Source organism: Hyaena hyaena, unplaced genomic scaffold (assembly GCF_003009895.1).
Source record: "Hyaena hyaena isolate Hyena2069 unplaced genomic scaffold, ASM300989v1 scaffold_288, whole genome shotgun sequence".
In the NCBI taxonomy this organism is placed as follows: Eukaryota; Metazoa; Chordata; class Mammalia; order Carnivora; family Hyaenidae; genus Hyaena; species Hyaena hyaena.
Window position 1 is genome coordinate 536,958 of NW_024080922.1, and position 144,179 is coordinate 681,136.

General features: G+C 42.0%; 2 protein-coding genes across 4 annotated transcripts in view; one reads left to right on the forward strand and one right to left on the reverse strand.

The window, feature by feature from the left end:
* The first annotated feature begins 45,841 nt into the window (after positions 1-45,841).
* Positions 45,842-111,586, forward strand: ERO1B (endoplasmic reticulum oxidoreductase 1 beta). 3 transcript variants are annotated; one of them, XM_039247179.1, is made up of 20 exons: positions 45,842-46,151; positions 56,025-56,144; positions 61,844-61,927; positions 72,239-72,280; positions 73,771-73,853; positions 78,706-78,779; positions 84,189-84,309; positions 84,432-84,478; positions 88,640-88,651; positions 90,738-90,764; positions 94,351-94,443; positions 94,659-94,905; positions 95,687-95,756; positions 97,919-98,005; positions 98,954-99,087; positions 104,590-104,645; positions 107,272-107,476; positions 107,686-107,795; positions 109,935-110,148; positions 110,672-111,586. In XM_039247179.1, the coding sequence occupies exons 1-18, from the start codon at positions 46,050-46,052 to the stop codon at positions 107,690-107,692; spliced, it is 1,611 nt and encodes a 536-aa protein (XP_039103110.1). In that variant the 5' UTR covers positions 45,842-46,049; the 3' UTR covers positions 107,693-107,795; positions 109,935-110,148; positions 110,672-111,586. The 3 variants fall into 3 exon arrangements, with proteins under 3 accessions (XP_039103110.1, XP_039103108.1, XP_039103109.1); XM_039247177.1 differs by lacking the exons at positions 107,686-107,795; positions 109,935-110,148; positions 110,672-111,586 and having other exon boundaries at positions 104,590-104,646; positions 107,131-107,363; XM_039247178.1 differs by lacking the exons at positions 107,272-107,476; positions 107,686-107,795; positions 109,935-110,148; positions 110,672-111,586 and having other exon boundaries at positions 104,590-107,024.
* Positions 111,587-114,049: 2,463 nt separating this feature from the next.
* GPR137B (G protein-coupled receptor 137B) overlaps positions 114,050-144,179 on the reverse strand; it is a 48,428-nt gene continuing 18,298 nt past the window's right edge. The window contains exons 2-7 of the mRNA XM_039247180.1: positions 138,129-138,178; positions 132,546-132,768; positions 129,878-130,027; positions 126,429-126,557; positions 116,504-116,628; positions 114,050-114,908 (exon numbers count right to left, since the gene is read on the reverse strand). Coding sequence (XP_039103111.1) covers positions 114,788-114,908; positions 116,504-116,628; positions 126,429-126,557; positions 129,878-130,027; positions 132,546-132,768; positions 138,129-138,178 — 798 coding nt within the window. The 3' untranslated portion in view covers positions 114,050-114,787. The remainder of the gene's footprint in view (positions 114,909-116,503; positions 116,629-126,428; positions 126,558-129,877; positions 130,028-132,545; positions 132,769-138,128; positions 138,179-144,179) is intronic.

Sequence of the window (144,179 nt, forward strand, 5' to 3'; positions counted from 1 at the left end):
TTGGAGCCAATAGCCAAGAAAGAGTTCTTGAGATGTCTTTGGTGCAAAAAGGCGACTTTATTAAAGCATGGGGACAGGACCTGTGAAAGGTAGAAAGACTCCACTGGGGTTGTGACGGGTGTCTGATTGTATACTTTCAAGTTGGGAAGGGTTAGAGATACTGTAAGCCTCCAGGGAATTTTGGAAGCAAGGTCACCAGGACCTTGAGGGGGCCAGCTATTGTTAGGAAAAGGTCGTTTACTTCTGTTTAGTAAAACCTTAGTTATGAGACCCTTCAGATGTGTATCAGGGAGCCATGCGCTTGGAGGATGATTGCTAACGTATATCTTGGGGGGTTAGAGATAAAGGAAGTTTCCAAAGGAATTTTTTATATGTTAAGGTAGACTTGCAGGATCCAGGAGTTTGAGATAATGTTAAGCTAAGATTGCCTTTTGCCCTCAGCAAAGTGTCAACAGGGAGGCAGCTGAGCTCCCAGAGGAAGGTCGCTTTGCCTGTTTCAAGGACTTGTCAGGGAGCTGGAAGTAGTAAGGAAATTTAATTTTTTTTCTTTTGCTTTTGTACCACACGGAGTGCTAGTCCTCACCGTGACCTCTCCGGGGTGGAGCAAGCCGGAGTGGGAAAGTGGGAGGAGTTAAGAAAAGGGTCCTAATATAAAGGGTTCTATTACATTACTCCCTGATCCATTCTAATCTTATTAAGAGTTGCATCATGGCTCAGTGGGTTGAGCATCCGACTCTTGAATTTGGTCGAGGTCATGATCTTGATCTCACGGTTGTGAGGTAGAGCCCTGTGGTGGCTCCGTGCTGAGATTCTCTCTACCTCCCTCTCTCTCTTTTTGCCATTCCCCCACTTATGCACAGAGGCACTCTCTCAAAAATAAATAAATAGGGGCACCTGGGTGGCTCAGTCGGTTAAGCGTCTGACTTTGGCTCAGGCCATGATCTCATTGTTCATGGGCTCAAGCCCCACGTTGGGCTCTGCGCTGACAACTCAGAGCCTGGAGCCTGCTTCAGATTCTGTGTCTCCCTCTCTCTCTCTGGCCCTCCCCCACTCATGCTCTGTCTCTCTCACTCTCTCAATAGAAATTTTAAAAAATTAAAACTAAATAAATATTTTAAAAAAGAGTTACATTACTGAAGTTAATGTGTAAAGAAATGGGGTAGAATTATGGCATGAATTTTACCAGCTTTTCAATCTTAGAGGCTCCTGAACATGTCTAGCACATTGAACACTAGCCAGACTCATTATGTTGGTAGTTTTAAAACGATCTTTCTCCACATGACATTTCTTATTATATAAACTTAGGATTATTAATGATTCTGAATTATTTCGTGTTTTTCTCTGCTCTATGATAAAGAGAAGAAAGTTTTATTCTCAAAAAATACTTTGGGGCAAAAAATAGTCTATTTCACTTTGGGTACTTTTCATTCCTATTATTTATTTATTTATTTATTTATTTATTTTTAGAGAGAGAGAGAGAGAGAGAGAGAGAGAGAACACATGAGCCAGTAGGGGAGGGGCAGGGAGAGAGGGAAAAAGAGAATCCCTGGTAGGTTCCATGCTGGCTGCACAGAGCCTGATGCAGGGCTCAATCCCCATAATCCTGGGATCATGACCTGGGCTGAAATCAAGAGTTGGACGCATAACCAACTGAGCCACCCAGGCGCCCTGTTCCTTTTTTTTTTTTTTTAAAAGAAAGATAAATGTCTTGAGAAAAGCCCAGAAAACCTCATGTCAAGCAAAAGGTCACTCATACAAGTCACAGATGTAAATTCAAGAAACAAGTCACCAGTATCCCATTTATACTACAGTGTTTGTAAGCTCCAACATCTAGCTGGTTCACTTTTAGATTAGTCTCGCCGTTAAAAATACAAAGTATGTTATTCATTTTCATCTCAACACTTTCGGGTTGAAGTAAAACACTTTATCAACTGGTTCCTCTTCCATTAAAAAGACAAGCCAACCAAAACACAGTCATGGTAGAATGGCAGTACATTTGCTAGCATCATGGAAATGCAAAGGTGCAATTTAAGTCGCACAGTCTCTTAACAACAGTAGTAGTCTAACAAGGAGCTCTGAAGGCTTTGTTATTTAAAAAACAAATGTTAGCCCTTTAACATAGTGCTTCAGAGAAAACCTCCAGCTGATGGGATTGCGTGTACTGATACTGAAACTGGTGACCAAAAGGTTAACGGGACTAATAAACACAGCTGCAGACTAATAAGCAGAGCTACAACTTTTTACCCAGGTCATGTTCATTTGTCTTTGCATTTCTCTGACTCCGCTCAGGTGAGGCAGATTTGAGGCCCTCCTTCGGATCTCCTCCTTCGGCTGCCTGAAGACTCCGTGTCTCAGAGATCGTCCTCGCAGCACATCAGGCTGGTAAACTTCTGTTTGGTTATGTAGTAACATGTAGGATAATCATTTAGACATCTGACTCTCTGATGAACTTCTTGAAAGAGGATACAGCAAAGCCCTGGATTGCGAGTAACTCGTTCTGTGAGTGGTCTGCAAGACGAGCTAACATTTAAAGCCAACGATGTCTTACAATACGAGTAGTACCTGATGCCAAACGTCACATGATCACAACTGAGCCAATGGTTTTCCTCGCACGCGTGCCCGCACCGCGGGATTGTGGGTGATCATCTCCCATGCTCAGATGCTCAGATGCTCAGTCTCAGGCCATGGTGTTTGGCAGAAATCAGTGATTTTTCAGAACGTTGGAAGGTGCCCACAGCTGGCACTAGTGTATTTTTTGTCACTTCAAAGGGCCTATGGACAGTCCTTTGTTTTTCCATACAAGAGTGAGCTTAGAAATGCTTTGCTTCATATTAGATCAGGCTGCCTGCGGATAGAGACCCTTTCCTCTGTTGCCTTAATGCTGCTTACATGAAATACAGTATATGACAAGAGTTTATTAATACTGTACTATACTCAATATCCGTGTGAGCGTATATAATGACCCCCATGAAGAAAAAGGTTGAAAAGAAAGGCAGTAAGAAAAAGATGATTACAGTGGAAGTTAAAACGGAAATCGTCGAGAAATAGGAACTAGGTATGCGAGTGGCCAAAATTGCAAGATTTTGTAAGAAGTCTACGTCTGCATCTCATCTGCAGATGAGGAGGAGAAAAAGGTGGAGGAATCCCACTGTTCAAATGAGACTAGGGAGATGTGTGAAATGTTCAACACAGTGCAAAATTTTGCCTATGTTCCTTGTTAAAGTTGCATAAAAGGAAAAAGATTCTGTTGAGTCAATAGATCACAGCGATTCTGTCAGTGAGAGTGAAAGTCATCCTATACAATAACTCTCCTTTCTCTTGTCTCTTTCACACCAGCCACGAAGGTTTTCAAAGGTAAGTGTAGGTGAATTTGTTTATTTTTCTTTATATTTTATATTTTCTTATTATTTTGTATTATATTACAGTATTGTAATCATTTTTATGTGAGTGTTTTTGGGTTGTGGAACAAATCATCTGAGTTTCCATTATTTCTTATGGGGAAAGTCACTTTGATATACAACTACGTTGGATTACAAGCATGTTTCCATAATGTATTATGCTCACAAACCAAAGTTTTACTATATATCCTTTGCTAATGAAAGACCACTTTTCATCTTACTGCTTTTTCAAGAAATGCCAAATGTAAGCCATCTAAGAGAAATATTTAGAATATTTGAGAAACAAGATTCATGTTTTACTTAGGTAAGTCTATTATAATCATGAAATGTAATTTTCTGAAATAAGCCTTGAGAAAGAATTTCAAGACAAAGTATCTTAGAGCTTTCTGCCTAGAAAGTGAATTCATACGACATATATACTGGTGAAGTTATAGAACAAAGATAAACTAATCATCATAGAGATGGCATATACATTAAAGCTTGGGTGAATAAATTCAATTTCTACAAAAAATGAGTTTAAAAATTATATTTCCCTGTAACAAAACATAATATAGTATTTTACAACAAATGTGTAACCCTACACTCAAGATTAAGAATTAAATTCCGGGGCACCTGGGTGGCTCAGTTGGTTTAGTGTCCGACTTTGGCTCAGGTCGTGATCTCACGGTTCGTGGGTTTGAGCCCCACGTCAGGCTCTGTGCTGACAGCTAGCTCAGAGCCTGGAGCCTGTCTTCGGATTCTGTGTCTCCCTCTTTCTCTGACCCTCCCCTGCTCACGCTTTCTCTATCTCTCTCTCAAAAATAAATAAAACATTGGGGCGCCCGGGTGGCTTAGTCGATTAAGTGTCCGACTTTCGCTCAGGTCATGATCTTGCGGTTCGTGGGTTCGAGCCCCGCGTTGGGCTCTGTGCTGACTGCCAGCCCAGAGCCCGGAGCCTGTTTCAGAGTCTGTGTTTCCCTCTCTCTCTGACCCTCCCCTGCTCACGCTGTCTCTCTCTCTCCTAGAAATAAATAAAACATTTATAAATAAATAAATAAATAAATAAATAAAACATTAAAAAAAGAATTAAATTCCAAGGGGTGGCTCAGTTGGTTGAGTGTCTGACTCTTGATTTCAGCTCAAGTTATGTTCCCAGGGTCATGGATTGAGCCCAGTGTTGGGCTCCATGCTGAATGTGGAGCCTGCTTAAGAATCTCGCTCTGCCCCTCTCCACTGCTCATGCTCTCTCTCTCTCAAAAATTTTTTAAAAAAGAATTAAATTCCACAGAAGGAAAAAACTTTGTACTTAAAAATAGATTATTGCAAGAGACTGTTTTGCCCTTCATAGAAGAAAATAAACCAGAAACTCAATTTCATAATGCTAAAAATCAGGGTATATGCAGCTCTTCCTTAGCCTTACTTGGCTAGTGTTCTTTCTTCTCTGTGTCATTATGATGACTGATAAAGTAAATATTTTTCCTTCTCCTTCTTTTTCTCTATCCAAGAATAATAACAAGTTCAGCACTGCTTTCTCAAAAGTGCTTGCGTCATTGATCTTATCCTCTCAATGAAATATACTAGGGTTTTTTTCCAATTAAATTTAAATTGAATAAGAGTTAAATCAAAGCATTTAGGGTTTATAATTTGTCTTTCCACAAGAGGCACCAGTTCTAGGTGAGTTCTACCTGAGGTAGCCTTTGGGATTAAATGGAAAATTCAAACAATATTAATGGTTCAATCAACAGATGTTTATAGACAACTGTGTATAGGTTCTGTATTACATAATTAGGAGCTATCACCAGAGCAAGGAGTGCTCCCATTGAGGAAACGTTATGGATGGGCTATGATACAAACACACACATAAAGGATGACTCATTTTTACAGAGCAGCTCATGATGGGTGCAATTAACATTACAGACTGCAGTTGTCATTGGGCCTCAAAGGAGAGAGCTTGCTTTGGTCTATGGTAGTGAGTCTGGCTACACCTCAGGGTAAAGGTGGCATTTGAGCTGAGCCTTGGAGAACTAGAATAGCCAAATGATCAGGGTAGGACTGAGGGAAGAGAACAGCGAATGTTGAAGGGGGAGAAGGGGAGTTATTTCCAGAGCAAACTGGAAGGATCTGCAATGAATTGAAATATGCCTTAGTAGGCTGGTAATTAGATTTGGATTTTTTTGGAATATATTGGTGGGTGCATATTTTCACAATATCCCTTCAAAAAGCATGTGTGGTTGACTTTCTTGGCCCAATCCTTGACCCACGGGGCAATTCCCACGACCATAGTGAAATGGCCCTACCCTAGGACTTCCCTTACCCTTAATCTCTTGTGTCTTAGACTTTCAAGGCCCCTCCTCATCCCACCCCAATCCATTACCCAATGCTCTGCTTCATTGTGGATTAGGTTCTATAACCTTACCATCACCAAGTTTAAAGAAAATTCTCAGCCTTCATATATTTCATGATTTTCTAAGTTGCAGACCTGCTCAGAATTTTACCTCCTAACACCACTTGGGTCACTGATCATTTTACCTCCCAAATGCCATTAATTAGAGATTTACTAATTAGGGATTTGCAGTCTCAAACTCGAGCCATGATTTTGTTAGTCAGGATCAGAACAAAAAATATAGACGGCTCCAGAAATAAAATAATCCAATGTTAGAATTTAGGAAAGAATTACACAAGTAGTCTGGGTGCCTGGGTGGCTCAGTGGGTTAAGTGGCTGACTCTTGATTTCAGCTCAGGTCATGATCTCCCTGTTCTCGAATTTGAATCCTGATTCAGACTCCGCACTGTCAGCCCAGAACCTGCTTGGGATTCTCTACCTCTCTGCCCCTCCTCTGGGTGCTCTTGCTCTCTCTCTCTCCCCCAAATAAATGAATAAACTTAAAAAAATGTCTGCCTATACCCAAACACTCCTCACTGACCCCCTGTAGTTGAAAACTCAGGAGGAAGAGAGCATGTCCCTCTTACCACCTCTGTCTTTATTAGCCAGAGCTGCCTTCCTCACTAGGATAAAGCAAATGATTCCCCACCCACTGCATTGCCACAAATTTGTGGTGTGATTTCAGGCAACTAGCTAACTTCTTGGTATTTCAGTACTAACCCTATGGGGTTGTTGGAAGAATTAAGTAAGTTAATACTTGTAAAGGAGAAAGGACAATGCCTGGCATGTAACAGCTCCAGCAACAGTAGTGCCTGCTTATCATGCAAACCAGTGTCATGGATCTCAATATACCCTGGGTGTGGTGGGGTTTGCAGAATTGCAGAACAGGAATTAAAATTAAAAAACAAAAACAAAAACAAAACCTTTAAGAATCCACTACGTTATTTCTAAGAAATGGGGGAATCTCTGTGGGACCTGAATTTTAAAGTGTTTGACCCAGAGGATAATAATTTTGAATCCAGAGAAAAGTATTGCTATCGGCAAGATCACCCCAGCGTGCATCCAATATGCTCATTGTAAAAGTCAGTTACATTTCAGCAGTTTTCTGGGTTACCTATTGTAAACTTGGACCTCATGGGGCTCAGGTTGAATTATATAAATAGATAAGAAATCTGTCGGCCTATGGAGCGGTGGTTCTCAGACAATCTGACAGTTGTTGGGGGCATTGTTGACTGTCACAACTGAGACAGTGCTTGAGGCCTCATGGATAGAGGTCAGAGGTGCTGCTAAATACCTTACACTGAGCAGGACAGCCTCCACACCAAAGAATTATCTGCCCCCAATGACTGTAGTGCCAAGATTGAGAAATCCTGATGTAGAGGAAGGATTACCAAGACTTGGCATGATGAGAATACTGGCTTTGAGCCACGTGAATGTTATTCTCGTTCATGCCCTTGCTGTGGTCCCAAAAGGACAAGAAGCTTATTTTTATCCCTTGCAGAGGAACTTTTTAATTAAGGACACAAGATAACCTGAGGTCTGGATGTTAGTGTCCTGTTTTCCTGGCCAGTCGAGCGCGCCCATGAATCCATCATCCTGTGGCAAGAGTTCAAGTTATGTGCAAGTTCAGTAATATGGGCTTCTGGTCACCAGCATTGCCACTGTGAGGTGATGCCTAATTTGCTGGCCACTATCATTCACACTAACCCCCCCCCCCCCACTTCTGGCACCCTGGTCTGAGATGACTACCTCGTAGTTTGCCAGTGACTTTGGACTTTATTCTTCTTGGAAAAAGGAGGAATTTTTTCCTTCACCAGGACAGACTCATTCTGCATTTGGATTTGCTTTTCTGTCTGTCGGCCTCCCCCAGCACCATTATCTGTGGATTCTCTTTTGCAGCAGGAAATGATCAAGACTCAAGTAATGGGGGCACCTGGGTGGCTCAGTTGGTTGGGTGTCAGACTTCGGCTCAGGCCATAATCTCACAGTTTGTGATTTTGAGCCTCTTGGTCTCTGTGCTGACAGCTCAGAGCCTGGAGACTGCTCCCGATTCTGTGTTTCCCTCTCTCTCTCTCTGCCCCTCCCCCACTTGCCTTCTATCTCTCTCTCTCTCTGAGAAAAATATTTAAAAGGATTTAAAAAAAAGAAAACCTTTTTAAAAACAGTGGAACACGTTAGAAAGAATAATTAAAAGAGTTTTTAAGATTATAAATTGGATTAAAAATTTTTTTATCTTAGCTAAAACTTGATTATGTGTGGAAAACATATACTATTAAATTGCAGGAGATCTGTTGCACCACTTAATAAGTGTTTGATCAGTAGTGGAAATGTCAGGGAACAAATTAAGTTTTGACTTTCTGTTGATTAATTTGGAAAAACAGACTTCTGTTTTGAGAAGTGTGCTTTTAAAGTAAAGTAGAAATGAATTGTGTAAGATACTTTTCCAGAGAAGACATCCAGATGGCTAATAGGTACATGAAAAGCTGCTCAACAGCACTCATCATCAGGGAAATACAAATCCAGACCACATTGAGATACCACCTTACACCCACCAGAATGGCTAAAATTAACAACTCAGGAAACAACAGATGTTGAAGAGGATGTGGAGAAAGGGAAGCCCTTTTGCATTGCTGTTGGGAATGTGAACTGGTGTAGCCACTCTGGAGAACGGTGTGGATGTTCCTTAAAACATTAAAAATACAACTACCCTGCGACCCAGGAAATATACAACTAGGTATTTATCCAGACGATATAGGAGTGCTGATTCGAAGGAGCACATGTACTTCAATGTTTATAGCAGCATTATTAACAACAGCCAAATTATGGAAAGAGCCCAAATGCCCATCGACTGATGAATGAATAAAGAAGATGTGGTTTATATATACAATGGAATATTACTTGGTGATCAAAACAAATGAAATCTTGCCATGTGCAACAACATGGATGGAACTAAAATGCAATATGCTAAGCAAAAGAGGTTAGAGAAAGACAAATATATAAATTCACTCATATGTGGAATTTAAGAAATAAAACAGATGGACATAGGGAAAGAGAAGGGAAAATAAGATAAAAACAGAGCAGGAGACAAACCATAAGAGACTCTTAAATACAGAGAACACACTGAGGGTTGCTGGACAGGTGTTGGGTGGGGGGATGGGCTAGATGGGGGATGGGCATTAAGGAAGGTACTTGGGATGAGCACTGGATGTTATATGTAAGTGATGAATCACTGGGTTCTACTCTTGAAACCAATACTACACTATATGTTAACTAACTTGGATTAAATAAAATATTTTTTTAAGAAATGAATTGTGTAAACACAAGAATATGAATCTAACCTTTATTAAATATTTAAGCAATGCTGCAGAAAAGATTGCAGGCTACCTTCCCTGCAGATCGCAAGATAGCTGCTAATAGCTTGGAAGAAAAGACACTTCTTTGCTTATCTCTCTCCTGGTCATAGAATAAAAGCTCCTTCCAGAGATCTGACTAGACCGACATTGGTCACCTCCCCAACACTGAATCAATAATAATTGTCTAGGATTGTCATATGTTGATTGGTTCTAACTTTGGTTTCTGGTTCTGTTACCGTAAGGCCAATGGAATCACCGTATTTGGCTCAGGCTAATCAGGACCCACCCCTGTGGCTAGGAGTGAGATTACTATATCTGGAATCACATGGATCATAAGGGGTACAAACGATTGATGAACACTGGGGATCTGATGTAAAGGAGGTGGGGGAGGATAGATGCTGAGGTAAGAGTGTCCACAAGGAGCAAATTCTCTTTCCCTTGGTGAGAGAGTCAGTGCCAACACTGTAACTCTAACTCCCTCCCTCTTGTCTGTTTTCCTGGTTGAGCGAAAAGCCAAACCAAGCCGGATGGCATCACCCGTTTCAGCAAAAAACTTACTGTGTCCTGGGGGTGGATAGAGAAAGGGAGAACACACCAGTAAAACATTTGGAGCTAGAGAATCAGGGGTCCAGGGGAAAGGAAGCAGATGGTTCACGCACTACCACTGGGGGAAGAATACTCTTGTCTTTCCCTCACCCAGCTCTCCTCTGGGGTTCCTGTATCTGTGCATTCTTCTATGGGGAAAAATAAAACTGTATGCGTCACTAACTCAAGGCATCTGTAAGGCAACAGCCAATCCCCCGTTATTGTTGCTCTTGGTGGCATAGACAAAGCTGACCCACGAGGGAGCGCAGACCAAAGAGGAGATTCCAGAAATTGAGCAGGGGCTTTGATCAAAATGTGCCTGCCTAATCTACTTTCTGACTTCCTGTTCTTGAGAAAATAAAATTCATTTTTTTTTTTTTTGGATTCAGTTCTAGATGGAGATTTCGTTGTTCTCCCCACCATCCCCCCAGAGCCTCTAAATTGATATTTTGTAAAATTGATATTTTGTAATACAATGAGGTCATGAAGAGAATAGTGACCCTGTGAAGTCCATTCTGGGATCTTTCTTTTTTTAATGTTTAATTTGTTTCTGAGAGAGAAACACACACAGCATGACCAGGGGAGGGTCAGAGAGAGAGGAAGGTATAGGATCTGAAACAGGCTCCAGGCTCTGAGCTAGCTGTCAGCACAGAGCCTGATGTGGGGCTTGAACCCATGAACCGTGAGATCATGACCTGAGCCGAAGTCGGACGCTTAACCGAGTGAGCCACCCAGGCGCCCATTGGGATCTTTCTTAAGTCCTAGTCCTAATAGCAATGCATGAGGACTACTCCTACTCTACACCAGCAAAAGGACCATGAATTCGGCCCTCAGGAATAAAGCTTCTCTGCTGACACAGATCTCTGACCAGCAGAGGTGTTGGCCAGATCTGAAAATGGGGGAAGGAAGACATGAACACCAGCTATATCCTCTGACCACATTTTACTTCTGTCTGTATTTCCTGCTTTTCTTTGTCTTCTGTTTATTTAAAAAAAAATTTTCCTTTATGCTTACCTCTCACATCATTAGCAGGAGTTTGGGCAATGGTTAAAATCACCATGGATTCCAGCATAGTAAGAAAATATTGAGGCGGGGAGTGCCTGGGTAGCTCAGTGGGTTAAACGTCCAACTCTTGATTTCAGCTCAGGTCATGATCTCAGGGTTCGTGAATTCGAGCCCAGCATCAGGCTCTGCACTGACAGTGTGGAGCCTGCTTGGGATTCTCTCTCTCCCTCTCTTTCTGCCCCTCCCCTGCTTATGCACACACACATGGGTGCACACACACTCCCTCTCTCTCTCAAAATAAATAAGCTTTAAAAAAAGAAAGAAAGTATTGGGATGGAATCAGAAATGGAATGAGCTTGTAAACTCTAAAAACACCTAAGTCTTTATTCTAGATGCAAGAAGTAGACATGACTTTGGGTTGCCTTTCATTGGTCAAGAAATGTGAGTGTTTATAAGTTGCATGTGGAAACTTGAAGGATCTCAGGAACATTTTGGGGAAGCCTCAGAAGAAGGATTTATATGGTATGTATACATATGTATGCTGACAAATTAAGTACTGTAATATGCTGATGTTGTGTTTTCTTCTGCCTAGCACCCATCCTTTGGAGAGCTGTCTTCACCCACTCCATATGGTACTTGATACGTTAGCCCAGTTCCTTTGAGATCAGATGGCAAGATGGGATTAAAGGAGATTTATTTGGGGAAAATGCCTATCAGAGAAAATGAGGAGGGAGCAGAGAGAGGATTGGAGAAGCTGGGAGAGCTACCTGGATACTCCCAGGAATGGGCTTGTCTCATAGCTGTGCTGAGCTCACTGGTTGGCTGGGAGTAGCCTGTGGGGCAGCAAGGGCTCTGAGCTAACCTAGTGAGTGACTCCAGAGCACAGCATCCCTAAGATCTGAGAGTTGCATTCCCCTTGCCTGCACAATCAGTAAGAGAAGGGAACATGCCAGCCTATCCACTCCTACCACAAAGGAAGTGCCCCACTTACTGGGGGACATACCCTTTCCAGTATTTCAATTCCCAAGGAGAAAACCCACCACAGACTTGAGGTCAGAAGCAGAGTCACACTATGTCAGGACCCACAGGAAGTCCTGCTGCTGCTGACTTTGGTGCTGCCATCATCCATTGCAAGATGTTTATGGTTCAGCACTTTTTTTGACTATATGGACTGTGTAGTATAATTGTAATACATCCCTTTCTTTTGAAAAAATTTAGAATTATTTTCTATTGCTTGTACATGTCAAAGAATCATAGCTGTGGAAGGGGTAAGGGGAGAGTTTTTGAAAATAAAGAAATGTTTTTAGAGAAATATAAAAGTAGGTACATAGTATTATTTAAAGTCTTTAAACATTACATGGGGCATCTGGGTGGCTCAGTTGGTTAAGCGTCTGACTTTAGCTCAGATCATGATGTCACGGTTCTTGTGTTTGAGCCCTATGTCAGACTCTGTGCTGACAGATCACAGCCTGGAGCCTGCTTCGGATTCAGTGTCTTTCTCTCTCTCTGCCCCTCCCCTGCTTGTGCCCTGTCTGTCTCTCAAAAATAAACATTGAAATTTTTAAAAATAAATAAATATAAATAAAATCTTTAAAAATTACATACATGATACCACATTATATGTGTTATGGAAAGCTGTTTTTTGTTTGGCATATGTTACAGATTTCATCCATGTCTATAGTTCATTATGAACTACTCCACTGAATGAAAATACTGTTCATGAGAATGGTATACCCATTCTCTTCTTCATGAACGGTAAGCAGGGCTTTAATTTTTTGAAATTACAAAGCCAAGAGTACATGTATGTGTCTTTTGTGCACCTATGCAAACATTTCTATAGAATTCATACCTAAGAGTGTAATTTCTGTGTCTTAAAGTACCCAGGTCTTTAACTATAGGGGTATTGCCAGTTGCTCTTAATAATGGTTGAAAATTTTACTCTCTTTCCTTTAGGAATAGGGCAAATTTCTGATTGTTCCACATCATTGAAATACTTAGTATCTTTAGATTCTTTAATGTGGCATATTTACAAAATGGAATATTATTTGATAGTAAAATAAATGAAGTATTGATACATACTTGAACACAACTGAACTCTGAAAATACTATGCTAAATGAAAGAAGTGAGTCCCAAAAGACTACATATTGTATGGTTCCATTTGTATAAAATGCCCAGAATAGGCAAAGCTACAAAGACAGAAAGTAAATTAGTGATTGCCAGGGGCCGAGGTGTAGAGGAAAATGGGGGATGGATGCCAGTGGGTATAGGGTTTCTTTTGGGGATGATGGGAATGTTCCAAAATTGATTGTGATGATGTTTTCACAATATTGTGAATATACTAAAGGCATTGAACTGTGCACTTAATTTTTTTTTAATGTTTTATTTATTTCTGAGAGAGAGAGAGAGAGAGAGAGAGAGAGAGTGAGCAGGGGAGGGTAAGAGAGAGAGAGAGACACAGAATCTAAAACAGGCTCCAGGCTCTGAGCTGGCTGTCAACAAAGAGCCCAATGCGGGGCCCGAATCCACAAACCGTGAGATCATGAGCTGAAGTCGGACGCTTAACTGACTGAGCCACCCAAGTGCCCCATGAACTGTGCACTTTAAATGGGTGAATTATATGATACATAAATTATATTTCAATAACGCTATTACCAAAAAAAAAGTTTGGAGACTATTGGTCTACATAGAGTAGGAAATACTAAGCACAGTAATAACATAGCTGATGGAGAAATATGAAATAAAGAAGACACTGATTTGTATTGCTTACTGCAGGTGGAGTAAATCAGAGGTGACAGAGATTGCAGATAGACTGGCAGAAATGTGGTATAATGAGTTGAGATGACACCAATGTGGCAGAGTGTGCAGATTTTGTTGGCATCACTGTGTGTTTCCAACAGCTGTGATTTCAGGGACTGTCAAAGTCTAATGACGTTGAGTGGCAGTGAGCGTGGGTATCCTACACAATATAAGTACATGGCTGCCTTCTTTCTTTCTGATGTCCTGTAGTTAAAGAATTTTGTGAAAAATCAAGTCAACCAAAATCATAAGTTATTTTATAAATACTTAAAGGACAGAAAGTAATTTTAGCTGTGTCAAATGTGGTACATCAAGACCTAGGATTGACTTCAAACTACCATGTGCACTTCTTATTCTTTTTTTTTTTTTTTTACAAGTTTTTAATTTAAATTTCAGTTAGTTAACATACTGTGTAATATTAGTTTCAGGTGTTCAATATAGTGATATAGTGATTCAACACTTATACATCACCTGGTGCTCATGGCAAGTGCACTCCTTAATTTCCATCACCTATTTCATCCATCCCCTAACCCCTCTCCCCTGTGGTACCCATCAATTTCCTCTCTATAATTAAGAGTCTATTTCTTGGTTTATCTCTCTCTCTTTTCCCCTTTGCTTATTTGTTTTGTTTCTTAAATCTCAAATATGAGTAAAGTATTTACTTAAATCCCAAAAATGAGTATAAGTATTTGTCTTTCTCTATCTTGCTTAACACATTACTCTCTAGATCCTTCCATGTTATTGAAAATGGCAAGATTTCATTTTTTATGGCCGAGAAATATTCCATTATATATAATGAAATATTACATATATGTATATATATCCACCTTTTCTTTATCCGTTTATCAATTGATGGATACTTGGGCTGTTTCTATACTTTGGCTATTGTAAATAATGCTGCCATAAACATGGGTGTGCATGTATCCTTTTGAATTAGTATTTTTATATTCTTTGGGTAAATACCTAGTATGCAATTGCTGGACTGTAGGGTAGTTCTGTTTTTAACTTTTTCAGAGTGGCTTCACTAGTTTGCATCCCCACCAACAGTGTAAGAGGGCTCCCCTTTCTCCACATTCTCGCCAACACCTGTTGTTTCTTGTGTTGTTGGTTTTAGCCATTCTGACAGATGTGAGGTGATACCTCATTGTAGTTTTGGTTTGCCATCTCCCTGATGATAAGTGATGTTGAGCACCTTTTCATGGGTCTTTTGGGCATCTGTAGGTCTTCTGTGGAAAATTGTCATTCGTGTCTTCTGCCCATTATAAATTGGATTATTCATTTCTGGGGTGTTGAATTTTATAAGCTCTTTATATATTTTAGATACTGACTCTTTTTTGGATATGTCATTTGCAAATAAGTTCTCTCATTCAATAGGTTGCCTATTAGTTTTGTTGATTGTTTTCTTCACTGTGCAGAAGATTTTCACTTCTATATAGTCCCAATAGTTTATTTCTGATTTTGTTTCCCTTACTTCAGGGGACATATCTAGAAAGAAGTTGCTGTGGCTGATGTCAAAAAAGCTACTACCTGTGTTCTCTTTTTGGATTTTTATTGTTTCAGGTCTACATTTAGGTCTTTAATCCATTTTGAATTTATTTATTTATTCTTTTAAGGTTATTTATTTTGTTTGAGAGAAGTAGAGACAGTAAGTGGAGTAGGGGAAGAGAGAGAGGGAGAGAGAGAGAGAGAGAGAGAGAGAGAGAGAGAATCCCAAGCAGACTCCATGCCATCAGCACAGAGCCTGACACGGGGCTTGAACCCATGAAGCTGTGACATCATGACCTGAGCCAAAAGCGAGAGTAGGATGCTTAACTGACTAAGCTACCCAGGTTCCCCCCTCCCATTTTGAATTTATTTTTGTGGTATGATGCAAGAAAGTTGCCCAGTTTTATTCTTTCACATGTTGCTGTCAGTTTTCTCAACACCATTTGTTGAAGAGATTGTCTTTTTCCCATTGGATATTCTTTCCTGCTTTGTCAAAGATTGACCATATACTTTTAGGTTCATTTTTGGGATTTTTATTCTGTTCAATCTATGTGTCTATTTTTGTGCCTGTACCATACTGTCTTGATTACTACAGCTTTATAATACAACATGAAGTCTGGAACTGTGATGCTTCCAGCTTTGTTTTTCTTTTCTTTTCTTTTCCTTTCTTTTTCTTTCTTTCTTTTTTTTTTTTAAAGCCCACTGCAGGGCTTGAACTCATTACACTGAGATCAAGAGTCAGACGCTTAACCAACTGAGCCACCCAGGCACCTCTGTTTTTGTTTTTCAAGGTTGCTTTGGCTAATCAGGGTCTTTTGTGGTTCTATACAAATTTTGGGATTGTTTGTTCTAGCTCTGTGAAAAATGCTGTTGGTGTTTTAAAAGAGATTGCATTAAATGTGCAGATAGCTTGGGGTTTTATAGACATTTTGGCAATATTTGTTTTCTAATCTAAGAGCATGGAATGTCCTTCTATTTCTTTGTGTTGTCTTCAATTTCTTTCATCAGCATTTTATAGTTTTCACAGTACAGGTCTTTCACTGCTTTGGTTAGGTTCATTTCAAGGTATTTTATTGTTTTGGGTGCAATTAGAAATGGGATTGATTCCTTAATTTCTCTTTCTGCTGCTTCGATATTAGTGTATAGTAATGCAACAGATTTTTGTACATTGATTTTGTATCCTGAGACTTTACTGAATTCATTTATCAGTTCTAGCAGGTTTTTGGTGGAGTCTTTCAGGTTGTCTATGTAGAGCATCAAGTCATACACAAATAGTGAGTTTGACCTCTTCCTTACCAATTTGGATGCCTTTTATTCCTTTCTGTTGTCTAATTGCTGTGGCTAGGACTTCCACTCCTATGTTGAATAGGAGTGAGGAGAGTGGACATCCCTGTCATGATACTGACTGTAGAAGAAAATCTCTCCATTTTTCTCTATTGAGGACGATGTTAGCTGTGGCTTTTTCATATATGGCCTTTATTATGTTGAGGTATATTCCCTCTAAACCTACTTTGTTGAGGGTTATTTATCATGAATGGCTTTTGTATTTTGTCAAGCGTTTTTTTCTGCATCTACTGAAATGATTATATGATTCTTTTCCTTTCTCTTATTGATGTGATATACCATGTTGGTAGGTTTCCAAATATTGAGCCTCTCCTGCAACCCAGGAAAATGTCCCACTTGATCATGGTGAATGTTTTTTTTAAATGTATTGTTGGATTCAGTCTGATAGTATTTTATTGACAAGTTTTGTATCTATGTTCATCAGGGACATTAGCCTATAGTTCTGTTTTTTAGTGATTCCTTTGCCTGGTTTTGGTATCAGGATACTGCTGGCCTCATAGAATGAATTTGGACATTTTCCTTCCTTTTATATTCTTTGGGATAGTTTGAGAAGCCATCTGGTCCTGGACTTTGGTTTGTTGGGAGTTTTTTGATCACTGATTAAATTCCTTTGCTTTTTATTGGTCTGTTCAAGTTTTCTTTTCTTTTCTTTTTTTAAATGTTTTGGTAGGTTTTCTTTTTAATTTCTGAGAAAGAGAGACAGCATGAGCAGGGGAGGGTCAGAGAGAGAGGGAGACACACAGAATCTGAAACAGGCTCCAGGCTCTGAGCTAGCTGTCAGCACAGAGCCTGATGCAGGGCTCGAACCCATGAACTGTGAGATCATGACCTGACCCAAAGTCGGATGCTTAACCGACTGAGCCACCCAGGCACCTCTCAAGATTTCTATTTCTTTCTATTTCAGTTTTGGTAGTTTATAAGTATCTAGAAGTTATCCATTTCTTCTGGGTCATCCAATTTTTTGGTATATAGTTTTTCATAATATTCTCTTTTAATTGTTTATATTTCTGCGGTGTTGGTTGTTATTTCTTTCTCATTTATGATTTTATTTAGCACTATTTTTTTTTCTATTTATTCTTTTGAGAGAAAGAGAGAGCGTGTGCATACTCACGTGAATAGGAAAGGGGCAAGGAGGAGGGTGAGAGGGAATCTAGAGCAGGGCTCCACAAGTGAGGCAGAGCCCAGCACAGGGCTCCATCTCACAACCATGAGGTCCTGATCTGAGCCAACATCAAGAGTCACTGCTTAGCCCAATGAGCCCCCCAGGTCCCCCAGCACTTCTTATTCTTGTTGGATAGCACACCTGCTTGTCAGCACTGCTTTCTCCTTCTTGATGGAGAAGTGATAAATTATAATGCTTCTTACACTGAACAGTACATGCTCTAGAAGATGCTAAATATAGCATAAATCTGTAATTACTAATTGATAATGGGAGAAGCTATATTATCAATTGTGGTTTTGGTGATATTACTGTCTTGGTTCATATCCACTTACATCAGAATGGATTTTCATTACGTATGGGACTATAGTTCTAGATTTTCCAGAGGTCTTGATTTAGTATGGTTTAACTATTGTCAAGAATAATAAGCAATGAAGTATATCTAAAAGGAACCCAGATTAAGATATTCTCTTAGAAAGTATCTATCTATCTATCTATAATATACATAAGATCTATGATAGATAGATACTATGTATATATATTATATATGTGTATATAAATATATGTATATATAGATACTATATATATACACAATATACACAGTATATATAGTATATTTATAGACTATTTAGTCTATATACATACACCTATATGTGTATATATGTATATATATAAATAGATACTATGTAGATCTACTATATAGATAGATATAGATATATGACATATATATGTTATATATATTATAAATATATATAAATATAAAATCTCAGAGCATATATACCAATTTAGATGTTTGAAAATTTCCTCATGAAGAATTATTATGAAAAAATTCTCTCTGTAAAAGACTATTTTATACACTTATATGCATACTATTTCTCCACAGTTTTCAAGAAATAGTCAATTCATAAGTTAGCTATGTTGATCATCATTATAGTTTTCTGCAAGCATGACATTTGGAACCTATTATCTGTATAATTCTGGCATTTTGACTTACTCATTTTTCAAAAGCTTCATTTGTAAAATAAAAACTTTAAGAAATTATGGTCTTGGGGCACCTGCATGGCTTGGTTGGTTAAGCATCTGACTCTTGATTTTGGCTCAGATCATTATCCTGGCTCATGAGTTTAAGCCCCACATCAGACTCTGTCTGTTAGCACAGGATTCTCTTTCTCCCTCTCTGTCCCTCTCCTGTTTGTGTGCTCTCTCTCTCTCCTTCTCTCTCTCTCTTTCTCCTTCTCTCTCTCTGAAAATAAATGAAATAAATGTTAAAAAATTTAAAACCTCTAGTCTTAAAATGTATATATCTTAGGGGCATGTGGGTGGCTCAGTTGGTTGAGCATTGAACTCTTGATTTCCACTCAGGTCATGATCCCAGGGTCATGGGATTGAGCCCTGCATCAGGCTCCAGACTGAGCATAAAGTCTGCTTAAGATTCTGTCTCTGTCTCCCTCTGCCCCTCTTCCCCACTCGCGCATGCTCTTTCTCTATCTCTCTCTAAAATAAAAAAAATAGGGGTGCCTGAGTGGCTCAGTTGGTTAAGAATCCAACTCTTGGTTTTGGCTCAGGTCACATCTCATGGCTCATGAGTTCAAGCCCCATGTTGGGCTCTGCACTGACAGTGCAGAGCCTGCTTAGGATTCTCTCTCTCCCTCTCTCTCTCTGCTCCTCCCCTGTTCTTGCTCTCTCTCTCTCAAAATAAATAAATAAACTTTAAAAAATTAAATAATATATATGTCTATACAAAAATACACACACACACACACACACACATAATACTCTGAAGATGATTTGTTATCAAGCAAGCCCTGCCAAAAGGCCATTTGATAAAATGGATTTTCTGAATGCCTAGAATCTTTATTAATAACACCATTACCTTAATGTCTTCTAAGAAGATGTGTGCATTTTAGCAAAGCTAAGTGTTTTTAAACCTGGAAATAGCACCTGATTGAGTAAATGAAGGGGACAGCATCCGGTGAAAGGTACTAGGCATCTGGTGAAAGGGACTGATGTCAGGGAAAAACCGTAAAAGGCTGGACAAAGGATGGCCACTTTAGTGGCTATTAGGAGTCCAGGAGGTGTGGACACTAGTGAAACAGACAGCTGGGGGTGGTGTGAGGGGGCTCTGGGGCAGTGGTGCCCTGACTCATTCTCATGGCAGCAGCATCTGCTGACCTCCTGCTGACCTGATGGTTGACGGGTGGGACTGTAGTCAGACTGTCAGATTTTTCAATAATCCAGCAACTTGGATATAAATGTGAATTCTTAATGCTGAATGTTGACAACTAATTACATTTTGAAATCATGTGTAGATCAACAATTTGCAAGCCGGATGGATTGGGCCAGAGGAGTCCCATAGACCACCAGTTTGAAACCCTCACAATGGAACATTCCCCAAAGGAAGCTGAAGAATATTGAGGGTTGAGGTTGACCTCTTCTTAGCTAAACCTGGAGCTAAAGGCATCAGGGGTTTTCCTCTCTGCTTTTGTGGACCTTCCATGATTAAACTTCACATGGTGTTTCTACGGGTCAGGCCAGCTTTGTCCCTGAAGACGGAGATCAAAGTCAATCAGTGCTCAATCTCTCACCATTTTCAGAACCAGCAGAGGCCCTGTCCTTTCTCAGAAGTCACAAGTAAATCTTCTGAGTTGAATAAAATGATGGGAAATGCAGTTGCTGTTACTTCTGCCAGGGATTTAAGAGCATGAAAGGTATTTCCCTAACTCCACTTTGCTCCCATATACTGATTAGTACTTAGGTTTTTCAGTAACAAATCACTGAGAGCTTGGAGTATAAAAGTCAAGCTAGACAGACTTTTTTAAATTTTTTATTTATTTAAAAAAAATTTTTTAACGTTTTATTTATTTCTAGGAGAGAGAGAGAGACAGCGTGAGCAGGGGAGGATCAGAGAGAGAGGGAGTCACAGACTCTGAAACAGGCTCCAGGCTCTGAGCTGGCAGTCAGCACAGAGCCCGACGCGGGGCTCGAACCCACGAACCGCGAGATCATGACCCAAGCGAAAGTCGGACGCTTAACCGACTAAGCCACCCAGGCACCCCAGACAGACTTTTTAAAAAAATGTTTATTTATTTTTGAGAGAGAGAGGATAAATGGGGTAGGGGGTTGGGTAGAGAAAGGGGAGACAGAGGATCAAAGTGGGCTCTGTCCTGACAGCGGAAAGCCCGACATGGGGCTCAAACTCACAAACTGTGATATGACCTGAGCCGAAGTCAGATGTTTAACCGACGGAGCCACCAAGGCGCTCCCACACAGACTCTTAAACGCAGTGGTTGCCAGAGGTGAGGTGGGGCGGGGGAGGGGGATGGCTGAAATAGATAAAGGAGATTGAAAGGTTTAAACTTCCAGGTATAAAATGACTAAATCATGGGGAGAAAAGCACAGCACAGAGAATATAGCCAATAATTTTGTAATAACAGAGGGTGACAGCATCGACCATAAGCATTCCGTAATGTATAGAATTGTCGAATTAATATGTTGTACACCTGGCACTAGTATATAACTTGGTAGGTTAATCACACTTTAACAAAAAGGAAAAAGGTGCCAGGCAGTTGATGTTCTATACCCACTACTAAGCCAATTAAGGTTCTGCTTTGGTTAAAGAGCCTGAGCTCCAGAACCAACTATCTGGTTCAAATTCTGACTCCACCACTTCCTTAGTAGTTGCCTATGCTTAACCCATCTGTAAAACCTATTTATGAGGTTGTTGTGAGGACTAAATAAGTTAATACTCAGTGCAGCATACAGTTGTGTGCTATTACAGACAAAATGTTATTTTGGAAGTTTGAGGAAAACTGGGCTTCAGAGAAGCCAACTGACTTGCTCAAAGTCACACCACTTAAAAAAAAAAAAAAAGACAAAAAACAAAAAAACTAGGTGCCGAAATGTGAACTCCAGTATAAATCTAAATACAGTACTCTGGTCTATTTACCCCACCCCCAAATTTTATCATAATGATGTTGGGCTTGTGTGATTGCTTAATATATGTGATTTGTGGGGCGCCTGGGGGGCTGAGGCAGTTGAGCATCCAACCTCAGTTCAGGTCATGATCTCATGGTTCGTGGGTTCCAGCCCTGCATTGGGCTCTGTGCTGACAGCTCAGAGCCTGAAGCCTGCTTCTGATTTAGTGTCTCCCTCTCTCTCTGCCCCTCTCCCACTCACACCCTGTCTTTCTCTCTCTCTCAAAAATAAATACACACTAAAACACAAATTATTCAAATAAAATTTAATACTTGTGATTTGTACCTAACTGGGTTTTGCTGTGAACCCTAGTTGTGCTGGAATTCAGTATATTATAGGAATTGGTTGCAGTAAATATCCTAATAAATGACCATTTGAGCTCTTCAAAGAGGACCTGCTTAGGTTCAAGGCAGTAAGGAAAGATTCACAAGGCAAAGCTGCCACTGGTCCTATAACCCAAAAGGCAGGGGAGAAAAAAGCCTCTCCAGAAACAGTGGACCCCAAATAAAGTTTTGTCCAAAAGTAGAGAAAACTAAAAGCTTATCACTTGGTACTTGTTTTGGGATGTACAAGAACAGTTTGGGGCCGAATAGCTCACTGGGCAGTAAAGTCTAGAAATCAAAAGAGGCCTCTTGGACTAAATGGCCTTGCAGACTTAACGCACACCAAAAAGTTCACTCGAAAACGTTTGTATTAGTTTATTAGTTCTGATAGTTCAACGTCTGTCAGCAAAGGCCTTCTACATAGCACGTGTTCAAATCATAGTCATAAAACCTCAGCTCAAAAGCAGCTCAATGATCACTTACAGATAAGGACAGTGAGGCCAAGACAGATAAGTGACTCGCACAAGGTCACACAGCTGAGTCGAAGCTGAATTAAAATTAGACTCCAGGAACACAGATATGGGTCTTTAGGACCACAGCCCTGGAATCAGATCACGTGGAGCCAAATCTGACATCACTTTGCGCTTCCTCTGTTATGTTTGGGGGGGATTGTGAACTATTTCTGGTCTTCCCCTTTCTCATTTCAATAGCAGGAAAAAAAGCAGGCGCTTGCCTCATTTGGTTGATCTGATGACATGATCCCAAGAAGTACCATAAAGCCTGGCAGGCAGCGAACATTCAAATGCTTCTGTTGCTGATGTTACTGACTGCCTATCAGTCATTTAATGAATAAATGGTTAGAAGGGACCGTTTTATTGGACTGACATGGAAAGGAACTTCCAGACCTTTCTATTTGTGCCCCCACATCGTCTCAAAGCAGTAAAGCCATGGGCAACCAGCACCTGCTGGCATCACCAGGCCTGGCATGCCAGAAGCTTCTCCTGGACCAGGCTCACTCAGCGACACCAAGCTCATGAACAATGGGTGCCAAACGGGGTCTCTGCGCAGTGATCGGCCTGTAGGTAACAGCGGCACATTTGGGCGAAGGTGCTCCTCTCGGCCAGCCAAGAGTAGCAGCCTTCAGCCTGATGTGCAGGTCCCTCGGCCCCTCCCTTGTTTGCCCCACGTCACGGGCTCCCCTTTCTCACTACCCAAGACTGTTTCCTCTGTACTCTGCTGGGGAATCTGAAGATACTGAGAGACAGAGAGAGAGAGAGAGAGAGAGAGAGCGAGCGAGCACGGGGGGGGGGGGGGGGGGGGGGGGGGAGGGAGAGGACTGTAACTACAAGGGATAGCCCTGGAAGGGTCTGGCTGAGAGAGAAGTTAGCAAGCCGGGACCTGCAGAGGAAGAAGTCAGTTCACTTGACCTTTCAGCTTTCACCTGGGGCTACAGGAAGCCAGAGGAAGAGTTTTCTGGCGCTTCTAGTGATTGAAACACTGATTCTGCAGTCTCTCATCTCCTGAGAACTGTGCTCTCGAAAGAACAGGCTGGGCCATGGAGGTGTCCACCCCCTGGTAGGTTGTCGAGGAGCTGCTGGTGGCAAGGGCTTCCAGGGGCTTCTCTGAGGCCCGAGGAGGTGAGGAAAGGTACAGATGCAGGACAGCTTCAGTCCAGGGTGCCAAGCGCACCCAGAATAACAGTGGGTGGGTGGGAAAGGGCTGGACCCAATGGTGATTCCTCTGGTGGAGAAGTTGATGAGAAACAATGACAGTAAAGTCACTAAAATGTAGGCAAATCAGTACTAGAACTATTTTTAAATTATTATTGTTATTCTGGGGGGGGGAGGGGCAGAGAGAGACACACACAGAGAATCTGAAGCAGGCTTCAGGCTCTGAGCTGTCAGCACCGCTGACATGGGACTTGAACCCATGAACTGCAAGATCATGACCTGAGTCGAAGTTGGTCGCTTAACCAACTGAGCCACTCAGGTGCCCCAGTACTAGAACTTTTAAATGTATCCACCATGCTTCTTGTCTTTGGGTGAAATTTGTCATCAGCTGCTAAACTTGTTCTCCTGTATAACCCAAAATGTTTGTGATAAAATATACATGACATAAACATTACCATTTTAACAATTTTTAAGTGTACAATTCAGTGGCATTGATGTATTCATAATACTCTTGCAAACGTCACTATTGTTCGTTTCCAGATCATTTCTATTACCCCAAACTGAAACTCTGTATCTGTTAAACACTAAGTCTCCATGCTTCCGTCTTCCCTCCCAGCCCTGAACCTCTATTCCACTTTCTGCCTTTACGAATTTACTGTTCTAGGAACCTCATGTAGGAGGAGTCAGACGATATTTGTTCTTTTGTGTCTGGCTTATTTCACTTAGCAGGTCTTCAGAGTTTGTATATGTTTAGCATGTGTCAGAATTCCCTTCCTTATTAGGGCGCCTGAGTGGTTCAGTCGGTTCGGTGTCTGACTCTTGATTTTGGCTCAGGTCACTATCTCACAGTCTGTGATACCGAGCTTGGCATTGGGCTCGGCACTGACAGCGCAAACCTGCTTGGAATTCTCTATCTCCCTCTGTCTCTGCCCCTCCCCCCACCCCACCCCCCTGCACTGTGTGTCTGTCTCAAAATAAATAAATGGACCAAAAAAAAAAAAAAAAAGAATTCTTTTCCTTATCAAGGCTGAAAAATATTCCATTGTATGTATAGATCACATTTAGTTTATCCATTCATCTGTTGATGACCCAATGTGATTTTTAAGGAACTAGATATTTCCTATCTGAGATCTCGAAACATTTTGTAATATATAATAACCTTTTGTGTATGTGATCTCTTCAGTGTTTGAAGACTAATTATACTTTTAAAATAGAGCTCTGCCCTGTTTGCTCTGTTACCTCTGTTTTCTCCCCAGTAAGTCCCTTTATTTTCTCTCTTCCATAGCATCAGCTAGCCCCCAAGGATTTGGTAATTTTAGATCATGGGTTTATCTTCATTGTAGAGTACTAAGTAAGACCCTATAGAATGTCTGTTCCCTCTATTTGTGCATCCACTTCAGAGAGGGGGTATGAGAGTCTACGGGAGCATGGCAGACAAATGCTGGCCAATTTCAAGTGAGAAGGAAATTCTCAAGGGGGAGGCAGGATGTGCTACCCAAGCTCACAACTCCAGCCTGAAGGCTGAATCCCCTCCCCTCCAAGTGCTCCCGGCCAAAAGAAGACAGGAATGGACCCAGGTGACTGGGCTACCCTCACTTCAGTCTCCCAACCAATCAGCTTGGCTGATTTTCCTGATCCTTCCCCTGGGCTGATTTCCCCCACTTCCATCTCCTCATCTGCAAAATGAGTATGAAAATAGGAAGAATGGTTCTAATAGATTAACTTTAAATGTTTACTCTCTTTTCTTCAGTATCTCCATTAGAGAGAAGCTTGTCTGGCAATATCAAGGGTGAATAATTAATGCTTTTAAAGAGACTATATTTTAACTTCTGGGGTATATAAGTAATAGCATATAAAAAAAAGGATTGGAATTCTTAAGTTATGGCTTCTTTTTTTAAAATTTATTTTTATTTATTTTGAGAGAGAGTGTGTGAGTGGGAGAGAAGCAGAGAGAGAGGGAGAGAATCCCAAGCAGGCTCCATGCTCAGCACACAGCCCAATTCAGGGCTCAGATCTTGAGAACCGTGAGATCATGATCTGAGCCAAAGTCAAGAGTCTGACACTTAGCCACCCAGGTGCCCCTTATGTTATATTTTAAATGCAACATTATTTAAATGTCTTTTTAGAAAATGAGGCATTAAAATATCTCTACAGTGTCAGGGATTGCTGGTTCACGTTGTAACTTTAACAATGAAATGCTGATTCATCATTCTTCTTAAGTAAAATTCATTCTCTTAAACCTGTGTGAAATATATCACCAGTAACACCAGTTACTGAAAAATATCTATAACATTGGTCCAATTTAATTATCAATAGTTCTTATTCGGCACAACAATTTTAATTTAGAAATGGAACCAATGTCTTTCATAAAGTACTTCTTTATGGATAAAGATTTAATCCTCAGCAAATATTGGTTAGGCAGAAAAGACAAACATGACATTTATAAAACTTTTAAAATGTGTACTTTATTTTTTATAGAGACAGAGGGTGAGCTGGGGAGGGGCAGAGAAAGAGGGAGACACAGAATGCAAAGCAGGCTCCAGTCTTCGAGCTGTCAGCACAGAGCCAACATAGGGCTCGAACTCACGAACTGTGAGAGCATGACCTGAGCTGAAGCTGGGCACTGACTGAGCCACCCAGGCGTCCCTGAAATTTCTAAAACTCATATATGGGCTAATGACAAATAAAAGTGAGTGATGACGGAGCAGAAGGCTTGAACTAACAGATTTTTTAATACTGTATTCCTATTTTAAATTGGTTTCGGTTGAATAAATTGTTACAAGCCATCATGAAGTTCCGTCTGGCGGCCTCCACTCAGAAGCAGTGGGGACTTTACTTCCTGGTCCCTCTGGCCAGGCTCAGTGCAGTACAACCAATGCCAGGATCAGACTCGGCTCGAATTATAAAATGTGATCTTTCTCCTTCCTCTTTCTCATTTCCCCTTTTAGTTTTCAAGGGGAAGGAAATGTTTGCTCCAAAGATCTAAGGTGTGTTTGTCTGGCTCCTGAGAGAGAGAGAGACAGAGAAAGACAGAGAGAGAAAGAGAACATTTTACGAAATGATCTGGAAATGAAAAATTATAAAGGATTGTAAATTATAATTGTATAATGATACACAATTTTCTATTGTCTATAATATATCTAATTTTATATAATTTTACAATTACAAATTGTAAACATTGTAAATTATAAGGAGGTTCATTCAGCTCATCCTTTATTATAAAGCTATGTAACACAGTAAACAGAAAGAATAGTTACCAGGCCCTGTAACCACAACTGAATGAACCATGAACACCAATCCATCCAGCAAATACTCTGACTTGGGCCAAACTGCTGTCTGCTAATTGCCTATGAGGTCTGAAGAGCTAATGATTTCCTTAACGCTACCTAATACATCAAGCAATATTTTGCTATTCTGTGAAATCTCCGCCCACGGGGTTAATATCCACAGTTACACAATATGTAGGGTTCAAAGTCAAACAAAAAATATTGCTTAACCCAACAGTCGTTATACACTTTCCAAATTTCTCCCTGTTAGGGCTGCCTTCTCAGCTAGAATATTTCCATATCAGGTAGAATATTGAGCACTGAATTCAGACCAGAAATATGGGCAACCTCTCACCAGCTTCTCCATATAGATAGCTGTGAAGACCAGTCTTCATGTCCATTCAACAAGTGTCTGTTGACCGCTTTCGTGTTAGCATCTTGCCTTGGGGCTGAGCATTCGGTTGGCATCAGTACAGACCTTGCTCCTGACTCCGTGGAGGTCAGATCTTAGTGTCATTCTAGAAAGTTTGTCATGAAGCTTACTTTTGGAATTCCTATAATCCAAAATATGGTTCTATTTTAGCCCTTGTCTTTTTCAGGCACCTGGATCTGCCAACAAAGCTTGGACAAACTATTGGAATGAAAGGAAAAATGTGTAGAAATAGCAAAGAGTAGGTACACACAAATCCTACATTACTTCATTTTACTCTTAGCAGGGGTTTTATCAGACTTGAGGAAGGCAGCTGTATTTGCCCTCATTTTACAGATGAGGATACATAGGAAGGTAAGATGACTTGGTCGAGGTCACTAAAAGCTCCTTGGTGGGAGAGGAATGCCTGGGTGGTTCAGGCGGTTAAGTGTCTGACTCCTGATTGTGGCTCAGGTCATAATCTCACGCTTTGTGAGATTGGGCTCTGTGCTGACAGCCAGAGCCTGTTTGGGATTCTCCCTCTTTCTCTCCCTAAAGGACTAGAATTTGGGGTTCATGCCAGGCAGGTTACCAGTGAGTAACATCTTTATTTTTTGCTCTTTTTGTTTAATGTCTACTTTGTATTTCCCTCCAAAGTGCCCACTGTTGCCTGAAAAGAAAAGCTCTAATTCATCACTTGCAGTGGACATTGAGCATGATCAGAATTAGCATATCTTCCAGCCCCTTTACTCGGTGGTCTTATCAAATTCCCACTTCAAGAAATCTTTTCCAGAGACTTTCCATGTTCTGAAAGTCTGGATTTAGGGCTGTTTCCTAGAGTTGATAGTGAAACTTCAAGAGCTGGAAAGGGCATGTAGATAGTTAAATGTTTACCTCGGTTTAAAAGATCACACCTTCAGGAGCATGTGGGTGGCTCAGACGATTAAGCGACCAATTCTGATTTTGGCTTGGTTCATTATCTCGTGCTCTGTGAGATCAGACTCAGCGTCGGGCTCAGCTTGGAAGGCAGAGCCTGCTTAGGATTCTCTCTCTCCCTCTGTCTCTGCCCCTCCCGTACTCGTTCTCTCCCCCACCCCCCAAAAAAAGTCACAATCTTCAGAAAAGGATTTGGTCATACATACTTATCCTATCTCTCTCTCTAGCCAGTATGACATTTTTAGTGTCATCACTAACTTTAATATTTTTACAAATTTATTATTTATTTGTTTTTTTTTAATTTTACAGGGAATGAGCAAGAGCAAGGGAGGGACAGAGGAAGAGAGAGATAGAATCTTAAGTAGGCTCCACGCTGAGCACTGAGCCCAACGTAGGGCTGGATCCCAGTACCCTGGGGTGATGACCAGAGCGAAAACCAAGGGTGAGGCACTCAACTGACTGAAGCACTCAAGTGCCCCTGAATTTTTTTTAAATGTATGTAAATAATAATACCCTCGCTGACTTAAACACTGTTTATTTAGTTATAAGATTTAGTATTGATAGAAATGAAGGAAAAATCAAAGACCATTGCTCTACACTTGAACCCTCAACTGAAGAATGAAGTCTTTGTAAGACCTTCTTTCCTTTGTGGGCCAGAGGGTATAGAAGGGAGATGTGCACTAGATTTGCATTTAGGCACGGGAAGTACTTTGAAGGGAGATTATATGTCCAAGTAAAACAAAAATAAAAACCTTTGGGAAAGACAGGAAATAAATGACCCATTAAAAATTAGTCTAGGGTCTTCTGGGTGGCTCAGTTGCGTGTCTGACTCTTGACTTCAGCTCAGGTCATGATCTGGAGGTTCATGACTTCGAGCCTTGCTCCAGGCTCTGTACTGACAGCTTGGAGCCTGCTTGGGATTCTCTCTCTCTCTCTCTCTCTCTCTCTCTCTCTGCCTCTCCCCTGCTTGTGCTCTCTTTCTCTAGCTCTCGAAATAAATAAACTTAAAAAAATAAGTTTGGGGGCACCTGGGTGGCTCAGTCGATTAAGCCTCCGACTTCGGCTCAGGTCATGATCTCACTGTTCGTGGGTTCGAGCCCCTGTCGGACTCTCTGCTGTCAGCTAGCTCAGAGCCTGGAGCCTGTTTCAGATTCTGTGTCTCCCTCTCTCTCTGATCCTCCCCTGTTCACACTGTCTCTCTCTCTCAGAAATAATTAAAAATATTAAAAAAAAAATAAGTTTGAAGACGTGTTGTCTTGTAATGAATTACCTGTGTAGCTCCATGATGAGAAGAGACACTTTAGCAGGAAAAGTCATGTTTAACATGAGACGATACTGTAACACAGAGCGCTAATGACGTCTTAGCAATCTATCTTCTCCTGAAGTTTCTCTCTCCTTTAAGTTGGCAGTTCTTTCCCTCAGGAAGATATAAATAGATACAAATAGTAGATAAGATATAAATGCAAGAAACAAATACAGCTGGCTTGGCACTGGCAAAGCACATGTTCTGAATCTTCAAAATCTAAAACCTTCCCCATAAAATGTCCAGCATGGTGAGTAGAAAAAGAAAGAAGGGGCTCTGCTAGGTGTAGATTCTAGGCTCACACATTGTATATAACTCCCTCCCTCCCTCCCTGTAGTCTTAAGTGCAGCGGGTTTTAGATTTGCTCCTCAGAAAGATTGAATGTTTTATGCCAAGGCTCTTCATAGCTCTTTAGAGGACTGAAAACCACAACTGGTAATACCAAGAACTGTAAGATAGACTAGGACCTTGCTACTCAGATTGCTGGTGTAGATTGGCAGCATCAGGTATGCCTGGGAGCTTGTTAGAAACACAGACTCTTAGGCTCACCACAGACCTCCTGAATCTGAATCTTTTTATTGAGATTCTCTAGTGACTAATATGCTCATTAGAGTTTGAGAAGCACTCTAGCGCGTCCCGGTGCCAGGATTTGCCAATATGGCGCCGGGTTCTGCTACGTGGCAACTTTACGAAAGTAGCTGCCAGGCTCCATGGAAGGATTCTTCTTTGATTTTTCCTATTGAATGGATACAAATGAGTGAAGGATTTCTTGAGGCATGGTATACACTTATATTGATCTGTCTTTATATTAAATTAAAAATAGGGGACTAATGTTCCTCTGACATGACAACGAAAAACAAAATAACTCCCAATTTAGCAATCATGATAATTCAGAATTTCTAGGCAATGGTATTTTAGTTCAATAGTCACGAATCACAATTGCAAATTTGTCTCTAATTTATATAATCTATTTGCTTTACGGTTTGCTTTTAATTTTTGTCGAGCTAGTAGCATTGGTTGCTTATCGTCAGGAGTAAAAGTGAACACTTCTGCCCACTCTGTCTTGGTACTGGAGTCAGCAAGGAGAACTTAGTAGAGTCTAGCGCTGGATGGAATACCCCTTTGCTCACAAGAAGAGACAAGTAAGATCATCTCCAGTAGTGGGTTTTGGTGTCCTGTGGCCAGCAGACCCTCCCCCCAGAACAACTGGCTCTCAGACACCCCTCTGGAGCTGCAGCAGAAGGACCCCGTCCCCTCTCCACAGGGGACAGATCTAGCAATGGGATTGGCCAGGTGCCATATTAAACACACGCTTAAGCAGAAGAAAGGATTACACACTGAGTCTGAAACAGAGAAATATTCCCATACTAGGTGACAGTTCAACACAGGATTTGGTGACTTTTTATCTCTTGGTAAGAAATGTTCCAGACCTGAGGCCCATCCCTACATAGCACATGGGTGTTGAAGAACTATATACACAAAATTCCTTTCCACATAGTTTTTATTTTAGCATTCCTCTATTTTATACTAACTTTGTATAAAGCTATTTCATTGAACAGTAACTCATATAGAGAAGGTTTACAAACTGAGTTAAATCCCATTTTTCCTCGTTACACTGGCCCTGGGATACCATTCCTGCTTCTCATGAACGCTGACCCAAGAACTACAGCTTTTTGGGGTACTCTTTTTTTTAATGTTTATTTATATTTGAGAGAGAGAGAGACAGAGTGAAAACCAGAGAGAGAGAGGGAGACACAGAATTTGAAGCAGGCTCCAGTCTTTGAGCTTTCAGAGCCCAACATGGGGCTTGAACTCATGAACTGTGAGATCATGACTTGAGTTGAATTGGACCCTTAACTGTCTGAGCCACCCAGGCGCCCCTCTCTTGTAACTCTTTCCCTCTCGCCTCCGCCTCAACAGTATTCAATGGGTTTTGTTGAGTCCTTACTGTATAGTAACAGCTAGCTTTAACAGAGCCCTTGTCCAAGACTTGGTACTACGAATGAGGATTCAGTGGTGAACAAGTCAGGCATGGTCCTTCCATGTGATGACTGAGCTTAGAGTTGTTTCTTCTTTTTGACAGTCCCATTCTCTTTCTTATTTAACCTCACTGGAGGTTACCCCAATTTTATTATAAGATACTTACTGCCTTCTTTGAGAAATCAGACTGACTCTGAACTGAGGAGTACAAGAATAGGTAGTATTACAAATAAAACACTTTTATATGTTTATTTATATTTGAGAGACAGAGCACAAGGAGGGGAGGGGCAGAGAGAAAGGGAGACACAGAATCCAAAGCAGGGTCCAGGCTCTGAGCTGTCAGCACAGAGCCTGATGCAGGGGTCAAACCCATGAACTGTGAGACCGTGACCTGAGCTGAAGTTGGATGCTCAACCGACTGAGCCACCCAAGCGCCCCACAAATAAAACATTTTTTTTTATCATGAATTTCCATGAAACCCAAATATAGTAGATACCTGCTAGGTTGCCTCCATCAATCTGCTCCCCTGCCCACTCCCAAATGATCTGGCAACTGTCCACTTTCATCCACCCCGTTCAAATAACAGTAACCATGTTTATACAGATATGGCGAATCCGAGGTGGTTACTTGGCTCTGTCAGTTTCTGAAAATTTGGAATCGGGACCAGGCGATTACATTCTCATTCCAGAAAGGACGGAGAGAGGAAGGGTTTCTGCCATGTTTTGCATATATGGAATGATATGCAGAGAAAGCTGCTGTGTGGAAAGAGAAGAGTTGATAGACAGAAAAGGGCACAGAGATGAGAACACTGAGATGCCTGAGGAATTTGGGTCCCTGATTCCAGTTAAGTCCTGCAATCTAGCTTCTTTCTTGCTCTTGTGCCCATGAGCCGCTCTTGTGGTCCATGACTTACTCCCGTGTCCTTGTAAAATATTCCTCCTTGCTTAAGCTTGTTCAGGTAGATCTCTATTAATTTTGTACTGACATAAGATCAGAATCGCTAAGTATTCCTGTAGGAAATGTTGAAAAGGAAAATTAGAACTGTAAACATATGTGTCTTGATCAGCTCTGTGCCATCGAAGAACCATGAGTAGGCCTAGTGATCTTGGCAATAGTTACTATGCTTCACTGTCAATTTGACTTTTCTAAGTCTTCCTTTTCTGCCTTACTCTATTTGTGTGTCCACCGAATAAGTCCCTATTCTGAGAGAACCTGAAGAAATGTGGTAGGAAGTCATTAGTCATGTATTAAATAACAAATTATAAAACACTGGGTTAATAAAATTGTTAAACATTTATTAATTTTTGAGACACACAGAGTGTGAATGGGGGTGGGGCTGAGGGAGAGGGAGACAGAATTCGAAGGAAGCTCCAGGCTCCAAGCCGTCAGCACAGAGCAAGACGTGGGGTTCAAACTCACAAATCACGAGATCATGACCTGAGCTGAAGTCAGACACCCAACTGACTGAGCCACCCAGGCGCCCCAATTGTACTTATGTCGTGACACTACATCTTACCTCCTGAGTCTGAACCAGCGATCGTATAAAGATCTTGGACGGTACTTTCCCTCAGTACTCTCCTGTGACCTGGAGCACCAGAAAAAATTCATGCACAGTTTGCTTTCACTATTTATTCCTGTACATTGTTTTAGCTATTCTGAATAGGAACCCTTGTCCCATCCTTGGCCAGGGCAATTGTATTAGACTAACTGCTCACGAGCTTATTTTTATAAATGAGGATTGTGGGACATTCGTGCCTCATGGGTAGAAAGTATCTGCCACAAAGTCTACACTATCACTCTTCTGCTCAACAGAATAGTTATTGAGTGATTCCTATGTATCAGGTGCTATTCTGTATGCTGAGGATAGAGCAGAGGACAAATCTTACTTTTTTTAGTTGAAAAGAAAGGAAATATGGGATGCCTGCATGGATCAGTCAGTTAAGGGTCTGAGTCTTGATTTCAGCTTATGTCATGATCAACGGGTCATGAGATCAAGCCCTGTGTCAGCTCTGTGCTGATAGCCTGGAGCCTGCTTGGGATTCTGTTTCTCTGTTTCTGTCTCTCTCTCTCAAAATAAATAAATAAACATTTTTTTAAAAAGGAAATAAGCAAGATAAGTAAACAGATAGTGTTTACAAACAATGCTAAGGAGAAAATAAGGCAGAGAAAAGAGAGGAAGTATCAGAGCAAGGGGAATGACAATTCTAGGCATGGAAGGCTCCCTGAGAAGTTAGATTTGGGGCGAGTATCTGAAGCAGCAGGCCACGCAGCTGTTTGGTATTTGGAGGAGACGTGCCAAGCAGATGAGGGCAGCTGTAAAGGTTGGTGGAAGCTTGCTTATTATACCTGAAGGAGAGTAAGAAGGTAAACACGGCTGATGATGAACAAGCCAATGAGAAAGTAAACAGAGATGAGGTTAGAGAATAACGAGAGTGGGATCATATGAGGTCACTATAAACACTCAGGCTTACGTGATGAGTGAGGAGAGAGCCATTGAAGGGTTATAAACAGAGGAATGACATGATCTGATGTATATTTTAACAAGAGTGTCATGATTCTTTTGTTGTCAAAAAATTAAAGGCAGGTACGAAAAGCAGCAGGAGGACCGGTCAGGAGGCCTCTGTGGTAATTCGGATGAGGAATGATGGCGGCCTGAACGAGGGTAGTGCTGATGTAGATGGTGAGAAGGGAGCTGATTCTGGATGCATTTCGAAGAGATGCATCAGGAGTTGTTATTGGATCAGTTGGGGTGAGAGAAAAAGAAAGACAAAATACAGCAAAGTGTCAAGAATATGGGGCTGAATCACGAGAACTAGGGAGTTGTCATTTCTTGATGCAGGGAAAATGGCGGAGAAGCCCACTGGAGCAGGATGCTTATTAGACATCTGAGCGAGTGTGTGGGGCAGCAAGTGGACCAGTCTCTGCAGTTGAACATGAGGGAGTCTAGGCCAGAGATCAATATCTGGGAGCCACCAACCAATGGTGGCATTTAAAATGGCTGCAAGAACTTCAAGAAAGTGCGAGTAAATAATGAAACAGGAGGCCATATTTATGGAGATGAGGATGAACCAGCAAAGGAGACTAAGAGGAAAGCAACCAAGAGGTAAGAGCAAATCCAGGGGAAGTCAAGTGAAGACAGTGTTCCAAGGATAAGGTGACTAGCAATGCCAAGTGCTGCTTTATTTAGGTCAGATAAATGAGGACTGAGAACTGACCTTGGACATAGCAATATAGAAGTCACTGGGGGAGTTTCCGTAAGAGCAGTGCTGGGGCAGCAGTGGGGGCAAACAATTAAAGTGGGTTAATGACAACAGGACAAGCAGAATTGGACACAGCAAATAGAGGTAACTATGTTAAGGAATGTTCTGTAAAAAGAAAGGCATGGCAGATAGGGGCAAGAAAGTGTTTTTAAAAGGTGGGAGTACTGGGATGTCTGCATGACTCAGTCAGTTAAATATCCAACTCTTGATTTTGGCTCAGGTCATGGTCTCACGGTTCGTGAGATGGAGCCCTGCATTGGGTTCTGCGCTGATGGCGTGGAGCCTGCTTGGAATTCTCTCTCTCCTTCCTTCTCTGCCCCTCCCCACAGCTCACACACTCTCCCTCAAAATAAATAAATAAACTTAAAAAAAAAAAAGATGGGAGTACTTACAACTTGTTGTTACATATTGATAGAATCCACCTGCAGAGTGGAAAATCCATCATGGCACTAACATGAGGTAATTGTTAGAACAACGCCCTTCAGTCGGCAAAGAGAACAGATCTAGGGTGTAAGGGGAGGGGGGAAAAAGGAAAAGCTGACACAGATCAGTGGGTAGATGTGGGATAGGAGACATGGCTGTACTTTGGTTTCTGTATGCTTTCTGCAAGTGAAATAAAATTTCTGGTTAACATGCTTCTATGTACAAAGATAGCAATGGCTGAGGCACTCACCTTGGGATAATAATGCTCTCTCTTTCTCCCTCTCTCTCTCTCTCTCTCCCTATTTATATATATGCTTATTTATTTTTGAGAGAGAGCACAAGTATCAGTTGGGAGGAGGTGAGAGAGAGGGGGACAGAGGTTCTGAAGCAGGCTCTGTGCTAACAGCAGAGAGCCCCATGCGGGGCTTGAACTCACAAACCATGAGATCATGACCTGAGCAGCAGTCAGATGCTCAATCAGCTGAGCCACCCAGGTGCCCTGAAAATGCTATCTTTATAATCTGAAGAGTCCTCATGGTGCTAATGGGTTGCTTGAACAATGAGAAAAATGGTGGTTTTGCTCCCAAATAGTTCTTTCTGACAGTTATCTGGATGTTTTAAAATGTGTCCTTAACAATAAACTCTCTTAAAATGAGCCCACAATGATTAGTTCTTTTTAGCTAAACATTAGCTATGTGTTAGTTTAGATCTTTGAGTCAGAAAGCTTTTCTTGCTATTTTTTTTCTCAAAGTATACTACATTCTTGTTTCCTGGGCATTATTAAATGTAGTCTAGTCTATTTCAAAAGTTGGTAATATATGCCTGCTGATTGCTCCATTCACTCAATTTGCAATTTATAGCTGCTTTCTAGTTCAAGCTATTAAGTGTGGGAACATGGCATAATAGACCATTTACTGAACTGCTGATACTCATGCTCATACTGAAAATTGGAAGGGAGAATTCAAAACTGTTTAAAAGATGTTAGAAAAAGGCTTTTTGTTTGTCCATTGATTTTTAAAAAGGCTTGATAGTGTTGTCTATTTTTTAGGTGCAATCACTGGAAGTCAGGATTGAAAAACTCTCAAAAATTATCTGGCCCAATCATTCACTTAGTGCTCAAACTCCCTTAAAACACCCCTGCTGTGAGGTTGTCCAGTGTCCAGGTAAGTGACTACTTTACTCTTCTACATCATGGAAATTAACAAACAAAAACCACATTAGTAGCTTTCCATTTAAAATGATTTTTCAGGGGGCATCTGGGTGGCTCAGTTAGTTAAGCACCTGACTTCAGCTCAGGTCATGACTTAACTGTTTGTGAGTTCAAACCCTGCTTCAGGCTCTGTGCTGATAGCTCAGAGCCTGGAGCCTGCTTCAGATTCTGTGTCTCCCTCTCTCTCTCTCTCTGCCCCTCCCCCCTCGTGCTCTGTCTCTGTCTCTCAAAAGTAAATAGACATTAAAAAAAATTTTTTTAATGACTTTTCAGGAGACTCAAGAGATTTTTCACTTGTTATGCAAAAAATATATAAATCAGAATTACACCTTTTCTACACAGATACAAAATGGGACATACAGATGGCATAAATACCTTGTGCAGTGGGTTGAGATGCAGAGAATTCCAAGCTAATTCTGGTCTGAAGCACTAGTCACTTCACAGGTGAGAGAGTGCAGAATTATGTGGGCAGTCTGAGCTATAGGGTGCTATCCAAAAGCTACCCAAGGAAGGTTCTGTATCTATCTTCATTTCCTTTCATACCTCTGTGCTACAGACACTTCTCTTGTCTCTGATTTAGCTACATTTAAATCCCAACCTCCTGATGCATAATTTTGGTCAGAAGATTAAGATGATAATCATTAATGCTTCGTAAGATAACTGGACACTACTATGCATCTTTTTTTTTTTTTCTCTTGAAATCACATCACACAGAGTGAAGAGAAACCATTTTGGGTTAATGAATTTGATGTTTGGTTTTGTTTTATTCTACATGGTTAGAATTAGTTCCAACTGATATGGACTTTGCCATTTGTGACATGAGCGTCAGGGCAGGAAAGCTTATTAGAAAATGATTTCACTGGGGAGGGAGGAATGCATAGGTGGGGCACAGGGAATTTTTAAGAGAGTGAAACTATTCCACACGACACTACCAAAGTGGACACTTGTCATTACACACTTGTCAAAATTCATAGAATGATTAACACAAAAAAATGAACCCTAATATAAACTATGGGCTTTATGTGATAATGATGTGTCAATATTGGTTCATTGATTGTGACAAATGTACCATTCTGAGGGGGAGGGGCGTTGATACTAAGGGAGGCTGTGCAGGCTGGTAGGAGGGGTAGATGGGAAGTATATTTTCGGCTTAATTTTGTTGTGAACCTAAAACAGTTCTATTAAAAAGTAGTTTCACAAAGCTTGCAGATATAAACATAGGTTTTTCAATAAGGGGGACTTTTAATTTCCAAAGTAAAATTCTTAGAGCCATTTTTGGGGCACCTAGGTGGCTCAGTTGGTAAAGCAGTTAAGCATCCAACTCTTTTTTTTTTTTTAATTTTTAAGTGTTTATTTACTTTTGAGAGAGAGAGAGAGAGAGAGAGAGAGACAGAGTGAGAGTGGAGGAGGGGAAAAGAGAGGAGTTGCAGAATCTGAAGCAGACTCCAGGCTCTGAGCTGTCAGCACAGAGTCCAACACGGGGCTTGAACCCATGGACCATGAGATCATGAGATCATGAGGTGAGCCGAAGTCCGACGCCTAACCGACTGAGCCACCCAGGCGCCCCAAGCATCCAACTCTTGATTTTGCCTCAGGTCATGACCTTGGAATGGTGAGATCCAGTACCAAATTGGGATCCATGCTGAGCATGGAGCCTGCATGAGATTCTCTCTCTCTCTCTCTCTCTCTGTCTTTCTCTCTGCCCCTTCCCCCAAATATATACACATAATTAAAAAAAAAAAAAACTTAGAGCCATTCATGATAAATTAGTAAATTTTTATACATGACAATTTGGTAAGAGGGCTTCTTTGATAAATTATTTTGTGCAGTGAACAATCAGTCTAATTTAGTTGTATGATAAATCCAGGGATGTCTGAATAAAGCACCACAGACCAGGAGCATGAGATTTCAAGACATTTTAAAAACAGAACCTGAAAATTGGAGGAAGGATTCTCTTGAGTAATTGTAAAGTTATCTTTAAAATAATTGAATATTTTCTCTGGGTTTTCTGATTGTTTTACAATCCAGTGTCAATTGCAGCCTGGTAAAATTTGGTAGTATTTTGTAAGAAATTGTAGTTGATTTTATTATATAGCAGAATAGAGAGTGAATCCCTGGGATCATGAAAGAAAGGAGAGACATAAATGACCCATTTCATTCTTGAGGGACTAGAGGAGTTCCAAGAATATAGTTTAGGATGGTGGCACATCCTGCTTCTGTGGGTGACCGTGGAGAGTCACAAACAATGAGAACCCCGCTGGGATTCCAGCCCTAAGAGGTGAGAGGCACGTACAGTGCCTTGCACAGTATATGCTATGCCCCTCCTTATTTTGTTTTTTTAGAAAGGAGCACAGAGTTTATATGCAACATCGTGAATGCAATGTAGAAGGAGATCCTTGGAGACTGCGGATCTGTGAGAGATGATTAAAAGCCCCTAGAGAGAACAAAGGGAATAATACAAAATGGAAATCAGCAAGTATATGATTCTGTTGAGGCTAAGTGGAACCAAATCGGAATCAAGATGTTGGCAAGTGAGAGAGAATGATGTGCGGGAGGTCAGGACCCTACACTATAAAAACCAGACTCTGCTAGAGGTAGGGGATGGGACAGTGGTGGTGGAGGAAGTATGAATGTGATACTTGGACACGAAGCAGCAGCACAAAGCAAAGACGAAGCAACGTACCTACTTGATTGAACTAAGCAAAAAGCAACCGAATTTGGAAACATGAAACTTCTTGAGGTTCCAAAGACTAGAGGGAACAGATTGATGGGAGGGAAGAACTCAGTCAGTGCCAACACAGAAACACACTTCCAGCAGCCACTCAGGACCTTCTCTGCCTTTCCTTCCGTGTCATCACCATTTCCAAGACCTTGTCCGTCTCTACTTCCTGTGACGTTCATTTTCACATCATAAGAACGTGCTCAGTGTTGGTCCTCATGTGATGTACCCTGGACCCCACGTGGAGTGGACCACAGTAGCAGCTGGAATAAAGTCACACAGTCCCAACGTGCAGGCCAGGGACATAGGACTTTGTGATTATGTGCAGTCTTTTGCATCCTAGAAATTAGGTGGGAGAGTGAAATTGGCAGAATCACAATTCTGGTTTTCACAATTATTTACATGTAACAGATTTTCCCTCTGATCACATTATATATAAACTTTTTTTTTAAAGTTTTTTTTAATTTATTTCTAGAGAGAGAGAGAGAGCATGAGCAGGGGAGGGTCAGAGAGAGAGGGAGTCACAGACTTTGAAACAGGCTCCAGGCTCTGAGCTGGCAGTCAGCACAGAGCCCGACGCGGGGCTCGAACCCACGAACCATGAGATCATGACCTAAGCGAAAGTCGGACGCTTAACCGACTAAGCCACCCAGGCGCCCCACATTATATATAAACTTTTAGCATCATGCCATGTGTTTGTTACATAAAAGAAAGTTTTATCCAAACTGCATATATCTCCGTGCAAACTCCTTTAGAAGTGGAAATAATTCCAACTTACTCCAGTTTATCAGCTTTAATGCTGCTAAGTGAAAATGCTCGAGAGGGTCACAGCTGAGTAAATATTAAAGAAAAACAGTGAATGCTTTAGGTAGGTAACTAATAACAAGCCGTGGTCTGGCCAAGGTCTTTCATTTTAATTACTTTTAATCCCACTTACTTGTCAGAAGAAAAGGGGAAGAAATTCCCTCAGTAACAATGAGAAATCCTATCATCACCCCAAAATTCGCTTTATAACCAGGTTGCAGGTGGAAATCTACTTTGAAAAAAATTGCCGTGGCAGGTTGTTAACACACCAGTACAAACACACTTGTTTAAACACAACAGCTTGCCACTACTCAGCAGGTTTGTTAACCGCAATTCAGCTTGCCATCAGAAGTAAAAATTACTGATGTTATTAAATTTCCACCTCATTACCTTGACTTTTATTTCGAACCATTCATCAACGATTTCCTTCATTAGAAGTCACAAGTTAACCCAGCCAAAAAATCATCAGAGAAACACAATACATTTGATGGTATCTTGGAAGCCTGAAGACTTAGTGCAGTGTTGCTAACTCACAAAGTCTCTTAAGCATTATAGGCATCCATTCGAGACCATTCTCAAGCCATTGCTTCAACAACCATGAGTAAAGACATTTCAAATAGTGCTTGAGGAAAAACCAAAATGCTTGGAGTAATGGATTTCCAGTAATTGGTCTCAACCAATCCCCTGGCAAGCCCATTACACTCCTCAGTCTTTCTGATAATGCCCAAATACACCTCTGTTTAAGGAACTGTAATCCTTTGCCTTCATGAAAGGCTGCCCATTTCATCTTCCTGGCTTCTCCAGGAACATTCCTGTCCAGTGAAGCTACTTCCCATCTGTCCACAGGAAATGTTTAGGGGCACCCTGTCCGAGATTGGTTCTGAGACAGATGTCTTCTAAGATAAATTGAGATCAAAAGTAGTATCAACCAAATAACAAATGTGTAACAACTACCATTCGTGGGAACTGAGATAGCCCCTAAAGAGAATATAGTGTAAGAAGACGGAGTCCTCTGAAACTTTACACTCTAGACATATATAATATGCATATACACAGGGAAAGCTAACCCTAATACAGAGCGGTACACTGTTAGAGTTAAATGAATGTCATGGGTAGGAATTGCTTTAGGGCCTTGGATGACCCACTCTAGGCTTTGGGGAAGAGATAATTAGGCCATCCTCTCAGAGAAGAGGGGAGACAAAACAAAGAGATAAGGGGGACGGGGAATCATTGTATTTGAGAGCAAAATGGAAGAACTCTGCAATGAATAGTAATTTGTTTTTGTTCATGTTTTCATTGTGACTACTTTCAAGTGCCGGTATTCTGAACAAGATTAATTTTGAGTTGGGATGCCTGGGTGGCTCTGTCAGTTAAGCATCCAACTCTTGATCCCAGCTCAGGTCTTGATATTAGGGTCGTGAGTTCAAGCCCCGTGTTGGGGCGTTGGGGTCCACGCTGGACGGGGAGCCTACTTAAACAACAACAACAACAACAACAACAACAACCAAAAGAACCATTAATCTTGACTGAAGCACATTGTGAGGCTATTCATTGAACACCTGGAGCACACAGCTCATCCTTGGCATACATGGGCTGATTCTGTTAGGCCCCGTTAGGAATCATGGGAAATATAGTCATGGCTAGCCATAATGGAATTACCATGTATCCTGAGATTGTTCCTCCAGGTTAACCCCCTGCCAAATCTGTCCCGACCAAATCGGTGACCAACTATCATTGTTTGCAACAAAGGGCTTGTACTGATTGGCTTCATAGCTGGCCCTGATCCTTCTCAGATGAATAGATCCAGGAAGCCCATAAATTCTTCCATTTGAAAAATGTGGTAAGTTTTAAAATACCTTAGTTCCAGGCGGTTAGGTCCATCTAGTCCAGGTGGTGTTGATAAATCATAAGTTACATAAACTACAACAGGCAAATTGTTGCTGTTTCTGAGCTGCCAGGGTCCTGATGTGGTGCTTTGGGGTGTTCTACACTCAAGACACCTGCAATGACTTCATGTGGGAATACAAGCTGAAGTAAAACACAAAAATGAAAACAAAATGTAAGTGCAAACAGAGCACCTGAATGGAACTGTGTCTTCCTGAAGGGGACATCTAGTGCTTTTGTCTGAGCAGCATCCCTTCCCTTTCTATTAATAAATGAAAGTAGGGGCCTGGGTGGCTCAGTCCGTTAAGCCTCTGACTCTTGATTTTGGCTCAGCTCATGATCTCACGGTTCGTGGGTTAGAGCCCCATGTCGGGCTCTGTGCTGACAGCACAGGACCTGCTTGGGATTCTCTCTCTCCCTCTCTCTCTGCCTCTACGCAGCTCATGTGCACTCACTCTGTCAAAATAAATAAACTTTTAAAAATGTCTTTAAAAAATAATCATTGAAGGTAGTAGGATTCACTGTTCATTTGTGTAACAACCTCTTGCTCATTCCCTATAATCTTGTAGGCTTATCAATCAAGGGGCTTGCAGTCTCTCTCTCCAAGCTAAATTCTAGAAGGAATTTGAATTTTGATAGGAAGTACAAAGGACTAAAAGCAATTGGCATCAATGAGTCCAATGGCAGTGCCCTGGAAAAGACTCTCCCTGCATGCTATCCTGATGAACTTGCCTTTCCAGAGGCGTGAGAGGTGAAACCTTCCTTGGTACTCTACGCTATTCCATGTTTTTGTCACTTGCTATTCTTTAAAAATAAAAAAACAAAAACAAAAACAGAAAAACAAGCAAAAAACAAGAAGTTTAGCAAGACTGGTTTTTGTGGCTTTCAACCAATGAGGATTGGCATCTGCACTTTCTTTCCTCTGTTACAACTTCCGGCCACAGCGTGAGAGATGAGAAGTCTCACATTGAGAGGCATTGTGGAGGCAGGAGTAACATCACTGATACCTTGCAGGTGTTGATTTCAGGGCAATTGCTTTTAGGGACATCAAAGGTACACAAAGAAAGAACAAAAGGAAAGCAGTCTGTTCACAAAGGAAGAATCCCACCCCCAAAAAAAGACCCCACTCATGACAATTAAGAGTAAGATAGATCTCAGGGCGCCTGGGTGGCTTAGTCGGTTAAGCGTCTGACTTTCACTTAGGTCATGATCTCGAGGTTCATGGGTTTGAGCCCTACGTCGGGCTCTGTGCTGACTGCCAGCTCAGAGCCTGGAGCCTGTTTCAGAGTCTGTGACTCCCTCTCTCTCTGACTCTCCCCTGCTCACACTGTCTCTCTCTCTCTCTCTCTCTCTCTCTCTTTCCTAGAAATAAATAAAACATTAAAAAAATTTAAAAAAAAACAGAGTAAGATAGATCTCAACAGACATCATTAGGGATGCATTTGGGTGCACGCATCTCATGCCAAACACCTACAATTTTCAGTGTCACTTACCAAGAAGAAACCCATTTGTTCCCAGAAGTTTTGTGTCCAGCCTCTGAACTTGGGGGGTATTCTTGCTGCCGGTCCTTTCTGGGTCAGGTAACCAGAAGGAAAATAGCTATCCGACCCCTGCGCTGGAGTTCTGTGACCACTTTCCTCTTCCCATGGACTGACCACTCAAATGGCTTTTCAGTGTCAAATCTAGAAAGCCTCCAACCACAGACCATGGATTTGATATCACAATCACTAAAGGACCCGAGATTATAGGTCCTTTTATAATAAGAAAATTTATAATCCAGTCGTTTTTTAAAACCACAAACAAAATTCCTAGGATTTTTAAATATCAAATAATCCCATAAAATATGTGTTGCTAGTAATATCAAATGCAGTGCAGAGATGAGGAATCTTTTTTTTTAAAATATTTTTTATTTATTCCTAGGAGAGAGAGAGAGAGAGACAGCATGAGCAGGGGAGGGTCAGAGAGAGAGGGAAACACAGACTCCGAAATAGGCTCCAGGCTCTGAGCTGGCAGTCAGCACAGAGCCCGACGCGGGGCTCGAACCCACGAACCGCGAGATCATGACCCAAGCGAAAGTCGGACGCTCAACCGACTAAGCCACCCAGGCGCCCCGAGATGAGGAATCTTGAAGAAAAAAAACCCTCCACTGGATTTGATAAGAAAACAGCTTTAACAGAATGATGCGAACAGGGCATGTTTTTACGAGGGAAAGAAGGAAATGTGAGGATAGAAAATAGAGGTTTGGCAAAGAAAAGAAGAGGAAATACGGAAAAGTAGTTGGGAGAGTCAAGCAAAAATTCTTTTTGTTTTAAAGCTGCTGGGCATGCTATTTGTGCAGCCCCACAAGGCTCTGTACTTAGAAGGGCTCTGCACTTGGGGGACTCCTGGGGGGTTCAGTTGGTTGACTTCAGCTCAGGTCATGATCTCATGGTTCATGGGTTTGAGCCCCGCATTGGGCTCTGTGCTGACAGCTCGGAGCCTGGGGCCTTCTTTGGATTCTGTGTCTCCCTCTCTCTCTGCCCCTCCCCTCCTCGTGCTTTGTCTGTCTCAAAAATAAATAAACATTATTTTTTTTTTAAAGAAAGGCCCTGCACTTGGTTTAATCCCATAATTTCACTGTCTTGAAATTCTTACAATGTTTTGAACCAGGCCGCTGCATTTTCATTTTGCACTACGCTCTACAAATTATGAAAATGTTCAGAAAGGTATAACACACTGTGTTGCCTGATTGATGCCCCCAAAGATCGCCTAATCCCCAAGCCTGTGAGTGTGTTACCCTATTTGGCAAAAAGGACTTTGAAGAAGTGATTAAGAATTTTGAGGTCTGGCCCTCCCATACCCACCTGCGCAATTAACAAGCTATGTCTCCAGAAGAAAAAAAAAATTTTTTTTTGAGATGGGGAGACTACCCTGGATTCTCTGGGTGGGCCCCATGGAATCACAGGAGTCTTTCTCAGAGGGAGGCAGTAGATTTAGGGTCAGCAAGAGAAGGCACGTGACAATGGAAGTGGAGGGAGTGAAAATGTGACAGTGTGGTGCACAGTCATGAGCTAAGGAATGCAGGTGGTTTCTAGAAGCTGGAACGGGCGAGGAGACATATTGCCCCCTAAATGCTGTAGAAGAAATGCAGCCCAGCCGATCTAATTTGGAGTTCTGGTCTTCAGAAGTTTAAGCCGCTAAATTTATGCTAATTTGTTATACAAGCGTTGGGAAAGTAATACACACTACATAAATGTAAGGTGATGTATTAGTGATTCTCTAGAAATCAAGGCTATCAATAAAAGTAGTAGCAGCTATCATTTATTGAACACTTCCTTTATGCTAGGCACCATATTAAGCCCTTTATGTATGTAATCTTACGTAATCCTAGAACAATGTCCGAGGTGGGTAATTATTGTCTTCACTTACAGATGAACACATTGAGGCTCACAGAGGTTAAGTAAGTTGTCTAAAGCCACATAACAAACCAAGATGTTTTAGAGGTCGGAGCTGAACCCAGTCTGTATTACTTCGAATTCTGTGCGTTTAACCCCATTCCCTTACATTATTATAAACGACTGGGTGTGTTCCCATTCTTCAACGTGCGTGTCTCTCTCATCAGAGGAGAGGGAGTCGGCCGGGTAAGAGGGGATATCCACGTCCCGGGCGTATAAAAGAGGAGCCCACGCCACCTCTCCGAGTCGCAGGTGAAGGTGGCTTATTCTTATAAAGCACTGGCAGTAGATGTGAGTTTACAGAACACTGAATGAGACCAACAAAGTCGAAGATGCTGCACTGCTGCTTCCTAATTTGCTTAGGTAGCAGGCGGATCCCGGAGGTTCGCGGCTGTGCGGTGTTAGGCACCCGGAGCCGGGTTTCCAGGGGCAACTGCCCGGGGTGGGGGTGGGGGTGGGGGGGCGCGGCGACGGCAGCCGGCCGGGAGGAGGGCGGCCGGCCGGGAGGAGGGCTCCCGGCGCGCACCTCCTCTTGTTTTGGAGGCCCTCGTGGTCCTGCCTCATTGGCCGCCGCGGAGGCCCCGGGGAGGCGGAGCGGCCTCCGCAGTTGTAGTTCCCGGGTTCTCGCGGCCCCCTGCCCCGCCTTCCGGCGGGAGGCCCCCTCGCGGCCGCGCGAGACCACAACTCCCACAAGGCCCCGCGCTCGGAGGGGGCGTGGCCGGGGCGAAGGGGAAGCCGGGGGCGGGGCCGCCTAGGGGATGAAGTGGGGGCGCTCGGCTCTCCAGCCTGTCTCGCAGCTGCCGGGGAGCTGGGGAGAGCGGCACCCTCCTCGGGACGGGCGTGCAGATCTCTGACCCTGGAGCCTCTCAGCCCCCGGGAGCAGTCCCCGTGAGTCGTCGCCCGGGCCGCCCGCCGTTCCCCGGCCCCGAGGGGCCCGGCCGGCCGCGGTGGGGGGAGAGGTCAGCATGAGTCGGGGGTCCCGGCGGGCCGGCGCCGGGCAGGGGGCGGCGGCCGCAGTGCAGCTGCTGGTCACCCTGAGCTTCCTCCCGAGCGTCGTCGATGCCCAGGTGAGCCCGAGTGATGGCGAGGCGGGGACGCCGGCCGAACGCCCGCGGCGGCCGCGAACGGGCCGCGGCTGGGGCGCGGGCAGAGGGCCGGCGCGGGACCGCGAGGGGGGCTTCTGGAGGGCGGAAAGGGGTCCGAGGTCCGGAACCGAACCGTCACGTCCAGGAAACGTCCGCGAACCCGCGTGCCGTGTGCGGGGATGGCGACGCTCGCGAGGTGATGGCAGCAAAAAGAGGAAGATGGTGACGGTCCCCTGAGGTGTTTTCGTTTTCCTTTTCTGATTTTTTAAACGGCTGGGAGTGTGGCGGGAGAGGAGCTGGGAACGAGAACGTCATCAGCGGTTTGGGGGAGACAACACGCGTAGAAATGGTGAAGCCCTCCGCTTCAGCAGGGCGGGAGGGGCAGGTGGAGGGGAGGGGGACCGCGCGCCGCGCAGCAGTGGGGTGGGTGGGGAGGGGGACGGGACTTAGTAACTTCCTTGAACTTTTGGACTCGAGAGCCCCTCGGCTGCTACCCTTGCTCTGGCATCTTTGCTTGCTGGGACTGCTGTATTTTCACCCAACTTCTGGCATCTTCTGATGAGCCCAAGATAGAGACGGGGGGCGGGGGGGGGGGTCTGGGGTCTGGCCTTGGAGGTCTGTGAGCAGCGAGGTGGTGGCAGGAGGGCACACGAGTTGAGGGGCTGCCTTTGTGAAACATGTTAATACAAACGTGTTCTCAATGCGCTGGACATGGAAGGTTAGCTGCCACCAGCCTTTTGCCTGGAGAGCGGTGCCGGCTGCTTTTCTACAGAAGAATTTGAATAGACTGCCAGGTGCCGCCGCGCCTTGTCTGCACCTGCTGCAAAGTGGCAAAGCTGCTGAGAGAGATAGAGAGAGAGACGGTGTCTCAGGTGGCTCGATAATGAGGGGAAATGTCATTGCAGGCAATTAATACTCATTGCTGAGGAAAAACTGAAGCTGCGAGTGCGGCCACATAAACCTGTTTTTCTGACTTTATTATTCATACGCTGTTTTCAGGGCGTTAGGGTGTGCTGCGCTAAGTCCCAGAATGCCTGAGTATTCTATTTTCTTCATGTTTGGGTGTTTTTTTCAAATGAACGATGTGCTGAAAATGGGTGGCCGTGGGCTTGGTATTGGTGAGCATGTTAAAATGCAGATTCTCGGCCCCACTGCCACATGTTCTGATTTAGTGGATCTGGATGTGCCCCAGGGATCAGCGGTTTTAAACAAGCCATGTAAATAGCTGTAATGCAATTATCCTTTGAACTACCTTTTGAACCCCACCTAGAAAACACTGAAGTAGTGGAGATCTGGGCTTATCCACTATATTTCTAAGAAGTAAATCTCCCAAATTATCTTTAGCAAAATTCTTTTCTTTTTAATGTTTATTTATTTTTGAGAGAGAAAAAAAGAGCATGAGCAAGGGAGGGGAAGAGAGGGGGGCGGAGACACAGAAAGAAGCAGGCTCCAGGCTCAGAGCTGTCAGCAGGAGGTGGGGCTCGAACTCACAAACGTGAGATCATGACCTGAGCCAAAGTCCAGCACTTAACCGACTGAGCCACCCAAGTGCCCCACCAGAATTTTCTAATTACTGGTTGGGTGATTGTGTTTGAGTGGAATATACATTTAGATATTTTCTAAAATGAGATTCTTCTCATTTTTCCTTTTCATGCCGTATATTGTATATTTTGCCATCGATCTAGAAGCTTCATTTTAGTCTTCTTTATCTAGTAATTACATGTGTTAATGTTTTATAATTACATGTTACCCATGCCATTTAAGTACAATTTTAGTTTTATTGTATCCAAATAAATATATGTAATTTCATCATGTCCAAATGAATACCTGTAGTTTAAAAATTAAAGATTTGTACATATTCAAAGTAGTATTGTGCCAAACAGTCCTCAAAAGTGGGTACATTTGGTTTTTGTTTCCAGTGGTACATTCTAATAAAGGGTTGAAGCATAGTTTAGATAGTATTTTAATCTGTAACACGTTCAAATATACATTATCTCATTTTATGGTTACCTCTCAGAAGTGGGGATATTGAGGGGCGCCTGGGTGGCTCAGTCGGTTAAGTATAAGACTTCGGCTCAGGTCATGATCTCACGGTTTGTGGATTCGAGCCCTGCGTTAGGCTCTGTGCTGACAGCTCAGAGCCTGGAGCCTGCTTCAGGTTCTGTGTCCCCCCCCGCCCGCCCCCCCCCCTCACACTCTGTCTCTCTCTCTCTCTCAAAAATAAATAAAAGATTAAAAAAAAAGTGGGAATAATGAGGTAACTGAGGTTCAAAAAGCTTACATGACTAAAATCACACTTGTTCAGTAAGTGAACAAGGTTGGACTGGACCCCTCATAGGCCCTTTTGTCTTCTGCTCAGTACATCTCTTAGAGTATAGAAATCAGAGGGAGACCCAGGGAAATTAAAAAGTGGAACTAAGGTCTGTCTTATCTCTTACATATGCTAAATTGGGGGAAAAAAGCCCAATAAAGCATAAAGGGAAGAATTAGATTTTTATAAATACCTCCATTAAAGGAGGAATATATTGAATGTGTCTTTGCAATGAAAGCATAAGGTTGTTTTTGAACACTTTAAAATGATAGACATTTGTATATCACCTATCCCGTTTTTCTTATAAATTAAATGCAAATGTGTTTGTAGTCTGGAAAGCACTAGAAACTAAAGATGTAGTGCATACAAATGATATGACAAGTTAATCTTCCTGTAAAGAAGTAATTTTAGTCATGTATTTTTAAGTCTTTCTAAATGCATTTCTGAGGTGGCATGAAATCAAAGAATACATAGAGCTCCCCCACCCCCGGCCCCCAGTGGAAAGTCAGATTTTGAGACTGGAACAGTGCTGTTCAGTCCATTACCCTGAGGATTTCCCCCAAACCGTGAAGACCTTGCATTTCTGCTGTAATAGCGCCTGGGTGTGGAAGGGACAGGAAATACAGGCTGTGTGACCAGAGAGGAAACAAGAAGACTCCATCATCAGGAGAGAACTCCAAAGAGCTACACGCTCAATATGAGGAACAGATCATACCAGGAATAAGGGGAAAGTGAGAAACTTGCTAGGGAAGTGGCGGAGGGGGGACCTCTCTCGAGAATTTGTAACCATGAGGTTGTTCTTATAATGGTCTGCAGGCCAATATCATGTCACCTGTGCTGGGAAAATCTTCAAGTGGAAAATTTAGTTTGTAGCAGCCCCGGATTGGTATGCCCCCAGCTTCCTGGTAAAGGCAAGTATCCATCCCCTCTAGAGGAATTCATTGTCCCCCCCAGACCCTAAAGAAGTCTTGAAGAGACAGTGCCAAGGAAAATAAGCAGCTAATAACCAAAAACAAAAACAAAAAAACCCTCACAAAACACAAGGCACCATGATGAGGTACTAGAAATGTAGACTATAGAAAAAGACCTGAGGTAATCTTAGATTCTGAAAATATCAGATATAATTTAAATGCATGAGACATCTTGAATCATTTAAATTTACAAAGGGGTAGGGGACAAAGACAGAGACACTGACCTGAAACTATGCAAAGGGAACAAGAGATTTTAAAGAATGATCAAAAAGTTTAAAACATAGTGGGATAAGATTTCTAGAGATGAAATTAAAAACTCAACGGATGGATTAAATAGCTGATTATTTTCAGCAGAAGAAATGATTCCTGAATCATGCAACCATTTTATGGCTTTTTCTAACCCTCCAACACTTTTTCCTTTTTTTTTTTTTTTTTTAATGTTTGTCTGTCTGTCTGTCTGTCTCTCTCTCAAAAATAAACAGTCAGTGTGAGAGAGGGAGGGGCAGAGAGGGGGAGACACAGAATCTGAAGCAGGCTCCAGGCTCTGAGCTGTCAGCACAGAGCCCTCTGTGGGGCTTGAACTCACAGACTGTGAGATCGTGACCTGAGCTGAAGTCGGATACTTAACTGTCCAAGCCACCCAGGCGCCCCACTTTTCCTTTTCTTTGTGCATACCTCACTAACAAAATTGGAGTAATCAGTGTAATCCATATCTATTCACCCATTGGTCTCTGTACCCACACATTTTGACTTCCAATGGATTACCATAGATGGACTGTGAACTCTTATCAAAAGCCAGTCCTTCTCATGTATTAGGTACCAGTTCCTTCTTTCAAGGTTGTGTTTTGAGCAAGTCTTCTTTCTCTCCTAGATCATTAATTTTTCCTTGTCTGATGGGCTGTTATTGTCATCCTGCAACATTTCTGTTTTAAAGCTCTCTCTTGGCCCACCCATCTCTTCTGGCTCAGCTCCATTTTTCTGTTCCCTTTTATGGAAAGACTCCTCAAAGGAATTCTCTTTATTCCTCCTATTCTGGTCGTCTCTCCAGCCTACTGCAGTCAGATTTTTGCCCCCACCACTCCAAAACCGTTCTTGTCTCGGTCATTAATGTCTTCCTTGTCATTAAAGCCAGTAGGTTTTAAACCTTAGCTTTACCTATCGACAGCATTTTTTCCCAACGGCTCATAGCTTACTCTCCTTGAAATTCTTCATTTCTTTGGGCTTCCAGGGTACTGTAATTTCCTGATTTTCTTCCTTTCTTTCAGGCTAGCTGTTCTAGCATCCTTTGTTTCTCCTCTACTACTGACCACTAGTTCTTTCAGCCTCAAGTTTCAGATCTGAAACTCTTTCCCCTCTCTATTTTGGCTAGCTCATTTGGTTTCTTGGCTTTAAACACCACCTATATCCTATATAACTGATTGTCAAAATCTCCAGAACAGGATTCTCAGTTTTAGATCTGGGTATGTGGGGCACCTGGGTGGCTCATTCCGTTAAGCGTCCCTCTCTTGACCTTGGCTCAGGTCGTGATCTCATGGTTCATGGGATGGAGCCACTCATCAGGCTCTGTGCTGACAGTGTGGAGCCTGCTTGGGATTCTCTCTCTTTCTCTGTACCTCCCCTGCTGTTCCCTCTCTTTCAAAAATAAATAAATGTTAAAAAAAAAAAAACCTTGGAAATTTCCAGAATAATAAGAATGTCTTTTGTTGTTTATAATGAGCTCCTTTTAATATGCCTATTTATGCTAATCAAGTGCCTCAGTTGGGAACCCCTCGATCACCTCAGGGTGGTACTGGTCATCAGACACACCAAGTGATCAGAAGATTGGAACTTTTAGCCCCACCCATGACCAGTGAGATGGGGGGAGGGATGCTGGAGTTAGAGCTCTGTAAGAGCTCCTTGGGGCACCTGGGTGGCTCAGTTGGTTGAGCATCTGACTCCGGCTCAGGTCGTGATCTCACAGCTCATGAGTTTGAGCCCCGCATCGGGCTCTGTGCTGACAGCTCAGAGCCTGGAGCCTGCTTTGGTTTCTGTGTCTCCCTCTCTCTCTCTGCCCCTCTCCTGCTTATGCTATCTCTGTTCCTCTCTCAAAAATAAACATTAAAAAATAAATAAATAAATAAAGCTCTTACAACAAGATTGATGAGCTTCCAGGTAGGTGAAATGTAGACTTGCTGGGGAAGGAGGGTGGCTGAGAGGCACGGAAGCTCTAAGCTTGCCTTTCCCCACACTTCTTCCTATGCACCCATCTATTCCATTTGGCTCTTCCTGAGTCCTATTCCTAACAATAAACCAGTGGATATAAGTTAAGTGTTTTTCTGGGGCGCCTGGGTGGCTTAGTGGGTTAAGCGTCTGACTTTCACTTAGGTCATGATCTCACGGTTCGTGGGTTCGAGCCCCGGTCGGACTCTGTGCTGACTGCCAGCTCAGAGCCTGGAGCCTGTTTCAGGGTCTGTGACTCCCTCTCTCTCTGACCCTCCCCTGCTCACGCTGTCTCTCTCTCTCTCTCTCTCTCTCTCTCCCCTAGAAATAAATAAAACATTTAAAAAAAATTTTTTTTTAAAGTTAAGTGTTTTTCTGGTTCTATGCCCCGTTGCAAATTACTGAACTTGAGAGTCATTGGAACCCGCAGTTTATAGCAGGTCAGTCAGACATACAGGTGGCTTGGGACTTGGCAGTGATACCTAAAGTGGAAACAGTGCTGTGTGACTGAATCCCTAGTCTGTGAGGTCTGCCCTAACTCCAGATAGTATCAGAACTGGATTGGGTGCCGAGTCGTGTTGGAGAGGGGGAGAATTGGTTGGTGTGAGAAAACGCCAAGTTCCAGTAAAGGCCACAGTCTTAAAGTTGTCTCCTATTTCTCCTTTTTACATACTACGTAGTCGTTCTGGATCCTTCTGGAACTTCAGGGGAACATGCTGCCTCAGGGCCTTATATTTTGTATTCCAGTGCCTGGAATGCCTTCCCCTACTCCCCACATAGCTCGGTCTGTTCCTTTTCCCCCTTAAACTGTTGCCAGAATTTGCCATAATTTCACCGAGACCTTTTTAAATTATACTTTTTAAAATCATAGGAGCTCATTTCTGCACTGCCAGGCTCCATTCCCCAGTTTTCCTGTCCCTTTATTACCATATGAAAGACCCCGAACTTTGCCTATTCATTATTTTTCCCTTTCCTATGAAAATGTAAGCTCCTGGAGGGCAGAGACTTTTATTTTCCCCCTGTCTTTTACTTCTCCATCCCCAGCACTTAGAACAGTGCAAGGCTCAAGTTAGGTGGGTCCTCAAATATGTTGAATGAATAAATAAATGAATTGAAAATAAATGCAAAATCAGAATGAAGCCCAGAAAAATAATGGGATAGTAAATTTTAAAGAGAGCTTAAAAGATCTGGTCTAATTCATGTGACTGGAGTTCCAGAGGAATGTAATAGAATAGGGGAAAAAGCAGTATTGATTCCTGCATGTCAGTATGAAAATGACAACCCAGTAGAAAAATGAAAAAAAGGGGCACCTGGGTGGCTCAGTTGGTTAAGCGTCTGACTCTTGGTTTTGGCTCAGGTCATGATCCCACACTTTGTGGGTTCAAGCCCCGCATCGGGCTTCGTGCTGGCACTGCAGAGCCTGTTTGGGATTCTCTCTCTCTCCTTTTCTTTCTGCCCTGTTCTATCTTTCTCTCTCAAAATAAATAAGCTAAAAAAAAATCTTTTAAAAAAGAGATGAAAAAAAGACAAACAGGTACACTCAGGGAGAAACACAAATGTCTTAGAAAACAAAACATTATACCTCAGTACAAAAATCAGATACCCTTTCATACTTACTAGATTGGCAAAAATTAAAACAGTATCCAGTATTGGTAAGGATATAATTCAGCAGTAATTCCCATCTGCTGTTGGATAGGATTGTAAATTGGTAACCTATTTTGAAAATAAGCTATAGTAATTCCATTTTCAGCATATAAGCTGGAGAAATTCTTACAATAAGGAGATCATGAAAAATGTTTGTGTAGCATTATTTAGCTAAATCTGGAAACTGAACTATGGATAGTATTAGTTTCCTGTTGCTGCTCTAACAAATTACCATAAACTTAGTGTTTTAAAACAATATAAATTTAGGATCCTATCATGCCGTAGGCCGGAAGTCTGAACATGGGTTTTACGGGGATAAAATCAAGGATGCCTTTCCTCTGGAGGCTCTAGGGGCGAATCATTTCTTGCCTTTTCCAAGCTTCTAGAGGCTTCTATGTTCCTGGCATGTGGCCTCTTTTGTCTTAGAAGCCAGCAGTGTGACATCTTCCAGTGTGTCTGTGACTCACATTCTTGTCTTCCTCTTACAAGGGTCTTAGTATTGAGCCCACCTAAATAATCCAGTATAATCTTACCATCTCAGGATCCTTAGTCACGTCTGTAAAGTCCCTTCTGTCGCGTACAATAACATATTTACAGGTTTCAGGAATTAGGGTATGGGTACCTTTGGGTGGCATTATTATGCCTACCTTATGGGTCAACAGTAGAACAAATACGTGAAGATATTTTCATATAATGTAACATTTACAGTAGGGAAAATGAGTGTGCTACTACAGAACTCAGTATTTCGGGTAGATGTCAAAATAAAATGTTAACAAAAGCACATCACAAAATAATTCCCAGAATAGATTCCATTAGTATTAAAGTTCAGAAACAACCCTCTAAGTATATTGTTTCAGGATATATCACATGTGATGAAATCACAAAGAAAAATAATGAAAATAAGATATTTTACCTCCAGGTGCAGGGAATGGATGTAATTAGAAAGGGACTTAAAATAGCCATATTTCTCTTTTTAAAAATTTTGGTGATAGGTTTTTGTCTTACTAGTTGTCTTTAAGAGTTAGAAATAAGTACGTGATAATTTTGTTTACCTTACCCCAGCCCCTACCACAATTTAAACATCTTTAAAAAATAAACTGTGGTGGTTTACTGACTAAAAATCAACAATTTAAGAAAAATTTATACGAAAGAGCAATATCTGGATAAAATATTTTCAAAACAGAAAGTTTTTGGTTCTTATTTCTACCCCTACCCTATCCCCATTACTTAGAATTTGAGGTTTTATAAATAGTAGGCTCGAGAAATGGAATGAAATTCAGTAGAGTTGCTGACAGGATCTTAGTAACCAGGATAGTAAAGCGTATGGAATTCTAGAGCTAAAATTCTTGTTAATGATCCATTGTTCTTTAAAGAGGATATACCTCTGACTCTTTATGTTGTAGAGGGTTTGGGGCCATGTTTACAGTCTTAGGGTAAAAACCCTGAGAAAGAAACAACTAGGAAGTTCTGGTTTCAGTGTTCTGGTCATTCTTTGCATAGATTCCTCCAGTGGATCATGTGAATGATCTTTAAAAGGCTGGGTCCCCTTTTTGCTTAAAATTTTAACTTTAATTGAGATAATTGTAGATTCCATGCAGTTGTAAGCAGTAATACAAAGAAATGGCACCTATGCTTTATCTAGTTTTCCCCAGTGGTAACATTTTGTAAACGTACAGTGCAGTATTATCTGCTGTCTTCGGATGCCCCCTTGTCTCGTTTGTATGTGTATGCATTCTGTTCACTTATATCACACGTTCAGGTTTGTGTATCCACCACCATAATCAGGATACTGAATAATTTCATCACCACAAAGATCCTTCCTCTTGCTCTTTTATAACCACACTTAACCTCCTGTCCACCCTATGCCTGCCCTCCAGCTCCTTCCTAGGTCTTTAACCTGGCAGCCAATCTGTTTTCCGTTTCTAAACTGTTGTAGAAATGAAACCACAGAGTATGTAACCTTTTGGGTTGGCTTTTTTCACTCAGCCTGATTCCCTGAAGGGGACGTGGATGTCAGTGAGTCCCGTTTTTAAATTTAGCTGAAGAATGTTCAATGGAAGATTTGAATTCTGAACTCCTTTTGTAAATGTCAGTTTCTGTTGCGTTAATGTATAATTTTGAGTAGTAGATAAAACATGAATTTTAAGTGTGACTGACTTAGGACTAAGTCTCATTGCAACTTCGGAAAAATTATTTTAACCACACTAAGCTTAATACTTGTGTGTAAAATGAGGATAATGCCTATCTCATAGAAGATTTAAAAAACAAATGAGGTAAGATGTAACGTTCTCAGCACCATGCCTATGGCATAAGGGTTCCATAAATGGCAGTGGAAAACAAAGATCGGGCTTCTATAGCAATATTGTTGCAGTCTGTGACCTAGATTAATCTTGGAAGAAATTGCCTTAGCATTCCAGCTACTTGTTGGAATTCATACATACTTAGGGAAGGGAAGGAACATTTAATATATTTCTCTTTGGCCATTAAATAGTAATGCTTAGTTCTTCAGAATAGATGTATCTCACCCTTCTATTGTGTTTTAGTTAATTGGCCACAGTAAAAAGTAAATGATTGCTTTAATGTTTTGGATCTCAATCAGCGAAGACTAGTTACCTTGAATTTAATAGATTATCTTTTTTATATAATATTACAGATTTGTTTAAGGTTGGAATATCAGTAATTCACATAGTTTAGATTTTATGTATGTATATGTATTCTTCCCCTCCACAGGTCACCGGTGTCCTGGATGATTGCTTGTGTGATATTGATAGCATCGATAACTTTAACACCTTCAAAATCTTCCCCAAAATAAAAAAATTGCAAGAGAGAGACTACTTCCGTTATTACAAGGTACAGTTACAATTTTTGATTCGTTGGTAGCAAAGGTTTTTACATAGCTGTCTATAGATGTGGCTTTTATGACCCTCTCGAAAGCCCATTTTGACTTTCTCGCGCCCTCTGTGTGTTTCATCATTGGAACGTATTAAGTATTGTGGTGAAACCTGAAAGTCTTTTTGAACAGGAAGAACCTGAACCCTCTTCCTGTGTTTGGGGAATTCCTCATCTTTCAGTTCGGGTTTTGAGGCAGAGACTCCTTCCACGGAAGCTGAAAATGCCACAGACTTACTTTGTCCGCCCTCCTTGTAATTTCGGCGCTGCCATGGAGACACGTACCCGGTTCTGTGCCATGCCCATGACCATGGCCTGTGTTAGCCATGTTAGCAGTACAAAGTACCACCGTGGCAGACGCTCCCTGGGGAGCTTGCTGGAGGGCTGGCCGCCCAGGTTGAGCGTACAAGCACCGTTCACAGTAATGCTGCACAATTGTTCTCACATCTGACAGTCGTCTCCTCTAGACCTTTACAAAATAACCAGTAACAGTTAAAAAAAAATTTTTTTAATGTTTTATTTATTTCTAGGAGAGAGAGAGAGAGAGAGAGTGAGTAGGGGAGGGTCAGAGAGAGAGGGAGTCACAGACTGAAATAGGCTCCAGGCTCTGAGCTGGCAGTCAGCACAGAGCCCGACGCGGGGCTCGAACCCACGAACCGCGAGATCATGACCTAAGCGAAAGTCGGATGCTTAACCGACTAAGCCACCCAGGAGCCCCAACCGGTAACAGTTTAAAGGGAGCAACAATAAGGCACATTCAAAAGAACAGCATTTTATATTCGAGAACAGTGTTTTATTTTTCTTATTTATTTTTTATAGTTTTTTTGTTTTTTGTTTTGTTTTTTTCTTTTAATGTTTAAAATGGAGAGACAGACAGAGTGTGAGTGGGGAAGGTGCAGAGACAGAGGGACACACAGATTCCAAAGCCTGAAGGCTCTGAGCTGTCAGCACAGAGCCTAATGTGAGGCTTGAACTCAAGAACTTCACAAGTCTTGACTTGAGGCAAAGTTGAATGCTTAACCACCTGGGCCACCCAGGTGCCCCTAAAACACCGTTTTAAAAGCTGCTGTTCTGTTTTGCCTGTGCTCTTGGGCTCAGTATTTAATTGGGTTCATAAGTTCTCTGAACAACTAAACAATTCTAAACTAAACAATTCTATTTGCACAAATATAAGGAAGTGATTGTTTCTCAAAGGAATATTAGAAGATGTTACAGAAGAAAGAAAAATGAAAGTTGGATAGGCAAAAAGAACAATGTTCTAAAAAAATGTTCAAACCAATTTAACGAAATTACTCCATGTATAATGGGAATATACTCCTGTTCTCCCAAGGGAGGGTAAAGCAGTGATCTAGTTAATGGATTTGTCTCTGTGTCAAGAATATTCAGTGATACCTACTCCTTTTCTAGTTCTGTCAACCTATGAATTAAACAAAAGGGACATTTAATCACCACCAGAGTACTGTACGTGCAGCAGTGGCAGAAAGGAAGGCTAAGAGAAGAGGTAAATTTTAAGCATGCACATACATACTGATGATGGAGCAAGCAAGGATGTGCAGGTAGAACCCCCAGTCTGCAGGTCAGCTGGCTGCTGTTGGTATTTACGATTTCTGGTACTACCCGTTCCATTCCTTTAGTCACTGAGTATTTATTGAATGATTGCTCTGTGAGAGGCCCTGTTCTAAGTGTTGTGGATACAGTAGTCAATAACACAAAGACTCTGACTTCATGAAGCTTTTATTCTGATTAGGAAGTGAAACAATAAACAATGAAATATAATTTCATATGGTTGTAAGGTAAGTGCTATGGAGAAAAATAAAGTAGGAGATAAAGAGTAATTAATGGGGTGGGGAAGGTAGATAGCTTTACCTTTGAAGAGAATGATCAGGAAAGGAAGGTATTCATACTGTACAATTTGAATGAAGACCTACATAACGTGAAAACCATGACGAGACATGGGGAAAGAACATTCCCGGGAAGGGGAGGAGAACTGCGGGTGTAAAAGTCTTGAAGGCAGGTATAAAGGTTTAGAGTGTTTGAGGAATAAGAAGACGGGTATAGGCTGGAGCAAAGTGAGTGAGATGGAGAGTTGGAAAAATGAATAGGGGCCAGATTAAAAAAAAAAAAGTTGGCCTTATTCACTACATAAGGATGTTGAATTTTAGTGTAGATGTGATCAGCTTCCGGAAGGATTTGTACAAAATAGACTGTAAGGGTGTGAGACAGGAAATAGACCGTGTAGGAGGCTTCTGTGTGAGACCAGATAGAAGGTGACAGGGGTTTGGAATAGGGCAGGAAAGGTGAAACAGGTGAAAAGTGAGCAGATGAGCATGGTATCTAAGAGGTAACACCAAAAACTTGCCTGATGTAGTGAATGTAAGCTGTGAAGGTAGATGTGACATCAGAGATGAGGCTAAGTTGTGAGCCTATTATAAAAAAGTCTGTCCTGCCCAAGTTCATCTTATTCTAAGAATGCAGGGACAAGGCTTTTAGGTCTTCAGCACAGTTCAGCACATGTTCTTGATTTTTTAAAAATAGGAATAATGGGTACTTCCTTAACATGAACATTTTAATCCTAACATGAACATTGCCAGCATCTTCCTTGTTGGGAAATAGTAGAAATTTCCCACTTAGGTGAGGGACCAAGACAAAGGCACCCTTATCTCCTTTACTGTTGGGAGGGATTAGTATATCAAAACAACCAGAGGATAAACATTTTTTAAGAATAAGGAAAACTATCTCCGTTTGTAAATGACAGAAGTTACTAGAAAGCTCAAGTAATAAAATTTTAAAAAGATAAAAAATGCATTAAGATTGCAGACTGTAAAGTTAATGTACAAAAGTCAGTGTCTTCATAAATATAAACAGTAACAGGTTAGAGGGAATGATGGAAAAGAAATCCCCATTTACATTAGCAATGAAAAAAGATGAAATATGTAGTAGTAAATGAGTCAGAAAAATGTGCAAGACCTAGAGGAGGAAAGCCTCAAAACCCTACTGAGAGACCCAAAAGTAGGCTTTAAGAAATGGACAGGTGTCTCTGTAGCCTAAAGAATGTCCATTGGCGTATACATTCAATACGATCCTAGTAAAAGGACCAGTAGCTTTTTCCTGGAGCTGGACAACTGGTCGCAGCCTCAGTTCTCTGGGAAGCAGATTCTGAGACCGTGGTTAGTGTGCAGGAGGTTACTGAGGGACGGCTTGTGGAAGCGATGGCTCAGGGAAGGATCGGATGGAGGGGGAGGTAAAGCTGAGGGAGTCAGCCTCCGTGGAATCCTCAGGTGACCCTCTGGGAGCCCTGGAGATGGGATGGCCCCCCCAGAGCTGTTCCCACTTGCCGGAGAGGCCTAGGCCTCTGCAGCCCTCCGTCAGTCATTTGAAGGCCCCCGTTGGAAGGCGTGGTGTGATCTTGTGCGAAGCGGCTGTCTTCTGCTGAAGCTGGCTGCTTGCAGCGCTTCTGGAAGTCGGGGCAATAAACCTTCTTGAAGGGTGACATGAGCAGCATGCTCCAGTGTCCACCATAGTCTACTCCTTGCTCTGTGTTACTGGTTTTCTGTTGCTGCATGACACATGTGTCTAAAATGTAGCAATTTAAAGCAGCATACTGAGAACCTGGGGCTTGGGGGAGACCTAAAGAGAGAAGGAAAGCATGGCACGCTCCACGCGGGGGTAAGAGCGGGAGCAAAGGCCCTGACACTATGGTGTGTCTCATGTATCCGAGGAACATCGTGGAAGCCAGGGAACAAGGGCAGAGAGCAGACGGACCAGACCATGTGAGGCGTTCCTGGCCATTAGAGGGACTCGGGTTTTGAACTAACCCAGTTTTTAGAGGTATTGGTTGTGGAGTGAGAAACCAAGGAGTCAACGGTGATGCCAGGATTTTGGCCTGCAGATCAATGGGTTGCTGTTTCCTGAGATGGCAAGAGGAATGTCCTGTGGACAGATCAGAGAGACGTTGGGCACGTACGCTAGCAGTGCAGGCAGCCTGCAGTTCCCAAACGAGGCTGTCCTCAGACATCCTGATCCCTCTGCCTGGGACTCTCCTCCTCCAGGGAACCTGTATCCCAGTCCTCCCCGCCGTACGTGTGACTGGAAGGAGGCCTCCCCTGACGCCACAGTCAGAGGGGCCCGCGCTCCTTGTGTTGCCAGCCTCCATGTGTTTTTGCGTCTTCCTCTGGGACGTGGCTAATACTAACTTCATTTAATGCCTATTTATTGAGCTGTCTATTAAATATCTGAGGCACTGGGGATAAAGTAACGAATAAGGCAAAATCTCAGTCCTTACAGTAGGAGATGCAGACCATCAGTACATGAGGAACAGACAGTGGTGAGTGCTATAAAAGAATATAAAACAATGTGTGGGGTGCATATTGAGTGCTACTTCAGAGAGTCCGGTCAAGGATTATCTCTGGCCAGGTAGTACCCGAGAGGGGCCTGGCAGAGGTGAGGGGAGCGGGCCGTGAGACCTGAGGAGCGACAGCCCCGGCAAAGAGAAGCCGCTGTCAAGGAGCAGAGACCAGGAGCTGGGTCCGTCCCACGCAAGAGGGCCAGCATGGCTGGAGGTAGGTGGGCGGGAGACTGGGTGAGCGAGGGCCTGGTGGCACTTGCTGCCGAGCTGGGAGTCCTTCTGAAGGTGCCGGGGAGCCACCCGCAGATTTTGAGCAGGGATCGGTACCGTCTGAATTATGTTTCAGACAGCTCACTCTGGCTGCTCTGTAGTAGAAGCAAGGAGCATGGGTAGTCGTGGGATTTTGTCTCCCTCTCCCTCTCAAAATAAACAAACTTAAAAAAAAAAAAAAGCTGTGGAGGTGGTGGGAAGAAGTGGATAATGAATTGTGTGCGGAGGTAGGAGAGGGAAGAAATAAGAATAAAACTTTGATTTTTGGCTCGGGCAACCCATCTGGCAGTCCTGTTGAATCACGCTCTTCTGTCAAATTCAAAATAAGAAAATCCAGAGTTTTTAATGACATGGTTAAAATGGTCTGTTCCTTTCCTATGTCTACCCTCATTCTCCCACTAAAAGTGGTTAAGTTGTGTGTGTGTTTCAGTTCCCACAACTGTTCAAGCTATATCACCTTATCCACATGCACCATTCTTCCAACTTTGGTCCATCCTAAGATACAACCTCCTCAGAGCCTGTCATCAACCAGCCCCATTATTTTCCATCATGAAACTCTGGATTTTTGTTTGTAATTAAACATGTCACTCCCTCCAGTAGACTCTCCCATTCCAGGAGAAAAGTGCTTTTTGCATCTCTTTTTGCTCTCAGATTTCCACGGTGCCAGACAGATAGTGGGTGTTTGGTGCACGTTTAAGTGGCCGGGTGCACGAGCGAACCCTCATAAGTAAAGTAACAGCTTGGTGCGAGAGACGTGAATGTGGTCGTAAAATGCTTTCCAAGGTCTGCAGATGAGCAGTGTACTTGGACTTGATTCCTTTTGGGAAGTGTCAGAGGACTAATAACAGTTATTTTTTAAATTAATATTACACCTGGGTGTCTGAAAACCTGCAGTCATTAAGATTTTCAACTCTACAAATGACATGGGATAGGAAGCTTTTTCTTCTTACTCACCAGCACGTCACTGGCGCCCACACAATGACACTTAGAGAGCTTGCAAACTGTGCCACACATTTCCTAATGTTAATCCAATCTTTCTCTCAAGGTTAATCTGAAGCGACCATGTCCTTTCTGGGCAGAAGATGGCCATTGTTCAATAAAAGACTGTCATGTGGAGCCCTGTCCAGAGGTAAAATAAATTATAAAAACATTAGTAGGGAAAACGTTGCTTTCTCTTGGGCTTTTAGACAAGCATGAATTTTATATTTTATTGATGGATATAAACTTGTCATCAAATTCATAAACTGTCAGGCCTCTCCTTTTTAAATATTTTATTTATTTATTTTGAGAGGGGGCGTGAACAGGGGAGAGGAAGAGAGAATCCTAAGCATGCTCCATGCTCCGCACAGAGCCCAACATGGGGCTCGATCTCACAACCCTGGGATCATGACCTGAGCTGAAATCAAGAGTTGGGCGTTTAATTGGCTAAACCACCCAGGTGCCCCTGGCTCTCTCTTTTTTAGTGAAATTATTAAAGATTTTGTACTCCTTACCAAAATGGGTTTGAAGACCCATGTATGCAGTAGTATTGATGATTGGATGTGGAAGTATAGTATGATTCTAAAGCAGATGGAAAATCAGGGGCCTATTCTAGGATTGGATCTACAATGACTCTTATTTCATGCTTTATTGAACACGCATTTTGTTTCATAAAAAAAGTAATGGTACCAGGGGCACCTGGGTGGCTCAGTCAGCTGAACATCCAACTCTTGATTTCAGCTCAGGTCATGATCCCAGGGTCATGGGATCCAGCCCTGCTGAGCGTGAAGCCTGCTTAAGATTGTGCCTGTCTCTCTCTCTTCTTCTCCTCTCTTACTCTCGCTCTCCCCCCCCCCCGCTCCCCTTTCCTCCCAACTCCGTTTCCCCTTGTCTCATATTTTCTCTCTCTCTCTCTCTCTCCCAAATAAAAAGAAAAGTAATGCTACTGGACCTTCAATTTCACATTTAGGGTAGGAATTACCATGGGTAAAGTGGGAGAATCACAGGTTTGGTATGAGGTTTGCACTTGGTCTTGTTACATTAAAAAAAAAAAAAAAAAAGCTATACTTCTATTTTAGACTTTGTTTTTTGACATCTAGCACAATTAATTCTTCTTAAACATTAATTAGTTATGAGCTACGTTTTTATTTCACTTTTTGCTTTTCTCACCTAATCAGTTAGTCTAGTTTGTTATCCTTAAAAATAGGGGGGAAAAGACTATCTAAAGCAATGTCCTTCCTAAAGGGACAATTTAATTTTCTCTCTTTCCTTTAAGAATAAGATATTTTTTTAATTTCTTAGTTTGAAATAATTTCAGACCTACAGAAGAATTAATTACAGGAATAATGCTAGCAGTCCTCATATACTTTTTATTCAGATTCCCTAAATGTTTTCATGTTTGTTTCATTATTCTCTCTATACACATGTTAATATTTTCTGAACCATTTGGGTATAAGTTACCAACATGGTGATCCTTTGCCCCTAAATACTTGAGTGCGTATTTCCATAAAAACAAGATTATTCTCCTACCTACCCACAACATAATGAACAAAATCAGGAAGTTAACATTAGTTATAATACTGACACCTAATCTATAGACCTTGCAGCTGATTTAATAATGTGCTATGTAGCTAAAAAAGTGTTAAAATATAGTGTTATATTCATTTCAGGTGTACAAAATAGTGATCCACCAGTTCCATATATTACTCAGTGTTCATCAAGATAGTGTACTCTTTTTTTTTTTAATGTTTTATTTATTTCTAGGAGAGAGAGAGAGAGACAGCGTGAGTAAGGGAGGGTCAGAGAGAGAGGGAGTCACAGACTGAAACAGCCTCCAGGCTCTGAGCTGGCAGTCAGCACAGAGCCCGACGCGGGGCTCGAACCCACGAACCGCGAGATCATGACCTAAGCGAAAGTCGGACACTTAACCGACTAAGCCACCCAGGCGCCCCAAGATAGTGTACTCTTAATCCCCTTCTTCTAGTTCAGGCCTTCCTCCGCACCTCCCTTCTGGTAACCATCAGTTTGTTCTCTATAGTTAAGAGTTTGTTTTTTGGTTTGTCTCTCTCTTTTTGGTTCTTTTGTTTTGCTTTGCTTTCTTAAAATCCACATATGAGTGAAATCCTATGGTAATTGTGTTTCTCTGTCTTATTTCCCTTAGCATTATACTTTCTAGATCCATCCATGTTGTTGCAAATGGCAAGATTTCATTCTTTTTTTATGGCTGAATGATAATTCCATTGTATGTGTATGCCACATCTTCAGTAATCTACCGATGGACACTTGGGCTGCTTCCATAGTTTGGATATTGTAAATAATGCTGGAATATATAGGGGTGCATACATCCCTTCAAATTAGTGTTTTTATATTCTTTGCTTAAATACCTACTGGTGCAATTCCTAGATTGTAGGGTAGTTCTATTTTTTATTTTTCAAGGAAACTTCTTGTTGTCTTCCACAGAGGCTGCACCAGTTTGCGTTTCTATCAATAGTGCACAAAGGTTTCTTTTGTTTCCACATCCTTGCCAACACCTGTTGTTTCTTGAGTTTTTGAGTTGAACTGTTCTAACAGGTGTCAGGTGATAACGTTATTGTAGTTTTGATTTGAATTTCCCTGATGTGAATGATGTGGAACATCTTTTCATGTGTTGGCTATCTAGATGTCTTCTTTGGAGAGATGTCTGTTTGGATTATTTGGATTTTTTTTTTTTTTTTGGTGTTGGGTCGTATAAGTTTTTTATATAATTTGGATGGTAATCCTTTATCGGATATGTCAGTTGGAAATGTCTTCTCCCAATCAGTAGTTTTTCTTTTAGTTTTGTTGGTTGTTTCCTTTGCTGTGCAGAAGCTTTTTATTTTGATGAACCCCTAAGAGCTTATTTTTTCTTTGGTTTCTCTTGCCTCAGGAGAAAGATCTAGAAAGATACTGTTATGGCCAGTGTCAGAAAAAGTACTACCTGTGCTCTTCTAGGATTTTTATGGTTTCAGGTCTCATACTTACGTCCTTAATCCATTTTGAGTTTTTGTGTACAGTGTTAAGAAAGTGGCCCAGTTTCCTTCTCTTGCATGTAGCTGTGCAGTTTTCCCAGTACCATTTGTTTAAGAGATACTCTCTTTTCCTCCATTGCATCTTCTTGACTCCTTTGTCAAAGATTAACATAACAATTACAAAGATTAACAATAATATTGTGGGTTTATTTCTGTGCTTTCTGTTCTGTTCTGTTGGTCTGTGTGTCTGTTTTTGTACAAGTACCATATTGTTTTGTTTTTTTTTTTTTTTTTTTTTTTTTTTTTTTACAAATAGTTTATTGTCAAATTAGTTTGTACATAACACTCAGTGCTCATCCCCAAAGTGCCCTCCTTCATGCCNTGTACATAACACTCAGTGCTCATCCCCAAAGTGCCCTCCTTCATGCCCATCCCCCCCTCCCCCCCACATCCATCAGTCCTCAGTTTTTGTCAGCAGTACCATATTGTTTTGATTAGTATAGATTTGTAATGTAACTTGAAATCTGGAATAGTTCAGGTTTTTATTTTCTTTTTCAAGATTGCTTGGCTATTCAGGGTCTTTTGTGGTTCCATGCAAATTTTAGGATTATTTTTTCTAGTTCCATGAAAAATGCTGTTAGCATTTTGATAGGAATTGCATTAAACATGTAGATTCCTTCAAAAAGAAGGAAATCTTGCCATTTGCAACTACGTGGATGGAACTAAAGGGTATCCTGCTAAGCGAAATTAGTCAGAGAAAGACATATCCTCTGACTTCACTCCTATGAGGACTTTAAGATACAAAACAGATGAACATAAGGAAAGGGAAGCAAAAATAATATAAAAACAGGGAAGGGAAGAAAAACATAAGATACTTAAATATGGAGAACAAACGGTTACTGGAGGGGTTGTGGGAGGGGGGATGGGCTAACCAGGTAAGGGGCATTAAGGAATCTACTCTTGAGATCACTGTTGCACTATATGCTAATTAACTTGGATGCAAATTTTAAAAATTGAATTAAAAAAATGCACACTGATTTATATGTGTGCTCACAGGTATGGCAGCGAATTAAAATATGATAGTAAGTGGGAAAGGTTCATGGTTTTCTGAACGTGATTATAAATAAGGGATTTCATGACCAAGTTGCTCTGTGTTAATAGCCATGTCTCTCCTCATTACACCCATGTAATGGGGTCACTCTATCGGAGGCAAACATAGGAAATTAGCATTGGTTTTGCACAGCTTAATAAAATTGGCATCAAAATCCCCAAAAATATTTTCGAGGAAGTATAATGAAATCTAAAAAAAATATGTAGATTGCTTTGGGTATGTCGACATTTTAACAATATTTGTTCTTCTAATCCATGAACATGGAATGTCTTTCCATTTCTTTGTGTCTTCTTCAGTTTCTCTCATCAGTGTTTTATAGTTTTCTGAATACAGGTCTTCCACTTTTTTGCTTAAGTTCATTTCTAGCTATTATTTTTGGTGCAGTTCTGAATGGTATTGTTTTCACAGTTTCTCTTTCTGTTGTTTCCTTATTGGTGTATACAAATGCAACAGATTTTTGCACATTGATTTTATGTCCTGAAACTTTACTGAATTCATTTTTCAGGTCTAGTTGTTTTTTGGTAGAGTCTTTAGAGTTTTCTCTATATAAATAGTGTCATGTCATTTGCTGATAGTGAAAGTTTGACTTCTTCCTTACCAGTTTGGATACTTTTTTTCCTTTTTGTTGTCTGATTCCTTTCTGTGGCTAGAACTTCCACTACTATGTTGAATAAAAATAGTGTGAATGGATATCCTTGTCCTGTTCCTGACCTAGGGAAAAAAAACCTCTCCGTTTTCCCCCATGGATATAATGTCAGCTGTGGGTTTTCCATATGAGGTCTTTATTATGTTGAGGTATGTTTCCACTTTGTTGAGGGTTATTTATCATGAATGGATGTTGTACTTTGTTGGATGTTGTTTGTACATCTATTGAAATGATCGTATGGTTCTTTTACTTTCATTGATGTGGTGTATCACATTGATTGATTTGCAAATATTGAGCCACCCTTTGCATCCCAGGAATAAATCCCACTTGATCGTGGTGGATGATTTTTTTTAATGGGTTGTTGGATTTGGTTTGCTAGTATTTTGTTGAGGATTTTTGCATCCAAGTTCATCAGAGATACTGTTCTGTAGTTGCCTTTCTTAGTGGTGTCTTTATCTGGTTTTGGTACAGGGTAATGCTGACCTCCTAGAATGAATTTGGAAATTTTCTTTCCTCTTCTATTTTTTTGGAGTAGTTTGAGAAGAATAGGTAGTAACTCTTCTTGAAAAGTTTGGTAGAATTTGCCTGTGAGGCTGTCTGGTCCTGGACTCTTGTTTGTTGGGAGTTTTTGGATCACTGAATCAATTTCCTTGTTGGTAATCAGTCTGTTGAGATTTTCCATTCCTGCTTTGGTTTTGGTATGCTGTATGTTTCTAGGAATTTATCCATTTCTTCTAGTTTGCTCAATTTGCGGGCATATAATTTTTCATAATATTCTCCTACAATTGCTTGTGCTTCTGCAGTGTCAGATGTTATTTGTTCTCTTTCATCTGTGATTTTGTTTGGGTCCTCCCTTCCCTTCCCCCACCTCTCTTTACAAGTCTGGCTAGAGGATTATCAATTTTGTTGATCTTTACAAAGAACTGGTTTCATAGATCTGTTCTATTTTAATTTTCTGTATCATTTGTGCTTTCATCTTTATTATTTCCTTCCTTCTGCTGGTTTTGGGTTCTGTTATTCTTTTTCTAGGTCCTTTATGGGTAAGGAGATTTTTCTTCCTTCTTGGAGTCGGCCTATATTGCCCTAAACATCCATCTTAGAACCGCTTTTGATGCACGCCAAAGATTTTGGACCGTTAAGTTTTTATTTTCATTTGTGTCCATGTAATTTTTTGTTTCTTCTTTGATTTCTTTGTTGACTCATTAATTGTTTGGTAGCATGTATTTATGTTCTTTCCAGATTTTTTTCTTGTGGCTGACTTCTAGTTTCATAGCATTGTGGTCAGAAAACATGCATGATATGACTTGATCTTCTTGAATTTGTTGAGGCTTGCTTTATGGCCTAAGAAGTGATCTCTTCTGGAAACTGTTCTTTGTGTACTTACCAAGAATATGTATCTGCTGTTTGAGGTTGGAATGTTCTGAAAATATCTGTTAAATCTATCTGATCTGTGTGTCATTCAGACACACTCTTTTCTTGTTGATTTTCTGTTTGGATGATCTATCCACTGGTCTAAATGGGGTGTTATAGTCCCCTATTGTTATTGTATTTATGTTGATTCATTTTTTTATGTTTGTTATTAACTGTTTTGTGTATTTGGGTGCTTCCATATTGGATGCATAAATATTTACAGTTGTTATATCTTCTTGTTGGAATCTCCCATTCATTATTATATAGTGGTCTTCTTTGTCCCTTGTTACAGTCTTGTTTTAAAATCTATTTTGTCCAATATAAGTATTGCTACTCTGGCTTTCTTTGACATCCATTTATATGATAACTGTTTCTTCATCCCCTCCCTTTCAATCTGCAGGTGTTTTTAGGTCTGAAATGCGTCTCTTGTAGGTAGCATATTAGATGGGTTTATTTATTTTTTTTTAGCCACGCTGTCATCCTTTGTCTTTGTATTAGAGCATCTAGTCCATTTACATTCAAAGTAGTTATTGATAGATCTGTGTTTATTACCGAGTTGTTACTTGCTTTGTGATTGTTTTGTAGTTTTTCTCTGCTCCCTCTCTTGGTCTCTTTCATAGTGTTTTGGCTTTCTTTAGTGATTCCTTTGCTTTTATTCCTTTACTTGGATTCCTTTGTCTTTATTCTTTGCATATCTGTTGCTGGTTTTTGATTTGTGGTTACCATTAGGTTTGTACATAACATCTTCTGTACAGCTGTCTATATTAAGTTGATGGTTGCTTAAGTTTGAATCTAGCCTTCATTACTTTCTGCCTGGCATTTTAGGTAGATGGTGTCATATTTTATATCCTGTTGCGAATCTCTTGACTGATATTTACAGATATACTTATTTTTACTGCTTTTGTATTTCCTACTTTTTATAGTCTTCCTTGAAAGAGTCCCCTTTAACATTTCTTATATGGCTGGTGTAGTGGTCATAAACTCCTTTAGTTTTTGTTTGAGAAACTCTTTATATTTTTTTGTAAACTGAATGATAGCCTTGCTGGATAGAGGATTCTTGGCTACACATTTTTTCTTCTCAGCATTTTGAATATATCATGCCATTCCCTTCTGGCCTGCAAATTTTCTGCCAGAAAATCAGCTGATATCTTTATAGGGTTTCCCCTTGTATGTAACTTGTCTTCTTTTCTCTTGGTGCTTTAAAATTTTTTTCTTTAGCACTACTTTTTTGTCACTTTAATTACTATGTGTCTTGGTGTAGATATCCTTGGGTTGATTTTGTTAGGGGATCTCTATGCCTCTTGGATCTTGATACCTGTTTCCTTCCCCAGATCAGGAAGTTTTTAGTCATTATTTCTTCAAATAAAATTTTTGCCATCTATTTATACTTCTTCTGGGATCCCTGTAATGTGAATGTTGTTATACTTGGAGTCCCTGAGTTCCCTAAATCTATTCTCATTTCGTATATATTTTTTTCCTCTCACCTGCTGAGCTTGATTACTTTCCATAATGTGTCTTCTGGGTCATTAATTCACTTGTCTGTTTCATCTAGCCTGCTATTTATTCCATTTAGTGTGTTTTCAATTTCATTTATTATGTTCTTCATCTCTGATTCATTCTTTTTTATCTCTGTGTTAAGGGTCTTACTGATGTTTTCCACTCTTTTCTCAAGTCCAGTGTGTATGTTTATGCTCATTACTTTAAATTCTCTCAGTCATATTACTTCTATCCATTTCTCTTTGGTCTTTTGTTGTGGTTTTGTCCTGTTCTTTCATTTGGGACATGTTCCTCTGTCTCCTCATTTTGTCTTTATTCTCTGGATCTGTTTCCATCTGTCGGGAAAGTCTGCTACGTCTCCTCCTCTTGAGGGTAATGGCTTGATGAAGAAGAGGTCCTGCAGTGCAGTGTCCCCTGTCCCCCAGGACCTTATACTTCAGGGCTGTGTTGCCAGTGGCCTGCTGTTGTGCCCTGGCTGCTTTTTCCTTTAGTCCAGTCGTCAGCAGAGTCTCTCTTAGCCTGTCGTGGGCCATGCTTGGTCTCCCACCGGCGTGGCACATTTTCACAAGGTATGCGCTGGTCTGTGTGTGAAGTGAAACCTGTTGCCTGCACTGGGGGAATGCAGGATGTGTGGGTGGGGCACCAGTTGTAACAGGATCTGCCTTGAACTTCTGCAGAGCCCACAGCTGCTGGTACCTAGGCCCAGCAGAAATGTGCGGGTCAGGAGAAGTTGTGTTGCTGATGTGATGCTTACATTGGTCTTCTGGGGCAGGTGATTCGCAGCCAGGGCTGAGGAAAATATGTTGAAAAGGGCAGATGAGTCCAAGTGTGGATGTGTGGGGCTTGGTGTAAGCAATAGGTAGGGAGTGCTGTGCAGCACCGTTCCTGCAGGTGCCTGTATGTTTATGCTGGGGGCAGGGAGTGGGGATGGGGGGTGGGGAAGGAGGGAAATAACACCTGCCTCCTCCTTTGTTCCTGGAATGGTCCCCCTGTGAGCCCTGCCTCTCTGGACTTGTTCTGAGATTAGTAAATACATCTCAGTCCCATGTGCTCTAGGCATTTTTCAAACTGCTGCTTCTGGGCTGTACCTACTTGGGCCGTTTGTCATGCTTTTTTAAGGGCAGGAACTCTACTTCCTAATGCCCTTCAGGCTCTCCCACAGCCCAGCTGCTGATTCTTAAAATTCCAGGCTTCAAGTCCTGCTGGTTATAGGAACTCATGTAATTTGGACCCCCGGCTTTCAAAGCCCAGTGTTAACAGGGAGAGGAAGGGGATTGGTCTTCCCTGTGCAGAGGCTCCCTGGTGTGATTGTCTATTTCTCACCCTTCTCTGGGCCCCCAGCTTGGACTAGGGTGAGTTGTGGCCTCTTCTCTTCCTTAGTTGTGTTGCCTTTGGGTTGTTTTCTGGGTTATTTGTGCTGATGTGAGTGTTACCTAGTTGTATCCACGGGACAGGGTGAGCCCAGGGTCCTTCTCCTCCACCATCTTCCCAGCCTCCATCCCAGCCAGATTTATTTCGTGCTTGGTTTTAGTTACTAGTTTTACATTCATTGTTACTTTATTATTAATTCTCTTTTGTGATTGTTATATATTATCCATGACAGTCATCGGTGATGTCTACCCCAGTATTTCTAAAAGCCTTGTTATTAAGATTTGCTTAAGTCAAGTTACTGCACTTAGTGTCAGACCTTTAAAAAAAGCCGCTAAGGATTTTGATTTTAGCACATTATGCTACGCTAGTTAGAGGACACACTGTAGTCGTCAGCCACTTTTGGTTAATATTTATTCCATATTTCAAATTCAGAGTCTATGGCTGCTAGATTTGACTTGAGTTTTATAATCTCCTCTCTTTTGCCTTCTGTTTGATGTCCTAGGAAGCACTGAAGTGATAAAATACTGGCAGCAAGTAACATTTTAATCTATTAATCTTTTTATTGATTAGGGAAGTATCTCTCATTATCATTATTATTATATACATTCTTCCACCTGACAGGAAGATATTTATTGTGAACATTTGGTTAAGTTTACCTTTGTTAAAATTTCTCATGATCCATGAAAAAAATTTAATGGGTAATTTTCTATATTATAGATTTAGATGTTGGAAATCAGTCCCCTGAATTAATCTGAGTATCAAACTGTGATTTTCTGTTTCCAGTATGGTTTTGTTTAAAATTGTGTTTGATAAACCAGCTGTTACGATTTCTAAATTTATTTATTAAAGCCTAAAACTAATTATTGGCTTTGTAGGAAAGCAAGTCAAGTTGGATCTACATGCAGATCTTCTGTTAGTAAACCCTGATTACCTAGATTGATAAACCCTAGGTTAATCCTATGGACCAGAGAACTGACTTTCTTTAGTATTAATCCCAAACTGCCTTCACTATAAATGTTCATTCAGAGCAGAATGTAAGATTGAGTGTAAAATATTTCAAGTAACTTTGAAAATTTTTAAAGCTGATGTTTCTGCTGTAAGAAAGTTTATGGATGAATGATTTTGTTAGGTTTTTCTTAACCTAATGATTATGTGAAGTATTAAATACTTCATTGAGAGTTTAAATTATAGCTAATTCTGACAGCTTTATTTTGTATATGTCATTTGGTTTGCTAGACTACGATATACATACAAGTCTGTAAATTGGTATAACTCTTTACTGTTTATCTTAAAGAGGTAATAGGAAAACAGATTTTGAATGAATGTATATTTTCTCATCATGGAATAAAATAGCCTTTGTTTGAGCAGTGTCGTTAATTTGTGAAGAAATCTCCAAAAAAAAGCAATGGTCACTTTTTAAATTGCTGTTGTTCTTTTCAGAGCAAAATTCCAGTTGGAATTAAAGCTGGGAGTTCTAATAAGGTGAGTCCCTTTTCCTTGAGTGTTTCTGCTTTACATTCTGAAACTTACCATTTATTGCTTGACAGCGGTTATGGAAGAGAACTGTACTGTGGTTACTTGGCAATGGACACATTTTGCCCCAGAATCCCCAATTTCAAGCAAGCAGAGAGCTTGTATATTTTTTACAGTTAAATTATATACCTTTCTTTTGGAGCTATTTCAGTTACGTTCTTGAAACCTCTAGAAGAACTATAGTAGGTATTGTCAGTACAGTGTCAGATGGCCTACTCAACAGGTATCGTGCATGTATTTTTAGTTTTCTGTTCCAACTAGTCAACCTGTCATGTTCAGAATTATATTGTATAGAGTAAACAGCTATCAAGGTATTAGGAGCATAGTACTTTTAAATGGCATTAAAATATTCCTTTAATAAAGATTACCCCTTTCCTTTTAGAAGCATGCCATAATTTACTTAGCTGTGCGTGTTTTTAGGTACCAGTTTACTTGTAGTTTTTCATCATTGTATGCACATAGTAAAGGTCATCATACCCTCTCTCTGTCTGCTCCCTCTCTCCATTTTCTTTTGTTTTCTCCCCTGTGTGGTCTTTTGTTTGTGTTCACTCTCTTTTATTTATTTTTGTTTCAGATCTAAACTAAATAAACAGTGTTAGAGACATTTTGAGTCCCTTCAGGCCTCCTTCCCAATCCCATTCTATTTCCTCCCTCCCCAGAGTTAGCCACTTTTCTGGAATTGACAGGTGTCCTTCTGCGAATCTTCTTAACTTTTCTACTTCTAACGCACGTGTAGCCACAAGTGACATACAGATCTTTTAATATGCAGTTTAAACATTAAGATTATGCTTTTTTATTCAGGTTAAAAACATTTTTTCAGTTACCTTTACTCCGCATTATGCTTTTAAAGTTTTGTCTCTGATGTAGCTTTGTTAATTTTAATAGTTGTGTAGTATTCGGTCGTATGATTGTCATTGACTAGCTCTTCCTCTGTTGACAGGCATTTCACTTGTGTTGGGTTTTTGCTATTACAATGATGCACTAGCATTTTTGTCCTTTGTCTCATTGTGTACACATGTAAGAGTTTTCCTCGGTCTGTATTTAGAAGTAAGGTTGCTGGGGCATCTGTTAGGCCTGTCTCAACATGATGAGATAGTACCTAGTATCTTTCTGAAGTGGTTGTACCTCATTTTTGGTTTTGTTTTTAAATGTTGCTCTGGATATGGTTTTGGTTTTAAGACTACTGGTTCAAGGGTTTATGCATTTTTATAGCACTAGATAAATCCTGTCAAATTACTTTCCCAAGTGGGTTTTCTCGGTTTAGATGATCACCAACATACCAATACTAATTGTTTTTAATGTCTTATTTGTGGCTCCTTTTGATTTGTACTTCTTACATATGTGAGAGATTTTGATAATAGGATGTATCTGTGTCATCATTGACAGATTGCCAGTGGTATTTGAAATTATTACTAAACTTACCATGTACTTCCTTTCAGTACTCAAAAGTGGCAAACAATACCAAAGAATTAGAAGATTGTGAGCAAGCTAATAAACTGGGAGCAATTAACAGCACACTAAGGCAAGTTTATTTTAGTAGCATTGAAAAATATTCTCTTGTTTAGTATATTTATATCAGAAATCTGTTTTTCTTGTAATTTTGATAAAACAATAAAGCTTCAAGTAATTCTTAAAAGGAAAAAGATATTTTTATCTTAAATTCCATGGTTGCTTTGCTTCTTCCTTTTAGCTGACTTGTTCTTAAATTTCTGGAATGTATCATCAATAGTGACTTCATCAAAAAGTAAAAATTTAGGAGATTGCTCAACTAGCAGGACTTTTGGGTCCATTTTTCCTGGTTATTATAGGAAAAGGAACTTTAGCCCCTAAGCCATTCATAAATAGTAAGTCATTCTGTATGTTACATTCTGAATGGGAAAAGTTATGATTACTATAACTGTTAAGTTTCACAGATTTTTTTTTCCTATTGACTTTTCCTTATTCTAATAAAAACCTGCTTCTGAAGGCCAACGTAATTGTGAGTGGTCTCAGATCATGCACTATGAAATGATTGTATCTATAGTTGGGTTTGGGGAATGGAATATCTTATGATATTGAAGGTATCATAGATATCATAAGATCTATTGAAGAGCAATTTTATTACAGAAAACTAAAAAAGATAATACAGCAAATACTCCCGTATCCTTCACTCCAGATGAATAGATGTTATCTTTTTCTACCATGTTTTTAAGAAAAGGGAAATATCAAAGATAAATTTGAAATTCCCTCTGGCCTGTTCCCCAATCCTGTATTCTTTCCTTTTTTCTTAGAGGTAGCTACTATCATGAATTTGCTATATATCCACCTATATTTTTCTTTTTATTTTTTATATAATCTTTATTTTATATGATTTTACTTTTCCCTTATATAAAATAATACTGTACTTAACATACTTCAACTTTATTTTTATACTGAACATTTTGCTTTTCTAGATCTATGTTAAAACATGGAGATCTATCTCATTTTTTTAACTGATGAGTGGTTTTAGATAAAAAACTACATATGAATATACTGTACTTACTTCTGTTCCCCTGTTGTTAGACATTTGAATTGTTCAAATTTTTTAACTTCTATAAGTTATGGCACCTTGAGAATCCTTGATAAATTATTGTTGGTGTACATTAGGAAATTTGTCAGGCATTAGTGAAGTTGGTGAATCTTCATATTGCCCACGTGCACCTGTTTGTGTTATTGCCTGATGGCTTTCCAGAGAACACGTGTGGTTATGTACTGCCTCTGGTGCTGAGAACTTACTGGTTCTTCACATCCTTGCCAAAATCCGATAAGGTTTGACTGTAAAATAGTACCTCATTTTGTTTGTATTTTGTTACTAGTGAGTTTGAACATTTTTCCTTTTTTTATATTAATAAATTTATTTATTATTTTTTTTATAAATAGTTTATTGTCAAGTTGGTTTCTGGAGCATTTATTTTTTATTTGTGTATTGAACATGTATGCATTTTATTCATTCAGTAAGTGAATGCCTACAATATGTCAAGCACTGTTCTAGAGTATTAGGCATCTAGCAGCATACATGGCAAATTCTTTTTCTCAAATATATCAGAAGTAAGTAAAATGATGATGAGTGCTTGGGAGAAAAAGAAAACCGAGAAGAATGATAGAGAGCGAGGAGTGGCAGGGTGGGGTGGGGATGGAGTTTTATAAAGGGTGGTGAGAGGAGGCCACAGCGATAATGGGACATTTGCGCAAAATGCCCATGAGAGCGTTAAGTCCTAATATGGCTGCCTGGGGCATGAGTAGTGCTGGCACGTGTGATTGTTAGTAAAAAGAACCTGTGGCAGGAGCATGCCTAGATCATTTGAGGAACCACAAAAAGGCCAGAGTGGCTGGAATGCAGTGGTCAAAGGCAAAGTAGTAGAAGGCAGAGCCACAGATACCAGGATGGAGGCAGGGGTAGGATGGGGTAGAGATCTTGCAGAGCCTTGAAGATGATTACGAATATTGCTTTGAGGCTAAGTGGAATGAAGTGTCATTGGAGGATTTGAGAGAATGCGTTACGCCGTGGAGGCCTTGTTATGGGATTATTGTAGTAATCCAGACATGACGTGATGCTGGTTTCGTTTAGGGGGATGGCAGTGGAAATGATGAGTGATAAGGTTCTGGATGGATTTTAAAGATAGAGCTGACAGGGTTTGCTGAGGGATTTGATGTGGGGTATCAAAAAAGCTAGGTGCTGCGAATGACTACAAGACTTGGAACGAGAAGAATGGAGTCCCCATTTACTGAACGGTGGATACCTGCGGGACGAACAGGTTTGATGGAAAATCATAGTTCAACCTTGGACCTGTTGAGTTTGAGCTGCCTATAAGTCATCCAGTTGGAGAGGTCCGGCAGGCAGCTGGATGGATATACAAGTCTCAGTTTCAGGGGAAGGAGAAAGTGTGGGAGTCATTCAGTAAATGTATAGTATTTAAAAACCATAAACCTGAATGAGATTACTCACAAGAGAATATAACTAGAGACGTCATCGAGGGATTGAACCTTAAGTCATTCTAAGATTTTAAGGTTTTGTGCCTGGTCATATTTGTCACTGTTGTTTCTCCATGGTGGGGGTGGGGGGGGTGAAGGTGGCATAGGTGTGCACTTTGAGATTATTATTAATTTGTGGGCATTCTTCATATAATCTGAGATAGTGGCTTGTCTTTTAATTTTGCTCATAGATATTTTGTTGGACAGAAGTTACTAATTTTTTAAGCTTTAAGCATATAAATCTTAAGCATAAAGGTCAGTTTAATTTTATAAAGTGAACCATCTCTGCAGCAACCATCCAGAACAATACACTTGATACTCTGAAGATTGCCACGTGTGCTTTCCTAGTCATTACTGCTGTCCAGAGTCAACCATGATTTTGAATTACATTAGCAGAGATTGGTTTTGCCTATTTATATTAATGAAATAATAAGAAATGTCTTTTTTGTATCTGGCTTATTTTATTAAATATCATGTCTGAGAGTCATTCATATTCTTGAGCTTAGTAGCATGTAATTCTCTTGTTATTGGCATAGCAGTCCTAGTTAAGTCTGCACTGAAATGTTTCTGTTCAACTACTGTTGATGGCTGGAATTTTTCGCTTTGCAGCCATTTCAAAAAAAGAAAATTTGGACATTTGGTGGGGCATTTGGTACACATTTCTGTGTAGAATATACCTACAAGTGGAATTAAGTAATACTGCCAAGTGGTTTTCCAAAATGACTGCTACAATACATTGCCACTAGTAGCATACGAGAGTTCCTCATTCCACAACTTCTCCAGCAATCAGTCTGTAATTTTTTAAACGGCTTTATTGAAGTTAATTGACATGCAGTGTATTGCAGCTACATGAATTGAGATTCTACCATTTGATGTTTTGACAAGTGTACACTCATGCAGCTCAGCATAATCAAGATAGTTGTCCAACCCACCACCCTGAAAAGTTCTCTCATGCCCTTTAGAAAGCCCTTCATCCCATTCTTTCCTGCCCTGTGTTTCCAACTTCGAAGGCTCCCGCTTTATAACACGTGGCACCATCTTGACAGGAAGCCCTGGGTGAAGCCCAAGAAATTCTTATGGAAGCAGCTTGGCATCCATCTTCAAACTGACTTAGAGCAGCTGGACGAGGTTCCTTCTGACTCCTTTGTAAACCAGACTGGGCCAGCTCTGTTAGCATTAGGTTAGCGTGGCCTGTCTTTTTTGCTGCCATGGCTTTCCGGCAGGGTTTAGGAGGACTGTCAGCAAAGTGACATCAAATAAGGATGCTCAAAGAAAAAAGTTCCTCTCAGATTGTTACCAAGAAAATAGGAACTTGTGTCACAGTGACCTTGTTCTTGACTATTTTCAATGGAAGACGTATCTAATTAAACGTAATGATAGTTACTTTAAGCTGTAACTAGAACTTATGCATTCTCGTTTTATGGCATCTATATTTCGTCTGAGTCAACTATGAACTTTTATTAAGTTGGTTCAGTATTCTGTAGGAGAAAAAACAAATCCCACAGTGAATTGAATTGGAAACATTTATTTGATACAGTTGAGGTGGTGCAGCCAGCCTTTTATGTACTTCTCATAGAGGTTATGTTATGTAGCAGTTTTTCAAATACAAAATAAATTCTTGGTTAGGACAGTAACACATTGAGGAACTCCCTAATTTAAAGTTGGTAATACAAATAATTTTTTTACCTTGTGCCCCCCCCCCCATTGATTAGTGAATAAAGAAGAGTAGTAACACTTCTCTTATAGATGTTTCCCATATGGATTTAAGACAGAGAAGGTTTGAACATAGATTAAAGTGAATGTAGGCCAAAGTATGAGTGACCATGGTTCCTTTATCAGTCCTCTAAGTAGAGCTCTTGATCGTAGATTCTGTTAAACTAGTGAGGTAGTATGTATGATGAATGATATGCCGTGAATGAGAGTGATATTGGTGTTACCAGTGAGTATCGCATTGGAAGGAATGTCCTAGAAATGCAGCTTTTGGTGTTTTTGTCCTATAAATACAGAAATTAAAAGAATTATGAAGGTAAATTCAATTTCTGCTTTAGAAAAATATACCACAATTTCTAAGTTAGGTGAAAAGGCTAGCTTAAATTTTGTGTTTAACTATATCTCATATATATTTATAAATTAATTTTCCAGTTAAAGTAATTATTGCAGTAGGGCTGATAATAGCTTCAGTATAAATAGAAACCTTCACGGAAGAGTTAATATCTATGTTTTTCATGTAACTTGTTATCATTCCTTCATGTAACAACTAATTGAATATGTGACACTATCTAAAGGCGTGACCCCAGGTTATTTTGTTTTTAATTATACAAGATGCAGTGTAAACATTTTCAACTCCAGATTTAATCATTTTTCTTATTCCCTCCTTCCCCTAGTAATCAAAGCAAAGAAGCCTTCATTGACTGGGCAAGATACGATGATTCACAGGATCACTTTTGTGAACTTGATGGTAATAAAATAAGCTATTGTAATTAAATTCTGTTTACTTTAATCCTTTTATGAGAGCTTGAAATCAATGAAAAATATACTCAGAGTTAGAGCTTGAATACACTGGATGTTGGTGTGTGGATCTTATTGTTCATAATGGCATTTATTGGGAGCTTATGTTCCAGGCCCTGTGCTAAGTGCTTTAAGTGCATTATTTCTAATCTTTGCAGTTACTTTATTAAAAAAATTTTTGTTTAAATATTTGCTAATTTTTGAGAGAGAGAGAGAAACTCTGCAAGTGGTGGAGGGGCAGAGAGAGAGGAAGACACAGAATCCGAAGCAGGCTCCAGGCTCTGAACTGTCAGCACAGGGCCCAGTACAGGGTTTGAACTCACAAACTGTGAGATCATGACCTGAGCCAAAGCCAGATGCTTAACCGACTGAGCCACCCAGATGCCCCTCTTCAGTTACTTTAACAAGCATCTATCTTTCATATCCAAGGAAAGGGAGTCTCAAAAAGAGACTGACTTGCCCAGGATCACAAGATGGGATTCAATCCCGGATGTGACTGAATCCCAGATCTGACTGATCCCACACCTGTGCCTTTTCCATCATGACATACTATCTCCTGTGGACCTCTGTTTCAAGCTGTTTAGTTTAGGCCTGTGAACATATAAACATGTTCACACTGGAATTTTCTGGAGGTCTCAACAAACCAAACTAAAGATACCTTACAGTACTGGGGAGGACTCTCATTTGACTTCGCCACAGCCCTCTTGCCAAGAGTCCTGGGGAATGGCATGAAGGGGGGCACTGTTTACCAGTAACTACCATGACTCTTAAGGCAGAAGGTGATTGAGTGACTCAAAATTTTTTCTGAGGAGAATATTCCTAAGAGTTTTGTGCTGCATAGGCTTAAATCATTCATTTGACCTCTCTTCACGTTTTACCTTTATATCGTGGGTGGTGGGAAAGAATTTGGGATAAAGCTTGCCTATTGGAGATACAGAGGTTCCTCTGAACTCTTAAAGCATATAGATTGGTGATGCTGCTTTCTAAAAGTTTTTGGAAGATTCATCTGTAGCAGCATGCTACAGTCTAGATGGAATAAGTTATAGCGAGTGGCTGCAGTAGTACAGGAAATTGAGACAAAGCCAGGAAGTGGAATGTTCTCACCATGGTTTATATGGTTTCAGCAAGGACATTTTTAAGAGATCTGAGAAAAAGTTTCTTTGGGTATCTTAACTCCTATTAGGATATTTAGAATCGCCAGAGATTTCATCAAAGCAAGCCACCGTGCCAGGTTCAGAACTGACATCACCACTTAGTCTCTCGTTTGCTCCTGGGTCATTGTTCTAATTACATTTAGTGTTCAACACTCACGGTCACTTCCTGCCAACCTATTTTATCTATTCTATATGAAAATAAAAAATTTTCGATGGTGCTTAGTTAACGGGTTTTTAGATTAAAAACTCATTTCTATGAATATTTCTCTTAGAGTAAATGATATGAACATATGGTTCTCTTATAGATATTTAATAAAAAAATATGACTCAGTTGCAGGGATCACCTGATACGATTAAATTGATGTACGCAATTACCTCATCAATATAAGTTGTGTTAACTAATTTTTTCACATTAGCTTCTGATATTGTAAAAATGGAAGAAATATCCTACAAGAATTTACATAGAAGCATCCCTTAAGATTTTTAGGATGGCATAATCGAAGTAATTAGTGGTGTTTATGTTTTGTGTAGTCTTTAAATATATAAACCATTCTACTAGTTGGACTACTATTACTCTTCTAAGTAGTAATGTTCATGTGTGTCCCAGTGACTTATATGTAGTTTTTAGTACAAGGTGAAAGATGTACATGAAAGAAGAAAAACCAGAGTAATATACATACAGTTTTTAAAAACCCACCACAGTATCTTTAGAGTCCCTGCTGAGTAACTTCAGTTATCTAAAATCACTGGACCAAAACAAAAAATCTCGAGAAGAGTCACCCCAGTTTACTGGAGTGTGTCTATACCCCTGTGCACTGCTGTGTTCTTGTTGTTGTTCGGTGCTTATTTGGAAGGGAAGATGATCTTTATAGACCAAACTGTAGGCTGTTAAATAATTTAGCAGGTTAAGGTAAGCTGCTTCCCCTGTTTGTTTTGCCATTGTTGTTGTCGTTATGCATGGCCAGCTGCTGCTTGGCTTCAGGTTTCTGCTCACATGATACCTCGGCAGAGAAGCCTGCTGTCACCTCCCTTATGAAATAGTAATCACTGTTCCCCTCTGCCTGCACTGCTGCCTGCTCTCCATGCACTGAGAACTTCCTGAGCGTGCGTGGCCAGTTATTTAGGCTACCTGCTTGTCTGTCTTCCCCAGCTACAGGGAGAGCTCCTCTGGTCCACTGCACCCTGCTACCCAGAACGGCGCCTAGGCGTGGTATCTGCTCAGTACATACCTGCTGCATGAAATAACCGAAATAGTGTGGTTTTTACTTTTGTTTTTCCCGTGAAAACATTAAACAGGACATACATTTAAAATGTTGTTTAAAACAGTAGTTTCTAAATCTGGCTGTGTATTAAAATTACTTGGGGACTTTATGAACTGTAGAGTCTCCTCAGCTGAGTACACTGTAACAATGCATCACTGGCAGTCTGGGATCGAGCTGGTGATGGAGGGTTGTAGGCTCAATCTTGAGTACTTTTTTCTCCATATGCAGCAAAAAGCCTACGCGCTAGGTTGGGGTACCAGCACTTGTGTGTTTTCTAGGGGGAATTCAACCTGTGTATGAGCTGTACCCCCAACACCCACCTAGATGTCATGAAGTTCTTGGCAGTACCAGTCGGGGTGACCAACATTTTCTTCTGTAAATGTACACATAGTAAATATTTTAGGCTTTATGGACCATATGGCCTCTGTCACAACTCCTCCGCTCTGCCCTAATAGTTTGAATCAGCAAATGAACACGGCTTGTGTTCTCATCAAACTTTCCTTACAAAAAGTACACAGTAGACTAGATGTGGCCTTTGGGTTGTAGTTTGCTAAGGTTAATAAGACCCCCTTTTTCATGATTTGAAAAAGTACTAAAAATTTTGAAACCACTCTTGATTTAATTTAAGGAAATATACAGTAAGAACATTGAGAATGTAAGTTTTAAATGAAACATCATATAATTGACTTGATTCTTGTGATTTGTCACTGCCTTAGCATATATTTTTTTATGTTTATTTTTCAGAGAGAGAGAGAGGGAGGGAGAGAGCGCATGAGCAGGGAAGGGGCAGAGAGAGGGAGGGAGGGAGGGAGAATCCCAAGCAGGCTCCGTGCTGTCAGCACAGAGCCCAACACGGAACTCCATCTCCCAAACCATGAGATCATGACCTGAGCCAAAATCAAGAGTCAGATGCTCAACCGACTGAGCCACCCAGGCGCCCCCAAATACATTTTATTTTTTTTATTAAAAAATTGTTTTTAAATGTTTAGTTATTTTTGAGACAGCAAACAAAGGGAGGGGTAGAGAGAGAGGGAAACACAGAATCCAAAACAGGCTCCAGGGTCCGAGCTGTCAGCATAGAACCTGCCGCGGGGCTTGAACCCACGAACCGCGAGATCATGACCTGAGCCGGAGTTGGACACTTAACCGACTGAGCCCCCAAGCGTCCCTCCAAATACATTTTAAATCATTATACTGTAATATCTGAATCTTTTTGTTTTTTCCATATTGGTTGGTTAGTTGCTTTGTTGGGTGAAGAGGCTGATAGCAGTCCATTATTTACGTTTGTAGATGAGCCTACAAATGTGTAGGCTTACATGCACACACACATTCTTTATACTTGTGTACATACGTATATGTCCATGGATATAAATGTTTATGATATGTTTAATATTTGTCAATGTTATAATCAAATCAGTTTTGCAAATGAGTTTAACCATGAACAACTCAAAGAAATTAAAAATCTATGACAGAAACTAGCAAATTGTAAAACTTTTGTTTGAACTTCCCTATAAAAGTGGCATTTTGATTAACTTCATAATTTGAATATTTTTTGATAAAGATTTTTAAAATGATTGTTTTAAAGTCTTGAATCAATCCATATCCTTGGGCAGTTTCTGTTCATCCATCTGTAAGTTACCTATTTTCTCTGTCTCAGGTTGTATAGTGGAATATCTGTATAATGTTAAGGCTAGAAGTAGAGGCAGTATTATTTGTGTTTCTATTGTCTGTAAGTTAAATATAACTCATTTAGTAATGACAAGTTGTAATTATTTTTGTATTCTTCCTACTTCCTTACAAAAGCCAGATAGTTCTTGGAAGGTACAGATTAGGATGCCATTTTCCTCTTAATAGTTACGGATAATCTCCGTCTATGGTCACTGAATGGTCAATGAATATTGTTGGCTGACAGGAAGATATACTGTTAGGTAATGAAAAGAAGAGGGACTGTATTTTAATGACCGCATTTGGCCGCTGTTTTAAGTCAGTGCCCGTATGTCTACTATTGATTTGATCTCATGACACCAAAAGGGAGGAAACATACAAATAAAGGGATATATCTGTGCCCACATATATAGGGCTTTAGCTTACATGTGTTATGGATCATACATTTGTGAAGCAGAGTCAGTACAATTTTTCTACAGGCATGAAAACATGTATTTCCCTTTTCTCCCCAGAATGGCAGCCTTAATAATTAAGAGCATTTTGCTTTATCTTTTGTATCCCTCAGAGATCTCTACTAAAATGTCCAAATAGTGGAGATCTAGTAAATACTCATTTGGATTTTAACACAGAAAATGTTTATTTAATTTTAAATGTCTTAAATTCTTGAAGTGGTGCCTATTAGGTATTGGCTTAAGAGGAAAAACACTCTAGTGTGTTAATAGTAGTAAAAATAAATTATGTGCATTTTTTGAAACTAGAGCATTGTGCAGCTCTGTAAGTGATCAAATTTGAATCACAAAGTTATTAGGCCATTTATTTTATAAGTCAAAAGTAGAGAGAAGCAGGAAAATCTCTCATTTTAGTACAATATATGCTAAAAAAAAATGTTTCCAAACGTGTGTAAGGTGGGTGTATGCATAGGGAAGAAATCAAATAAAATACTAGAACAGGTTATATTCTGTTCGGTCATTTCGATCCTGAATGGTTAAACCAAAAAAAAAAATGATGAGTGCCTCTAAGAAGGTGAGCCACGTTCTGTTACTGAAGAGGGTATCCAGTGTCTGAAGTAAAGGGGGGACTTGTTTTTTCCTCTCAAGTGTAAGTTATCCTGGGTCAAGTATAGTCACAAGTGTGCTAACCATTCTACCATTTAAGTTGAGGTTACTTGAAAAGTGTAGCCTTTCTCTAACCTCTGGGTAGTTCTGCTTGTGTTATAATGTGACATTTCAGGTACCTGGTGACATAGAGATGGTTCTTGTGAATTGTTTTCTTGTTCAGATGAGCGATCCCCAGCTGCTCAATATGTCGACCTGTTGCTGAACCCAGAGCGTTACACTGGCTATAAAGGGTCCTCTGCATGGAGAGTGTGGAACAGTATCTACGAAGAAAACTGTTTCAAGTAACTGGAGGGCAAATGGCTAAAGGGAGGATGGAGGAAGAGGGGTATGGTTCTGTGGGGGGTAAAATTACATAAAAAAAATCAAACCATTTTATGTTTGAGTTTCACACTTGCTTTTTCAGGCCTCGATCTGTTTATCGTCCTTTGAATCCTCTGGCACCTAGCCGAGGTGGGTGTTTCATACATTTTCATGCTTTTTTAGAGATTACTTACAACATGTCTTTGTAACTAAACAAACTTTGAGCAAATTTTCAAGTATTTTATGTTTTTTTCTTTAAAAAATTTTTTAAATGTTTTATTTCTGAAAGAGAGAGAGAGACAGTGTGGGCAGGGGAGGGTCAGAGAGATTTCAGAATCTGAAACAGGCTCTGAGCTGTCAGCACAGAGCCCGAAGCAGGGCTCGAACCCACAAACTGTGAAATCATGACCTGAGCTGAAGTTGAACGCTTAACCGACTGAGCCACCCAAGCGCCCTGATGTTTTTCTTAATTTGAATGATCAGAAGCATAAGATTAGTTCATGGGGTGCCTGGGTGGCTCAGTTGGCTAAGCATCTGACTCCTGATCTCAGCTCAGGTCATGATCTCACGATTTGTGGGTTTGAGCCCCACGTTGGGCTCTGCACTGTAAGCCTGTTTGGTTTCCCTGTCTCCCTCTCTCTCTCTCTGCCCCTCCCCCACTTTGTCTCTCTCTCTCTCTCTCTCTCAAAATGAATATACATTTGAAAAAAAAGTATAAGATTGGTCCATAATTGAATCTCAATATTTCTACATGTTTTATTTAATTATTGACATTTATTGAGTGCCTGATATGTGCCAGGCCCTGAAGTAGGAGTTCTGTGTGAATTAAATCAGTATGTGAGTAATGCATACATATCAGAGGTTTCCTGGGGAACTCTTTTTTTTTTTTTAATTTTTAATATTCATTTTTGAGAGAGAGAGTGCAAGTGGGGGACAGGCAGAGAGAGAGAGAGAGAGGGAGACACAATCCAAAGCAGGCTCCAGGCTCTGAGCTGTCAGCACAGAGCACGACGTGGGGCCCAAACCCACAAACTGTGAGATCGTGACCTGAGCCGAAATCAGACGGTTAACCGACTGAGCCACCCAGGCGCCCCTTCCTGGCGAACTCTTAAAAATCTGCATTGCCAGGCCCTATTGTGTACCAGCTTAAGTCAGAATCCTTAGGATTAGCCCCAGCTGCTGTTTTGTTTTTTTTTTTTTTTTTAAACAGTCCAGCTGATTCCAGTACGCAGGCGAGTTTGAGAACCAGTGGCTCAGAACGCAGACTTCAGGTGTGCGTCCCAAGTACCTAAGGGCCTTGTTGAGATACAGGTTCTGATTGTGTCGGTCCTGGGTAAGGCCCAAGATTCCAACAAGCTCCTAGGTGATGCCCGGAGTGCCTGCTGGTCTGTGCACCACATTTGAGTCCTAAGGACGTAGAAGAGTTAGAGAGCTAAGAGCATTGCTCTTAACCTGCACTGCCCGAGGTCACCACTTGCCACACTGGGCTGTATCGAGCACATGAAATGTGGCCAGTGTAGAACCTAGTTTGACAGTTTACTTAATTTGTTTACATTTTAAAATGGAAGAAGTGTAAAATATTTTTGCCATTAAACAGAACTTTATCCTTTCGATAGGACTGCCTTAACTGTTGCCTCACATAAGTACAATTGTTGTAGTGCATCTATACTTTTTACTTTTTAAAACGTGGGTATTAGAGGGGCGCCTGGGTGGCTTAGTCAGTTAAATGTCCGACTTTCGCTTAGGTCATGATCTCGCGGTTCGTGGGTTCGAGCCCCACGTTGGGCTCTGTGCTGACAGGTAGCTCAGAGCCTGGAGCCTGTTTCAGAGTCTGTGACTCCCTCTCTCTCTGACCCTCCCTTGCTCATGCTGTCTCTCTCTCTTTCTCTTAGAAATAAATAAAACATTTAAAAAAAATTAAAACGTGGGTATTAGAAAAAACTTCCCACATGTGGCTAAGTGTTATATTTCTATGGGACAGCGTTGCTGTAGACAGCTGGAGGTTAATCAGTGTAAAACTGCTGGGCACAGCTTCAGTCTGTTCTCAACAAGGAGCCAAATCCTGTTTTGATGTTTTCTTTAGACCAGGATTGATTTAAGAACTAGAATTTCCTGGTCTAGATTTGTATCTTTAAGGCCTCTCTGAGAGCCAAAGAGACTTTAAAGGCTGACTGAATGGACTGCTTTTAGATACTCTTTTACAACGTAGCAAGTGTTCTTCTCCAAATCCATTCTGACACTGCCAGGAGAAGGGAATTGGACCATGAAAAAGGTGTGCGTGGTTTCTCATCCTTTGTCTGTTTTGCCATTTTGACCTTATAATTTACTATAAAAGTAGAAACACGAAAGTTATATAAAGTAAAAAGAGAAGGCTCCCCCCACACCCACCCTGGTCCACATACTCTTCCACAGTGCAGAGCTTGAAAGGTATTCTTCCAGGCCTTTTCTGTGATTACTTAGGGTTTGTTTTTTTTTTTTTTTTTTTTTTTTTTAAGGATTGGAGTTAAAACATTTTTAAAAGTTGAGGTATAATTGACATATTAATTTCAGGTGTTCAACACAACGTTTACCTATTTGTATATATTCCAAAAGGATCACCATGGTAATTCTAGTTAATATCTGTGACCATATGTAGTTACAGAATTTTTATTCTTGCAATGAAAACTTTTAAAATCTACATTCTTACCAACTTTCAAATATGTAATACAGTGTTATTAACTGTAGTTGGCAAACTGTTCATTACATCTCTAGGACTTACTTCTTTCGTACCTGGAAGTAGGCACCTTTTGACCACCTTCACCCATTTTGTCCACTCCCTACCCCCTTCCTCTGGCAATCACCTGTCTGTTCTCTGGATCTGTGAGTTTAGGGAGTTTTGTTCTGTTTTGTTTTTAGATTTCATGTATAAGAGAGATCATACATTATCTGTCCTTCTCGGACTTCTTTCTTTCACTCAGTGTAATATCCTCAGAGTCTATTGATGTTGTCACCAGTGACAGGGTTTCCTTTCCTTTACGGCTGAGTAGTATGATCACTTTTTTAAATTTTTTTTATTATTTTTTTTTCTAATAGTTTATTGTCAAATTAGTTTCCACATAACACTCAGTGCTCATCCCCACAAGTGCCCTCCTCCATGCCCATCCCCCCTCCCCCCCACATCCATCAGTCCTCAGTTTTTGTCATCATTCAAGAGTCTCTCATGGTTTGCTTCTTTCCCTTTCCCCCACCATTTCCCCCCTTCTTCTCCCCCTTGTTACTCCGTCAAGTTCCTCCTAATCCTCCTATACGTGCAAACATATGGTATTTGTCCTTCTCAGCCTGACTTATTTCGCTCAGCATAACACCCTCAAGGTCCATCCATGTTGCTACACATGGCCAGATTTCATTGTTTCTCATTGCCATGTAGTATTCTATGGTATAGATAAACCACATCTTCTTGATCCATTCATCTGTTGATGGACACTTAGGCTCTTTCCATGTTTTAGCTATTGTGGAGAGTGCTGCTATGAACATTGGGGTACATGTGCTCCTATGCATCAGCATTTCTGTATCCCTTGGGTAAATTCCTAGCAGTGCTATTGCTGGGTCATAGGGGAGTTCTATTGTGAGTTTCCTTAGGAACCTCCACACTGTTTTCCAGAGGGGCTGTACCCGTTTACATTCCCAGCAACAGTGTAGGAGGGTGCCCGTTTCTCCACATCCTCGCCAGCATCTAGAGTTCTCTGATTTGCTCATTTTAGCCACTCTGACTGGCGTGAGGTGGTATCTCAGTGTGGTTTTGATTTGTATTTCCCTGATGAGGAGGGATGCTGAGCATCGTTTCATGTGTCTGTTGGCCATCTGGATGTCCTCTTTGGAGAAGTGTCTGTTCATATCTTCTGCCCATTTCTTCACTGGGTTGTTTGTTTTTCGGGTGTGAAGTTTGGTGAGTTCTGATCACTTTTTTAAAAAAATTTATTTATTTTGATGGGGGAAGAGAGAGGAAGAGAGAGAATCCCAAGCAGGCTCCCCACTTAGCACAGAGCCTGATGCGGGTCTCAGTCTCACAAACCATGAAATCGTGACCTGAGCTGAAGTCGGACGCTCAACCAACCGAGCCACCCAGGGGCCCCCAGAGGCTTTCTAAAATTTATTGTACTTTGTGGCCTCCATTCTTATTAAGTCTAATTTTCAGGATGACTGACCAAGCTTCATGGTATGATTAACCGTTTAACACACAGAAAGTTTTAATCTGATATTAAAGTAAATAGGTTTAAAATCTGAACTATGGAAAACATTTTCTAAAATCCTGTTTATTATTTTCTCTTTTAGGAGAAGATGATGGTGAGTTAAAACTCTTATGTTTGGGTTTGTGTTTATGTTTTAGTGATCAAAATTAGATTTTTCCCTCTATTCAAAAGAAAATGTTTATCCTATTTTTTCAGAAATTGCTACCAATGAATGGCGACGAAAATAAATCTTTTCTAATATAAATTTACCCTATGTTTAAAAAACATAAATTCCATCTTAAATGTTTAGTGTAGAAACCAGGATTACATTCTAAGTTCCCCATTTTCTGGTTATTGTAATCTACTTGAATATGTTCTGAAGAAATGGAGAAAAGTTAAGATAGTTTTACCAGGTAGTTTGTCTTGTGACTTTATTTTCTTATTGTCTTTGTAATTTATAACCTCTGTTATAATAATACTTAATCTGATGAATAGTAATTTATCAACAATTGATTACTCCAGGTTACCAAATGATTATCAGTCATAAGTTGCCCCCAAACAATCAAAATAGTTATTTCAAATGGATGTTTACTTCTCTGTGCTCAAGGCAGTGATGAGCATTGTGCAGGATAGAAGGATGTGTAAAAGACGATGCCTTCCAGAAGCTGACAGTATGTAGCAGCAATGACCAGCACTAACATCAGTAATGGCAAAGAAGGGCTGCACATATATAATAAAGCAGTAAGCAATCTAGCTCTTCAGAGGTGGGACAGATCCTCTCCCACTGATCTGGAGGCTTAGTGGAGGAAGTGGCAACTGAGATGAGTTTTGAGTAATGGGACAGATTTAGGCTGATAGAAATTGGATCCTGTGTGCTGTTAGGAGAAAATACCATAGACTGAGGAGTTGAAAAGGGAAGAATCAAGTATGTTTGGGGAGACCCTGTTAGCAGCAGGGAAGACTTCATGTGGGAGTAGTTTAAGTTCGGAAGAGGAGTAGAGGCCAGATTATTGAGGATTCGGGAGCTCAACTTTTCCTGATAGCGTTTGGGGTTTCTTGAGTAAACAAGTTGAGATTATGGTGAATGGTCCTTAGGCAGAATGTGTTGAGTAAGTTCATCTGTGGGAAGATGTTTGTGTAGTTTTGCGAAGTGTGAAGACTCTCAGGAGACACAGTTGTTCCCCACCATCTAATTTATCCCTGAGACTCCTTGCTCAGCTCATCTATGTGTTGAGGTTTTCTTCTGCTTTGCTTCTCTCTTGTAAAATAAAGATCGATAACTCACAAAATCTGTTTTGATGAACTAGATTGATGTTAATTGGCTGCCATTTTATTTTCCTGTCAGAACAGCATTGGTCTAGAAATAGCTCTTTTAGCATTAGTACACAGGTAAGTCAGGTCCCTCCATATTCTAGGCATTGATGTTTCTGAAAAATCATTTAAGTATTAAGGGATTTTAAAATTACCTCTTGAAATTTAGTAGTCCTAGATCACTGGGGAAATGGATCTAGCTTTACTGCTCAGGAAAAAATGGAATAATTACTAATTTGATTTTTGTATTATAATTCACTGTTTTTTTCCTAGAATTTTTAAGGCTGTTATCATTCAAAGCAAATTTCAGATTGTTAAACTCTTTCACCTCCATACTTAGGGAGGGTTAAAGCTTTTTTTTTTTTTATTTTTTAATGTTTTATTTATTTCTGAGAGAGAGAGAGACAGTGTGAGCAGGGTAGGGTCAGAGAGAGAGGGAGATCTAGAACCTGAAACAGGCTCCAGGCTCTGAGCTAGCTGTCAGCACAGAACCCGACGCAGGGCTCGAACCCACGAACTGTGAGATCATGACCTGAGCCAAAGTCGGACACTTAACCGACTGAGCCACCCGGGCACCCCAGGGAGGGTTAAGCCTTCTAATGAATAAAATTACATAATATTTTGACAGAAAAGTTTTCTTAAAAATTTTACTTAGTGAAATATCATTTATAAGAAAATTCTCCCAAAGTTACTTAAATTACTTTGGGGCTTTATTTTCTAAAATCATATGCCTAATTTTCTACTTCACATGAAACAGTGGCCATTTCTAGAGATGTTCCTTAATCTGTTGTAGGAAATATTTTATACACTCAATTTATTCTGATTTGTAAATGACTGTTTAAAATATTTTAACCCAATTCTATGTGTATGTCTTTTTTTTTTTTTTAAAGGAGAATCATTCTACACGTGGCTAGAAGGTAAACTTACACATCTGCATTGTAAATTTATTGGTTTCCTATAAAAATGTATGAATTTATTGAATATATTTTAGTAAGTTCAGGATTCATTACCTAGATAACTAATTTTGACAGTGTTTGAAAGAAAATAACATTTTAGGTTGTTGTATTTTAGGATATAATTATTTGAAAATTTTGTGGCTATTTGTCAGCCAAAAATAATCAGCATTAGGGAAAACATACAAGGCAGAGACTGTCAGGTTTTCCTAACTGGCTCCTCAGTGTTATTTTCATTCTGTTTACACCACTCATCCAGACTGCTTTTCTAGTAACCATTTTGCAAATTTACTTTGTAGATAGAGACCTCCTTTTGGGAAGGAAGTACTTTATATATATATGAAAATGAGGGAAGGTAAATTTGATTTCAGAAGATTTTAAACCATGTTTACACATGTTAATATAGTCTAAACTCTTGTAATTAAAGGATAAAGCAGTTTAGATCCAGTAGATACTTTGCATTCTTACATTTTCTGGTGTTGAAAATATAAATGCTATTAATGGAAAGCTGAAGCATTCCAGGATTTTAACAACTTCAGTTAAAAACTGGATATATGATGCTTTTTAAATATTTGCCAAATTGTCATTAATTTATGAAAGCAAAAATCAAAATGTACCAATGAAAGATAAACAAGTTGAATGATACAGGAAAGGGTAACCATATAGGAACTCTGCAGAGTTAAACTAATACTTTATTTTATGTTTGCTAATTGGTGATGTTACCTTGTGAACATGATTTCTCTTTTTTTAATGACTTTATTTTTAAATGTTTATTTTTTGGATAGACAGTACAAGCAGGAGAGGGTCAGAGAGAGAGGGAAATAGAGGATCTGAAGTGGGCTCTGCGCTGACAGCAGCAAGCCCGATGTGGGGGGTCGAGCTCACAAACCACGAGATCATGACTTGAGTCAAAGTTGGACACTCAACTGACTGAGCCACCCAGGCACCCCCTGATTTCTCTTTTTTAATGAAGTGTGTACATGTATTGGCCATTATTAAGGTGAATATTATTGATGTGCCAGTATTACTAGGATTTATATTGATAAATGGCTTATGTGGAAGAAGATTTCTTAATTTTATTTCATTAGCTTGTATTCTGAAGCTACAAATTGTGAAAAGTAGCATTTAAGCTTAAAAGAGGTGGTGAGGGACTCTGAAGATTGATAATGGAGGATGAGAATGAAATTTATGGGCAATATTGAATTCTAGAGTATTCTTCGTTAGCCACTTCTCTGGGGTCCTACTGATGGAAGTCCCTGAATATTGATACGTGATTTCAGAGAACACTCCTATTTATGGGCAACTGATTCAGCTTTTCTGAGATCTAGTTTCCTCATCTGGGGCATGAGATCAACAGTGGCCATCCAGTTCACCTACACTGTAGGTGTAGCTGATGCCTGTAAAAACGCCTTTGAAAATCACTAAACAATGTCCAAATATCAAATAATACTGTTACAGTAAATCTTTTGTGAGAGAGAAAATTATATATCCGTGTCCTGTGATTCACTTATTGAGGAAGAATTTGAATGAAATTAAATCCAAAAGAAAGAGAACCATTCTCTCAATTGGATAGTTGAATTTGATGTGTATTGTTAGAAATAGAGGGTGGTAAATTTTGCCTTAGTAAATCAGCTTTTGGAGATGTGGCTTCACAGTATGACTGTGGGGGCTCTGTCACACCTGGCAGCAGACTGTGGGCCGGGATAAGGTGTCCAGCAGCTTCCCGCAAAGTGTGCTATGTGTCTCGTTGGTATTCTCCATTGGCACATCTTTTATTATTAGAATTTACTTAAAGTTCCCTTATTTTCACAGTTTATGGAAAGACCTTTCTACTCCTTGCTCCTCACTCTTCACCCATCCCCATTCCAAGTAAGGGGCTCTGTAAATTAGAATTGTCTCCTAGTCTGTGTTCTTACTGTTAGGCATGTGAATTTTCACAAGCTTTGCTTTGCTTTGCTCTTCCTGTTTTCCCTTCTCTGGTCTTTAGACATTTTATTGGCTTGTAAGCACTGCTTAAGAGAGGTAGGTTAGAAGGAAAAGAAAGTGAACTTCACATTTGATCATTTTGATACTAGAAGAGAAGTTAGCACGTAATATTTTATCAGACTTATTCATGATGTTTCTATCCCTTGTTACCTTTCTATATACCTTGTTACCATGAGCATTCAAACTTGGCCATATACTTTTAGGAGGAAGCTGCAAAAAAGAACTTAAGTTCTACTTTTTGGTCTCTATCCATGACAATGGGAATATTCTAGCAAAAATTCTAAACTAGCGAATGAGATCTCAAAAGAATTATATTTTCCTAGTAGAAGCTACTTGCTTCACAGCCATATAGGATAGAACATAGGGTACATTGAAGATCTAAAACACCTTGGGGAAAATGCAAAGTAAGCCGCCTGCATACTCTTACGTTTTTAAAAAATCCCTCAGCTTACAAGGGAGGTTATTTCTTCCTTCCCACTCTTGAAGCTCATTTTCCCCCCCACAGGGAGAGTTTACAAAAAAACAAAAAGCAAAAATGACAGAAACAAAAAAAATTCTGTTGGAGAAGAGAAGGAAAAAGCTAATTGTTCTACATTTAGTGGATTCTTAAAATCTGTGTTTTTGCATTTTTATCTATTCCAAAATTTTGCTATAAAGAATATTTTCTAGAATTTTTTCTTTTTTGTGGTGAAATATATATAACAAAATTTACTATCTTAAATACTTTTAAATTTGCCATTTAAATATGCATAATATAAACTTTACCATCTTAACTATTTTAAATTTAGTGGCATTAAGTACATCCACAATGCATATTACTCTTGTACTAAGAGTGAAATGGAGGTAGAGGTAGGGTAGGGTAGTGGAATTATCTAGACCTCTGTTTGAGCAAAAGCCTGCATGGCTTAAGAATGCTACATAAAGTCATTTTCCATCCTATGCCTGCACTCCATCTGATATGATTCTACTCACAAATAGCACACTTTTTTTCTTGGTTGCAATTCCTGGATTACTGTTTTCCAGGTTTTGGCTCCTAACCGTGCACCGTACAGTCCAATGCAACTGGAGAATTGTAGGGGTGGAGGATTAGTAAAACACTAAAGACTGAGGAAGAAGAGAAATGGGCTGCAGTCTCTTCTTCCTCCACAGTCAAGTACGTTCAAAGAAACGACATCCACAGGGAAGGGAAAAGGAAAAATAGTTACTGTTAAGCCAAAGCAGTGACTTTATAACTACATTTGCTTCAGGTTAGCCCAACCTGTGAAATGTCTGTGGCCACTGCTTTCTGGGTAACGTGGGAACTTGCCAAGTACATCCGTTCTGCTTGGACCTCCAGAGCCCAACATTTTCTGTCTCATTCTGCATTAGGTTATCATATTCATAACTCCATTTTGAAGTCAGAATCTTCCAGGGAGAGAATCTTGATCTAATCATTTTATGTTATTCCTTGATTATTTTTAATTTCCTTGAACTTTAAAAATAAGCCTATATACTGAATCTTCTTGATTCAGTATTTCTGTTATCTAAATGGATGTGATTTCTTTTTCAATTTTTTTCTGAATAGGTTTGTGCCTGGAGAAGAGAGTCTTCTATAAGCTTATATCAGGACTTCATGCTAGTATCAATTTACACCTATGTGCAAATTATCTTTTGGAAGGTAATCCCATTTTTATGTAAAAATCTTGCCTTCTATTAATGTAAAAATTGTTGGAGGGGGGATATATATATGTGTGTGTGTGTATATATACACACACACACAAATATATATACACACACACATATATATATTCTTTCTATATATATAAGGATATATATAAAGAGAGAGAAAAAAATCTTATTAAAGGTACACTATGTATTTCTCTTTCTCTCTAGAAACCTGGGGTAAACCTAGCTGGGGACCCAATATGAAAGAATTTAAACGCCGCTTTGACCCTGTGGAAACTAAGGGAGAAGGTCCAAGAAGGCTTAAGAATCTGTACTTTTTATACTTAATTGAGCTTCGAGCTTTATCAAAGGTCGCCCCCTATTTTGAGCGCTCAATTGTTGATCTTTACACTGGAAATGTAGAAGAAGATGCAGACACGAAAACCCTTCTACTGAATATCTTTCAAGATACAAGGTAAGAATTGAGTATCAGCGATCTGCAGTTCTGCACTCTGAATATGAGTGAGGTAGTGCTCGAAACGTCACAGAAAATGATTCCTGGAAGTTAGTTAGGAGGAGGAGGGTTAGAAGTGAGAAGGGAAAGCTCAGTAGGTCAGCAGACCACAGAGCAGCCTACACACACTTGAGGATGATAGCCTGTATTTTCAAACAGAACTTTACATTTTCTGTCGTGTCAAAGTTTAATGCTATTTTTATGTATTCTGCCAGTTTTGTTTTTTTCCAGTTGCTGCTATAAGTGTGATAACATGAAGAAGGTAGATTCCTGAGGGAATGTTAGCTTTGCCTTCTGGAATACACCCTTTTTTAAAAATGCTGAGTTAGTAGAATTTGAGTTTACCGGTTGTTAAAATGAGTGCGAAGCAAAGTTGGATTAACAGGTGTTTAACCTCTGTGTTAAATTTTAAAACCTCTTTTTTATAGAGTGTTGCACGTTTCAACATAAATTGCTTTTAAACTCTTTTTTTGAATCATTTTTTATTATGTAATTTCTTTAAAATATTAGTCTTATAAATTACAGAGCCATTTTTATGTTGCTTTACTCTTTTATTGAGTGGTTTTTATGGAGTAGTTTACATGTGAGCAGTTTGCCACCTTCCTGTGTTACTGAACTTTACACACGTGTAAATTATGAATTGTAATTGTAAGTATTTGTACAAGGGATTTCCATCTGCCCGAGCTCCCCTACGCAGTACTTGAATTTTCGTCTGTAACTTGCAGTCTTGTCATTTCACCAGGTCCTTTCCCATGCACTTTGACGAGAAATCCATGTTTGCAGGTGACAAAAAGGGGGCCAAGTCATTAAAGGTAAAAAGTTCTAGATTGGGGGAGAGGGTGGGGAGAGAACTTTACAGGCTGTGTTTTAATCCCATCCATCTGAGCTCTTCCTGTCCTGTTTACCATCCTGTTGAAGTGGGTCTGATGGGATTTTACTACAAATGACACAGAAAGCCCCTTCTCCAGGCTTTTCAGGTCCCTTCCCTCCTTTCTGGTCTGGTCAACTGCCATTGACTCCGACCAGCGAATGTGGTCCCTTTGCAAACGTAAAGGTCTTTTTAAAGGTCTTCCCTTGAGAACAAGTTTTCTTACTTTAAAATCACAGCATGTCTTACTGTTTTGATTCTAAAAATCATGAATTGTTAGCCATTTTGAAGGCTAACTTTTTCTAAAATTTATTTAATAGAATATCTTCTGGAATGTTCCAGTCTCTGGAAATAATTACTTTTTTGTCTTTATGGACCGACCTAAAAGGCAAAAGATGAGCTGCTAACCTAGGATGTCAGAGGGAGACTGTATTTTAGGAACCATATCAGACTTCATGTGAGGAGCTCTTTGTTTTCCTCTGCCTACAGTATATTAAGGAATATATTGTACCCTTAACATGTTCATAAAAATAATTTGAAATGAACTGGCAAATAGTCTTCTTGTACAACTCCACAATCCTTTATAAGCAGTTCTGAAATCCAGAAAGCTCCAAACACAGAAACATTTTTCTTCTGTTTGGTGCAAATTAATTTGTTAGCAAAACCTGACCGGAACTGATACATGAGTATTCATAGCATTTTTTAAAAATCCCGCTGTGTAGGAATATTCTTACATTTTGCAACAGAAACATTAATGTATTTGATTACGAGGCTTTGCCACACACTCTGGTCGGGTGTTTCATAACAGATCATGTATGTACCGTATTTCTGAAATCTGGAAAATTCTGAAGCACATTTGGCCTGGAGATGTTTTAATTATGGATACACTGCAAGAACTGCTAACTTAGCCCTGAGTGATGCTTCACTCTGGTAAGGGCTTCTTGGGGCTTCTGAAAGGAAGCAGCTTAGTCACAACTGTGTTTTAATATTGGAAGGCTGTTTTTGTTTGATGATTATTTTAGGGGTATGTTGCTGTTGCGGTATTTAATACTTTGTTAATTTGTTTTTGTAATGCATATTTTCTAAGCATTTATACAAATGTTATACTCTTGGGTACCCTGGGTCTTTTCATGGGGGAGGAAGGTGGGAGTGAGAAAGGAACTAGCTTTCAACTAGAGACCGCTGGAAATTGTGTTTGCTGTTTTTCAAAGGTGTGTAAAGGAGAACTCAGTTCACTTTTCCATCTGCTCCTAGAACATGAACTACATGAGAATGGAGAGCAGAGGCCTCGTGTTCTTTCTCTCGCCTTGAGGCTGGGATACTACTGCTTAGGGACCCTGTGGGCAGCCGGTGGGGCTTCTGGTGGCCAGAGTTTTCGGGCCGCTTGCCTCTAGCTTCATACAGTACAATGAAACTTATTTTCTACGCTTGCCAGATGCAGAAGATGAGGAAACTCTGAACTAGTGTTAGCCTCAGAGGAGTCTGGTCTTAGAGTCCTAGAAACCGTGAGGTAGAGTCCCTACTGCGTAGGAAACATGTACAGCACATTACAAGGCCCAGGTGGGCAGCCGTCCCTGCAGAGGCTGACTAGCAAATGTGGGGAGCTGTGCGACCACACCCCGACCCAGCCCTGGGATCCTCGGTGCCGATGGAGCACCCGTTATCATGTGTGGTTTAAGGGGAAGGATGAACATGGAGCACTGGTCTAAGGCCAGCTTTCCGATGTGGCCTCACACAAGCAACACGTGAAAAATCGGCCAAATGTAATAGATGTTTACCCCTGGTTGTGTGCAGATACCAAATTGAGGCAGCAGTGAAGTTCCTTCAGAGCAACACCCACGTTACTTACTTTTGTTTCTTCCACATTGCATTCCTTTGCACAGAGTAGTGCCTCAATAAAACATTGGAGTTAATATGTAGAATGACTTGTATAAATTTCTATGGTTAGTTTTATGTGCCGTGTTATGCCATGCAAACGCAAATGTTTTTCTTCTTCATTGTTGAGAAATTCCTCATTAATAAGCTTCAGTACTTTTATTATAATTCAGACAAATGCAGTTTAATTTTAAGCCTCTAATGAGCATAAAAATATGTTCTGCGTGTTAGGAGGAGATCCGCTTACACTTCAAGAATATCTCCCGTATAATGGACTGTGTTGGATGTGACAAATGCAGATTATGGGGGAAACTGCAGGTTTGTGTCTTGTCTTCTGTTTTAAAGCTATTACCGATCTGAAATTTTCCTGCTGAGAAATTGCAGGTTTTTAGTAGTGTCCTCATTGTTCCTTGAAGTAGAGGATCTAAAGTATGGCTTTCCTGCTGCTTCGATGAAAAAGATGAATATATTAAATCTGTGTTATGCATGTAAGAATGTCTCTCCTGTGTTAATGATTTGGGTCTTATTGTATTTGTTTCTGTTGATACAATCTCAGATTCATTTCTTCTTTTTTTAATGTTTATTTTTGAGAGAGAAAGAGAGAGAGAGACAGAGTATGAGCAGGAAAGGGGCAGAGAGGGAGAGAGACACACAAAATCCAAAGCAGGCCCCAGGCTCTGAGCTGCCAGCACAGAGCCCGGTGTGGGGCTCGAAGCCACATAAAAGACAAGTTCTGCCAAGCAGGCCCATTTCTCTGTCTATTCAGTGATTGTTTGATATTTTACCTTATTTATTTACAAATATGACAAGTCCTAGAAAAATCAGAGATAGAATTATTTTCATGGAGGCTACACTGAAATCACATTTTTCTTTTTCTCTAGTTCTAATAATAAGTTTTTAAGTGTAGTTCTCACTAATAGTTTCTACATTTTGAATTGCTAGGGGCTGTAAAGATCGCTTTCAAGGTTACATATACTGAACACTGTTATCCTAAAGTGATATTTTCTAGGTTAAAAAAAGGCATTTAGTAATTTATATCCAACAAGTGTTAAATTATTCAGGTTCCTTAACAGTTTAGATACATTTATCATATGCATGATGTGTGAGGAAGTAGAAACTGTAATTTGCAGTTTAATGTTTTGGTGAAAAGTTCAGTTCATATGAATTTCCTGACTCTCATCACAGTGACTGTATGTTTCTTTTAACCTTTGTAGTAATTATTATTACAGGAATTTAACTGTTAACATGCATCACTATTTTCTTTAGACTCAGGGCTTAGGAACAGCCCTGAAGATCCTCTTCTCTGAAAAAGAAATCCAAAAGCTTCCGGAGAACAGCCCATCTAAAGGCTTCCAACTCACCCGCCAGGAAATAGTTGCTCTTTTAAACGCTTTCGGGAGGTAAGAACGGTTTCCACAGGGAAGACTGCTTGGATCCTGCTGGCTTCAGCAGGACCGCAGAGATCATCTTCTCTGCTAACGGAGTTTGCTTTGCGTTGTTTGGGTGACAAAAAGACAGAATTCTGTGTCCTCACAGGGTCTGTGCGGGTCCAGGAAAAATTAACGAAGTCTAATCGCCTTCTCACTGTCATGGGGCAGACACTCTCCCAATAATATCTCCTTCAGCTGGCTGCGGCCTGTTTGAGCACGGTGGCAGGAATGAGGAGAGGAAGGCTGGGTTGACGTGATAAAAGAAACAGACGACACCTTCTCACTGCTTTTTCTTCTCTAAGCTGAGGAGGCCTTTTCCCTTCGTTCATTCTTAATCCTGTTCCCCTGGCACGGAGACAGAGTTCGCTTTTGGTTTGAGCACATGGTTTCAAACAGAATTTGAATTTTCCCCCCGAGAGGCCTGCAATAGCAGTGAACAGAACACCAGAATACAGAGCCGAAGGAAAAGAATCCCAGAACATACGAGAAAATGAAGCCGTGCTGCCCCAGAAAGTACAAAGTCAAGTCAAGGAAGAATTGTGTTAAAAAATAGGGAATCACGTGATACATTATTTCTTAGGTTTTTCTTAACTTACATCTTTAAGTTAAAAAGGGGCTATTAAATTAAAAATAAATTGTCCCTTCCTCATCTTAGAAGATCTCCTCTGTTGCTCACGTGTCTTTAAAGGTGACTTTGTAGGTTGGGATTTCAGGCGAGGATAGAGGACATAGGACATCAGTAATTAGTGCTTGATGCAGAATTTAGTTCACCTACTTATGAGTCCTGCGAGTAAGATGAAACAGGAGACACTGAATTAAAGTATTTAAATGAAAAAGATTTTAAAAAATTTAAACATTAAAATTTTTTTTATGTTTATTTTTGAAGGAGAGACAGAGGATGAGTGGGGAAGGGGCAGAGAGAGAGGGAGACACAGCATCTGAAGCAGGCTCCAGGTTCTGAGCTGTCAGCACAGAGCCCGACGCAGGGTTCAAACTCACAATCCATGAGATCATGACCTGAGCTGAAGTCGGACACCCAACCAACTGAGCCACCCAGGCGCCCCTAAACATTTTTAAATCCAAATAAAATTGAGAGAAAAACCGGATGGCTCACTCCCTCAGATTTCTCTGAGTCTCCTAGAGAATATTCATAAATGCAGCCTTCTGGCTCTAGTTCTGTATCCAGAGCCTGGAGTTTCCTTTTATTGTTCTTTAAAGCAAGCTAGACTCGAGTCTGCGGTTTGGAGTTCTGGAATCAGGGCCTGCCGTGTGCTGGTCATGTGCACTCAGGCCATGACTTCGCTCTTGCAGCGTGCGCCCCTGCTCTGTGAAACGTGGCCGGGGCGCACGTGATGATGACCTGAAATTAGATGTGAACGCGCTTTTTAGACTACAGAGTGCTTCCTGAATTCCATAGCAGGTGCTGGCGACGGGGGCGTACAAACCAGAAGCTTCAGTGCCGCTTGTTTTTGAGTATTTAAAAAATTGTCTTTTGTTTCTTACCACATGTGGGGAAACTGTTCTGCTAAGGGCAGCGACACTCAGAGTGTGACAGTCACACAAATAAGGATACGGCCTCACTTAATCTCCTTTTTCCTCCCCAGGGAAACACAAACACTAGTGTATCCACAGGCTTTTTAAAAGCTCTTAACATAATCCTCCTCCCCCCACCCCTAATTATAATAGTAATTCACCGTCATTATAAAAAATTTGGAAAAAACATGAGAGTATAATTTTAAAAACAAACTTAAAAATCACTCCTATTCCCACCCCCCAGGACTATTTCAACGTTTGTGTGTTTTTCATGTGTATTTTTCCCCTACTTCTAAGTAAAATAGTCGTGCGCACGTGTGTGTGTGTGCGTCTGTTAACAGAGTTGAAAGCATACTTGTTATACATATAATTCATTGTCAAGTTGGCTAACATACAGTGTAGGCAGTGTGCTCTTGGTTTCGGGAGTAGATTCCCATGATTCATCACTTACATACAATACCCAGTGCTCCTCCTAACAAGTGCCCTCCTCAGTGCCCGTCACCCATTTTCCCCTCTCCCCCAAACCCCCATCCACCCTCAGATTGTTCTCTGTATTTAAGAGTCTTAGGGTTTGGATCCCTCCCAGTTTGTAACTGTTTTTTTCCCCTTCCCTTCCCCCATGGTCCTCTGTTAAAGTTTCTCAAATCCCACATATGAGTGAGAACATATGATACTTGTCTTTCTTTGACTTATTTTACTCAGCATAATACCCTCCAGTTCCATCCACAGTGTTACGAATGGAAAGATTTCATTCTTTTTCATCGCTGAGTAGTATTCCATTGTACATATAAACCACATCTTTATCCATTCCTCTGTTGATGGACATTTGGGCTCTTTCTATAATTTGGCTATTGTTGAAAGTGTTAACAGCATACTTTTTGTGTATTTTTCTGTTCTGTTTTACTTGGCATTGTATTATCATTTGTCAACATTGCATTTTTTCATAGTGATTATTCTTTTTCTTTTTTAAGAAGAAAATATAAGATTATATTAGTTTTAGGTGCACACCACAATGATTTGCTGTTTGTATATGTTGTGGAATTTTTACCACAGTAAGACTATTAGCATCCGTCACCACACAGCTACACAATTCTTGTTCTTGTGACAAGCTTTAAAGTTTACTTTCTTAGCAACTGCCAAATACATAAGCATTATCTTTTTATTATGTTTTTAGTTCCAGTATAGTTAACATGCAGTGTTATATTAATTTCAGCTGTGTCATATGATGACTTCACACTTGGTACATCACCCTGTGCTCATCACAAGTGCCCTCCTTAATCCCCATCACGATTTAACCCATCTGGCTGTCCCCCCTCCCCTCTGGTGACCATCAGTTCTCTTAGAGTTAAGAGTCTATTACTTGGCTTGTCTCTCTCTCTTTTAAATATATGCCAATATTCTGTTATAAGGACACACCACAGTTTACTTAGCCACTCTCTTAGTTGAGTTTTATTTTTTTAATTCCTATGGATCCTATACATTTACTCTTCCTTAGAGAATATTACAGTTTTTCTTAATTGTTATGGGATCTGTTCATTATATCTTTTACCTAATTATGAGTCCATTTGTTTTTTAAATGTTTATTTTTGAGAGAGAGCACACAAGAGTGGGGGTGGGGGTAAAAAGAGGGAGGGATAGAGGATCTGAAGCAGGCTCCACACTTGTAGAACAGAGCCTGACGCGGGGCTCAAACTCCCGAACCGTGAGATCACGACCTGAGCTGAAGTCAGACGATTAACCAACTGAGCCACCCAGGTGCCCACCCCTCAGTCCATTTAAGTGATAAATGACTCCGGCTACACCAACACATAAAATTATGTTGCACCTTGGGAAGGTTGTACGTTAGTTTTTCATCAGCGAATCAGTAGTTTTCTCTGTCTGATGGGCTATTTAATGCAGCTTTAGCTCCGGACGCCCAGTACCACATTGCTCTGTCACATGATGCCAGTGAGCAGGGACACACATTATCTTCAGTTCTGGCCACTAAATCCTGGAAAATGTGGTTTCTTTACCTTGAATACTCTGTAAATACCTTTCCTACACGAACAGCCATTTTATGCTAGTTTCAACATATCAACTGGTTTCCTTTCCAACAAACATGCAGATATGGCATGAATATACCTGCTGGGTATTACGGTATCCTGCCGCGCACCTCTGAAAGAGAGATGCAGCAGGTAGTTACGGGTGCGCCTGTGCCATCCTACACGAGAAGGTGGCAGATGTCTCTTGGGTAATACGCTGTGAGGTCTGGGACTCATCTCCGCAGACGCTGTGCTCTGATGGTCCCTGGCAATGCTGTTCAGTTTGTGGTCTCTGGGTGAAAGGGCTCCCTGTGGGTAATTTGTGTGCCACCCGGGAGCTCTCCGGTCCTCTGCCGCCTGCAGACCATGAGCGTGCTTTTTCATTCTCAGCACCCTTCCTGCTAGTTACTCAGCTCTCCCTCCTTTAGTTTGGGTCTTGGCTTCCTTACCGTATTTTCATATGTATTTTGGCAGATTTTTTTTTGAAATAGGTACTTTCAGGTACCGCTTGTGATTTTACACATTTATTTTGTTTAATAATCCTATTCTGGTTTTTTTCTGATAACTAAAAACTGTTTCAATCCTTTAATATTCTGAGGATTAGAGTAAGAATCCATTTTCTACCAATCCACACCTTGCAAGCATCTTGCAAGAGTATAAAGAAAATGTTGAGACTTTAGAGAGCATGGACTTTTTGAGAGGCCGTGTGGTCATGGGGTGTGATGGACAGGTGGAAACCCATCTATTAGCTGGGTGACCCTGAAAAATTACTTGATTTATTTGAGCCTCAGTTTTCCTCAAGGTTAATTTTATCTACCTTGTAGAATTTTTTCACAATGACTGAAATATGTGTGTGATGTGCTAGGACATTGTCTGGCATATCCTAAACTTTCAATATAAGACAACATATCAAGTACTTAGAGTAAAGAAAGACGCTAATTTGATAGTGCACACTACACCATCTTCTGTTGTAGAAAGAAAAACACAAGACTTTTATTCTGTCAACCCTGAATTGTGCACATAAGGGTAACTGAGCTTATGGAAAGATTTTTTGGGGATTCCCCTTCCAGCATTTTGGGGCCTGGACCCAGAAGCATGCATGCATTCAGTAACTGAGTCAATGGCTTATTAAACACCTTCAGTATTGATGGGCATATAGGGCGTGGCTATTCACCAGGATATAAATAAACCATCTTTACCTTATGGGGCTAATAGCACCCCCCATGTGGTCAAAGATCCATGTATAACTTTGGATTCCCCAAAGTCTTAACTAATAGTAGTCTATTGCTGATCAGTAAAGCCTTACAGATAGCATAAGCAGTCAGTTAGCACCTATTGCGTATGGTGTATGTATGATGTACTATAGTCTTACAGTAAAGTAAGCTGGAGAGAAGAAAGCGTTATTAAGCAAATCATAAGAGAAAATACATGTACAGTACTGTATTTATCGGAAAAAAAAAATCTGTGTGTAAGTGGCCCCATGCAGTTCACACCTGTGTTCAAGGGTCACCTATAGCGTGTCTGGGGAGTGACAGGGAAGGACTGGACATTTGGAGAGGAAGGAACAAAATTAATTTCTAAGACCAACTGTAAATGATTTGAGATTCTTTGTTGTAATGAGTTATTCATATCCCTGTTCCCGTCGTTAATCTAGACTCTCTTGTTAATGAGTAACATGGCTCCCTTTGCCCCTTCTAAGCCAAGACTGAAGATTGATACCCGTGTGTTTTGTCAGTCTTTAATAATTAATTACAGCATACTCATTGGAAAATGGAAGTTTCATTGTTCAGTGTTGTTTACATTCTTTTATTTTGGATTTTGCTTTTGAGTTATAGCTCCTATCACAGTATCAATGATTTGAAATATGTGCACCTATTAACTGTCCTAATATGTTCTTTTTTTTTTTCCCCTTCTCTAGGCTTTCTACAAGTATAAGAGAATTACAGAATTTTAAAGTCTTATTACAACACAGTAGGTAATAAAGGCTTTTATATGTCTAATTAGAGACATAATGTGACTGTGTGAAGCCTGTTAGTCTTGGACACTCAGCAGAAGGAGACTAATCTTCAAAGACTTGAAGAAAGACTTCTGAACTCTTAAAAGAGGAAATTCAAATGTTCACTTGAATATTTATGATTCTTAATAGATTGTTCAATTAGAGATATTTATAAATGAAGTATATGCTTTTAAAACATGTAAGTTATACTAATTCTGTGTTTGATTTCATGTTTCCATCTGTTGAATATTCTGCTATTGTTTGTTTAGAACTGGTTTTGTTCTTATTCCCTTATCCGTGACTTCCAGTTGTCTGACTTAAATGAACATCCCGAGAACACTGTTAGCAGTCCGTTCTGGAAAAGGAGAGCTAGAGAACAGGTGTTGCTTAGAGCTGATATCAGTGGTGAAAACTTACCCACGATCTTTTAAATGTGTTTGGATGAGCCTTGCCTCGTTCCATGTGGCACCCTCTATGAATGAAGGCGTCGGTGTGATGAATGGCACTTTCAGTGTAAGAATCCCCATCCCCAGGACTTCAACTTCCATTTCCCTGGTTTTTATTTAAGATTTTTAGTTGCTGCTGTTGTTGCTGTTTTGGGCTACAGGCCCTGTTTCAGTAAAGGTGAAAAAGTACCATCCCCTGTGCTAGCTGCCCAGCCGGACCCCACGTGTGTGTCGTGGGCGGGCCCCAGAGGGTCTTCACCTAGAACCTGTACTCTATGTCCATTTCTCCTGACTTTGCCTTTCTCTGTCCCTACTCCAATTACAAAATTTTTGTTCTCTTTGAGAAAGCAAAATACTTGCATAAATACTTGTTTTGCCTTGATAAAAGTTGAACAGGGTTATATGGCTCAGTAACTCCAGCTTCAACCATTAGATACACAAAATTTACTCTTTTAAATTTAGCATTTTTAAAGGATTTTATTTTAGAATACAGTCTATGCAATCCCCTCTCAGCCTGAACATCTTCAGTTAGGTCATGCAGGCAGGCAGCCGAGTTCAAGCCTCCGTGACACTCCCCCTCCCCGCCTCTCTTTTCCTTTCAGTCCACTGCTTAGAGACTGTACCTGTGGGACTTGTACCAACAGACAACTCCCAAGTCCTCAGCTTATTTTCTAAGGCTGGGGTTTAAATATCCTTAATATTTAAAATCTTTTAAAAGGTGTTAGAGGTAGAATGATTAATTTGGAAGGAGGCATCTATGTAGAAGTAATATAGGGACAGAACCTGTGGCTTCTCTGTAGAGTCCTTCAGTCTTTTATGAAGTAAGTGCTCTTAAACCCACCTTTCACCTGCCAGAGTCTGATACGTGTTCATTGATGATTTAGTGGCATATTTGAAATTGTGTTTCGTTGGCTCACCCCTCTTTTAAAAATTCTTTGTCATTCCTTGGAGGGTTATGGCTGAAGGGGAGTAAGGTCTCACTAGTTAACTATTTTCTTACCCAATTTCTAACCTTTATAGACCAAGGGGTATTTTGTTATTGATGCTGGTGACTTTTTTGTTTCTTTGTTAAGTCGAATAAAACAGGCCGGCTTGACTAGAGGGCCTCCTCCACTTTTCCTTTTCATTCTTAGGGATGTAAGTATTTTGCGGTGGGAGAGGGGGACCTTAAGGTAAAAAGTGAGAATCTAAGTCATCTTTTTGGTAAATTAATAAGAATTCTTCTTAGTGTTCATTCAGAGTTTAAGAAAATGTGAAAGTTTTGCACTTTGTTATTACTGTAAGTTTAAAAGTCGTTTTGGTAATGTTTACTGTTCCCTCAGTTAAAGATAAAACTGTTATTTAAATTCTGTTGACTGGAGAAAATCTTTGGTCATTTCCACTTACTGCTTTTTTTCTTTGTGTGATTTGTTTCAGGTTTAGGAAAAATTGTATATTAGAGTGAGTTCTAGGACATTAAAAGGGTGGGATCCAAACTTCTTTTCAAAGTTTTCATGGATGTTTTCACTACCGAGAAAATAAACAAATGAAGTATTCTTAAGCTGAAATTTATGTAACTATTTTACTGCAAATTGGATGGGGGGAGGGGGAGGGCACCTTCATCTTTGTGTATGTACGTATCTCCTGATTGTAAGTACATGTAGGAACGAACCTCTGTTTCGTGCGCCTAGTGATACTGTCTGATCTTCATTGATAAAAACCTGTTTTTGTAAGTCACAGACCCCCGTGTGCAGGGACATGCGAGCACTGAGTGCGTCGTGAAAACACCTGGCTGGTAACTCCTCGCGTGTTTTGTCTTCCTCTCATCACCTGATTTACAAATCCAGCACTTGATAATATAACTGACAGAAATGATTGTACCAGCCGATGAAGTAATGAAAATGAATAAAAAGAAAACAATACCCTCCTTCAGTGGCATGGGTTTTTTTTTCCCCCTGAAGCGGTACCTATGTAAGTTAGAAATACTATATATATTAAAGCTGGTAAAATTGAATGCTTCTCCTGTGTTGATTCTTAGATTATCAAGAGGATCAGCCAGAATACTAACAGTTCTCAGCTTTGAAATTTACGTCAGACATGCTGACATGGTAATGTTGTGAATTACTCAGTACCCGTCCGTGTGCATATGAAACACCGCCGTATTTTTGGACGTGACCTTGGTGCCACTGTGAGAAAGGGCAGCTGCTTCCATCTACGTCAGCATCGCCTCCCGCTGGGGGTCTGGGAACCGCGGGCAGGAAACCGCTCGGTGCGCGCCCGAAGTGCCCACGGCACCCAGGGCCGTTCCCCGCAGTGCGCAGGCGCCCTCCACGGGACCGCGGAGGTGATTTGCTGCCCCGAGCCAGGCCCAGACGCACCTGCAGGTGGGTGTGTGCTCAGCTGGGGGTCTGTCCAGCCGCAGCTCTCATTTTGAACACCGTCCTAATAACCTGCTGCTGTACCCGGCAGACTGTAGAACATGTGAATTAAATGTTTCTGCCATCTTTCTTTTCTTCCCCCCCCCCCCCCCCCCCCCCGCTTCCCTCTCCCGCCTCCTAAATGCTTCCTCTTACGACTGAGGATTTGATTATAGTTTGTGAAGCAGAGAGGACGGACGTGGTCGGGGCTGGCTTCCTGGAACGACGGCCACCAGCCGCCGCCGTGAGGTTCCGCGGGCCCATCGTCTCCAGGCAGCACCAGGAGGTAGGTCCGATTCCTAACCCGTTTTAGGAGAAAACTGAGGAGAAGAGTGGATGGCTAACTTGTCTGTTATCACAGATTGTAGGTCGTGGGACTAACGGTTAAAACCAAAAAGCCTGGCTCCAGGTCCCCTGCTCAGAACGTAGCGTATTTGTCTTATGACAGAAGTTGACATCTTCCTCTTCAACTGAATATTGGGGACTTTTTGTATTTTTTGATTGGTATAGAATCACAAGGCTTTTCAAATATTCTTTAATTTTTCAAATAAGTAATACATTCACATGATTGAAAAACCAAAAACTACGAAAGGCTATACAGTGGAATGTCAGGTTTCTGTCGGGGGCCAACCTCCCATCCCGCGGGCCGCCCCCGCCCTCACCCCTCACCCCTCAGCCCACAGCCTCTGCCCTTGGTTTTTTAGGCTTCCATCCATACAAATGTAAGGTCTTCATTTTACCTCTCATTTTTACCCAAAAAGTAGCATCCTATACATACCATTTGCTTTTATTCACTTAATTTTCCCTGGTAGTCTTCCCACATCACTAGATACTTCACTCATTAAATAAACTTTTTTAAACTAACTGCTTGCTGTTCATAGTGTGAATGGACAATCGTTTAATTATCCAACTCCCTAGTAGTGGACAGGCATCATTCCCCACATATGTAAATAGGAACTTAGAGAATAAATTCCCTGGAATGGAATTTTGGGGTCACAGTTTTACAAATTCACAGCTCTACCTGCAGCTTAAGACCGTGCCTGCTTACCCACCTCCTTACCTATGTGGATGCGGGCTTGAGGTTTGCTGCTCTGATACAAAATTGTGTATTGATGTGTTTTAGTTTCTATTTTTCTTATTACCTGCGAGGCTGACTCCCTTTAACCTGTGTAAGATCCATGTTGTTTGTACTTGATCTCCTTTTGTGTTCCTATCTTTTACACATTTTTCTACTGCATTGTTGATCTTCTGGCAGTTTGTACGAGTGCTTTGTTACAGATATTAATCCTTTGTAACTTTTTTTTTTTTCAATTTGGTGTCTGTCTTGTGACTTGGCTTATTTAGGATAGCTTTGCCATGCAGTTTTTTGTAATGCGGTCCAATACATCAGTTCCTCAGTGGTTTCTGGACTTTGAGTCCTAGTTAGAATCTCTTTTTTCTTCCAGAGCAGTAATCTACCTATCTTTTCTGTTAGAACATTCATGGCTTTCTTTAGGTCAGAATTTTGATTCCTTTGGAGTGTGTGTGCCCTCGAATAGGGTGTAAGTCGTGGGTCCAACCTAATTTCTTCTGCCTGACTGACTACCCAGTTATTCCAGTGCCATTTACTGGCCAGTTCCTCTTGTCCTCACCAGTCTGAGATGCTACATGTATTACGTCTAACACCCCACATGGATTTATTTGGGCTGTTTTCCAGGCCCATAGACTCCAGCACCACAGTTATTTTAGTTACTTGGGGTCTGTGTTTAAATACAGGGCATGTTGGTCATGTTGGTCCCCTCTTCTCCCCAACCTCCCCTTTTTAAAAAAAAGTTTTCTTTAGCTTTGGTTGTTTATTCCATATGAGTTTTTTTTTTTTTTAAATTCTTTAACATACATACCAAGTCAGTGTTTTCCCTGGAGAGTTGCCCTTTTAACCATTTAATGCATCCCTATCCTTTTTATACTTTACCTGATAAGAATCTACTTCCTACTGCCTGCTGTGTTCATGGTTTCAGTGTTCGGTCTGCCAGCATCCTGACGTGAGGGCCACGGCCGGGCATGTAACGCCTGTGTAGACAGAATTTCATCTCCAGGCTCCTGTTACATGACTGAGTTCTCAAATCATTCCTAGAGGCTATCTTTATGTGAAATCCTTATTTCCTGTTGTACTCCACTACGAGTTCTTTACCCAGAAGTTGGTTATCTGTAAGACTCTTCAGAAAACAGGGATAGGCCCTTCGAGGAGTCTTACACATCTCAAATCAATAGACAGTGGACACAAGTGCAAATCAAAGAAGTGACCCTTAAAAAAGACACTATCTGCCACAGGAACGGGACTGGGCTGTTCACTCACTGTTACGGGTGTCAGGACAGTGAACAAAACACAAGTGCCCCTGTCATCATGTCGCTGATGGATTATGTAACCTAACTGGACTTCACCTAGTTTCTAGTGAGGATGTACCACGAACAGCTGACGGAGAGACCATTCTAGCAGAAAAGATGCCTCAGTGTGAACGAATCTTAGTGTCTGCCTGACGATGCCATCAAGTTGTCACAGCAGACACCCCCGGTCACAGCAGAGTCCACATTCTTTGAGCGGCACTCAGATAATTTAACTCCCGGGATGCATTTCCTTCACAGAACACCCCTCCAGACAGGTAAGTGTTCTCCACTGCGTATGTTGTAAGTCTGCAAACCTGAAGCCTGGACTCTGGGCTACTGAATTCAGGGAGGGGACGGCAGGCCAAGGATCCTCAGTGACACTGAGTTCTATTAAGTCAGTTCCTGCCCAAATTCAAGGAGCACCACGGGGCGACCTCCAAGGGACTGCAGGGGCTATTGTTGGGCAGCAAGATTCGTGGGAGACTGAGGTTCAGAGAAAGGGAGGGACTTCGAGGGAAGTCACAAATCTAGCTCGAGGGAGCAGGCCTCTGATCTCCGGGTCTGGTCACTCTCAGGTTTAGAGGCAGAAAACCTGTTCTGGAGGGGCACCTGGGTGGCTTAGTCGGTTAAGCGTCTGACTTTCGCTTAGGTCGTGATCTCACGGTTCGTGGGTTCGGGCCCTGCATCGGGCTCTGTGCTGACTGCCAGCTCAGAGCCTGGAGCCTATTTCAGAGTCTGTGTCTCCCTTTCTCTCTCTGACCCTCCCCTGCTAACGCTGTCTCTCTCTCTTTCTCCTAGAAATAAATAAAAATATTAAAAAAAAAAAAAAAAAACCTGTTCTGGAGATAAAGAGCCCAATGTTCTGAGTGACAGGGTAACCACGCTGCTACAAGTGGGAAGACCAGTTTGGAGGCTCTGCTGGAATCAGTGGTGGCAAGTAGGAGTGGCTTCTGGGAAGAGAGAGCACAGCTTCCAGCCACGGGTAGGGAGCACAGGAGCGCGATCCACCTTTGCAGAAACCGGAGAGATCCCATAGGGAGCTGCTGCTCTGAACCCGAGGACTTGGGACTTGGGTCCCCTCCCTGATGCAGGGCAGCCCACCTCCGACCTCCACACTGAGGGCCCCGCCGTGAAGGCCCAGGCCCCGAGGAGCGGGCGAGCGGAACGGGGAGTCCACACTGCTGTCTAGGTGGGGGCACGGGGACATCTTCAGCGTACTTCCAGGCATCCCGCCCCAGCGGCACGAGGCCTTTCTGCAAACCCCCACTCCGGGCCCAGAGGGGAGCTAACGGAAGGGTGCTGCTGAGTTTCCACACTGGACCCACAGGCTGGCAGACAGTCAGCCCAGTGGCCGGCACGGAACAGGCGCTCTCTGGCCACTGCCAACATTCCGCTCCCTTTATTCCTTCTTAAACGTTTCCTCACTCTAATCACTTGACAGCTTCTGATGAGACTCCCACTATTTTAGCCTGATCCTTTCCAACAGCTCCTCTCTCTGGACCATGAGAAGCCTTAAATAGCATTATGCGTAGTTACAAGTTTTTTTAATTAGTAAAATTCTCACTAACCTGGTTCAAAAAATGGAAAGGCATAGGAGATAGGTCTTTGAGGACACCTAACAAACACTTGTCTAGATTTTATTATACATACTCTAAAGTGAAAAGGTATTTTTTTTAAACAAAGTTTCTTCAGTCGGAAATCTTCAAAAAAAGGTTCACATATTTAAACCCATTTCATTCTAATGTACATTTACCTTTATTAAATAAAAGCAATGTTCTAAAGAAAAATAAAAGCAATATCCTAGTAATCTCTACGATGTAAATATAAATGAGAACTTTTTCCTCGAAGCACTTGTGCTCTAGGATTTACTAATGCTGGTTCCTTTCCACTTAATAGGAATTAATGTTCAAGGCCAACAAAGAGCAATTCTGTTGGGTTTTGGTCCAGGAAGATAGTTGGGGACGCACTAGCAGGCGTCCCTGATGGACGCAGATAAACAAGCACAGTTTTCACAACGTGCCCGATACATTCAAGAGACAACTGGCACAACTAAGTGTGACTGATGTGTAGCGCGAAACCGTCAAAACTTCTTAGGCTCCACAGCCCCGTGTATCACAATCACTGGCTCAATTAAATGGGTTAATTGTAGAAAGAAAGAGCCCACGAAAGGTACCCGCAGGAATAAGCAGGCAGCTCTAGGCCGCCCCCTGCAGGCGAAGGCGCAGGTCCGCGAGCCCGGGAAACCTCACATCAGCCTCGGAGCACGGGGGAGGGGGGAGGCCTTAGTCCACAATTTGCAAGGACTCCACCTCTTCCCCGTTTTTACCTCTCAAATGATTGGCATTTGAATTTCATCATGTTGCCTTCAAACGGGAGGGCATTTGGATATTTTACAGCCAGGAATCCCCAGTCCTTGTCTTCTCTAGCCTTGAGTGTCTCACGTAAGGATGAGCAGCTTTGTCAGTGAACCTATTTCACGACACACTTGGGAGACTGAAGGGAATTTTCATTTCCTTTTTCATATCATACCTGCAGCACTCCATGGGGGACACATGGTCATTTATGAGGAGAAAAGATAGCTTGATACAATCCCATCTTCTATATTCTAAATGTGCTTACAATACTTGTGCTTTAGCAATACTTTTTAAAAAGGGGAACAGAAAAATAGGTTCTTAGGACATTTTTATCCTTTCCAATAAAAAAATACTTCAGATAGCTTTATCATAAAAATACATTATGGCTTTTAGCAGTTAGTGCTAGATGTTTTAATTTTCCTGCCAGTACTAATAGAATGATAATGTGCTGATATAGCCAGAGTATAATTGTACGATTTTAGTGATTTATTATTTAAAAAAAATACCTATCCTTGAATGATCTAATTGAAGTACTTTCTGAAAGTATGATTTAATGTGAAAGTATGATTTAAAGCATAGGCCGGGTCTGCCTTTACATTCTCGTAAGTATTATTAACAAAGACAGTATCACAAGTCAGGTGTCCTAAAAGCTACTTAGAACAACAAATTACAATACACCCAAGGAATGAGTGCAAATTTTAATAACTATTTTCAATGATATGTGATCCCAAGTCTTCCATACACTAAAAGGCAAGAACGCAGTTATGTGGGATTGTGCAGGATAAAGGTGTTCAGTACAAATTAAAAAAAAAAAAAATCACAAACCATTTGACTTGAGATGGCAATCTTAAATACTATCAAGAGAAAGTAGACTTGATCTCTGTAAAATCAATGCCCAGAGATAAATTATTTAAGACCACAAAAAAAAAAGGTGATCAGAGGAAATAGGAGATATTTTGAAATGGTTTCATCATGAAGGGAGAGTTTCTGAATACAGCTTTCTCTTCCTCTGCTCCTCCTCCTCCCCTAAGACGTGAGATTTCGTAGGCAGAGCAGATACTTCCTCTCTGGTAACAGCACTTGCTCTAGTACCTTCTCTCTGGTTTGCAGAAAATCGGAGGATTGAGCCTCCCTGACTGAGGCATGCACCATGATGTTGCATTAGAGGCAGTTCTACTTCTAGAAGATCTTGGCGGTTTCAGATTAGCACCTGTGGCCAGGGAACCAGTATTTCATGACTTGGGTGTCATTTAAATGGAAGAGGACTTCCAAGCAGCCATCTAGAACATGCCCTTCTGCAGGGCTAGGCGGCAGGAATCCTACTACAGAAAACCACCCTTTTAAAATTGCAGCTTCCAACAGGCGGCCCTCAGAGCTATTTAAAAATCAAGTGGGGGGCGGGGGCGCCTGGGTGGCTTAGTTGGTCGCACATCCGACTTCAGCTCGGGTATTATCTCGTGGTTTGTGAGGTCAGGCTCTGTGCTGACAGCTCAGAGCCTGGAGCCTGCTTCAGGTTCTCTCTCTCCCTCTCTCTGCCCCTCCCCAACTCGTGCTCGCTCTCTCTCAATAATTAATACCTGTTAAATATTTTTTTCTAAAAATTAAAGGGCAGTACTCTAAATATGGTGGGAAATTACAGGAAAATGTTGGGACTTTCATACAGTCTTCTGGATCAAGGGCACTTAATACTCATCCCCTTTCAAGAACCCCACCTTTGTTCCTTGAAGGTAAGGAAAGATCAGTCATTTGGGAAAGGCTTGGGCTTGCGGAGGTCCCGAGGGAACGCATATCAGATTTTACTGGGCTGAGAAACCAGGCAAAGTTTCCACATAGAGCAGAGGAGGTTTAATAGTGTAAGTTCCACTCTACCATGTTTTTAACACATCGACTCCTCACCCGAGTGTATGCATTCGTGCCCTGTTGAAAGCAGTACCACCTTTGTGGCAAAATTTAGATTAGTTCAGGGCAAAACTGTTTGGACCTTAAAGAACTCGAAGGAAGGAGCCAATTACCTGGTATGAGTCAGTGGACTTTCTGCTACATTATAGCTTTTAACGCTGGAGTTGTAACTGGCTTTCCTAGATGTCAGCTGTACTTAGAGTCTGTTGAGAAGGTCCAAATCTGCATGACCCGAAGAGGTAAGAATCTGAAGAATACTTTAGTCCAAAAGCCTCAAACCACCATCAGACCATGTACTGTATACTTTTAAAGTGAACTATGCATAAAAGTCTGTGCAAACTACAAACATATATTGCAATAACATTCTCAAAAAATCCTAGTATATATCTTAGCATTATTAAGTTATATAAAATACATCTTTATAAAAGTACAGAATTTTCTTAAAGTTTAAATTATACCCACTGAAATAGGCAGCCAGGCTCACGTTTTAGTACTAAAATAAGGTTTCTATCTCAATTATTGCTTTATGACCTATGGGGCCATTAGAAACCTGTAACAAATAAAAAGTCCTATTTCTTACGGAAAAGTGCCTTAAAATTTCAGCTGTCGTTAAGTTAGTCTCTCTGAAGCCTTTCACTTGAGGAATCGTCCATAAAACTCTTCACTGCTGCCGCCCCTGGCTTGGCTTGTCAGGATCCAAAGTGGAGTCTGGTTGGAAAGTTCCCACGTGTGCCAGGAAGCTGTTCGTTTGCTGTCCCCAGTCATAGTAGTCTGGAGCGAAACTTAAAAAGAAAAAATATTTCTGTGACTTGAAACATTGTACTTCCTTGTGAGGACCTATTTTAGATGGACAGAACTGGGGTTTTGTATAAAGTACAGACCAGCCCAGTTTTTTTATTTTTATTTTTTTATTTTTTATTTATTTCTAGGAGAGAGAGACAGCATGAGCAGGGAAGGGTCAGAGAGAGAGGGAGCTACAGACTCTGAAATTGGCTCCAGGCTCTGAGCTGGCAGTCAGCACAGAGCCCGACGCGGGGCTCGAACCCACGAACTGCAAGATCATGACCTAAGCGAAAGTTAGACGCTTAACCGACTAAGCCACCCAGGCGCCCTGGACCAGCCCAGTTTTTAAAAGTAGCTTCCTGAAGTCCATGTGCAGTGGCCAGAAGTTCACCCACAACAACCTAGTAAGCACTGTACTGCCTAGAAGCATCTATTAGGAGAACCACAGACCAGTTACTGTGTGTAACGAAGTATCCCACCAACAAATTGTATCTGATGGCTCTAGACAGATAACTTCTGCATCAGTTTTGTCAGGGGTCAAGTACCAGTAATACCAGTAACTACCTTGTTGGGCTTCTGTGAGTAAATACCTGTAAAGTGCTTAGAACAGTATCTTAGTGTACAGTAGGCACTCAACAGTGTACATTTTATGTTCTCCCCTCTATGTAGTGGGCAAGGGGTCTTCTTCCACCAGGGGAACAAGGACCCTCTCCGCTCGGGGCTGCCGTTGGCAGGTGAGAGAGCAACACACCTAGCGAGAGGGAAATGCAGTGGGGGAAGGGAGTAAGAGAACATTCTAGGGAGGAGGGTGAGAATGACGTTTGACTGGGGAAGGCCTTGGTTCCTGGCTCACGTCCAGATCTCTCTGTCCTTCCCAGCTGCCGGTTTGGGGGGGGGGGGGCGGGTGCCGTGTTTCCCTGGCAGCGCCGTGGATTCCGGCTGTTCCCTGCTCCCCATCTAGTGAGCAAGCCACGCGTCCCCAGCATTTCCTCAGTCCTGCATCCCTAACACAAGGGCGCCTCTCATGGCTTCCAAGGACGTTGTTGGTAATGAGGAATAGAAAAGCTAGTCTGTGTTCTATCACTCCATCCTGGGGTGGGGGTGGAGGGTAATTCATGTTAAAATGTTAATGATCACCCTTTAAATGTACAAAAGATTGCCAAAAAAATAAGCTTTCATTCCAAGAAACAGATCCTTTCACAGCAAGAGGACAGGGTCCTAGGACCACAAGTAGAGAGGGGCTCAGTAAGCACTAGCTCAGCCCCTTCTTGCTCCTCTCCCCCTACCGGCCCCAAAGTCCCGGGGTCACAGGCTGGAAGAGAGGACATGATGGTCCCCGGGCCCTGGGTGGCGGCTGAAGCATCACAGGTGGGAAAAGGGGAAGGGAACCCAGTAGCTGCCGCCCGCCCGTCTGCCGCAGATGAGGAAGCAGAATCCTGGGAGCTGCACTTAGTCTCTACTCAGGGGCTTCTCTGCCGCGACCCTCCAGCTCTGGGTTACTTTATGTAGGCATTTTCTCTTGGGTTGAATCGGTTTGACTGCTGTAGTCCTCAGCCTACTAACCATGCCTCTCGACCATGAACTAGGGTCTTACCTTCCCTGAAGTCCCTGAGGGGCGATGTTCCAGGCAAGGTCATCATCACTATCGTATCTTCGAGGGTTGTCAAAGAAGTAAGACCTGGGGCTGAATCCATGGCTGGGGACCATCCCGGGGTTGCTCTAGAAAGACAGTGAACTGCTCAGATACTTTGAGACTCTGTCTTCCTCTCGGCAAAGATTGAGGAAGATCTTTCTCTTGGAAACTGAAGATTCGGTGCCCATCTGAACCCAGATGTACCTGCTCAGCTACAGTGTTCGTTTTAGTTGCTCTTGTATTTAAGAGGTGTTAACTTTTTCTTTCCTAAGTATGGACAAAATCTTCTTTCGGAGTTCCCACAACAATAAATTATTGTTTTAATCCCCCACTGAAACACCAGACGCTGCCCAGAAGAGCCAAACTTGAGAGTCCAAATTAGCTATAAACCTGTATAATCAAGTGGGCATTTATAAGTTAAAATAATGATAATGATGAAGTAATTTTGAGAAGGTTTAGATCATTTCCATATCCTGCTTCTGTAATCATTTCATCCTGTTTCTGTCCCCATGCTGAGTTCACCTCTCAAAAAATTTCAAATGACTGGTTTCATTAGGCAGAAGGTAGAAGTGTATTATATGGCAAAGCAAAGCTCGCATAAAATCCAGAATTTGTTTGGCATCGTTGTACTAGTGGTATATTTTAAACAAGAGTCTGAAACAAGGTCAGTATATGATAGGGACCTATATGGAAATTCCTCTTTTTCTAAGACTAATCTAGCCAAACACAGGAAACAAAGCTTATACAAGGTGGGATGCCTCAAAATGTATTATTTGTAGCAGTTCAGGAATGGCTCTGCAGAAGAATGATGTTGGATCCCTAATCTCACACAGATAAAAAAAAAAAAAAAGTAACTCCAAATGGATCAAGGACCTAAATGTAAGACTAAAAACTATAAAACTTTGAGAAGAAAAATGCAGGCACAGATCTTTGTGACCCAGGAATCCGGCAAAGGATTCTTAGAAATGGAACCAAAAGCATGAGCAACGCAAGAAAAAAATGAAATTGATTAAAATTAAAAACATCAAAAGATATCATCCAGAAAGTGAAGAAATAGCCAGAAAATAGGAACAAATATTTGCACAATCCCTGATCTGACAAGGGACTTGTATCTAAAATATACAAAGAAGTCTTACAACTCAATAATAAACAACTCCATTTAAAAATGGGCAAAGGATCAGGGCAGCTGGGTGGCTCAGTCACTTAAGGGGTTCACTTCGGCTCAGGGTGTGATCTCACAGTTCATGAGTTCGAGCCCCACGTAAGGCTCTGTGCTGACAGCTCAGAGCCTGGAGCCTGTTTCAGATTCTGTGTTTCTATCTCTCTCTTCCTCTTGCCTATTCTCTCTCTTTCTCTCTCTCTCTCTCTCTAACATTAAAGATTCCTTATTTTAAGAAAAGGGGGGGGGGCGCCTGGGTGGCTTAGTCGGTTGAGTGTCCGACTTTCGCTTGGGTCATGATCTCGCGGTTCGTGGGTTCGAGCCCCGCATTGGGCTCTGTGCTGACTGCCAGCTCAGAGCCTGGAGCCTGTTTCAGTCTGTGACTCCCTCTCTCTCTGACCCTCCCCTGCTCACGCTGTCTCTCTCTCCTAGAAAAAAAAAAAAAAGAAAAAAGAAAAGGGGGGAGCGGGCAAAGGATCTCAACAGAAATTCCTCCAAGGACAATTACAAACGCCCGACACGCACAGGAAAAGATGCTGGACATCATTAGTGATCAGGGAAATGCAAATCAAAAGGCATAATGAGGTACCAGCCATCCAGGAGATCTAGAATCAAAAAATCAAGTGCTGGGGAAGACGTGGAGGAGCCAGAAGCCTCAGACTACTGTAAGATGGCGCTCCTACTGTGGAAAACAGTCTGGAAGGTCTTTTTTTTTTTTTAAAAAAAAACATGCAACATCGACTTCCAGGAAGATGGCGGAGTAGGAGGGGCCTGAGCTCACCTCATCCCATAGATCCAACCAGATGACACAACAGTGTAAATAATCCAGAAAACAACCCAAAGACTGAGAACAAACACCACAAGTAAACGTAGAGAAGGAGTCCCATCAAAGATGGTAGGGAGAGCAGAGACGTGCTCAGTGCAGGTGGGAAGGACCTGTGGGCACAGAGACAGAACCTTACAGCCCCAAGCCTGTGTGGGGAAGTGAATCCCCATGATATTTGGCTCTGAAAACCAGAAGGGCCAAATTTCCTGCGTTTTCACAACCAGCTGGCCTGAAAGCCTGGAACTTTAAAACTCAGCAGGCTCAGTTCCGAGAGGCTGGAGGGAGAGGGGAAACCGCGTCCCACAAAGAGACAGCACACCAAACATCCTGGAAGCTACAGTTTGAAAGATGCCTGGGGCATACGGGAGGGACAGTTATTTACTAATCTCAGCCTGTAGCAGAGGGACAGATTTCACTGGGAGACTCCTTCGGGAACAAAGGAGCTGGCTGGCACGGGGCATTCGGGTCCCACCCCCCGCCCCCAGCATAAACATAGCCACCTGCGAGAGCCAGGACAGCTCTAGCACCCCTGGGCCTGCCTCATCCTTGGTGTTGTGGGTCCCCTCCCCCAGAAGGCAGTCACAAACTTTGCAAAAGCCGAGTGTCCCTACTGTGTGTTCTGCAGGGCCTGGGTCCTGGCAGCAGCGGTGGGTCACCCCCCACGGAGCATGCCAGCACCTTGTTAAAACTGTAAGCCCTGCCCTCCTGTACACTGCAGAGCGGCCCAGGCCAGCAAGTCCTAGGGTAGAGGACCCGCCCTGCACAACTTCACAGGCAATGCGCATTCCATTTGCACACTTTCGGAGCAATCCAGGCTGGTGGAGGGACATCCCCTCTGTAAAAGGCCCAGCTCCACCTTGTTAAAAGTGCACACCCCACTACTACTTTCAAGGGCAGGAGAAGTAGCTGACTTTTCTAACACACAGAAACAGAATCAGGGGCTCCTGGGTGGCTCAGTCAGTTAAGCATCTGATTTCAAACCACCTCACACCTGTCAGAATGGCTAAACTCAAAAACACAAACATGGGTTGGTGAGGATGTGAAGTAAAAGGAACTCACATGCACTTTTGGGCGGAACGCAAACTGGTGTAGTCACTGTGGAAAACAGTATGGAAGTTCCCTCAAAAAATTAAAAATAGAACTACTCTATGATCTAATAATTGCACTAGTAGGTATTTTCCAAAATACAAAAACACTAATTCAAAGGGATATATGCAACCTTGTGTTTACTGCAGCGTTATTTACAAGAGCCAAATTATGGAAGCAGGCCACGTGTCCACTGAAGACGAACGCATAAAGATGTGGGGTGTGTGTGTGTGTGTGTGTGTGTGTGTCTATATCTATATCTATATATAAATAAAATACTGGAATATTACTTAGCCATAAAAAAGAATCAAATCTTGCCATCTGCAACAATATGGATGGTGCTAGATAGTATTATGCTAAGCAAAATAAACCAATCAGAGAAAGACAAATACCATGCGATTTTCACTCAAAACAAATGAGCAAAGGGGGGAAAAAATGACAAACCAAAAACCAGACTCTTAACTCTAGAGAACAGTTACCACAGGGAAGACGGCTGGGGGTGGGGGAAAACAGGAGGGGAATTCTGAGTACACTTGATGAGGACTAAGAAATCTATGGAACTGTCAAACTGCTATAATTTACACCTGACACTAATACAACACTATATGTTACCTACACTGAAATTTTAAAAAAGTTCCACATAGAGTTACCATACGACCCAGCATTTGCATTCCTAGGCATACACCTAAAAGAAACGAAGACCTATGTTCACACAGAAACTTGTACATTGATGTTTATAGTAGCACTGTTCTTAAGAGCTAAGAAATGGAGGGGCCTCTGGGTGGCTCAGTTGGTTGGGCATCAGACTTGGGCTCAGGTCATGATCTCATGATTCGTCAGTTCGAGCCCCACATCAGGCTCTGCTGACCGCTCAGAGCCTGGATCCTGCTTCGGATTCTGTCTCCCTCCCTCCCTCTCTCTCTCTGCCCCTCCCCTGCTTGCTCTCTCTCTCAAATATTAAATTTTTTTTTAAAAAAGCTAAGAAATGGAAACAATTCAAATGTCCAACAGGTAATTGGTTAAACAAGATGTGATATATCCATACAATGAAATATTACTCAGCCATAAAAAGGAATAAAGTACTAACATGTACTGTAATACAGATGAACCCTGAAAAAATTACGCTGAGTGAAAGAAGCCAGTCACAGAAAACCATACATGATATGATCCCCCTGTAAAAGTCCACAATAGAGAAATTAATAGATACAGATTAATAGTTGCTCAGGGGCTGAGGACAGCAGATGGGGAGTGATAGCTAAAAGGGCACAGGTTTCTTGCTGAGGTGATAAAAAATGTTCTCAAAAGTGTGGTGATGGATGTACATACCTGACTACACTGAAAACCACAGAACAGGATACACGAATGGGTGAACTGCATGGTATGGGAATTCTCTTTCATTACAGCTGTTTAAGCAACAACAAAAACACGGAGATTCTCAAACTTCACAGGGCATTCAAGTCACTCAGGTGCATATTATTTGAAAAGGGGATTCCCAGAACCTATGCCCAGCAGATCCTGATCTAGGTCTAGAATGTGGCCAGAGTCAGTACTGACACTGAGCACCTTGGGACCCCGATGTGGACGGCAGGGAGCCACACCACGAGGATGGTCACATTGGCTTTAGTGACGCCGAATGCAGAGGCTTGTTTATACCAACCGGATGATGGGTAGCGGTGGTAGATAACACTTGAAAAATTCCTCCACCTGCAGTGTGCTCTCTTAAAGTCAATGGAACAGGAGTTGTATTATAATTCCCCCCACACTCAAAGGAATATTAGACTTTTTTCTCCAAGCAATTACTGGAGTTACAGAGAGTAATCAGATTACTATGGAGTCAAGGGAGTCAAGCAGATTAGCAACGTAGCTTCCCCAAACATTCTGCCAAGGAAAGCCACAGCAATTAACGTTATGGACTCAGGAGCCAGACTGGGTTTGGTCCCCGCTGTGTCTCCAACTAGCCATGTGACCCCGAGCCTCAGTTTCCTCATCTAAGTATGATACTACTTTCTATCTCACAGGACTGGCATGAGGATTCAAGTGCTGTTTAGAACCGTGCCTGCACGCATACGCACTGGACTGGACTGCTGTTAGCTATTAGCAAACTCTGCACGTAATAATGGCATTAACTCTGTAGCCCCGCCTGGGGTATTTTAGGAACACTGGTGCTTCACCAAGCCAAATCGGACACTCATGTTACCTGCTCATCGGAGTTAGTCCGTGAGAAGAAAAGGGAGAATGTTTTTCTATTTAGGGTCATGCTTCCTTCCTACTGAAGTCACTTCCTCGTGGTAATTAGGAGGAAGTACTGTGTGGGGCATAAAGGGTGGCCATGACACTAATCTGCTACTGCCGGTGGGAGCCTCTCATGAGTGGCTCACGGAGTGGGAGTCCCGGAGACCTTTCTCTGCAACACCACAAATGTTGCCACAATTCGTGTGTGAAGATGTAACCTGCCTTTTCCATCATCTAAACACTGGCACTAATGGTACAAACGCAGCGGAGAAAGTGCTGGCGGCTCAAAACCTGCTTCGGATCCTCTGTTCCCCTCTCTCTCTGCCCCCCGACCCCGCTTTCTCTCCCTTAAAAAAAAAATTAAAAGATGGTCTTTGACAAAGAGGAAGTTATTCGTTGTATTAAATCTCAAGCCTTGGGCTTTTTTTTTTTTTTATTTTGAGAGAGAGAGAGAGAGAGAGAGAGAGAGAAGTGGGGCTGACGCAAAGCAGGGCTCGTGCTCACCGATGTGAGACTCAAACTCACGAACCATGAGATCATGACCCGAGGCAAAGTCAGATGCTTAACAACTGAGCCTGTCTTTTTACTACGTGTTGTGACAAAATGGAACATATGCACACGACACTTCTGCTGAGAGAGAGCTATTTTCAGGAAAAGACTCGGAGCGGTGTGAGTTTAACTACCTTCTTCCATGCAACTTAGTGACTCAGACAGACCATGCTTCTTTAGACATGGGTGTTTGGCAGACACTTGAAAGTAAAGGCAAGAATGGGTGGATGGCATTTGTTGTCACTGATCACATTTGAGTTAAGCCATAATTAAAGCTTTGGGAAACCTGTGTTCCCCACCATGAGCCAGAGGGCATCCCAATTCTTCAAGAGGTTCCTGATGAGATGAGCGGTGATATTTAAGGAATGAATGTTAGAAGATCTGCAGAACTCAGTAAGCCAGTGTCTTCCCGATGACCAGTGCATCTTACAAACACCGCATGGATAAAAGGTCCATTCAAAGTGCAAGACAGACTAAGGGACGTCAGGGTACGACAATCTGAACAGTTCACTGGTGTGGTTCTAGGGTCCATACTGCACGTAGCTTTTCAGAAACCACGACTTGCTAGTTTTGATGCGTATCAAAGAAAAATATCCACAATTACGTTAAAACTTATTAAAACGTTCGACTTCACTGCGACCACGTATCTCTGTGAGGCTAGATTTTCTTCATCTACTCAACCAAAACAACATATTCCAACAGAAGCAGATAGAATCCAGATGTCTTCTATTAAACCAGGCCCAAGCCCCCCAAAATTTAAAACAATGCTATTCATCTATTTTGGTTTGGAAAATGTTCTTTCTCATTAAAAAGTTAGAGTAATATTATTTTTAGTGAATTAATTTGTTTAATGTTTATCCATTTTTGAGAGAGAGAGAGAGAGAGCGAGCATGAATGGGGGAGGGGCGAGGGGGGGAGAGGATCCGAAGTGGCTTCTGTGCTGACAGCAGCGGGCCTGATGCACGGCTTGAACTCATGAACCATGAGATCACGACCTGAGCTGAAGTTGGAGGCTCAACCAACTGAGCCACCCAGGCTCAGTTGTTTTTAAATTACACACACACATGCACACACACACACACACCCTTCCAAACAAGAGCCTTTGGGGGTCCTCAGTAATTTATCAGTGCAACCCCTAAGACCCAAAGCAATCTCGAGAAAGAAGAACAAAGCTAGAGGCATCATGTGCCCCATTTCAACTATATTACAAAGCTACAGTCATCAAAACAGTAATGGTGTTGGCATAAAAACAGACACACAGCTCAATGGAACAGAACCCCATGCTTGCAAGGTCAGTCACTTTATAACAAAGCAGCCATGAATACACCATGGGAAGAGGACAGTCTTTTCAACAGATGGTGTTGGGAAAACTGGACAGCCACATGGAAAAGAACGGAACTGAATGACCATCTTATACCAAATACAAAAATTAACTCAAAATCGATTAAACTACTTGAATGCAAGAACTGAAATGATAAAACTCCTCCTAAAAGAAAACACGAGTGAGCTCCCTGATGTCAGCCCTTGCGATGATGTGGAGTTGGTACCGAAAGTAAATGAGACCAATGCAAAACCAAACAAGCGGGACCACATCAACTAAAAAGCTTCCGTACAGCAAAGGGAACCATAAACAAAATGAAAAGATAACCTATTGAGTAGGAGATGTTTGCAAATCATATATCCAATAAGGGGTCAGTATCCAAAATACCTGAACTCCTACAAGTCAACAGCAAAAACCCAATGAAAAACAGGCAAAAGACCTGAACAGACATTTCGCCAGAGACCTACAGGTGGCCAACAGGTGCGTGAAAAGATGCTGGACCTCACCTGTCATCAAAACAAATCAAAACCACAGTGAGCTACCACCTCACACCTGTCAGAATGGCTACCATGAAAAAGACAAAAAGTAACAAGTGTTGGCGAGGATATGGAGAAAAGGAAACCCTTGTGCACTCTTGATGGGAAGGCAAACTGGTGCAGCCACTGTGGAAAATGGTTCCTCAAAAATTTAAAATTGAACTACCCTACAACCCCATAATTCCACTTCTACCCGTTCATCCGAATAAGAACATTAATTTGAAAAGATACACACACCCTCATGTTTGCTGCAGCATTATTAACAGTAGCCAGGACGTGGAAACCACCTACAAGGTCATCAATGGATGAAAAGCTAAGGAAAATATATACGCACTGGAATATTACCCAACCACAAAAAAGAACAAAATCTTGCCACTCGCAAACAACATGGATAAACCTTGAGGGCATTATGCTAAGTGACATAAGTCAGACAGAAAACGATAAACACCATGTCATGTCACTTAGGTGGGCTCTAAAAGGAAATAAAGAAAACCCCCATGGATATAAAGATCAGATGGGTGGCTGCCTAAGGTGGAGGATGGGGGGGTGGGTGAAATGGGCAAAGGGGGTCAAAAGATAAAAACTTCCAGTTACAAAATGAGTAAGTCCTGGGGACGTCACGGACAGCCTGGGGACCACATTGTCCTGCGTATTTGAAAGAAATTCAGAGTGTGGACCTGGAAAGTTCTCCTCACAAGAAAAAAATACCTGTAACTACGTAGTGATGGATGTCAGTGGGACTTACGGTGATCATTTTGCAATATCTGCAGATATCAAACCATCACACTGTACACCTGAAACTACTATGTCAATTACAGATCAGTAAAAATAAATTAATTCATGTAAAGTGTTCTGAGACCCCAAAGTTTAAGAACCACTGCTCTAGAAAACAACAGAGCTATTCCAGGCACTATAGCCAAGTAACTCCAACTACACGCAGTATGCTAAGGACGACAGACGACATAATGAGACATGACAGTACAAGTTAAGACGCTATTCTGTGTTCATTTAATAAAACAGTACTTTAAACACTATCAGATTAGCCTTTCTCTCATTAAATTCGGACATCCACTCTCCTCTTCGGGCTGCCTTGGGCTTAAGGACCCCAGTTCTGAAGCCCATGAAACACAGGGAAGTGATGAAAAGGCACATACGAAGCCTGGGTGAGGCCTTGATGGGCATGGGGAGTCTGATTAAGAGACCTCTTCGGTATCCCTCAGTCAAGCAAGCAAGGCACCCAGAAAAATTCAGGGAAGGAAAGAAAACAAGGCAGCTGGGCTCCTGGCCCAGAACCCACTGCCTGCCTGTCCCGTCTCTTTGCCTGTGAGCCCAGAGCATTTAGGATGTGACTGTACAGACGCCTCTGGCTGTTCCCAAAGCAAGTGAAGGTCGGATGAAGTGCAGGGCCACTTCCTAAGAAATCATGGAAGAGGAGGAAACAGACCCCGAGGTCTAGAAGATGCTGCCCACCTGCCTGGTCTGCGGGGGCCTCGGTCAGGCTGTGCTGCAGGGAAAACACGGTGGGCTGGCTATCATGCCTGTGCTTTTCCGTCTCACCCACGCTTGGCTCACACTGGCCAAAACCCACTCGCTCTACTTTTCCATGGGTTTCATAGATCAGTGACTCAAAATTCTAGCACTGGTTGGTGTGGCTGGAATAATTCACAAAGCCAATGCTCCCAGGAGTTTCCTCACTCCAGCAAGTTGTGCATTTTCTGTCCTGTCCTCACAAAGACATTTATATGAAGCTGGCTGAGTGGAATTGGGACCAAACAGAGAGTGGGGTCAGCATTCCTCACGGTGTTTCTGTATCACCGCGTCCCCTACTCACTGTAACAGGGATGAAGAACGGGAGCCCCATTTTCTATTTCCCTTTGCTAAAATCCAAGCTTATAGATGGGGTTGGCCCCAAGGCAAGGCTCAGATACCAATGAGACTGTTGTTGCTTTAGGAAAAGCTTTAGCTCCAGGCCTTGAGATGCAACTAAAAGCGTTAGCTGAGAAATGAACTTCCTTTGAAAAGAGTTAAGCAAAAAGACAGTCACAGACAGATCAAGGAAATTTTTATATCAAGACAGGATGGGAGACACGCGACTAAAAACCCTAAGAAAAAAATCAGACTGCACATTTTGTGACTAGAAGCAGATCTTTCCTGCAAACATCAAATGATTTACTCACAAGATCCTTTGTAGGGTTTCTAACTCGGAAGAAGTAGACGACCAAGGTGGTGGGTAAGAGCTCCCACACGAAAAGAACCACTCCAAACACCACGTATCCGGCATCCCCCAGCTGGTTTTTCAGATCCGCCTGTGGAAAAGAGAGGGAGGAAATGGAGTCACCTGACTGAGGGTGGAGGAAAGAAGTCTGATTTGATTCTTCCTAACATGAACAGAGACTAATTCTAATCCTGTGATGTGTATGCTGAAATCAGGCAATACTAACAGTCCAGACCTCAGGTGGGGACTTATTTTAGCCACACAGGAGAGAGAATTATCATCTTCAAAAGAGTCAAGCACAGAAACTGCCCATCTCTGATGTCTTATTACTCTACCCTCCAAAATCTTCCTTATATCCATCCAAATTAAGTCTCCTGAATTGAAGCTGATTTTCTTTCCTTCAACAATCAAATAATGAGAGGTTATGTCACCCCCTTCCCAATTTTTAAGAGCAGCACGTAACTGTGACCCCTTGTCTCATTCCTGGAATAAACACACAAATGTTTTTAACAGGGGTGGGGGAAGTGGAAGAGGGGCAGAGAGAGAGGGAGAGGGAGAATCTCAAGCAGGCTCCATGCTCAACATGGAGCCAGATGCATGGCTCGATCCCACAACCCCAGGACCATGACCCAAGCCGAAATCACCAACTGAGCCACCCAGGCACCCCAATCCATCAATTTTTAAACTTCTCTTCACATTAACCATCTCCTATTCTTTACCCTTTAAAACTTGTTGCAGGCTAGACTGTCTGGAAACAACTGTTCAGGGCCAGGACATTTGTCTGGATCAGTGAGACAGCTGATTGGGCCTAGTGTGTAGTCTCTTCCCTCCCTGCAGGGCACAGGGCGGGCCTGTGAGGAGCACACACAGTCGTGTCTGGGAAGCTCCGCCAGAGAGGCCAGCATTTCAAACCAAGACAGTGCACCAAATCAAGCCACAGCAGGCCGATCACCTCAACTTAATCCTTCTGCCTTGTCCGTTACATGGTATTTGAAGTACAGTAACCAGTGCTAACCATGCCACTCTTCAGAAAGATCACTCTCAAGCTTTGCATCTTATGTCCCATTTCTAATACATCTCAGTAGTACGCTGTCCCTTCTATTCATTCTACACAAATAATGGGCAACTTGTGGCCACCTGTTAGGTTTGCTGCTAGATTCTTTTGGTTACAACACACAGGTCTAGCTATTCATGAACAAATATCCCCCTAAAAAAACATCAGAACTTTCAAGATTGTGGTATTTTAAATTTGTTATCATCAGAAGCCCTTAGTTGAAAGAAAAATTGAAGTAATTATTTTGTTAAAACTTAACCTCTGTTGTTCAATGGGTATGAAGTTTCAGTTTGGGAAAATGAGCAACATCTGGAGATGGATGGTGGTGATGGTTGCCCAACAATGGCAATGTGCTTAATGCCAGTGAACTGTACACTTAAAAGTGGTTACAACTATAAGTTTTAAGTATATTTTACTCCAATGAGATCCTTTGTGTTTTATGAATAAGTCTCTAATTTATTATTGCTTAAAATTTACACATACGTGTATATATATATATAAACATATACATATTTCATATATATATTAAATCTATTTATTTTGAGAGAGAGAGAATGAGAGAGAGCGAGCACACAAGCAGGGAGGGACACAGAGAATCCCAAGCAGGCTCCATGCTGTCAGCACAGAGCTTAATGTGGGGCTCAAACCCACAAACCATGAGATCATGACCTGAACTGAAACCAAGAGTCGGACGCTTAACCTACTGAGCCACCCAAGCACCCCAAAGTTTTAATTTTTTTATATTTGATTTTCTCAAAACAGGGCACACCTTCAGCAGTGCCCAACTTTCTACCATCCTGCACATGTGGTATTGGTTTCGATGGTGGTGGCTGTTTTAATCCTTTCTAATTATAATACCTTCCATGTGCCTCTCCTTACATGTTTATCATGGTCAGTTAATGCCTTCATCCAAGGACACCTGGGTGGCTCAGTTGCCTGGGCATCCAACTTTGGCTCAGGTCATGATCTCACAATCCAGGAGTTCAGGCCCCAAGTCAGGCTCTGCACTGACAGTTCGGAGCCTGGAACCTGCTTCAGATTCTGTCTCCCTCTCTCTCTGCCCCTCCCCCACTCATACTCTGTCTCTCAAAACAATATATAAAATAAAAACAAAATTAAATAAATAAAATAATAAAAATTTTAAAAATTAATAAAGTAAAATAAAATAAAATAATGCCTTCCTCCAGCATCTTAATTTGGTCCAGGTTCTGAGCACCATTGGGATTTGTATATGGCTGAGTATTCAGTATTGTCCAGGAAAAGTTAAAGAGATTTTGCAATTCAATCCAGTAGACTCTCGTCATAAAACAGAAGTTCTACTTCTCTCTTGTATGGCTTATCTATGTGTGTGTTCTCCTCAGTGGACATAAATAGCTCCCCCAGGCAGGCAGGGAGTCTGTGCTCATTCGCCACTCAGTCCAGGACTGAGGACAAAGCATCACTATTTCCCAAATGAGGGGATGCAGACTTCCGCTCGGTCTTTTTCATTTTGAGCTTTTGTGAACAAGCTGTGAATGCCAGATGATACGTCACTACCTTTGTTCGTTGCTTTATAATTTATGAGTTTCTAGAACATATTAAATGAGAGAATATCAGATGGAGACCATTGTTAAAAGGAGCTTTTACTAACACCTTAGTATCCCCAGTCATTTTTGTCTCAATTTCTCCAAATGCTGTTGTTTACATGCTCCATTTTTTTAAGTCATGGTTTTACATATTTTCCGAAACCCGCATACACTCTGTTTTGCCTTGGTAAATTTTACCTTTTGTATTAAAAAAAATTTTTTTTTAATACTTTATTTATTTTTGAGAGAGAGAGAGACAGCATGAGCAGGGGAGGATCAGAGAGAGAGGGAGAACACAGAATCTGAAGCAGGCTCCAGGCTCTAAGCTATCAGCACAGAGCCCGACGCAGGGCTTGAACCCAGAACCATGAGATTGTGACTTGAAGTCGGACACTTAACCAACTGAGCCACCCAGGTGCCCCAATTAAATTTCACCCTTTAAGAAAACCATCTTACATTTATATGGAAGCACTTAAAATTTTTAAGTACTACTTGACAAGAGCCCCAGAAAGGAGAAAGGAGACGTGTGTGCATGTCTGCGTGTGTGCGTGTCTGTGTGTGTGCGGGCACAGATATATGCTAGTTTTCTCAGAAATGTGAGCTGGAACAAGCCAGGTACTATGATCCCATTTTTACAGATGAGGATGCAGATACCACACAGGTAAGTCACTGTCAAGGTCACCCAGCTATTTAGCAGCAGAAGCAAGGAGCTAGCTTATACCTCTCTGCCACATGGGATGCTGCGAAGCAAAGAGTCGCCGTTCAGGTGACAGCTCGCCGGCGCCCACTGACCTGGTCTGATACATTGTACCAGTCGTAATCAAAGGAATGGACGTTCTTGCTCTGAGAAAACGAGAGGATGAACAGGTTGTAGCAGGCCCGGGAGGCGTAGAGCAGGATGACGGTCACTCCGATGGCAGTCACTTGACACACAGAGGAGCCCTGGAAAAGCGGGAGCCATGAGGGCTGCGCCCATTCTGGGTCAGGGACACCAGCCTCCTCCCAGCCTGTGTTCAGACCTAGTAAGCCCTTCGGATCTCAGAGGCACGCACTGCGGTGTCCGCTGAGCTCCATCAGAAGCCTCCACCCTCAGACAATAAACCCAAGCCCAAGCTTCATTCCATCCCACATCCTCTCTAAAAATTGCTTTAAAGTTTTTAATGTCTTTTTTTAAATTATTTTTGAGAGAGGGAGAGACAGAGAGCAAGCAGGGGAGGGGCAGAGACAGAAGGAGACACAGAATCTGAAGCAGGCTCCAGGCTCTGAGCTGTCAGCACAGAGCCTGATGCAGGGCTCGAACCCACAAACTGTGAGATCATGACCTGAGCTGAAGTCGGATGCCTAATGCCCAAGAGACTGAGCCACCCTGGTGCCCCTCCCCTTGCAACTTTCAAATTATCTTCATATACATGCTTCAAATTCTGGAAGTTGATTTGGAGATGCCTTAAAATATGGGCCATTTGGCTCAAGTTAGGTTTGTAAAAATAAGAAAGTGGCTTATGTTGTTCAGTCTCCAAGACAATCCCCAACTTATGAGCCCAGTGCGCAGCCACTGGCCCAGGAAGAGTCCATCTAGGCAGGATGGCAGCTGGGAGAGCGCGGTCCTCCTGGCGGTGGCTCTGGGCAGGGTGCCCTTCCTCAAATTCCAGAATCTTCTAGGCCGGAAGCACTGGAACCACAGTGTCACTCCAGACTTGGAATTACATGTAAATCGGTGATTTGTTCCCCAATTTATCAAGCCATCAATTTACAGTCAAAGGGCCCCAGCGAGAAATACATACTTCACAGACAACCAAACCACTGAAATTGGTTTTTGAGATTTGCATGTGAAAGTCACTAATTAACGATTTCGCCAGTAGTTTATTAGCCTGTTTGCCATGGGGTGACCTAAACGGTAACTTGACACTGAAATTTAACCCTTTCTGTAAAAAACATAATTCTGATCTTTGTGGGTTTTTTTCTTCTCAAAAATTTCTTTCAGTGTTCACTTATTTTGAGAGAGAGGGAAAGAGTACCCAGGGGAGGGGTGAAGAGAGAGAACTTACAAGTGAAAGAAACTACTCTTGCTGTACTGAAGTCTTTTGGGATTTAGCAAGAGGCCAGCAAATCACAGGACGGCTGGTTATGGCTCTGCGTTTCTGGAGTGAGAGGCACAGATTGTAATCTCCCGGCCACCGCCGAAGACGCGACACTGCGGGAGACAGAGCTGCCTCCCAGTCTTCAGACCACAGCCAGGTGGGCGGCGTGGCACAGGAGGCAGCCAAGGGGGTCTTCACGGACACGGTCACGGAGGGCGAGAGCAGGGGAGCTGCGGAAATCACTCAACTGGTTTACAAATGAGGAAACCAAGGTCCACAAAGGTGAAGTGACTGGTGTCCTGGTGCTTCTCCTGGCCTCCACCCTTCACAGAGCTTCTCGACAAAGGGAGACATGGGATCAGGCCGCTGGGGGGCACTTGGGCACCTCAGGCCCAGGAGCATGTCTGCCCTTTTTTAATTTTATTTTTTTAATGTTTACTTTTGAGAGAGAAAGAGAGAGACAGAGTGCTACTCGAGTAGGGAAGGGGCAGAGACAGGAGATACTGAACCTGAAGCAGGCTCCAGGCTCTGAGCTGTCAGCACAGAGCCCGACATGGGGCTTGAACCCATGACTCACGAGATCATGACCTGAGCTGAAGTCGGACAGTTAATCGACTGAGCCACTGAGGAGCCCCTGTCCTTTATACCTCTGGGGAAAGGAAGGAGAACACCGAGATTCTAGGGTGTGCCCCACGGCAGCAAAATGGGTGAAGGGGCCAGGAGCTTCCCTCCCATGGCACCTGGCTCCCACCCTGACCAATCAGCACGAGAGACAGACGTTGTTCTGAACTCTGGGGGGAGGTGTCCACACTGGAGTGTCCACCACCTCCAGCCCAAATTGCAGCTGACAGACCCCGGGGCCAGACTGCCGGGTCCCAAGCTTGGCTGTCCATCCCGTGACTGCATAACCCAGGGCGAGCTCCTGACCTCTCTGCCCTGGCCCTGCTGTCTAGAAAGTGGGGAGAAAACCTACTCCCAGGATCTGTGAGAACTGCATTAGCTTCCCCGTGTAGAATGCTTCTCTTCTATCAAAGTGCCTGGAACGCAGGGGTCACCGGGTGTGTTTCTACTAATATTTCTACTAATATCAGCATGGTCAATCCTGCCGAGTCCTTTAAGATGCTGGTTAAACACTGTACCTATAACCAGAGGTGACCTTTCTGCAGTAACTGCACACCCACCAGGACACTGAGTCAGCTTGAATGGAACCCTCTGTGCATTCAAAGTTCACAGACGACACAGCTCCGTGTGTCGGCAACCACAGCACGGCTAATCATTTCTAGGAAGGCAGGTGTGAAAGGTATTTGTTGAGTTTTGTTTGCAACCAGGAACTAGTTTTAGAACAAGTCTGCTGAAGGGATCTTGACCGCCATCCCACCTACCTTAGACTCCAGATAAATGTTGGCTAAGGACATCTTCGAGATTTTGTAGAGACAGATGGAGAGCGAGACGGCACACAGCACGAAGAGAGTGTCATTGATGGCCACACGCACGGAAACAATGACTTTCCTCTCCCAGTTTCCTGTCTTCACCAACACCGCGCAGGTTAAATTCACCAACAGGAAAATGAGGCTGATGAAGAGCGAGGCCAGGTAGAGGGGTAACCTGGAAGGGACCAGAGAGAAATGTCAGGTGCCGCGCCCTGCACGCTGGCTATATGTTCTGGATCCCCTGGGGGCCTTAGCGTCGTCATCTGAATGCAGACTAAATAACACCAACTTTGCAGGGTGGTGTTGAGGACTAAGTGCATGTGTATACAAGGTTGTACACCCTAAAAAAAGTCATGGATGGAGGGGGAGTCCGGGTGGTGCTCACATTTACCCAGGGACACTCACTACTGAGGCAGTAATCTGTAGTCACTGCAAACCTGCCCAAGCATCTCACTCGAGGTTGAACAGATACAAGCTTCTAGGTCATTGCCAATTTTCACTTGTAGCTTCCTGGATCTATACATTTGAAAATCCAAATGATGGAAACCGTCAGCTAACAGTGGTTTTGAAGCTACAGAGTGATGCTGGTGTCTTCAAAAGCTGTAACAGACCTGGACACAGAACCTCAGATTGTAGTCCCAGCTCCAGACCTCACGTCACCCACAGGACCCATGGAGGGAGGGACAGAGGGAGAAAGAGAGTATAAGTAAAGGGTGAGAAAGCCAGGCATAAGTCAACACTGACTGTGATAGGACACGTTTCCATCTTGGATTTGCCCACAATGGCAACCAAGCCTCCACTACAGCTTCTCTCCTTTCTATGACCCTGCCTTGCCCTCATCTGCCTAACATGACCCAGAGAGGAAGGGCGTGGGAGACACACAGAGCTGAGTCGGGCCAAACTCTGGGCCACTCTGGGCTGCACGCCCTTATCTGTGAAACAGAGATGAGAACTCCTGTTCTGCCTCAAAGAGCTGCCATGGAAATATTCTTGTTTCTCCTCTGTCCTCACCCCCAAGGAGCCTCACCCCGGCCTCTCCTACTGCTCGGAAAGTCTTCACCTCTTCCTGTCATTCCTTCCTCCGCAGGTGCTCCCCTGCTGACCCCACATTCTCCCAGGCCCCCAGGCCCCCACTCGCCAAGCCCAAAGGTGGCAACTCTTGGCCGCCATCTTTCCCCACCTTCCTGGGGCTCCCTAGTCCTTCACTCCAAAGCCCTCTCCTGCCTCCTGTTCCCCTGAGCCTGCCCCTTGGATTGCCCTTAGTTCCTCTTCCTCCTCCTAAGTGACATCTTTGGCTCTCACCTCTACCCTAGTTCCCTGGGAAATACGTTCACTCTTACAGCTTCTGTACCACCAGGTTCATAAAGATCTTGTCTTGAGCCACTGCCCCCGTCCTACAACCAGATCCACGTTCCAAAGAGCCTGTCACCTTGGACCATGTCCAAGCCTAATTCCCGATGGTCTTCCTCGAGCACTTCTCTGGGTTTTCCTGTTTCTGTGAAAAACACCATCAGTTTTTAATTTTTTGGCAGACTCCTAAACTATAAAGGTCTTCTCTGATTACAACCCTGGTTTGCTAAGCTATCAAGGTCAACAGAGTCTTTATTCCTGCTTCCCCATGTGCCCCCTTCTCCACCCTCACCAACCACATGGCCTCATGACTTCTGTCTAGAACCAATGTGCTGGTGTCTAGACTGCCCTGCATCCTAAACCCCACCCTAAACCCTCCTCCGCCGCACTCGCAGTCAGTCTATAGGGCCAGGTCAATCAGCGGGTGCCCCACATGCTCATTAAGCTAGTCTGTGTATTGTCCTGAAGCCCACACAGGTGTCCCCACCTCCCCTGTCTGCACCCAAGCTGATCTTTCTGCCTAAAACCTTCCTGTCCCTTAATTTCTATCCCGGCCTGCTCTCTGAGCTTCTAGGACCACCTGCCAAACAGAAGCCTGTTAACTTTTTTTAATGTTTATTTTTGAGATGGAGTGGGCAGGGAGGGGCAGAGAGAGAGAGAGACAGGATTTGAAGCAGGCTCTGTGCTCAGAGAGGAGAGCCCCACGCAGGGCTCGAACCCATGACCTGGGCTGAAGTTGGACACTTAACCGACGGAGCACCCAGGAGCACCGAAGCCTGTTTTTGTCTTAAAGAAATAGGCTGCATTGTAAGACTTGAAACAATATAGACAAAGAACTTTAATCCAACATTAAGGTAAAAGTCAGAAAGCAAAATCGTCAATGTGGTAAACAATTCAATCCTGGGAAACGTATATGAAAACCTACAATGGAAAACATCACTGTATTTCCTCAGGGCTGGAGGGGGTTTATGCCGGGAGGAGAGAGCGGGGAGCTCAATAGATTTGGCTTCTTTCTTCCCTCAGGTCTATCTTACCAAGCTTTCGATCTTTTTCTATTTTATCATTTTTTACAATGAAAAAAAAACCTTGCAAAACTTCACTCCCCCCCACCCCGGGGCTGCAGCTCTGCAGAAAAGGGAGAGATTGAGGTGGTGGGTGGGGGTGCAGAACAGATCCTAGGGCAAATGTATGTTTCTATGGTAACAACATTGTACACACTGCCCCAGAATTACTGCTTTTCAACTCAAACCACAGGGTCAGGATAAATAGCCTATGATGAGAAAAAAGGCCAACAGAAGAGAAAATCAGTGAGGCCCTGCATCTGGGAAGATGACTTTGCTCATGAGCCCTGAGGGATCAGCTTCTGGCTGGTCTACAAGCTCAAGAGATGGGGAGACATCTTTAAGGTGGCTCCTAGACTGCTGCCCATGGGGGGGCGGGGGGGGGGCGGGGCTGGGGATGGAAGTGCCAGCTAATTCAATGCACTGGAACTTCGCTACCTTGGCTACCTCCTTCAGGGAGGAGATAGTACTAATAGATTATAAAGCGTTGTTTCCATTTCTCTTCTAAATCTTAGATTACTTACAAAACAGGAAAAGCAAACCCTGGCTCATTATAGTTTTACTTAATAAACAGAAAAATCAAAGATGGAGGGAAAACAGTTAAAAAGGCTTAAAATCAGGGCACCTGGGTGGCTCAGTCAGTTAAGTATCTGACTTCAGCTCAGGTCATGACCTCACGGCTCGTGGGTTTGAGCCCTGCGTCGGGCTCTGTGCTGACAGCTAGCTCAGAGCCTGGAGCCTGCTTCGGATTCTGTGTCTCCCTTTCTCTCTGACCCTCCTCTGCTCACGCTGTCTCTATCTCTCTCTCTCAAAAATAAAACATTAAAAAAAATTTTTTTAAGGCTTAAAATCAAAGTGTTCTTAAGCACCCATCCCTGTGTCCAGTGTCCACACTTCCTAAAGCCAAAGACTGAAAAATACATCAAATGGACATCAATGCCGGCAAAGCGGAGAGCCAGCTGATGTACTAGTGAGAGGGGGGCCTCTGGTGAAAAATGAAGTGGTTCTTGATTGGGCGGACTATACACCGGCTTCAAAAACACTGAACTGTTGGGGGCACCTGGGTGGCTCAGTTGGTTGAGTGTCTGACTTGATTTCAGCTCAGGTCTTGATCTCCCTGTTCGTAGGTTCGAGTCTCGCATTGGGGTCTGTGCTGATGAAGCTTGCTTGGGATTCTCTCTTTCTCTCTTCCTTTTGCTGTCCTTCCCTCCCTCTCTCTCATTCTCTCTCAAAATAAATAAGCTTCAAAAAATACTGCTATGGGAGTAGCTTGAGGTGAGAAGTTGCAACTAGTTCTAGACTAATGGCTATGGTTTCATTTCAAATGAGTCATGATTCAATTAGAAAAGCCAGCCTATTTAAAAACCAATGTATCAAAGCATCTCAGGAGATAAATCATGGCCTGAAATGTCTGCAGCAGCATCTGGCTTAAGGGAAATGGAGAATCCAGCAGAGGAGATAAAAGATGTGCCTAAACATGAATAACTCTGAGGATTTATTATTAGATGGGAGTTAAGAGGCTTCTCCCACTGAAACCTTGCCTTCCTGGCTTCAGGAAACTCTTGCCTTCTCCAGCGCAAGTATCTCACCTAGCTGGGCTTCTCCTGGTCTCCTCCCTTCCTTTCCGCAAATCCTCTCCCACTAGAAACAGCCTGTCCCGCTGTCTGCACTTTGGTTCAAGGATCACGTACATTCCCCCCACACACATCTTCTACCCGAAAGGAACCCCATCCCCCACGTGCTCAGGCTGAAAATTTTCTGGCCAGTGCTTTGGGATTTCACTTCTAGAAGACACCTCATTACCCCAGCCTCAACCAACTACTTCCAAGATAAGACCAGTTCCATAATCCAATCAGGACATTCTTCCTCCAACCCAACCTTCACCCATTCTTGACTCCCCAGTCCCCACAGTTGATCTACATTTCCAGAGTCAAGAGGATGGGGGCAGATATTATGGGTGCGAAGGAATGGCCAGCTATGTTGCTACTGGAGAAGTTAATTTGGGAGCTGCTCCTTTAAATGGTTCTCCTTAGGACCAACAGTATTTCATGGTGGACCCTGAAATCCCAGTTGGGTAGTCTGGTAGAAACATGCAGAAAGCAGTGAACAAAGACAGCAAGATGAGGTGGAAAAAAAAAAAAAAAACCATGGCCATGACTTGCCTCTTGACTTGAGTATAGTCATATTACTTTCTGAATTTCAGTCTCCTTGGATATCAAATGGAGATCAAAATATGCACTTCCACGATCTTAAAAGTTCTCATCTCAAGAAACAATTTTTGTAACCATGGATGGTAATGCAGGTTAACTAGACTTACTGGGGTGGTCATTTTGCAATATACATCCCAATATTGAATCGTTCTGGCTAGGTCTGAAACTAATACGACGCTATATGTCAATTACATCGCAATAAAAATACACCTTTGGAATTTTAACAAAAAGTGTTTATACATCTAAAATAATATATTTACATAAAATTTAATAATCAAACATTTTTACACATTTTTAAAGTAACAAAGGAATTAAATTTCATTTTGATTCAAGGAGATAATTGGCCAAAGTTACCTTTCTAGAAATGTCTGTCTGTGGCAGTGAGGCCCTCCTAGACAGGGACATCAGAACACCATACATCAGCCTCACACCTTCTGAATGCCTGGTCTCCGTTCCCCTCTGACTAAGTCTCACCATTCTTTAGGCCACTGATCCTTTGGGGTGGGGGGTGTTGGGGTCACAGACCTCTCTGAAAATTTGGGGAAACCTATGAATCCTCTGCACAGGAAAAACACGCCTGTCTACCTCTTCGCATAAACGTGGCATGTGACTTAAGGCATTCCCTTCCACGTTATGAGCCTCTGCTTTCAGCCCAGCACTGACTGACTTCTTCCACAAAATTCCTGTGACTCTCACAGTGTACAGAGCCCAAAGGCACAGACTGCTTGTGCTCCTGAACACCCAATGCTTTGCCTGATTCTGTGTTTCTGTGCTGTTTAAGGACATCTTTACAGAGTGTTTGCGTCTCGAGGACACGGACTACATTTACATTTCTGCCTCAGGGTGCCTCGCCAAGTACTAAAGAGTCAAAAACATTTACAGGATGTGGATCAAAATTCCCCCGGGGTACTTACCGATACTTGAGTAATTCTGGAGAATATTTTGACTTGGCTTTGAAAATCACCTGCAATGACAGAACAACATGGCGGGTTGGGGATGCGATATAGTGACACCAACAAACATCATTGCTTGGAATGCCCCCTTCCCTTTATACCCAGGTACCAGGGAAGTTTCTGAAATGGAGAGGTCTGCTTTGTAAGAATGCTTGGTTTTTTGTTTGTTTTTTTTTAATTTTTAATGTTTTATTTATTTCTGAGAATCTGAAGCAGGGTCCAGGCTCTGAGCTGTCAGCACAGAGCCTGATGCGGGGCTCGAACCCACAAACTGTGAGATCATGACCTTAGCCAAAGTCGGACGCTTAACCAACTGAGCCACCTAGGCACCCCCTAAGAATCCTTAAGGCTAAAGATTTTTTAAGCTATTCCTACAATTTTCAAGATAAAGATATTTAAAAATGATGAAGATGGGGAGGGAGGAGCCTGGGAGGTTCAGTCAGTTAAGCGTTTAACTTTTTGTTTTGGTTCAGGTTTGTGAGTTCAAGCCCCACATCAGTCTCCATGCTGACAGTGTGGAGCCTACTTGAGATTCTCTCTCTCCCTCCCTCTCTCTCCCCCATCCCTGTTCTCTCTCTCTTTCAGAAAAAAAAAACTTTATAAGGTGCTTTAAAATGATAAAAATGGCAAAGCAAAGAAAAAAAAAGGGTGGGGGAAATGTAAAGCTATTACTGGTCTACCACTGCCAAGTATTTCTCCTTTAAGATTTGTATTTGAGCCCGTACTTTCACTACAGATAAACAGTCCACCCTCACTCTTAATTATAATTTTCACTGGCACCAAATTCACGGCATTTGAATGTAAGCATCCACCCACCCAGGCCTCACACTTTGCAGCTCACTTTGGTCAACGTCCCTGGGCTATAGGAGCATCAAACGACCATTCACGCATTGGGAATTCTCCCCATCTTTTGCGTTCTCCACAATTGCTAATGTGTTTCCATGCAGGGTGCAGCGGCTGGCCTGGCAGACACTCTTGAGAGGCGAAGAGGAGAAAAAAAGCAGGAGGCAGCTCACGCTCCCACTCCACCGCGACACGGAGACGCCGGGCTCCCATAGTGCGCATGCGCAGGTGGCTTCAGAGGCAAGCGCAGGTGGGCCCCGTAGTGCGCATGCACAGGAGGCTTCAGAAGCAAGCACAGGTGAGCTTCGGGGACCGCGCAGGGCTAGGGCACTGGGAAAGGGCCGGGTGGAGCCAGCAGTACACCAGCTCATGCCCTGGCTCTCTTAGATCCCTGGTGTTTACAGGGCAGGGGCGACTCTGGAAGAAGGGAGGGTATGGGACAGTAGAGAAGGGGAGACCGTTTTCCAGGGATGACCATGCCGTGGATGTGAGTGATGAAGCCCTGCACTCCCCGGTACCGAGTGAGCCCCTCTGCACGGGGCTCCCAAACACGCTACCAGCCCCAGCCTGCCCTGTCCTGCCTCTCCCCACCAATCCCCCTGCATGCTCTCCACCTACTCAGCTTTCTTTGTACTTGGGACTTCTGGCGGATTTTGCTCAGGCCCTGAAAATATATAAGGGGCAAATGCGTTGCCTGAGCTGGAAAGAGTGAAGGGCAAAGGGAGAATGGGGTGGGTGGCCTGAGCATGGTTGGGAGGTGGGGCAGGGAGGAGAAAACAGGCAGCTCTGGGATCTGAGAGGTTACACAGAGGTGAAATACTGGCTCCCCCTGGTCTGAGGAAGACGCAGAGAGAAATCTGTTTGCAAGAGGGAGATTTGAAAGTAACCCCAGGAAATTCTTCGGTGGATCCCAAGTGCCTGGGCAAGTCTGCTGATGCAGATGTCCCAACGGAGCCTCCATGATGACTCTATGGGCCAGTTCCCAGAACACACATTCAATAGGAGAAGCCAGTTCCCTCTGGGAACCTTCTAAAAGGCATTCTTCTGAGACCTTCAGTTATTAATTCTTTTACATGTGCATGAGAACCACTGTGGAAAACAGTATAGAGATCTTTCAAAACATTTAAAAAAGTAAGTATCATACAATCCACTAAGTCCACTATGGAGTATTTACCCAAAGAAAACAAAAATACTACTCTGAAAAGATAATCTGCACCCCTATGTTTACTGCAGGATTATTCCAGAAGCCAAGATACGGAAGCAACCTAGTGCTCACTGGCAGATGAATGGATAAGGAAGAAGCAGTGTGCATTCACAATGGATTATTACTTGACCATAAAAAAACCCTAAAATCTTGCCATTTGCAACAGGGATGGACCTGCATGGTATGATGCTAAGTGAAACAGGTCAGAGAAAAGAGAAGGACCAATACCGTGTGATTTCATATAGATGTGGAATCTGAAAAAGCAAAATAACAAAAACAGACAAGCAGACTCTTACATGCAGAAAACTGGGATTGGGGGATGGGCAAAATAGGTGAAGGGGATTCAGAAGTATTAGCTCCGAGTTATAAAATTAGTAAGTTACAGAGATGAAAAGTACAGCAAAGGGAAGGCAGTCAATATGGGAATAACGTGGCAATGGTGATAGACGGTCACTATACCCACCAAGGTGAGCACTGAGTGTAATGTACACACTTGTCAGAATCCCTATGGTGTACACTGGAAACTAATGTAACATTGTGTGTCAACTATACTGCAATTAAAACAAAACACAAAAAAGAATCACCCGAGAACTTGTTAAAGATGCAAATCTGGCCATTTGTAGCAAAGTGGATGGAACTCGAGGGTGTTATGCTAAGTGAAATAAGTCAGGCCGAGAAGGGCAGTTACCATATGTTTTCACTTATAAGTGAATCAGGAGAAACTTAACAGAGGACCATGGGGGAGGGGAAGGGGGAAAATAGTTGGGAAGAAGGAGGGAGGCAAACCATGAGAGACTCTTGAAAACTGAGAACAAACTGAGGGCTGATGGGGGTGGGGGAGAGGGGAAGGGGGGTGATGGGCATGGAGGAGGGCACTTGTTGGAATGAGCACTGGGTGTTATATGGAAACCAACCTGACAATAAACTATACAAGAAAAAAATAAAATTTTATAATTCAAAAAATAAAGTACCAACCATTAAAAAATAAAGATGCAAATCCCACAGCCAACCCCCCCCCCCCCCACCCAGAGATGCCAACCAGGTGGGTGTGGGGAGGGGCCCAGGAATCCACATTTTAATACATTCCCTACCTGGGTGATTCTCATTCAGCTAGTCCAAGGACCACCTCTTGAGAAATACCACTGCCCTGGAATAGCTTCGCAATCATTAATTTAAAACACACTGAAAGAGGCCATCACGATAATCAGACGACACTGAGAGTCAGGTATGGTGCAAAGAACAGAGATTAGGGGATGCTCAGGGTCCACAGACAGTCCCCCAGACACACACACTCCTGCCTTCCCTCAAGTCTCCAATAATGAACAGATTGCCACTGGGGGCTCTCAGGCAGACTCTGTATCTGGGGAAGGGGGGACCGCAGCTACTCCCACAGACTTTACAATCACCGGAACTACCAACCCCCCTTTTAAAACACATTTTCAGAGCTTTGCAGGTGAGCATTCCAAACTTACAACATATTTTGTTTCGGGGGAGCCTGGGTGGCTCAGGGGGTTGGGCCTCCAACTTCGGCTTAGGTCATGATCTTGGGGTTTGTGAGTTTAAGCCCCACATGGGGCTCTGCGCTGGCAGCTCGGAGTCTGGAGCCTGCCTCAGATTCTGTGTGTCTCTCTCTCTACCCCTCCCCCACTCACACTCTGTCTCTGTCTCAAAAAGAAAGAAACATTAAAAAAAACACCACAAGTATTTCGTTTCGGACATGAGTTTTGTATCTGTCATAAATCACTTTTGGAAGGAGGTAAGAAGTAGGGGTTTACATCACAAATAAATTAAAATATCTGGTAATAAAACAAACAGGTGGTGGCGCAAACCTTAATGAGGTCCTCAGTTCAGCGTCCCCAACAGGCTCCCATGGGGTTTTGGACAAGTCACATCACCCTTGGTGTCCCTCTGCAGCTCATACAGGCAAATGTTATAAAACAACCTCTCTCAGAACAGAGGGCACTTGGGTGGCTCAGTCGGTTAAGTGTCCGACTTCGGCTCAGGTCATGATCTCACGGTTCGTGGGTTTGAGCCCCGCGTCAGACTCTTTGCTGACATGAGCTCTCAGAGCCTGGAGCCTGTCTGCGGATTCTGTGACTCCCTCTCTCTCTGACCCTCCCCTGCTCACGCTGTCTCTCTCTCAAAAATAAACACTAAAAATAACAATAACAAAAAGTAAGAATTTACAGATATCAAAGTGTGGGAAAAACTACAGTATTTTAATGTTTTGTGAAGTTTGAGAGAGAGAGAGCACGAGCAGGGGAGAGTCAGAGAGAAAGAGGGAGAGAGAGAATCCCAAGCAGGCTCTGCACTGTCAGCACAGAGCCTGATGCCAGGCTCAGACTCACTAACCACATGATCGTGACCTGAGCGGAGATTAAATCTCGGACCCTGAACCAACTGAGCCACCCAGGTGTCCCAAAACTACAACATATTTCAAAAGTGCCTGACCTTGTCAAGCCAATATGCAAATATTTTTAATGTTGTGCCACGCTTAGGAGGGCTGCGTCCGGGGCAGGGACTTTAGCCTGAATGACTCCCTTTACTCGTACACACCAGGCCTATCCCAGTGCTCCCGGGCATGGCCCAAGAGCACTCCATGGGACAGCATCCCCCAGACGGGGCACAACTAGGCCGTCACATCCTGTGGACTCAGCTCCGTGCAAAGTGCCTTCAACACAAACGGGCCTATGGCTGGAAGGGAGACAGAGCCACGCAGAGGAGACAAGATGGGACACAGACTGGAAAGGCTTCCGCCTTGGCTGGCGCAAGTGCAGGGAACCGACATGCAAGCCATCGGCTCCATCTCACGATGAGCACGTCTGGCTCCTCTTCTATCCCCCCTCTCTCCAAGTACTGCCCCCTCTGGCCTTGCAGCTCCTGGTGGCTGGAAGATGACAGGTGGGAATCTGGGCAGATCAGGGTCAACTCACTTGAAAGAGGCTCCCTGCTGCGCCTGCCACCAGCCAGAGGGGGGTCTTGGGCAGGAAGTGAAGAACAGAGTAACTGCCAGGTGCTGATCAGGGACTGGAAGCACAGCCCACCTTCTTTACAAACCAAACAGACGTTTCTTGACTTCCCACAGCACCCCCCTCCCGCCTCTGCAGCTCACCTGCATATGTTCCTGGACTGAACAGAGTCAGGTGCGGGGGCATGGCCTCTGAGGCCAGCCTGGACCCCAGAACACCCCTCCGAATGTGGTGAAGGGTGGCGGGCCCAGCCATGACCATCAAATACTCAGTCCAGTACGCAAGCTTCATAAACAATCACATGTTCTGCCCCAACAGTTTCGCTTCTAAGATATGTACTTGGGGGCGGAGCCTCTCAAGGTGTTCCCACAGAACTGAGAATTAATCAGTGCTACTGGAAATGTCATGTGACCAAACAAATTCAGAAACTGCTAGGCTAAACAGGTTTTCCCTGAAGGAACTTCCCAGGGTCTTTAAAAGACTCCTATCTGCTGTAAATCTTCAAGCAAAACACACATTAGGCACCAGTTTTCCAAACCTACTTGGCCGTGTAAGGTCTTCTGAATGAGTGTTCCAGGGAACCAAGTTCAGGAAATGCTGCCCGGCGGCACTAAGCATGGACTTCCATGTTCACTGCGGCCTTATTAAGAGTAACAATGACAATAGTAATTGTCACAACAAACTTTCAAATGATACTCAGACGTTTTCCCCTTAAACACAGACAGCGGCCAAGCAGTACTGAGCCTCAGGGGCCTGTGGGGGAGGGGTTTCACCCTGCGTGGGACCTGGGACCCCAGCCCACAGAATAAAAGACTTGTGCAATAAAAGAGGGAAACCCCACAAAACTTAAATCCCGCTCCCTTGCCTGGAAGGACAAGGTCATCACCAGGGAAAGGCAGAATCTGATCGTAAATCTTCCGATCCTCTCTAAACTCAAAGCCAACACGATAACCACATCAAAATAGGAGCCCTGCCCCCGATCTGTAAAAACTCAAC

What these genes read in the sequence shown, in the direction of transcription:
- ERO1B (XM_039247179.1), top strand. Translation starts at nt 46,050, where the DNA reads ATGAGTCGGGGGTCCCGGCGGGCCGGCGCCGGGCAGGGGGCGGCGGCC. An exon ending in AAGCTGGGAGTTCTAATAAG is followed by an intron (nt 72,281 to 73,770) that starts GTGAGTCCCTTT and finishes ACTTCCTTTCAG; the next exon opens with TACTCAAAAGTGGCAAACAA. An exon ending in GATTATGGGGGAAACTGCAG is followed by an intron (nt 98,006 to 98,953) that starts GTTTGTGTCTTG and finishes TATTTTCTTTAG; the next exon opens with ACTCAGGGCTTAGGAACAGC.